The sequence below is a fragment of the Micromesistius poutassou genome (genome assembly GCF_964030765.1).
Source record: "Micromesistius poutassou genome assembly, chromosome: 7".
In the NCBI taxonomy this organism is placed as follows: domain Eukaryota; kingdom Metazoa; phylum Chordata; class Actinopteri; order Gadiformes; family Gadidae; genus Micromesistius; species Micromesistius poutassou.
Window position 1 is genome coordinate 20,074,611 of NC_140277.1, and position 128,320 is coordinate 20,202,930.

At 44.1% G+C, this 128,320-nt stretch overlaps 6 protein-coding genes and 1 long non-coding RNA gene across 7 annotated transcripts in view; 6 read left to right on the forward strand and 1 right to left on the reverse strand.

Moving 5' to 3' along the window:
• Positions 1–32,465: 32,465 nt before the first annotated feature.
• LOC311350281 lies at positions 32,466–34,589 on the reverse strand. The gene is made up of 3 exons (XR_014636654.1): positions 34,423–34,589; positions 33,530–33,592; positions 32,466–32,571 (listed from the first exon to the last, which is right to left on the reverse strand). It is a non-coding gene; the product is annotated as an uncharacterized lncRNA (long non-coding RNA).
• Positions 34,590–37,970: 3,381 nt separating this feature from the next.
• LOC311350638 (uncharacterized protein) lies at positions 37,971–45,075 on the forward strand (the record flags this gene model as incomplete). The annotated part of the gene is made up of 6 exons (XM_084470701.1): positions 37,971–37,982; positions 39,150–39,405; positions 39,608–39,749; positions 43,154–43,491; positions 43,645–43,715; positions 44,662–45,075. 6 exons carry the CDS (start codon positions 37,971–37,973, stop codon positions 45,073–45,075), a joined length of 1,233 nt encoding a protein of 410 aa, XP_084326827.1.
• Positions 45,076–70,806: 25,731 nt separating this feature from the next.
• LOC311350677 (uncharacterized protein) lies at positions 70,807–74,252 on the forward strand (the record flags this gene model as incomplete). Its single annotated transcript, XM_084470741.1, has 3 exons — positions 70,807–71,518; positions 73,507–73,645; positions 74,159–74,252. The coding sequence occupies 3 exons, from the start codon at positions 70,807–70,809 to the stop codon at positions 74,250–74,252; spliced, it is 945 nt and encodes a 314-aa protein (XP_084326867.1).
• Positions 74,253–80,610: 6,358 nt separating this feature from the next.
• Positions 80,611–82,543, forward strand: LOC311350317 (homeobox protein Hox-D9b-like; the record flags this gene model as incomplete). Its single annotated transcript, XM_084470321.1, has 2 exons — positions 80,611–81,361; positions 82,188–82,543. 2 exons carry the CDS (start codon positions 80,611–80,613, stop codon positions 82,430–82,432), a joined length of 996 nt encoding a protein of 331 aa, XP_084326447.1. The 3' UTR covers positions 82,433–82,543.
• Positions 82,544–97,678: 15,135 nt separating this feature from the next.
• On the forward strand, positions 97,679–98,903 carry LOC311350774 (homeobox protein Hox-D4b-like; the record flags this gene model as incomplete). The annotated part of the gene is made up of 2 exons (XM_084470860.1): positions 97,679–98,206; positions 98,611–98,903. The coding sequence occupies exons 1-2, from the start codon at positions 97,819–97,821 to the stop codon at positions 98,901–98,903; spliced, it is 681 nt and encodes a 226-aa protein (XP_084326986.1). The 5' UTR covers positions 97,679–97,818.
• A 4,179-nt stretch (positions 98,904–103,082) lies between these two features.
• On the forward strand, positions 103,083–121,464 carry mtx2 (metaxin 2). The gene is made up of 10 exons (XM_084470392.1): positions 103,083–103,251; positions 105,723–105,770; positions 105,958–106,004; positions 106,742–106,814; positions 106,938–107,014; positions 109,732–109,824; positions 110,684–110,722; positions 112,406–112,531; positions 118,703–118,779; positions 120,833–121,464. Exons 1-10 carry the CDS (start codon positions 103,212–103,214, stop codon positions 120,990–120,992), a joined length of 780 nt encoding a protein of 259 aa, XP_084326518.1. The 5' UTR covers positions 103,083–103,211; the 3' UTR covers positions 120,993–121,464.
• A 4,340-nt stretch (positions 121,465–125,804) lies between these two features.
• Positions 125,805–128,320, forward strand: part of LOC311350639 (cadherin-5-like) — a gene marked incomplete at its 5' end in the record, with an annotated part of 52,458 nt that continues 49,942 nt past the window's right edge. Inside the window, 1 exon segment of the mRNA XM_084470702.1 lies at positions 125,805–125,896. Within this exon segment, the coding sequence (XP_084326828.1) occupies positions 125,805–125,896 (92 nt within the window).

Genomic DNA, 128,320 nt, shown 5'->3' on the forward strand with positions numbered 1-128,320 from the left:
CCCCAGCCAGCAGCCGCCGCCCCTGCTTGAGTTGCACAATTTGGTTAAAAGAAGCAGAGGGCAGCAGCACGCCTAGCTGGAGCCGGGCCCTTCAGCCGCACAAAATAATGAAAGACACGGACCGCCTGACCCTGGAGCCACGGCCACGGAGGACAGGATCCTAGGGGTGATTTGGAGGGGCTAGGTTAGTTTATTACACCCTGTTTCCTCAGCTCTCTCTCCCTCTATTCCCTCTCTCCCTCCCTCTCTCGTTCTCTGATCACGTGGGGTAATAACATGCTGTCAGTAGGCCCTCCTGCTGCAGCTGGTAGACACAGAGCTGATAACTCATTCAGGGACCCCCCCGTTCTGAGACCACCTCCATCCAGCAGAGCAAAGCTCCTCATCCAATTAGATGATGATAAAAAAGACGTCAGAATATCTCCATGATGTTTGGCCAAATTGCAACATGTTTGATTCTTCACATTCTTTACATTAACCACAAATACATTAGAAGTTAGGGGATGAAACGGCGTCTGATTGTTAACATGATGATATCCATGTTTGGTGTCCTGTCTCTCTAACGCAGCCACGTGGCGTCTCAGGCCTGCAGACTCACCTTTGTGTTTATTTCCTATTGGTTTTCTCTTTCAGACACACACACACACACACACACACACACACACACACACACACACACAATCACAGTGCTAAAAGCAACAACCATTTCAATTCCTGCCTCGTTCCTCCCTTCCTCTTACTTTCCTTTCCTCCTTATCCTCTCCCCTCCCTCTCCTATCTTCTGCAGATAAAAGTGCACTTTCTTTCCATCCATCCCTCCCTCCAAATCAAAAACCCCTTCCCTTCTCACTCCCCCCTTTTCCACATCAATTCCTCTCTTCTCCCCTCCTCCCTCCCCCTTCTCTCGCTCCTCCCCCCCCCCTCCCTCTCAGCACCATGACTATCGGCAAATCGAGCGAGGCCGGATTAATTGTGATTCAGGGTCCACCGCCAGAGAGAGAGAGAGAGAGAGAGAGAGAGAGAGAGAGAGAGAGAGAGAGGAGAGAGAGAGAGAGAGGAGAGAGAGAGAGAGAGAGAGAGAGAGAGAGAGATGTGAGGGAAGAGATGAGGAAACAATGAGTTTGGAAAGGGAGATGAGGGGAGAGAGGGAGGCAGCTGAGTTCTTGGTTTGGTGTGTGTGTAGCGTGTGTGTGTGTGTAATAATTAAAGACGATGGAGTGAGACGTAAAGATGAGAGAAGAAGGAAGAAAAGAGACAAAAGTGACTTCTGCCCACCCCCGGTCTGAACACCATGAGACGGTGCAAGAACCATAACCCTATCCTGACTCACTGGCTCTCTCTCTCTCTCTCTCTCTCTCTCTCTCTCTCTCTCTCTCTCTCTCTCTCTCTCTCTCTCTCTCTCTCTCTCTCTCTCTCTCTCTCTCTCTCTCTCTCTCTCAAGATTCAAAGGGCTTTACCGCATAGAAATGTTTTACATTGCTGAGGTGCATAAAGTAAAACCACAAACCACATAATATGCAAAATCATGAATCTAAAATTCTACACAAGTTAAGAAGTCATGGTGGGGAGAGCATGAGTTAATCTAAATATCTCTACCCATCTCCGTAAACATGACACTAAACATCTTTCTATCCATACAAAGATGACTGGTGGCATGAATGTCTAGGATATGCTGCAATCTCTCTCTCTCTCTCCTGTGGTGCGTTAGCTCTTGCTTTGTCTCTCTCTCTATCGCTACACCACTGCCCTGGGACCTTCCCTCGCTCTCTTTAATACGGCGTCCTTTATTTTCTCACATAAATGCGTGTTGTGAAAGTTATATATATATATATAAAGAGGGAGAGAAAGGGAGGCTGTTGCCATGATATAGATGTGTGCTTAACGTAGGGGTGGTGCTGGTAGGAGTGGCGGGGTTTTGGGTTTCCTCCCTTCATTGTGTGGTGGGACAGGGAACATCTCGATCGCTAAAGTACTGTCTTGTTGAAGTGATGCATCTGGGAAATCATCTTATTTTATATGAAATCTTCCCACAGTGATGTCTTGCCCCTAGCCTGGAGATCCAGAGCCACATCCAGAGAGCTGTAGGGTCTGGCAACGAGTAATGAAAACAGCCCAACTCCAGGGGCGGCACCAAGCAGGCATTTTAAAATATCACTGCACGCAATTGGATAACACTACGACCAATCAGAAGAATACAAGGGGGGTGCCGTATCCAGACCAGCGGAGCTAACCAATAGATAAGACTCTGAGCTAACCAATAGATCGGAGACTTGCCGTTTTTTGGCCTGCCTATTTCAGATACACCGATGTGATTGGGGAGGGATATTGCTCGTTCCCAGAGTGACTTGCTGAGCAAATTCAAATTGTGCTCTCGCGAGAACTCTGGATTTCCAGGTTAGTCTTGCCCCCAGAATTGGCCTCATTCTAAAATGCTATATTGGTGTTCATATTTCATGATCTTTAGTCCTCAGGAAAACACAAATCAATTGACTGGTAAGAGCATGTGTAATCCTTTATTTGTCATGGAGAACACCTCATCTACCTCCTGGCAGCAAATAGACAATGTGTGGCAGCAGGCATTTGAAATAGCTATAATTATAAATGACTGGCTTCTAATTCACTGCTGGTAATACATTGATATAATATATTTAGATAATAGCTATTCCTCTCTGCCCACAGCATATCATATTTTATGTTTTAAATGCACAGATGGTGAGGCTTGGCTGATTCAAGAGAAAAAGGGACGTATACACTCTCTCTCACACATACGCACACATGCACGCACACACACGGATATGACTCTTTTTAGGGGACTTTAAGGGGAGGGGAGAGGGGCAGAGAGACAGGCGAAGATCAGAGAGAGGAAGTGAATGAAGACACAAGGATCCAGGAAGAGATTTAGACAGGAGTGAAACACAGATCCAGTACTAAAGAAACTATTACTAAGAAAAAAGAGGCATGGAGAGAGTTGCTGAGGAAAGCAGGAGAAACACAGAGAGACAAGGGAGGAGGAGAATAATAAAAGAAAGGGTGATAACACGCTATGCACACAAGAGTGAGAGAAAGAGACCAGAAATAAACGGTAAGAAAGAGCATGTTGGCTCGGCTTCATGGCTGTGTGGTTGGTAAAATAGCTTTTTGATGGAATTGGTGAAGCACTGAAGCCTGTCATGCTGATAGCTTCCACACCAGAGAGAGAGAGAGAGAGAGAGAGAGAGAGAGAGAGAGAGAGAGAGAGAGAGAGAGAGAGAGAGAGAGAGAGAGAGAGAGAGAGAGACCTAATGCAGACAAAATAGTGTGGAAATTAAGATTTAAAAACAAAAGAAAGGAAGAAGGCCTGATGAATGACAAAGTGTCAAAAGTAAGAAACAGTGAAGAAAAGAGGTGGAAGTGTATTTTTTTCTATGGAGATATACTGCCCCCAAGAGGTCATCTGAGATATAGCCACTCCAAATGCTCAATGAAGCCTGAAGAGTTTTAACAAAACATCAACCCTTATGACAGGAGTATTTACCAGGCAGCCAGTTATCTATGACGCAGTCGAGCAGAGTAAAATGTCAGCCAACCCACACTGCTTTCTAGGTGTCAATAAAAGCAGGTGTGATTATAGTGCAACGCCATGGAAAATGTGTGTCATGAGGAATGCCTAATGTATGTTTGATCACAAATAGGGTAATGCTATTCACAGGGACAGCTCAGACGTCCTCCCTCTGCTGCGTCTCCTGGAACGGGCCTGGGATGTGAGTGGGAGGACAGGGGATCCTTCCACGGAGCTCCTCCCAGCACATCTGTTCCAGATCCATTCATTTCACACACCATGGATTGTGGGAAGAAAAAGGAGAGGCTCAATGGGTTACTGTGTGTTCCTGCGGCTCCGTGAGCAATACATTAGTACTGCAGGGTGGCCCCTCAGGAGCCACCATCAAACAGAATGCAAGCAGCTGATTCCACTGTGAGGGCCTCTGACTGTGAGGGCCTCTGACTGAGAGGGCCTCTGACTGTGATGGCCTCTGACTGAGAAGGGCCTCTGACTGTGATGGCCTCTGACTGAGAAGGGCCTCTGACTGTGAGGGCCTCTGACTGTGAGGGCCTCTGACTGAGAGGGCCTCTGACTGAGAGGGCCTCTGACTGAGAAGGGCCTCTGACTGAGAGGGCCTCTGACTGAGAGGGCCTCTGACTGTGAGGGCCTCTGACTGAGAAGGGCCTCTGACTGTGAGGGCCTCTGACTGTGAGGGCCTCTGACTGAGAAGGGCCTCTGACTGTGAGGGGCCTCTGACTGTGAGGGCCTCTCACTGTGAGGGCCTCTGACTGTGAGGGCCTCTGACTGTGAGGGCCTCTGACTGAGAAGGGCCTCTGACTGAGAAGGGCCTCTGACTGTGAGGGCCTCTCACTGTGCAGCACGTGTGTGCCTCCCAAAGCTTTGTGGGAGTTTAGAAGCAGCGCTTTGGGCTTCCAGTTATTGCACATATTTGTCTGACTCTGTGATCCAGCCTTACAATATAATAGGTTAAATATTAATGAATCACCAGAATGACATGCCTGCCGAGAAAATCGAAGGCAGTTTCTTTTCTTTGAGCTGTGCTGTGTCTCCGGGCCCCTGGGAGACATGCAGAGATAAACACAGGCTTAGACAATATCATCCACATCATTTAAAGATTCCTCATTTTGGAAAAAATACATTTGGAAACAAAATAGCATGTCGTTTTTTCAGAGAATGCCTTGACTTTGAACACGCACATAAATTGTGTTTAAAACTTTGAAGACAATGTTCAAGATGATGATAGATTATATTCTCATTTCAATCAATGCTATGATGATGGTGGTGACACACTTAAACACACTAAAGCCCACAAAAACACACACCATACCATAGTAAGACATTGTAACACCTATCTGCTTCCAGCACTGTCTCCGTTGTCTCCCAACCAGACAGCGTGTGTTGGGGCTGCTTCTTGCAAAACCATTGTTGAGGTTGTGGGGACATGGTCATGTGTCACAGGTCAAGCTTATTATGAAACTCTATTTTGTATTGTTTTTGCATACTTTTCAAGTGGAGCCCAACAAACTCTCAAAAGTCCGCAGACACTGACTTCTACATCTACCACCTTCTAGTGGGGGTCCAGCCCCTGTCTCACTTCCAGTGGCACGCAGTGGAGAAGAGTGTGAGCCAGAGTTACATCCCCTGCAAGCAAGCCAGGACAGACCAGACGACAGAAGACACCTTGACAGCAGCGATGGCACTCATACCAAACATGAGCCAACAGGTGCAGACGGAGGTGCAGAAGTCCATTCTGGAGTACCGGCTCCTCTCTGCGGGGGTTCTTCAGTGAGGGAACCATTCTTTTGCTGCCTGCTGGGATGTTGAGCTGGGTCCCTGAGTGGGTCCATGCATCCCTCGCCAGAGGAGACCTGGGGGCTGACATAGGCCTACTTGTGCACAGCAGGAAGTTTCTGTGGATCCAGGTAGAGCGCAGCGACCTACAGAGCTCCAACCTCAACACACATTAGTCATGCAAAATATTAGTTAGGCCATTTCTTGACACCAAAGCTGCCAAGTTGTTCTTATATACTATGATCATTTCACATATTGAGTATTGTTTTACAAACTGATCATTAACTAGCAAAACCACTCAAGAGCATACACTTCCCATACACTTACACTGTTAAATTGAATGCAGTATAGATGTGGATGAATCATTTCCTTGTCATGTTTATTTGTTCTGTCAATGTATATGTCACCATTATATGTTTAATTTATAGTGTATGAGTGCTGTATAACTGCTGGCCGTCTCTATGTTTGTCCTATGTCACCTGCCTAGGGACTGCAGATGAAAAGTAGTTATTTTTGCTAAATATGCATGGTCCCTATGAAATAAACCAATAAATAAATAAATAAATAAAAATTTAAAAACTCTCAAAAGTAGAGCAATTATGGCGCATTTCCACCGAGCGGTGCGGTACAGTTCTGTGCGATAAGGTGCGGCAAACTACGCTTTGGTGTACCACAAAGGTCGGTCCTTGGTCCATTGTTTTTTGCAATCTACATGCTTCCCTTGGGCGACGTTATACGCAGCTTTGGAATTAGCTTCCACTGCTATGCGGATGACACCCAACTCTATATTCCTGTAGAATCAAGAGACTCAGCCCAGATCCAGAAGGTTGAGTCCTGTTTGGCTGCAGTGAAGAGGTGGATGTCACAGAACTTCCTGCAGCTTAACACTGGAAAGACAGATGATAATTATCGGCTCAAAACTGGACCAGAGAAAATTGGAGACAGTCTCACTGTGGTTGGATGGCTTGGCAATCCCACAGAGTGCATGTGTCAGACATCTTCGTGTCCTGTCTACCTAACTCTACCACGAGAAGTCTACAGCGTGTACAGAAGGCTGCAGCTAGACTACTGACCGGAACGAGAAAGTTTGATCACATCACAGGGCTCCAGACTAACTTTTTTCACTCTTTAACTCTTTTCCGCGCTCGATAATCTCTATGACCCTCCCCCTCCACACATGAGCCACTTACAGTGGCCATTCCCTATCCTTCTCACACTCATTGGCCTGCTACATATTCCGGATTCATTGACGTGCCCCTTCCACGTTTAACATGTAAAAATTAAAAATTAAAAAGGGCAAATTTACTGGTCGCACATGCTAGACCAGATGTAAAATTCAGTCGCACACTCTCAAATTTTGGTCACAAAATGCGACCATTTGGTCGCAGTCTGGAGCCCTGCATCACTCCTATTCTCGCCTCTTTGCGCTACCAATAACTGCCAGAGCGGATTTTAAGGTGCTACTGCTAACCTATAAAGCACTGCATGGACGAGCTCCATCCTCCTCATCGTTCCTTACAGTCCCTCACGGCCCCTCCAGTCTTCGGGAGCTGGCCTTCTATCGCTACCAAAGGTTAAAAAGAAGTCGGCTGGACAGAGAGCCTTCGCCTACTGGGCCCCCTTCTTATAGAATAGTCTCTGTGGAGCTATTCAAAGCAAAGCTCAAAACGCACCTTTACAGCCTTGTGTTTGAGACATAGGGGTGCTAAAACGATAGACGTGATACGAAGACCGCTGCATACTTGTTCATGCTCCTGCTAATGCAGTTACTAAATGAGTAGCAGTATACATTTCCACTGTATGTATGTCTGTCTTCCATTCCATTTCCATGTACTTTTTCCCTTCTAATTCACTATTTTCTCTGTTCTAGCGTGTTGCGGTGACTGCGACTGGATGCCTGGACTCTCCTCATGGTTAACCGGCCAGCGCCTGTATTTATGTATGTCAATTGTGGCACCCTCTGCACTCCTGACCGTCCCTGGAAGGAGGGCTCTGTGTTTCTTCTCAAGATTTCTTCCTTGCTTAAGGGAGTTTTTTCTTGCCCGTGTGGGAGCTTGGGTCAGGGAGGTGTCACAAATGCTTGGCCTGTTAAGCCCTTTGAGACTGTAATGGTGATTAAGGGCCATACAAATACAATTGAATGAATATAAAATTTAATGAAAATGAGGGAATGATGCACGACCATTCAAAAAGATGACTGGGTTTCTAACGATTCAAAGCTTAATGCAAATGGGAAGTGTGTACTGAAGTGTCCCTTTAATCGTTAATGCCATAATCAGTCCACTGCACTATACACGTAGGCGGTTGCGCCGCTTTCGTGCCTTTGATTTGATCATATGCACAACACGGCTCTGCAACCATGTTGCAAGGCTGCGTTGTGGTGCTAGATACCTGGTTGTGCTGCTTACTGTTGTGCAAGCATGGCCTTTATCAGATGGTCCAAGAATCAACGGGCATCATGTCCCACCCTGTTGGTTAAGCGTTCTGCATTGTCTTGTCTTGAAAGGCACGTCCGCCTGTCCTCTCCATTCTAAAGCAATATATTTATTTATTTATTTATTTAGCAGGGACAATGCACAGCTCATTAGCAGTACCAGAGTTAGCTATAAGCTAATTTTCATCTGTAGTCCCTGGGCAGGAAACAGAGGATCTCTGTCAAAAGGAAAACCTAACACTGAAGTATAAAAACAGTAACACACAATTCTACAACAGTAAAACACAGCAACATAATACGAACAATAAAATCACAACATTAGGACACCACAACAACAACAACAACAACAACAGCACAACATTAGGACACCACAACAACAGGACATCACAACATTAAGACAACAGTCTATGCATGATGGGTACATGCTTGGGTTAATTTCAGCCATGACTTCATCTTACATTTAAAAACAGCAAAGATGTTCCACTCTCTTATCTGGCTCTGTACTGAGTTCCAAGAATTTGTGGCTCTAACTGAAAATACGGATGTGCCAAACTCAGTGGATCTGTGCTGTACTACACAGTCCCCTCTGTTGGACGTTCTAGTTCTCCTTCCATTGTCTGAGCGCAGTGACACAAACTCATTCAACGGAGGAGCGGCCAAATTGTTCATTATTTTGTAAACTAAACATACATCAGCAAGAAACACAACACTTTCAAAGGTCATGAGGTTGTGCCTTTGAATGATTTTACAGTGGTGATATTTGAATGGCTTTTTGTCCAGTACTTTGAGTGTTTGTTTGTAAAGTGTTTGCAGTGGAGCAAATGTTGTTTTCCCAGTTTGTGACCAGCTTGTAAAACAGTATGAGATGTGTGAAAAGATCATGGAGTGCATGTAAAGTTTTGCATCCAGAGGGAGCTGGTTCCTAATGTACCTAAAATTCCTTCAATTGAATTTGACTGTATTACACACCTGCTTCACATGTTTCTTAAAGGAGAGCTGTGAGTCAACAGTTATTTCAGTTGAATGATTTTTCCTGAACCCGAATTGCATGGGATGAAGTGAGTCTTGTCCTGAGTTTAAAAAGGCGGTTAGTTGTTCAGCTACCACTTTTTCAGCGATCTTAGGCATCTTATCAACAGGCAAGATACTGATGGGTCTATAATTTTTCACTTCAGTTGGTTCACCTGTTCGGTGCTGAGATTTGTTTAGATCTTGCACCAAAGGCGTGTGACAAATTCTGTACTGAGTCAATAAAATATTTATTAAATGTTGGGAAAAATCAGTCTGTCTAGCTACTTGACCAGAGAAAATGAGACGGAGAGGTGATAAATTCTATCAGCACGAGGGCCTCGGATTTATTAAGTAAAATGGTAAAAGTGATACAGGTAGGCTACATAAAGCGTGAGAGATCGAATATTTCTAAAGGTGTGTTCACACCGCACTTCGCCCCGCGACACGTTTCAATGTTAAGTGAACGTGGAGACGCGAATCGGGCGAATTTTTTTTTCGCCTATTCGCGCGACAAGATTTGATTGACAGCGCAAAATTTTTCCACGTGAACGGCGAGCGCGTTCACGTGGATTCGCGCCGCGAATAATTCGCGGAGCGAATAATAAGTTGAAATATTTCAACTTCTTCGCGGCATTCGCGTTGAAACAGCCAATCAGCGTTCACTCCCTGTGGGTAACGTGGGTGAAGTAACGTAAAACAGCCAATCAGTTCACTCCCTGGGTGAAGTAACGTAAAACAGCCAATCACCGTTCAACCGTTCAGTGAACCGCAGCTTGGAGGAGAAAGTGATTGTTGCCGTTTGCGACTCCCGCTCTATATCTACATATAATATATAAATATCTATATCATATAATATATACGATATATATAATATCACGGCACAAAGCGGTGTGCGCCTCCGGATTATATTATTAACCCATAAACGACGGGCTCTCCCTCTTCCACAACAGGTACAGACACACATCTCGGCCATGGTTGATGAGAATGAATTGGCATAAATGACCGTTGCCAGGCAAAAAAAAAATTTGCCCCGCGAATGCACACAAAAATGCACAGCGACAGATTATGATTTGTCGCGCGGCAACATTCGTCTATTCGCGCGAATAGGCGAAATGGGACAAAGTGCGGTGTGAACACACAGTTAGTCCCTATCAGCGCTGAGGTCGTCTGGAGCTTCGCCTCCTTGGAAGTTCTGCTTCAGAAGAGTGGGAGATGATCTGTGTGGTATAGTCTTATGCTGTGTTTCTCCTCCTAACGAGGTGTGTGTGCTTAGGGTAGGTGTTTGTGTGTGTCTCTGAGTGCTCATCTTGACCTTGAGCCTCTGGTCACTGATACAATTTATGAGTGCTCACTGTTCCTTCTGACCAGGTGCGAGGGGTTCCCAAGGAGTATCTTGGGAGTTATGGGTGCTATGTTATCAGTAGACTGGCTCCAGGGTTTGCGAATGTGTGGTGCATTGTCTGAGTCTCTAGCATCTCTCCATGTTGGGACATCCGGCCTCCGGCTCAGGCCTTGACCTGAAGAATAGCTGGTTATGTGTGTGTTAGTTTAGAACACGGGTTAACTATATTCGTAATGTACGTATCATGTGGTGTGTTCATAACGTACATATCATGTGGTGTGCTCATTGGGCTGTTTTTCCCATCATATATGTGGGGGCAATTTCATTAAAATCATTTGTAATAATTCCCTGTATTTTCAGTTCTTGTCCTTGATTTTGCTTACTGTCAGTCTTTGTTAATTTAGTAATATTCTTCCATATTAATTTGCTATTTCCTTTCCCTTCTTTAATAATAGTCATGAAGAAATTGGCTTTTGCTTTTCTTAATTCATTAACCACTTTGTTGCGGAGATTTTTAAAAACTCGTCCATCATTAATTGATTTGAATTTTATTTACTGTGCCTTGTGCAGGATTCACAAGCCTCTAGATCTGTTTGTAGAACATCAGTCCACTCAATTTGACCTAGTTATTCCTTAAATGTATTCATGTCCTGTTTCCTTATTCCATGGGAGTGTTTTTTGGTGTCTTGGCAATAAGTAAATCGTTTGTTTGTTAATTTCCTTGAAATAAGAGTCATATTGTGATCTGACAAACCAGTGAGGAGATTAAAAGATTTGGTGATTCTCTCAGGCTTATTACTAAAAATGAGATCAATTTGTGTTTTTGAGGAATGTGTGATTCTAGTCGGTCCATCTATTAATTGAGTCATTTCAAATTGATTTGTGAGTGCTATATAAAAGGGGAAAAGCCAAAATGGTAGTGATGACAATGCGATACCGAAGCTCCGATACGTGCTTTGAACCCTTCGCTATGAAGCACTGCTTCAAAGCTTGCTTTGCTGTGGAAATAAACACGTGATATATGACATCAGAAGCAGAAACTGTTTAGTTTCCTGAATGAACGACCTGACTAGTTTACGATCCAATCAGCTGATCGATCCATTCTGACAGGCTGAGACATTTTGAATTTGAGCGCCGACACGTTATAAGTGCTCTAAACCATGGATAATTTGTGTTATTCAATAACTTTGCTATTGCATTGTTGCTTTTGCATATTGGATCATTATATCATTCATCTTCATTCAATCTTTGAGTGATTCTCAGCCCCCTGTCATAATTCAACAAGCACAAACAAGGCAGCCCCCTGTCGTTCATTTACATCTGGGGTTGGCTTAGCTCAGGAGATAGAGCAGGTAGACATGAAATCATAATGTTGTTCGATCCCCGGTGAAGAGTCTATCTACAGATGCACACAAACGGTTCTCTGACCCACACTTTAGACCGGAGCTGCTGTTTACTAATAACTCCTGCTAGGCTCAGTGGACGAAGACATTTGTTTACATGACACTCAAGAAAGTCGAAATATTGGGTTAGTCCAACTATGATTGGATTATGAAGATGCATGTATACACCTTAGTCAAGCTAAAATCACATCGAATTGGGTTTCTCACAGTCGAATTAAGACCCCTAGATTATTTGACTGTTAGTCACATTAAACGTGCGTTTACAGATTGGATTATGCGTTCTGTGCATGCTCGAGATCTTTTCCGGGAAAACGAGAAACTGAGATTTATTTAAAAAGGTGGCGCAGAAGATGGAGGAAGCCAGTGAATGTAGTTCCCCCTATAAGAATGTTGTATCCCCGAGGAGTGTGCATGGCATGCATTCTTCTCCCACTGCTGTAAAGTGGTGATCCCTCCATTCCAGACAATTATCGCCCCATTTCTAGGCTGTCAGTAGCTGCTAAAATATTTGAATCCCTAGTAAATGAGCAGATTAAACATTATTTGTCAAAAAATGGTATCTTAACTCACACAAAATCAGGATTTAGGCAATGTCACAGCACAATCACAGCCACTACTTTAGTCAGTAATGACATAATTACTGATTTGGATAATAAGAAATCCTGTGATGCTCTCTTTGTTGACCTGTCTAAAGCTTTAGATTGTGTTGATCATGCACTCCTGTTACGTCTTCAGCATATTGGTTTCAGTGCCACTAAACTGAAGTGGGTTTTAGATTATTTATCTGGGAGAACCCAGTGTGTATCTGTAGATAATAATAATTCTGCTTTAGTGGAGGTGAAGATGGGTGTGCCACAAGGATCAGTATTAGGGCCTATATTATTCACCATCTATATGAATGACCTGTGTGTTGGCCTAGACCCAGCAATGGTACACCTCTATGCCGATGACACTGTTCTTTATATGGTGGCTTCGTCTGTGAGGACAGCTGTAGATGATCTACAGACTGCATTTAGTTAATTACTAACTTCCTTAGTTAACTTGAGACTAACTTGAGTTTAAATACTAAAATGACAAAATACATGATCTTTATGCGTTCCCGCTCATCACTAACTAATATTGGAATTTCAACTGCTGATGGCACCCTGTTAGAAAGGGTAAAAACTTACAAATATTTAGGGATCTGGCTTGATGAGAAATTTTGATAATCTTCTTAACAAGCTTAGACCAAAGTTAAGTTTTTACTTCTGACTGAAAAAGTGTTTCCCTTTTGCTGCCAGGTTAAGGCTGGTCCAAAGTACCTTTCTACCTATTTTAGACTATGGTGATATATTATATATGCATGCTCCCATTTCTTTAAAAAAAAAAGTTGGATGTAGTGTATCATGCAGCGTTACGTTTTGTGACAGATACAAAAGCAAGAACACACCACTGCAAATTATATGAAATGGTCAAATGGACTTCACTGTCACTGTCACTCACTGTCAAAGCCATGTTCTATTTTTTATTGCTAAAGCATTGGTTGGTAAACTTCCACCGTACATTGTACTCTGTTATCACGCTACACCAGTGCTTACATCACTAGGTTGGTAAACAAATTGGTCCTAAACATCCCAGCTATACGTACAGAATTAGGTAAGACTTCCTCCATAGATGTTTTAAAAAAACATCTATGGAATAACTGTGTGTTCACACCGCACTTTGCCCCATTTCGCCTGTTCGCGCGAACAGGCGAATGTTGCCGCGCGACAAATCATAATCTGTCGCTGTGCATTTTTGTGTGCATTCGCGGGGCGAATGCACACTCCCGCCTACGGTCCTTCATGCCAATTCAGTCTCTCATCAACCATGGCCGAGATAACCACCATTGCGTGTCTGTATCTGTTGTGGAAGAGGGAGAGACGTCGGAATGCCCGTCGTTTATGGGTTCATCATATAAATCTGAGCCGTACAGAGCTCGGTGAATTTCACCGTCTTCTCCAGGAGCTCCGTCTGGACGACGACCGCTTCCAGCGGTATTTGAGGTTGACTCCGGCCCAGTTTAATGACCTGCTAGCTAGGATCGGTGCTAGGATTTCACGGTTGGACACCAACTACAGGCGCTCCATCTCGGCTTCGGAGCGCCTGTCCATCTGTCTCCGGTGAGTGGTAGTTTCATAAAAGTTGTGTGTCGAAATCGAACATCAAACATAAACATAAACATTTTCCATGGTAGACAGCGCCATTTAGTGGACGTAGCAGATTACATATTCCGATGATTGATTGATTATCCTCTGCCGACAATAGTATAGTATGTAGTCAAATACAATAAATAGATCAATTATGTTGATGAAATATTACTCCTGCCTTTGTAAATGTGGCTTTTTTTTATAAATAGACATGGCAAAATTATTGTAAATGTATGATTTTTACACCTATAGTATCTTCACTACAACATTTCATTTAAATTATTATTATTTTTTTATTCTGCAGATACCTGCCACTGGGGACTCCTACAGGACCATCGCCAACAGCTTCCGTGTTGGGGTCTCCACTGTCTCCGGCATCATCCCTGATGTTGCCACTGCCATCTGGGACTGTCTGGTGGAGGAGTTCATGGCTGTGCCCACAACAGATGGCTGGAGGGCCATTGCAGGGAGGTTTGAGGAGCGGTGGAATTTCCCTCTTTGTTGTGGAGCATTGGATGGCAAGCATGTGGTCATCAAAGCCCCTGCTCACTCTGGATCCCAGTTCTTCAACTACAAGGGAACTTTCTCTCTTGTTCTCTTGGCAGTTGTAGATGCGGAATATTGTTTCCGGGTGATAGATGTCGGGGGCTACGGAAGAACCAGCGATGGTGGGATTCTGGCCAACTCTGCTTTTGGTGCAGCGCTTCAGTCTGGCACCCTCCAACTGCCTGCTGACCTGCCACTACCAGGAGCTGACCACCGAGGACCACAGCCACATGTCTTTGTGGCTGATGAGGCCTTTCCACTCCGGAAAAGCCTCATGAGGCCGTTCCCTGGTCGCAACCTGCCAAGAGAGCGCCGGGTGTTCAACTACCGTCTGTCCCGGGCTCGGCTGGTCGTGGAGAATGCCTTTGGGATCCTTTCTTCCCAGTGGAGGGTCTACAGGCGTGCCTTTGAGGTCAACGTAGACATTGCGGAGAAGTGTGTGAAGGCTACCTGTGTTCTCCACAACTTCCTGAGGAGGACAACCCCCCCAAGTGCATTGAGGGGGAACATCCGAATTGGTGAGGAGGACCCACTGCCAGGTCTGGGAAGAGTTGCTGCCAACAACTCAGTGAGGGAAGCCATCAGGATTCGGGAGGCCTTCACATCCTTCTTCTCCGCAGAGGGAACCGTCCCATGGCAGGACAACGTGTAGCGCACCAGCACACCCAAAACGGCTCTTTTAAGAGCCACCCACAGATTACTATTGAGCCTACTTCCTGCAATTACTATATTCACTGTGTCACTCTTCTGACTTAATGAAGCATGTCTCCTTTACATACAACAGTAATATGCCATTATTAATTAAATTTGTTAATGTTAGTTTGTTTATATTTTAAATCAGGTAACTGTGACGGTCCTGAGCCGTCTTGCTTCCCTTCTGCTGGCCTCTGTTCTTCTTCCAGGGAAGCTGATTGCCTGGCCACCTCATCGAGGGATTGAACTCACCTGCCGGAAGCCTGCATAAGATGGGGGGAATCCAACATGGTGCTCTCGCTCTCCCACCTGGAAGGCTGGTGCTGCCCGGCACCCAACTGGGTTTTGTTTGGGGTTGTTATTCTAGCTCTTTAGCCTTTGTTTGCATACTCATAGTTTAGTTTAACTATCACTCAAACACCACACTACACTACAGAATACTGATGTCGTTTTTTTCGAGTTACTAAATAAATGTAACGGGACATTTAACTCTCCCTGTGTGGACCTCCTGTTCTTGGTTGTGCTCAACAAGCTGGGCACAACATAACTAGCAAAAATACCTTAAGCAAACGTGAACTACGATACATCAATAGTCAAAGCTGCTTGGACACCAAATTCTGTGGCACAAAATAATTTGCAACATTTCCCTCAAACAACATGACTATTCAAGCAGTGCAATGGTAGGAAGATGGTTTGGAAACTGGATCCTATAATGGCTAGAGACCCAATTTAATTGTATAGAGGTAAACCAGCTTTACTTTGGCATGTCTACATACATTACACCAAATAATCAAAAAGTAGCTATGGTTACCTTTGGATAAATGAAGCATACACAGTAGCGTAAACAGTGTGTCAACTGTATTTTTAAAATAAAGAACATGAAGCCACATTTGAAAAAAATAATAATTTATTTGTGCAGCCGTGTGTGTGGAAAAAAAAAAGGGCATGGATCGTTCCCTGCAACGATTGTCACCCCAGTGAACCTATTTATCTAATTGTCCAAATTAAGCAACAATGAGTTATAGCAGGAGTTTGCTTCGTATAAAAGTTTATGAATTTGAAATTTGACTTCCTCTTTGGCATGGGGTGGCAATCGCTGCAGGGAAGGAAGCAAGCCTTTTAAAAAGTGCTCATCTGCTGAGAGAGCTGGAGCTGGAGCAGGTGGGGGCGGTCTCCTCAACACCTCCAAGAGGCACCGCTCCATCGCCCCTCCCCTCCACGCTCCTTCTCCTTCTCCCTGTTTGAAAAGGAGACAACATTTTTGGGTCAGGAAACAGACAAAAAATACATTCAACATGAAAGGCTATAAATACATAACTAGTCATACTCATAACATAATACACGCTTAGGGACCCTCATGACCACATAAACGAAGTGTAGCATAAAATAAATGTGATTTCTCTCACGTTAAATGACATACCTGGGGCGAAAAGAGGAGTGGCAGCAGCAGCCTCCTCCATGCTTGAACAAGCGACATCTTCTGAGGTGACAAGAGGTTGTTATCAATCTATAGAACAAATCATGAATTTGTCATGCTGTGTGTGTGTGTGTGTGTGTGTGTACTCATCGACCAACCTCCTGTGTCACTCGCTGTCCCTGCTGCTGCCTCTGAACCCTGGTCCTCACCTGGGTCCTCTGCGATCCTGTCTTCCTCGACCCCCATGTTGCTACTCGTCTCCCTTGGAGTAACAAACGGGTCGAGGAAAGACAGGATCACAGAGTACTTCCACTTTTTAAATGCCCCTGCTGCTGACCCACTCCTCTTTCCTTCTGCCTCCTTCCTCCTCTCCCTCAGGTAGCTGTCCCTCAGCCCCTTCCACTTCCTTCGGCACTCGTCCTCTGACAAGAAACAAACCTACGTTGTGAAATCCGAACTGAACTGTTGAATGCTAACTGCTAACTCACTAGCTTGGTTCATAGTAAAGTACTATTGATAGCTGGAATAAAGTAACTTTTAAGTAAAGTAAATTTTAAAAACTTACCACCCAGCCCGACTTCTTTGCTGACCTCCAGCCATGCCTTGCACTTCTTATTTCGGTCTTTGTAACCGGAGCATCGTATATTAAATATCACTGGATAAGAGGACACAGCGAGTATTAGTTTTTCCTCCATTTTGCAGTCTGATCTGGATCAGGCAGTGAACGCTACGTCACTCAGGGAGTGAACGCTGATTGGCTGTCTCACGCGAATGCCGCGGAAAAGTTGAAATATTTCAACTTCAGCGAATTTGTCGCGCTGCAAATCCACGTGAACACGCTCGCCGTTCACGTGGAAAAATGACAAAAAAATTCACCCGATTCGCGTCTCCACATTCACTTTGTATTGAAACGTGTCGCGGGGCGAAGTGCGGTGTAAACACACAGTAAGCTGTACTTGTCTTCTTGCTTGTGCTTTTCATTTGCTTATCAGTCTGTCTGTGGTCATCTCTGTACTGTAACTGTACTTGTCGGCTATCTTGGCCAGGACTCCCTGGAAGATGAGATTTATCTCAATGGGACCTTCCTGGATAAATAAAGGTCAAATAAAAATGAAATAATTCAAATTCACAAATGATACATACCTGTTCATGCACTTTGTAGTGCAATCATTGATGCCGTTTCCACCAACTTTGGACAACAAGGTTATCTGTAATGGCAGAACAAGAATGTCTTTGGTGGGGACAATACTTCTGTGCTCGAGAATACATTCAAAAAATTGAATAAAACTTGTGAGCCTGAAAAGTTGTCCAGGAGGAAATGTGTACAATGTATAGAATTAAGTATTAAATTAATTTTAAAATGCTGTCTGAAATCAGGCGTGGTGCATGAGAACTTTAAGCCCTGCTTGTAACAATACACAATTTCAGCAAAAGCTGCAACGATTAATCGATTAGTTGTCAACTATTAAATTAATCACCAACTATTTTGATAATCTATTAATCGGTTTGAGTAATATTTTAAGAAAAAATAAAAGTTTAATTTCTCTGATTCCAGCTACTTAAATGTGAATATTTTCTGGTTTCTTTAATCCTCTAGTTAACTGAATATCTTTGGGTTGTGGACAAAACAAGACAAGACATTTGATGGTGTCAACTTGGGCTTTGGGAAACACTGATTGACATTTTTCACCATTTTCTGACAATTTATAGACCAAACAACTCATCGAAACAATAATCGACAATGAAAATAATCGTTAGTTACAGCACTAAGTGTCTCACGATTCTTCAGCCTTTCCTCAGATTCCACCACCTCCTGTTCTGTTTGGAGGTGCTGAATGGAGCGTTGAGGATCTTGGGTCTCTAGTGATGCTTCAATGCGCTGCAGCTGGTCCTTGACTTGAAGAAACATTGTCACCACCTTCCGCTGGAATCCTGAAATGTTATTGATAAGACTTTAACTACTCAGCCAGAGCAAAGCTTTTGAGATATTATTCCAACATGAGTAACGACACAGCGACATAAAGATTGTCTTACTTTCTGCTGACATTGTGTATGGGTTGCTGTTCGGCTTTGCTGTGGGTGTAGCGTATTTTAGCATTGGAGCATATTCTAGCATGCATCAGGCCAGATATGTCCTTGGCGACTAGGGAGGCATCCGTTCATGTGTAGAGCCATTCATACACCTATCAATTCTTGTGACATCAGCAGGCCAGGTGTCTGAGAAGCCCAGAGACCAAGGCCACGAAAACAAGTTGTAATACCTACACATAGCCACAAGGGACCAGCACCGAGCACACATACGGGTATCCAAAAGGCGGGAGCTCAGCACCATGCTTAGCTAATCAGAGCGCGTTACGGAGGCCACGCCCACCCATTCATAAAGTCACAACGCTCCAGGTAACGCATTTTATCGAATGCCCTACTAAGTGTATCTCCACGCGTGCTTGTACAATTCCCCTCCTTTTGCTTCATATACATCATACCGGACCTTTAACCAAATAGAGTGAGTTAAAAGTGATCCTGACTCTGATCCTGATTTTCCAAAGAACACGGCATGGGTCACAGGCAAAGTACAATTACCAAAACATTGTAATACTACAAGACCCACATTGCAGGAACAATAACGTTATACAGCACATAAGTGGATATGTAAAATAAAATATAAATATAAATATGTAAAAAAAATCCAAATTACAATGAAATGGGCACAGAATTGCAACAAGGGAGAAGTTTCACCTACTTTTCTTCCCCTTTAATGCTTTAATGAGACTGGGTTTGAAGTATGTCTCCCACAGGAGGGATGGTTGCTTTGAAATTGGCTCGCACCACCTGAAACACAAAGGACAGATAATAATAATAATGCATTTCATTTAGAGGCGCCTTTCACCCAAGGTCACCTTACAAAGTATAAAATCTTAAACATATTTAAAAACAAAACATCATGATAAAAACAAGACAATGTGATAAAAACAAGTGAAGTGCATAGTGTCCAGTTCTAGAGTGTAAGCCAGTTTGAGCAGGTGAGTTTTGAGTTGTGACTTGAAGGTTGTGATGGTGTCTGACTGTCTCATGTGTGGGGGGAGGGAGTTCCAGAGCCTGGGTGCTGAGCAGCTGGAGGAGCGGGCCCCCATGGTACTGAGGCGTGATGTGGGGATGGTTACTAGTCCAGCAGAGGTTGAGCGGAGGGAGCGGGAGGGAGTGTATTCGTGAAGGAGGTTGCAGAGGTAAGTGGGGGCTAGGTTGTTGAGAGCTTTGTAGGTGAGGAGGAGGTTTTTGTAGTGGATGCGGTATTGTACCGGGAGCCAGTGAAGTTGGATGAGAACAGGGGTGATGTGGTCAGCTGATTTGGTGTGGGTGATGATCCGGGTGGCTGAGTTCTGAATGATTTGCAGTCTGTTGATGAGTTTGGTGGGGAGTCCAGTGAGGAGGGCATTGCAGTAATCAATGCGTGATGTGACAAATGAGTGAACCAGGATTTTGGTGCTGGATTGGGTCAGTGATGGGCGGAGTCTGGAGATGTTGCGGAGGTGGAAGAAAGCAGTCCGGGTGATGTTTTGAATATGGGGTGCAAATGAGAGGGTGTTGTCCAGAATGACGCCGAGGCTCTTGACTTGGGAGAAGGGTACAGGGAATCCGTCGACGATGATGGGTGGAGCTGGGGTGTGTTGTGATTTGTTGAGGGTGGATTTGGAGCCGATGAGCAGGGCCTCGGTTTTATTGCCGTTCAGTTTTAAGAAGTTCCTGCTCATCCAGCTCCGGATGTCGTCAAGGCAGGTGATGAGGGAGGTGGGAGGGATGGCGGCGGTGGGTTTGGAGGAGATGTAGACCTGTGTGTCATCAGCGTAGCAGTGAAAATGGACCCCATGGTGACGGAGGATTGTGCCCAGGGGGAGGAGGTAAATGGTGAAGAGAAGTGGACCCAAGACTGACCCCTGGGGGACACCCAGTGAAACACCCAAACACTGAGACTTGTGGTTCCTTAATTGCACAAATTGACGGTCGGTGAGGTACGATGTGAACCAGGAGAGTGCAGCCCCAGTGATCCCAATGCCAGCCAGGCGGTCCAGGAGCAGAGGGTGGGAGATGGTGTCAAATGCTGCGCTGAGGTCAAGGAGAATGAGAATGGTGAGTAGTCCAGAGTCAGCTGCACGGAGGAGGTCGTTGGTGATTTTGACTGTGATTATGGTCTGTTTCAGTGCTGTGTTTTAGACAGAAGCCGGATTGGAAGGGTTCATGGAGATTGTTTGTTTGATTGGGTGTGGTGGCAGCCAGTTTGAGAGTGGGGGGTACAGTACCAGTAGTGAGGGAGGAGTTAATTATGTTGGTGATCATGGGGGAAATGGACGGCAGACATGCTTTGGGGAGGTGGGGAGAGGATCAAGCTGACAGGTGGTGGTTTTGGCTTTATGGATGAGTTCCGCGATGGTGTGTTCTGATACTGGGGTGAAGTCAGAGAGGGGGCTGATGTGAGGTTGGCCGGTGGTGATCATCCAGGGTGGATCGTTTGAGGGGGTGCAAGATGAGGCCAGTTGTTGGTGAATGGTGTTGATTTTAGAGCTGAAGAAGTCCAAGAAGGCAGTGCACTGGTTGGTGGAAATGTCTGGAGGGAGGGTTTTAGGAGGCTGAACTAAGTGGCTGACTGTTGAGAATAGGACTCTATTGTTACCTGTACCAGTGTTGATCATGTTGGAGTAGTATGGAGATTTGGCAGTGGTGATGGCGTTCTTGTAGTGAGGAGGTGGTCCTCACTACAAGAGGTGGTCTAAGTACATTTGGCTGTGTACAGTGAGTCCAGTCTTTTTGTAAAGTCGCTCCAGTCGACGGCCAGTGGCTTTGAGCTGGCGGAGCTCAGGGGTGAACCAGGGAACAGTGTGAGTGAATGAGACTGAGCGGGTTTTCAAGGGAGCCAGGGTGGTGAGGGAAGAGGAGAGGCAGTTATTGTAATGAGTCACCAGGGATCAGTCAGGGAGGATGCTGGGGTAGGAGCTGATCAGGGTGGAGAGATCTGTGGTGACGATATGTTTGATGTTTCTGAAGGAGACGGTCCGTTGTTCCTTGGCTTTGTGTAGTTGGGTGTGAATGTCAAAAAGTACAGCTTTGTAGTCAGAAATGGGGAAATCAGTGACATCAAGGTTAGTGGGAGTGATAGATCCCTAAATCCAGTATGTGACCTTTGTTATGGGTTGGGAGGTTGACATGTTGTGTGATACCAAGACAGTCCAGAAGTGAAGTGAAGTCGTTAGCAAAGATACTGGATGGGTTGTCGATCTGGATGTTGAAATCACAGGAGGATAACAGTGGGGGACATTGCACAGACAGATGGTAGTAGTGATGAGAATTCATTGAGGAAAACAGCAGAGGGTTTTGGTGGTCTGTAGATGGTGACAATGATAGTGGGTTTAGGGCCTGTGAGTTTTACAGCTAGACATTCAAAAGAGGAGTGATGGGGGACTGTGACAGCAGTGACTTTGATGTGATCTCGGTGGAGGAGAGCGAGGCCGCCCCCCCCCTCCCAGTAGCACGGGGTTTGCTAATAAAAGAGAAACCCGGTGGGACAGCCTCGTTAACATGGGAGAAGTCGTTTGGTTGTTGCCAGGTCTCAGTGTGGCAGAGAATGTCTAGGTTGCAGTCAACAAGTCAAGCGATCAACAGAGCCTTATTACTGAGGGATTTGGTGTTCCACAGACAGAGTTTCAGACAGGTGAGTATAAAGGGTTGCTTTGAGCAGGGGGGACAGTACACTGTGATTGACAGGATTGACGGGACGGGCAGTGCGAGGAGGGGGGCGGGGCCCAGTGGACCAGAAGGAGCGGATGTTTGTGTTGCTGTTGTTTTGAGTGTACTGAAAGTTCCGACCAGAGCCTCGGTGGACGTACCTTGGTCGTTTGAGAATGTAGTAGGATGCAAGCTGAGGTGGGGGGGTTCTTTGAGAAGGTCCGGAGACCTAACATCTCTGTTATCGAGTAACGAAGCGGCAGAGATGCAGAGTCAAACATAGCACAATCCAAAGGAACAGGTTAAAAATCCTCGATGTGAAATCGGTAGCGATGTAATCCAGTGGCAGATATACCAAGGCAAGACAAGAACTAACCCTGTAACATCTTGACCTTCCCTTACAAACCAGTAATACATTCACACCCAAAGCAATCATCCTAAATACCTTAACTGTGACTGACATTGACAGTGTCAATGTCATTAGTGTGTACTGCTTCAAACAAAGGTACTCTGCTGGTATGACAGCTGCATACATGTATGATGTTTTGTTACAACAGTCTGACTGATACCTTTACAATTGAGCAAAGCTTGAGATTTTACTTAGCACTTACTTCTTGGTGTCCCTTCTTGGACTGTCACTGAAGGTGGACCTATCGCTGACACATTGGGGGAAGCAATGGAAAAGACATGAAAATTACAAATTAGTACACGACTGAAAATTTTAATATTTGGAAGACACCAACATATTTGTAGCACTACGAGTGTATCTAAGCTGTATTTCCGATGACAATCCACATTAGCCTATGAAGAAGCTCTGTGGTGTACTCAGATAGAAATCCCAGCCATAGCCATTCCCTCACTTGAGTAGCTTGTGCAAAAGTGGCAGAAGGGTCACAAACCAAATTGTTATTTCAAAAGTGCATTACTAACTGCAATTCGGCCATTATGGGAACTCATGTGTGGGAGTGGAACTGCACTGGCTCGAAATAAATTCTCCTTGAGGTGTCATTGGGCTCCCTATAACAAATCACAGCAGGTTAAAAGACAAATCAAAATGTAAGTAAATGCTCCAGCTTTATAATGAAAGATCACATGAACTACTTCTCAATCTGTCTTTGATGGGGACTGATGTCGATGTGCATTAAGGGGCGAGCGCCTGCCACGACCTATGACGCAGATCAGAATAATCAATCATAACAGATCTGCTGTCAAAACACAAATAACCTAGCAATGTTTTAAAGTGCACTTATGCTAAGTACCTATGCTGAAAAGTAATTACGTATTGGAGTCTCCACTTCAACACTTTTTCACGGAGAGCCAATCACAGGCGAAGGAGTCTGGATACCATACACTAAATACTGCAGTTAGAGAAATATGTCATTCAACAAATGTCAATAAAAATCATTAAACGATGTGGACATGGCAATAAAAAAAAGAGGGTTACTTCTTAAAGTGACTCTCCCACGAGTAGGTGGTGATAAAAGGGTAAACTTATCTCCAAGGAGTGGGGACCACCTTACAAGCTCTGACAACAAAACAGGTCAAATAAAGAAGTAACAAATCCAGCACAATATGGTTGTGCACATCTTTAGCAAAGACGATTTATGTGCTAGAGCCTCTGCTGCTGTACAGGTAGCAGTTGGTCTTTTAAACGGATGACCAATCTAAAAAGAAGGAGTCTGGAGGCTTGAGAACCTGTGGCTATACATCATTTTAAATTAATTAATACAACACTGGCACAACACTTAATTAATACAACACTTAATTGGGGAATGTTCAAATCTGGATGTTGTAATATATTTCAGCCATAATATCCTCACATAGCCACAGGGAGCATCACCGAGCACATACAATAGTTAAGAGGTAATAACCTCAGTCACAAGGGGGCAGCACCGAGCACATGCAGTAAAGCTGCAACACTTGCACATAGTCAAGAGGGGGCAACAACGGACACACAGATGAAGTGAGCAGGTTTAAACATTGTAGAAGAAGCCTACCTCCACCTATCTATATAAGCACGACTCTGACTTTTAGAAGACAGAATCTCTTGGGCGGCGTATCGTAGATATAAAGCTTAGAGACGCTCCACGTGTGTTATATACTATTCCTCTCCTTTTGTTTCATAGACAATAGACCAAAATCTTTACCAAATAAAGTGAGTTAAAAGCGATCCTGTCTCGGCGGCCTTTCCTGGATTAAAAACAACATAACAATGTCAACTGTCAAACATTGGGATAGCAGCGTTAAGAATTAACAATAAAATTGCACTTACCTTAAGGTTGTATTTACCAGGGACAATTCTCGAAGTCGCTGTACTGGTAGCTCGTGGCATTTGACTCTTACTATCTGCATACATAAAAGCAAAGAATTTCAAATAAATAAAGGACTACATAGAACCGTAACACGATTCCTGCCAAATAAATTTTATCTTCAAAAAGATAATTTACGTGTGGGATCCTTTGCTGTGGTGCAGCTGGGGTTGGGATTTTGGATGGAGGGCCTGTCTGAAATGTAGGTTTCTGGAGGCCTTGAGAACCTGTCAATATAAATGATCTTTACTTTATAAATGTTGTAGTGTGAGGACACTACCGTAACACACACATCACTAGGTTATGTACTTAAGTGAGCTCAAGCCTAAACAAGCAAAACTTGCCTTTTAGAGGACCTTTGACCTGGGATACACAATGTGAATTAGCACGCTTTGTAGCACAAAACATTTTGGTAAAATGTAGATCATATAGTGCATTCCAATTAAAATCCCATCCCAATAAATAATATTTCTTAGTTCAGTCTGCCAACTCACGTAAAAATAATATTGAGAATGAATGCAAATATATTGTTTAGTTTGGTGTGTAGGCACTGATCCTGTCACTCCCTGCAGCACACACCTATCTAGCCTAAGAGCACGGAGTGACAATAGGGAACTTGCCCCCGGGAAACCTTAATCAGAGCTTACAGGTAGATGCTGGGGTGGAGGGGGGTGAGATGGTGTATGGTAAGCAGCAGTAACCATCAGTCTGAGCAGCCTTGTTGAGAGTGGACCCTTGACAATGTGTATGAGTAGTGTGTGTATCACTTGCATGCAGCGCGACTTGAGTCGTCTGCCTGAAGTTAAACATTAACTTAACCTTAACAATGCTCTCCATGTCCACCCACATTACACTTTTACCTGCCATGTCCGTCACCTTCCGCTAAAACTTTTTTGGTGGTTGCGGTAATGGCTTAAGAGTTATTTATAGTGTTTATATATAGTTGTTACATAAATAGGCATCAGAACAAATGTTAAAGAGTTGGAAGTATGATGTTATTTATGCCATGTATCACAGGGGGGGAGGGTTGGGGGGTTCCACTTTAATGCTTACCAGAAACTGTTGGGGACAATTCTGGAGAAGGCATATCTGCATGTATCACAGTGTAAGAAATTTTGAATTAGCCTTAAACATGGATCATACACTATTAAAAGACATGACAGGCATCACTGCTCAGTCATCAACAACAATAAGTGAAGAGCAATATTACAAATACCAAAAACGAATTGCTCCCCTTGAACAAAGTCTTCAAAAAGACGTTTCCTGCGGATTATTTTCGGCTTCTCCACTTCGGGTTCATCAAATAGCACTTGAGTGTTCACCTCAATCTCTGGAGAGTCTGTGGAAAAATATATTTTATCAGACCGTTTGAGGCAAGCACAGGAGAGGTCACCTCCCTAAAACATAACAACCAAAACAACCAAAAGAAAAAAACGACTCAAAAGATAAATAAATAATTAAAGGGGTGATGCGTTATGCAACATCTCTTCACTTGTCCAGTGTGCCAGGCAACAGGTAGGACAAAGACAGCAGCATTTGAGTACAAGAGTCCATGAGTACCTTCATGTAGAAACGATGTCCTTACCCTTATCTTTCTTGTATCTGATGAGGGGAAAAGCATTCCAACTGTCATCAGGACTGCCTATTCAGGGCAGTGGTGGCAGCACACTTGGGCCATCTCAATATTATTTTTGCTTCGTCTATCCATGTCCTTGGCACAGCACCTTGTTGTTGGGTACCTTTCTCCATCCATGCGGCTTGGACAAATTCCATGATTTAACTAAAGTATAAATAGCATCGAAAGACAAAGTGTGAGTACAGACAACATATGGCATATGAGTCAAGTAAGCTGTTAATCAACGCCAGCAACCCATGCTTGCACAATAGACAAGGACATGCGAAAAACGACAGTGCTCCACAACATCATCAGTGCCAGTATCCCAACAATTAGTACTAAAAATCCACCAAACCTACAGAGGCATTCCACTAATTATATATACTCATAGGGAAAGCCTGCAAGCTACTTAGTGGTACAGAAAGGGTTAGTGAAGGATCAAAGAGATAAAAAATAAAGCAGAAATTACAGCATAGGGGAATAATTCATGAACACAGAAAACATGCTAGGGTTAGGTAAGCATCGGTCAGATGCTTTATTAACGACGGAATCCAAACTTTATTTCTCCACTGCATGCAGAAGAGGGAAGATGGCAAACCCATCCTGATAGGGGAGGCAAACAGCTTTCCTATCCAGATCTTCAATCCTCAAGAGTTTACGCTTTACTCTTTCAAAGCTCCCCACATAAACAATGTTAAACAGTTTAAGCCCAGTTCAGACCAAAGATTTGCAACGCACCTGCTCGCGACTCGATGGGCTGAGATGTTCTAAAAACTGGGCAGTTCACACTGCTGCACCGGGTGGCGACGGTAGGTGGTCTCCCTAGCAACTGTGAACGCTGTGAACAACTGACAACAGCAGCAGCATCAGCATCACGCTAAAAAGTAGCCTTTGGTTTGCGATTAGTTTAATTTTTATTTTGGTTGAGAGTAGGCTAGAGTTACTGTGTTTTGTCATTCTCCACTACTTCTGCATTGTAGTAATTAGCTGGAGCTTACAGTTTGTTTAGATTACCCGCTAGTTGGATAAATTGAATTTCCTGTTCACTAAATTTCGGTTAGATCTGTCTTTGTTTACCATCGGCTCAACTATTACTTGGAGATGGATAACTTTATTATATCACTGATTCTTGGGAATTTGGATAAAACAGGTTTTAATTTTGAAAATAAAAAGTTAGTTAAATGACAATCTGAAGGTATATTGTTATAGACCAAGGTCTTGGCTGTTCAGCAATGTACTGGTGCAACCTCCTCATTTTGTATTTTTTTCATAAAATAGGCGTTTTTCCAGTTATTACTTTGTTTTTGTTAACACCGTCAGACACAATAAAAAGCAAATATTTTTTAATTTATTTGGTCTAATATGTATTTAGAGTTTTTAAAGCATTATCTGGCATTCTTAGTACACATATATGCTGTTAAATGTTGAATATTCACTTTTGTTCATTTTTTATACTGTTTCACATGTACTCCTTTAAAAGATCTAACATCATACGTTTACTTTAAGCCTAAATAGAAAAAGTAATGTTTTTTTATTTAACAAACATATTTTTGTATTAAAAGAGACATATTGTAAGCATATTCATTTAAAACAAATAAAACGGCCTCTGACGGTGGTGACTTTAGAACTGACGGTGGTGACACTAATCTGACGGTGGTGACAGTGGCCTCATTACAACATACAATTCCAAAATGTATACAACTCAAGTCAGGCTTCTTGCTTATCAACTTTATGTAACTATTGGATATAAGGAATATAAGGTACAATTAAGCAATATCATTATTAAAAGTACCCCATCCCCAAATCATCAAATATCAAATCATCATTGTAAAGAATAAAGTAATTACCAGTAGGAATGATGTACAATGCATCACTGACATCATCTTAAACTGTCATCTAGTGTCCCCTACTCATAAAATAATACATTATATTCGACTGTAAACTGTATATTGGACGTGAAGAACAGATAACAAATAACAATTGTGAGCAATGTGGCAAACATTCAATAAGAAACAGAAACATCAATTAGCAATAGGCTATCATTAATAAAAGCACCCCTTAATAATCATCATAAGTAAAATATAAATCATTACCAGTAGCAATAACATAGAATTCATCACTGACCTCATATTTTCATGTCATGTAGTGCCCCCCACTTATAAAATAATATAGATCATATTCTTCTGTAAACTAGACTATAAACTGTATATTGATTAAAGTATATGGTGTATATGTCTCTCCTCTATGAAGTCCATGACTTCAGCAGACAGGTTGTATATCTCCCTTGTCCTGCTTACACAACCTGGTGATGACGGTTCCACAAGTTTGACCAGAATATGGTCAAATGGTATGAAGCACATATCCTTTCCCCCTTCTTTTGGATAGAATCGTGTGTTGGGCCCATGAGGGTGGAAAAACTCCACTTCCACATCTTGATGATGAGCGTCCACAGTCACAGCCTTTGCTAACCACCAGTTCTGGTCATAAATGACGGCAAGCCAATCTCCGCAACGAACTACATCACCAGATAGATCTATCACAGTCCCGTCAGGACCACTCTTGGTCAGTGGTTCTTGCTCCATTGGCTCTTGCTCACTTGCTCACTTTTGCTCACTGCTCACTTCCTCCCGATCCATTTCCTCCTGCTCACTTTCCTCCCGTTCCATTTCCTCCATCAACATTGCCACAGGACCTTTCCTCTTTTGCATTGGTCTAGGACCATCAGCCTCAACCTGTACCCTAGGTGTGTTGGCAGTCAACTTGAATATTGTTGGGCTGAAACACTCGCACATCTGTGGCTCACTGCAGAAACAGGACAGTGATCTGCAATGGATCTCAGAGTCGTTTCGGTGTGTCTGTGTGACCTGATGGAGTTTCCTTGTTGCAGGTACAGGTTTTAGTGGTTGAGAAAGGAGTGCATGATATGGCTGCATGTCAGCTTCAGTAATGTGGGAAGTGTATGTTTGTGGAGACACCGGGTGCAGGAGCGCAGAAGACATGCCTCGCTTGTCTGTGAACAGCAGATAAGTTCAAAACTATCTTCCAGTTTGCTAGACTTGACGACACCATTTTCTCTTAGGACTTCAAGCATCAGCTTAGCATTCTCATGGTACTGACATTGGCATGTCTTACGATCCAACGGTCTTGGTGCTGTGACATAGAATGGACGTAAGGCACAGAAGGATGAATAACTGAGCTTCACTCTTGGTTCCTTCTTGGTGAACTCCTTGTGGAGGTTCAATACTGTATCAGTCAGAATCATTCTCTGATGCTTTATTTTCTTGCGTGTGATTGTGTCCTGTTTGTCAGTTGTCATTCGTGCTGCATTATGGTAGAAATCCTGAACCTTCTGAGTAATTGCTTGAATGTATGTAGGTTTTTTGTCAGTAGGCCTCCTCTTCCTCAGTGTGTTATATGTTACGCCAAATTGCCTTGTCTGGTGAATTAGCCAATATTTTTTCAGAACCTTGCCTGACAGAGTCAAGTTCTTGTTCTTGTGGGCAGACTTGTTTTGTTTCAATTCATGAATGAGTGCGTTGTGGAACAGCAGAGTTTTCTTTATGGAGGGATTTTTGAGTTGGCTTCCCCGCAGAAGCTGTTCTGTTTTTTTTCTTGGTGATTCTTGTGTTTTTTTATTCCAAGCTTTTTCTCGTACCCAACGCTTTTTCATTCTGTTCCTATCCTTTGTTACCTCTCTAAGTTTATTTCTCATAGCTTTCATCTCTCTAGAGCAGTGGTTCTCAAACGGTGGTACGCGAGCGTTCTCTAGTGGTACGCGGAGTATGAACGTTTTTTGTTTTTTTTAAATTGAAGCAGAGCTGGGTTTACCGTAACTCTCACGGGTTCACCGTGTGACACACGCTTTTGCCTGCTTAAACACACGCCACACATCCAACAACAATAACAATCCTGATCGCATTGTTGACGGTTCATTTATTACATAAATGAACTGGCTACAACAATGAAACAATAAATGATTTACAATGCTCCGAATGAGCACATGTGTGATGGCCGTGCAGTGTTTCCCACAAATTCCGCTTTTCTTATTTATTTTTACTTGAACGCGTTTTTTTAAATGTAACTCCGCCAGCCCGTAATCGCGCCCCCGTAATGCTGCCAGTCCGACATGTTCCCATTCCGACAGTCCTGTGCGAGTATGCAAATTAGCCATGTGCGGCAAACAGAAGAAGGGCCCTATCTTGCGCCCGGCGCAATTGACTTTCTACACCAACGCATGTGTCGTTGCTAGTTTGCACCTGGCGCAAAGATGATCTTCCCCCGCAGCAACCAGGCACCACTACACTTGCATGTTAAATATTATGATGTCAAAGATTATTCATACGTGTGAAACTGCATAGAAATAGCGTGTGGATTGTGGAAACATTTTTTTTCCATAGGGCTGCATGAATGAACATGAATGAAGTATAGTAGGCTATGCCATGCGTTGAAATAATAATACTGTGAGAAGGTGAAACCCTCCCCCTTCTCACAGTCTCACATAAGAGAAACTATTGATATTATTATTGTTATTATTATTATTATTATTATTACTACTATTATATTGTGTATATATATTATAATTGGGATGGTGTGAAATTGGACTTCCGCCACGGTAGGGGGCAGTGTGGTAATGAAATCTCAGGATCATGCCATCAGGGAATAGCCCAGGGGGTGTTGCGATAAACAGCTGTTTTGTAAATATCTATAGGTTGTGCACAAGGTGTGGGTATGTATATATTTGGTGATTGTTTATTTAGTGTCATGTTTATTTTGTATTCACACAATGTACTTTCTGGTCAGTTATGTAGAATTGGTAGCTTTAGCTACAGAATGTTCCCCCAAATAGTGGTATGGCCCATACGGCCTTGATTGGTCCAATGCATTTCCCTATTTAAGGGCTGCCTCATTTGGTGTTTGGAGGCTGAAGGTGGTGCTGGCTTGGGAGGCCAGTGTGAGAGCGGTATGTTTTGGTTAAGCTATGTTATGCTATCTAGCTTATGCTTGCTGATTTATGCAGTCATTTTCTTTTCTTTTGGAACTTTGCTTTATTTTTTTGTGAATGTTTTTGAAGAAAATAAAGCTTCACTTTATTTTGCCCTGAGACAATTGCCCTCATTTTTGCCCACACTCTCTGAATCTGGTTGGCCATATCCCAGATACGTGGGGTGACCACGCCGGTCCCTCACAAATACATTCGAGCAAAGTATATTCCAGGCTTCCAAAACAAAATCTAGTTTTAGGGTAAATGATTGGTTAAATGATTTGGGAAAGAACAGCTGATACAGCGGTAAGTTGTAGGCCTACTTTTAAATCAATGCATCTGCAAACACCGTACAGCAAACACATATGTTCTTGACCCAGACATCGTGTACAAGCCCATTACTGTTAGGATTGAAGAGTATTTGATCGTGAGAAAACATAGGCTAGTTTTACCACGAGTGAGTGTTTAAAAGAATGAATGAGTGCGTGTGTGTTTATCTGTCTAAACACACGCAAATTAAACACGTAAGTGTATGAGAAGGAAATCGAGTCAGTCGACCTGCGATAAGCAGCTGATTCTGAACGGACTCGTCTTCGAGATGGACGTGTTCTAACACATTTTTAATCAATGAAATGTTAACAACAGTATATATCTGACCATTTAATTTTCAAAATTTTAGGTGAAGCCGAGCTTCACTTGCAGTCGAGAAGTCGCCACTACGAAAGAATGCAATGTATCCAACTAGCGGGATCTAAACAAACTACGTTCCAGCGAATTACTACAATGCAGAAGTAGTGGAGAATGGCAAAACACAGCAACTCTAGCCTACTCTCAACCAAAATAAAACTAATCACTGCCCGGTGCAGCAGTGTGAACTGCCCAGTTTTTATAACGTCTCAGCCCGTCTCGTCGCAAGGAGTCGCAAGGTGCGTCGCAAATATTTGGTCTGAACTGGGCTTTAGCGTTATAAGCAGTGGCGGTTTTAGGCACGGGCGAAAAACGAGACACACGAGAAAGAAAATGATCCGCATTTTCTATTAACGATAATAAGCTTTATGAATCATTCGTTTACCAGTAGTGAAGCTTTTTGTGTACCTTCATGTAAAGTAATGCATCATACTGAGTTGTTACTCTTTCGCGAACCATTCGTTCACCAGTAGTTAAGCTTTATGAATCATTCGTTTACCAGTAGTGAAGCTTTTTGTGTACCTTCATGTAAAGTAATGCATCATACTGAGTTGTTACTCTTTCGCGAACCATTCGTTCACCAGTAGTTAAGCTTTTTGAACCATTCGTTTACCAGTAGTGAAGCACTTTCGGGTTAATTATAAAACCCCAAACCACTGTTGATGACAATGAGGGATCTACAGCCACTTTAGTTAAAAATGTATACAACATAGGGAAATATATATACATATACTGCGCTCATGACACATAATAACATAACAGGATAATATAGAAAATATTAACAATTTAAAACACAAACAGAAACAAAAAAAGGCATTTTAAAATGTAACAAAAAAAGGCACTCTAAAAACAAAACAAAAACCAGCTCTCTTCATCTGACACGGCTGTAGCGATCCATCGCCTCTTCTGGGGTGAGGACTGAAACAAAGAAAATGATAAACATGTATTAACAGTATTTTGTCAGGATGATGGTAGTGCAGTTGGTTAGGGGTTTACTAGTATTAATACTATTCTTGTATTAGGGTTATATAGTGGCAAGTTAGTTCTAAATTACATTCTAGAGTAATGAATGTACAGAGGTATAATAATTATTATTAAATTGTAATTTCCAGTAGTATCAAGAGTACTGTGAGTGTACTGTCTATTCAAGTAGTATTATCTGTACTCTTTAACAGTAGGTTATTATAAATCAAATGAGCACAACTAGAGAGTAAAGTGGGAGCACTGTATAGTTTAGACAAGTGGTAGAATAAGTGGATTATATTGTTTAGTGTTATTTGAAAGCCATGTTCCTGCTGTAGCTTCATCCATTATGCTGCTTTGAACAGTCATGTTCAGACGTGGCTTTGATATTATAAGCAGACTTGGGACCAGCTGACCACCTAGCTCATTAAAGAAATGGGTAAGAATTGATCAATTAATCCAGCACCATGAATATAACCATAACCAAAAACTTTTTTATTTTCTACTTAGTAGACTAACTTAAAGTGGCTTAACTGACCTCAATCTAATTTATGTCATTGCTGTTCTAAGTTCCTTCCCATTCCCAAAGCACTTTCCGGTTACGATATCATGTAAAGGTAGATACTTGGTTACTGCAATGTTCAAGTACAAATGGAGTAAATATTACTAGCATCCTCTTGTCTTGGATCCCCTCTAGACACTAGCCTTCAACCAGTTAAGGTGAGCACCCTTATTTTAACATCATAAAACCAGGAAGTAGAAAAGAGGTTTAAAAATAACACTATTATAGTGTTTTCATAGTGACGTTCATCAGTTATTAATCATTATACTGTGTACAACTACATTTCACAGTCACATGAATCTGAGTATATCTGTTAAGTATGCTTAACATTTAAAATAAAAAATTAATTACCTGCTTCCTCTGCTGCAGTTTGGCTACTGCGCTGTTCGGATTGTTCCCGCTGACTCGATGGCGCTGTAACATTTTGGAGCACAGAAAGAATGGTTGGTGTAAGGGGCTCAAAACCTTATGAAGGATATTGATGAATGCATACAGAGTGACGTTTTTGTTCATTTGAAAATTGTATGGATACCTTAAAAAATATATATACAGTTAGTTAAGAAATAAGGGTTTTATTCACTTTGGGCAATGACATTATCCATTGTCTTTAATGTTATAATATGTAATAATAATATGTATGATCATATGTCATTTTGATTTAAGACAAATCATCATCAACTCATTTGTCATGGTTCCACATGCAGTCCATTGTGTAGAAGACATGTTTGAGAGATTCAGTTGTTAACATTACATACTGTAACTATGGACTAAAATGAAAAGAAAAAAAACAGGGAGAAAGGTATTACCGTAATAGCACTATAACAGTGTAATGTAGCAGTCTTCGGGTTTTTTAGTAGTTAAAAACAACTCCAAAAACTATTCAAAGACGTGGTAACTGGCGCTAACAGAATAACTTTACAAGTCCAATTTCAAAGCTTGGACCACATTTTCATCGCATATCGCCTAATTTAACATTAGATAAGTGGTTGAACCGTCGGTCTTTTGACCTAGTTAAGAGTTAAACTTTTGTGTTTGACAGATAATTAAAATTTGCTTGCAACGTCGGCTATCTAGCCAGCTAGCAATCCATTGGTTAGTGACAAGGTTAGCTAGCAAGGCCAAAAAATACGTGATAGAACAGACGTGGTACGATGTCAAATTAGCTCATTTTAGGAAGCTAAGCAATGTGACCGAATCATTACACTCTCAATTAATAATGAAATAACTTTAAAGCATGTACTTACATTCTAACATGGCTGTCTCTACATGTGGAAGCTCTTCCGTGGGCTGCCTTTTTCTCTTACTCTTTCGCTGAGTCTCCATTGTCAAGTCCTTCTGCACGACCTCCTTGCCCGTCGACGGAAGAGAGTGGGCGTGTCCGACGCATGGGGTAAAACGATCTGCGTATAACGTGCCCCTACCCACTGTACACGTCCGTCGACGAGTTTACAAGGGACGCTCCCGAATTGCATTGTGGGTCCGCATGTGCAAGACAGGAAGACGGTTTGATGCGAAGTTATCATGACCCTGCACGCTAAAGTACTCAGTCTTATTGAGGGAAGACAGACTTTTAAAAAAAATTTAAATTGATAAAATGGCTCCAAAAGAAGAAGTTACTTAAAGCCAAAATAAAATGCAAACTCTGCAAAAAGAGCATGAAAATGAAGGAAAACGCAAACGTTGACGGACTGCAGTGGTAAGTATTCTTTTTTTGGTACGGTTTTTATCGATGACTTCCTTTGTTTACTGATATGTCATGTTATAAATTCAAGTTCAGTAACATTAATATTTATCATGAAGAAATGTGTTGTCTTCTGTAGGCAGTGCCGACATAATAAACAGAGGGAAAACGACGAGGAAGTCAGTGAGGTGCGGGTCACTTTTTGAGAGGAGCAAATTGTCCCTATTCAGCTGGATGAAATACATTTATAGGTAAGGTATGCAGTAGGGCTGTACGGTATGGACTACAATTTATATCACGGTATGATTTGAGGCATATACGGTAATGCCGTATTATATCACGGTATGTTCATTTTATCTTCTAATTTCTATATAAATGTTTCTGAAGGGGTATCATCATCACTACCATCATCCTGACAAAATACTAGGCCTACTGTTAATACATGTTTATCATTTTCTTTGTTTCAGTCCTCACCCCAGAAGAGGCGATGGATCGCTACAGCCGTGTCAGATGAAGAGAGCTGGTTTTTGTTTTGTTTTTAGAGTGCCTTTTTTTGTTACATTTTAAAATGCCTTTTTTTGTTTCTGTTTGTGTTTTAAATTGTTAATATTTTCTATATTATCCTGTTATTATGTTATGTTATTATGTGTCATGAGCGCAGTATATGTATATATATTTCCCTATGTTGTATACATTTTTAACTAAAGTGGCTGTAGATCCCTCATTGTCATCAACAGTGGTTTGGGGTTTTATAACTAACCCGAAAGTGCTTCACTACTGGTAAACGAATGATTCATAAAGCTTAACTACTGGTGAACGAATGGTTCGCGAAAGAGTAACAACTCAGTATGATGCATTACTTTACATGAAGGTACACAAAAAGCTTCACTACTGGTAAACGAATGATTCATAAAGCTTAACTACTGGTGAACGAATGGTTCGCGAAAGAGTAACAACTCATCAGTCAGATCCAGCTCTACCAGTCGATCCAGTGTGGGACCCAAGCCAGCCCTCGACAGCGCTTGAAACCAAGGGAGGCAGGTTTAAAGCGTGCCCTGCAGTGGTGGACAATTGCTTTTAAGCCTTCAACATTACTAATGCCACATAATAAACCTTAAATGTGAATATTAATGTATGTATTGTGAATATCTTTATTAAAATATGACAATCATCCCGTCTGTGCCTTGTTAATTTATTAACTAATTGTGAAATCCCAGGAAAATTCAGTTGCTTTCATAATCAATTGGTCAGTTTGCTATTTCACAGAATGATTCATTAATACAGTATCCCCTAGTCTGTTTACCAGTAACTCCTCAGTAGTTACTGAGTAACTGTCACTTTAGGGCCCCTGGTTGTTCATCATTCGTTACTCAGTAACGAATACAGTAGTCCCCTGGTCTGTTTACCAGTAACTCCTCAGTAGTTACTGAGTAACTCACTTCGTCGTTCATCATTTGTTACTCATTCATTCCTCATTCATCATTTGTTACTCATTCATTCCTCATTCGTTACTCATTCGTTCCTCAGTAGTCCCCTGGTCTGTTTACCAGTAACTCCTCAGTAGTTACTGAGTAACTGTCACTTCGTCGTTCATCATTCGTTACTCAGTAACTACCTACGTTTCTGTGTACCTTATTGTAAAGTGTTACCAAATACACTTTCTCTAGGCGAGAGCTTCAAGGGCCTGGCCTACCTGTTCCACATAGGGCACTCTACAGTGGCCGAGATCATCCCCGAGACATGTAGCGCCATCTACGGTGTCCTAAAGGATGACTACCTGAAGGCTAGTTCTATTTATATCTAGTTGTATATATAGTTATATATATAGTTATGTGTATATAGTTGTTTTCATATTTATAGTTGTGTGAGCATAGTTTTAGTTTTATATATCTAGTTATGTGTATATAGTTTTCATATTTATATAGTTGTTTTCAAATTTATAGTTGTGTGAGTATAGTTTTGTATATCTAGTTATGTGTATATAGTTTTCATATTTATATAGTTGTGTGAGTATAGTTGTGTATAGTTTTCATATGTATATAGTTGTGTGAGTATAGTTTTGTGTATAGTTTTCATAGGTATATAGTTGTGTGAGTATAGTTGTGTATAGTTTTCATATTTATAGTTGTCCGAGTATAGTTTTGTATATCTAGTTGTGTATATAGTTTTCATATGTATATAGTTGTGTGAGTATAGTTTTGTGTATATAGTTTTCATATTTATAGTTGTGAGTATAGTTTTGTATATCTAGTTATGTGTATATAGTTTTCATATGTATATAGTTTTCATATTTATAGTTGTGTGAGTAGTTTTGTATATCTAGTTATGTGTATATAGTTTTCATATTTATATAGTTGTGTGAGTAGTTTTGTGTATAGTTTTCATATGTATATAGTTGTGTGAGTATAGTTTTGTGTATAGTTTTCATAGGTATAGTTGTGTGAGTATAGTTTTGTGTATATAGTTTTCATATTTATAGTTGTGTGAGTATAGTTTTGTATATCTAGTTGTGTATATAGTTTTCATATGTATATAGTTGTGTGAGTATAGTTTTGTATATCTAGTTGTGTATATAGTTTTCATATTTATAGTTGTGAGTAGTTTTGTATATCTAGTTATGTGTATATAGTTTTCATATTTATATAGTTGTGTGAGTATAGTTGTGTATAGTTTTCATATGTATATAGTTGTGTGAGTATAGTTTTGTGTAGTTTTCATATGTATATAGTTGTGTGAGTATAGTTTTGTGTAGTTTTCATAGGTATATAGTTGTGTGAGTAGTTTTGTGTATAGTTTTCATATTTATAGTTGTGTGAGTATAGTTTTGTATATAGTTTTCATATGTATATAGTTGTGAGTATAGTTTTCATATTTATAGTTGAGTATAGTTTTGTATATCTAGTTATGTGTATATAGTTTTCATATGTATATAGTTGTGTGAGTAGTTTTGTGTATATAGTTTTCATATTTATATAGTTTTGTGAGTATAGTTTTGTGTATATAGTTTTCATATTTATAGTTGTGTGAGTATAGTTTTGTATATCTAGTTATGTGTATATAGTTTTCATATGTATATAGTTGTGTGAGTAGTTTTGTGTATATAGTTTTCATATGTATATAGTTGTGAGTATAGTTTTGTGTATAGTTTTCATAGGTATAGTTGTGTGAGTAGTTTTGTGTATATAGTTTTCATATTTATAGTTGTGTGAGTATAGTTTTGTATATCTAGTTGTGTATATAGTTTTCATATGTATATAGTTGTGTGAGTATAGTTTTGTGTATATAGTTGTGTGAGTATAGTTTTGTGTATATAGTTTTCATATTTATAGTTGTGAGTAGTTTTGTATATCTAGTTATGTGTATAGTTTTCATATTTATATAGTTTTGTGAGTATAGTTTTGTGTATATAGTTTTCATATTTATAGTTGTGAGTATAGTTTTGTATATCTAGTTATGTGTATATAGTTTTTATATTTATATAGTTGTGTGAGTATAGTTTTGTGTATATAGTTTTCATATTTATATAGTTTTGTGTATAGTTTTCATATTTATAGTTGTGTGAGTATAGTTTTGTATATCTAGTTATGTGTATATAGTTTTCATATGTATATAGTTGTGTGAGTATAGTTTTGTGTATAGTTTTCATAGGTATAGTTGTGTGAGTAGTTTTGTGTATATAGTTTTCATATTTATAGTTGTGTGAGTATAGTTTTGTATATCTAGTTGTGTATATAGTTTTCATATGTATATAGTTGTGTGAGTATAGTTTTGTGTATATAGTTTTCATATTTATAGTTGTGAGTATAGTTTTGTATATCTAGTTATGTGTATATAGTTTTCATATTTATATAGTTTTGAGTAGTTTTGTGTATATAGTTTTCATATTTATAGTTGTGTGTATATAGTTGTGTGAGTATAGTTTTGTGTATATAGTTTTCATATTTATAGTTGTGAGTATAGTTTTGTATATCTAGTTATGTGTATATAGTTTTCATATGTATATAGTTGTGTGAGTATAGTTTTGTGTATAGTTTTCATATGTATATAGTTGTGTGAGTATAGTTTTGTGTATAGTTTTCATATGTATATAGTTGTGTGAGCGTAGTTTCTATTTATAAATGTAGTTATGTGTATATAGTGTTTTATATTTATATAATAATATAAATATAAATTTATTTATATTATAGTTCAATGGCTGCTGCCCGCTTCAGGTAGTCCCTGACCTTTCCCTCCTGCTCGGTGTCGAGCACCCTATTGTTCGGGTTGTAGCCCGGGGGCCTAGCCGCCTAGCCGCTAGCGGACCGGTGGATGAGGAGCCACCCAGGGTCCAACATTACCATCTATGACGTTCCCTCCATCGTGGCTGGAGCCTTACCTGAGGCAGCGACCGTGAAGAACATCACCTCTGGGTTTTCACGTCCAGGGATCTGGCCCTTTAAACCATCCGCTTTCCAGGAGAAGGACTTCGCTGGATCCTTCGTCACAGACCGTCCTCCTCCCCAGGCTTCAGGTGACGAAGTCAGTGCTTCTCCAGGTGCCCCTTCAGGTAGGTTACTGTTCATCAGAAGCAACAAAGAGAATTAAACAGAGTTCATAATACATCAATTAATAAATAGTCCCATAAGTCCAAGTTCATAAAAAAGTCCATAGGTTAGTGGAGGGCAGAGAAGCTGCTAGACCACCAGGCTACAACTCTTACAACAGGGTATTTAACAAGGATCAGAGAAAAAAAAAGCGTACTTTGGCAGACATGTATGAGCCTGGACAAGGTCCCGAGCCTGACGAAGCTGTCCGGCCTGAGGAAGACGCCCGGGAATTCAGCCCAGAGATTGTCCGGCCTTACCCTAAGGCCGGACCTAGAAGAATGACAAAGAGGAGAGGGAGAAGGAGGCAAGTGGAGTTAGTCTAACACAGGGGTCTCCAACCTTTTTTCAACTGAGAGCTACTTAGAAAAAAATTAAGTGGCCAAGAGCTACTTGCATCACATCGCTTGTATTTATTTACATCAACTGACTTAAGCTTCTGTTTGTACACGTGTGAAATTGCAATACCCAATGCTTATCAAAAATAACTCCACATCAAAGGTCCAAGAAAACATTTAACTTTTTCATATACATACATATCACTGACAATTCACATCAGGTCCAAGAAAACATTACTACTTTACACTTCTTGTGGGCCACATATATATCACTGAAAATTCAAATCAAGGTCCAAGGAAACATTACACTTTTTCATATACATCACTGAAAATTCACATCAATGTCAAAGGAAACATTACCATTTTACACTGAACATGATTCTGGAGATTTATAACCTCCATCTCCATCTCCACAGGATTGACCAGTTCATACATCTTTTCTGAAATCTCTGCGATGTCTACCTCCATGAATGGGTTGGCAATGAATGCCACACATGGCTCCAGCTTATCAAAATCCTTGAACCTATCCTCAAACTCCTGGCCTAGCTTTGAAATGAGGTCACAATATTTATTGACATCCAAAACATAGTCCGCCCCTGCATGGCTATCTAACATCTTAACTACTGTTGGGAAGTGTTGCAGTCTTTTGTTTTTCAGTTGCTGGAGGTAGAATGACAGTTTTGCTTTAAAAGCCTTAACAGCACTGATCATGTCAGAAATTGTTCTGTCTTTACCTTGTAACTGGGTGTTGAGCTGATTGAGTTTCTCTGTCATGTCTGTCAGGAACGCAAGATCAAGCAGCCACTCAGCATCAGACAAAAGTGTAGTGTCCTCCTCTCTTGACTCCATGAAAGCCTTGATTACGTTCAGCAATGAGCAGAAGCGATGCAGTATTTTTCCTCGGCTCAGCCACCTCACCTCAGTGTGGAGGAGGAGATCACTGTTTTCAGCAGACAGTTCCTGGAGGAGCAGTTTGAAGCTTCTGTGCTGCTTGGCCTTTGAGCGAATGAAGTTGATGATCTTAATGACAGGTGTCATGACATTATCAAATCTCATGACTTTGGCGCATATAGCCTGCTGGTGAATGATGCAGTGATAGTTCACAATTTTAGGAAAGTCCGGGTCGGCCTTGCACAGTGCAATAAATCCTGAGTGGCGTCCTGTCATAGCTGGTGCGCCGTCTGTTGTAATAGACACCAGCTTTTCAATAGGCACGTTATTTTCAACGAAGTACTTTTCCACAACGTTGTAAATATCGACTCCTCTGGTTGTGGTTTTTAGAGGAAGCAACGTCAAAAACTCCTCTCTGGTGGAAGCGTCTTCAAAAACCATCCGGACAAACACAGCCATCTGAGCGGTATCAGCCGCATCCACCGACTCGTCACACTGAATGGAAAACCATTTGCATCTTATCATGTCCCGCTCCAACTGACCCACTGCATCGGCAGAGAGCGCAGACACTCGCCGTGCCACTGTGTTAGCACCAAGCTGTATATCAGCGATAGCGGACATGATTTCAGTCTTACTTTTATGATCCTTGAATAATGTGTCGGCCACCGCTGTCATTGCTTCCTTCACCATCCCGCCATCGGTGTATGGCTTCTTGTGCTTTGTCAAAATGTGCGCCACTTTGAATGATGCCTCCGTGGCCGCGTTGGCTTTCTTTGTCGGTCCGATGAATAAACATTGCTGTTTTTTAAGGGTTGCTTTAAGCTGGTTCACTTTCTCAGTCCGTTGAGTGCTGCCTGCTGGAAAATCCCGTGCAAAGTTACCGTGGACTTGAGTGTGGTGGCGCTCCACGTTACCTCTTTTGCCGACCGAAACACTGCTCCCGTATATGAGACACACACACTTGTCCTTCACGCTAGTAAAGAAGAACTCGCATTCCCACTCCAAATGGAAATTGTATGTTTTCTGCTTTTTCTTGACTTGGCCACCCTGGTTTTCCATCTTTGTTGTCTGTCTACCAAACTCCTCACTTTACCTTAGTGAGCGTACAGTTCCGTGGTTGCTATAGCGACGTTAGTTAAAGTTCCGTGGTTGCTATAGCGACGTTAGTTAAAGTTCCGTGGTTGCTATAGCGACGCCACAAACATTTTCCGCCATTTCTCGTCAGAGTTCCGTACGGCTGAGTTTCTATGAGAAATGGGGAAATGCAAGTTTTCCCGAACGTGGGTTGACGACCCGGCATTTAAAGACTGGCTGAAACCCGTGATGGGAAATGACCGAGAAGCATTTTGCTCGTGGTGTAAAAAAACGATCAGTGTGACATGGAACGGCATTACAGCGATCAAGTCACACAACGCGTCGAGCGAGGTCAGCGGCTTCGTGCGAGGGGGGAGCAGCTCTCGATGTCGTTGTTCTGCGGTCCTAGCAGCAGCACTAGGACTACAGGGATCGCGGCAACCCACGCAAATGTCACTAGCCCTGCTGGCACCTCAGCAGCGATAGACGGACAGATGTTACTTCCATCACAATTCCACAATTCTCTGGTGCCTGAACACTGCATCCAAACACCACTCGTACGCTTTGAACGAAGGTATAGGGGCAGTGTTCGCGAGCATGTTCCCGGACTCCCAAATAGCCACAAGTTTTGCGTGTGGCAAAGAGTGTGGGGGTTGCGGACGGACGGGATTTTTCCTCTGAGGAGTTTGCTGGTCTGAGCGTTTCCCACACATAGGCCAATGTGTGGCGCTGCGCCACAGATTGAACAACGAGCGCCACAAATTGATTCCGCTTTTCTTATTTATTTTTACTTCAACGCGATTTTTAAATGTAACTCCGCCAGCCCGTAATACGTGTGAAACTGCATAGAAATAGCGTGTGGATTGTGGAAACATTTTTTTCCCTGCATGAATGAACATGAATGAAGTATACTAGCTATGCCATGCGTTAAATTAATAATAATAACAATAATACATTCGAGCAAAGTATATTCCAGGCTTCCAAAACAAAATCTAGTTTTAGAGTAAATGATTGGTTAAATGATTTGGGAAAGAACAGCTGATACAGCGGCAAGTTGTACTTTTAAATCAATGCATCTGCAAACACCGTACAGCAAACACATATGTTCTTGACCCAGACATCGTGTACAAGCCCATTACTTTTACATTGCATTACAGTGCATTTACTGTCGTCGGAATATTATTTTTTTTATCACTATTATTATTATTTTTTTTTTTTAACAACTCAGTCGGTCAACCTATCAGGCGAGCTACTGAAAACCTTCCCGCGAGCTACCGGTAGCTGGCGATCGACACCCCTGGTCTAACATCTCATATCTTGTCTTGCCTTCGTTTGTCTACAGTCATGTAGACCTACCACATTTCAAGTCATTCAATTAACATTAAAATGTCAAATTTAATGTTTTCAGGACAACTGCTATCCTAACTGACAGCCCGGTGAGGGCTGCTTTAGAGGCGGAAAAGCAGGAAACCGGCAAGCAGCGACGTCCAGCAATGCAGCGTCCCTCCTCTCGGGCTCCCAAGAAGAGGCTGTTCTCGCCTGCTCCTGCTGCCGCCCCTGGTGCCCCCTCAGCTGCTCCTCCTGCTGTCGCCTCTGCCACCATCACCTGGCCCGCTGACGCAGTCACCCCTACCTTAGGCCTGCTCTGTGCTGCTCCGGATGCAGTAGAGTTCGCCACTATTGCCGACTCCCCCTCTACTGCTACTCTGCTGCTCCAACTGCTCCGTCCAACGAGGAGGCTGCCTGGTGTTACTACAAGTTCATAAATAGGTTAGTATTACCGGCCACCTCGGCAACCTCAGCAATCACTCTAAAACAGACCACAGACACGTCCGAACATGCCCAAACTTAGGGATAATCCGAGTAAGAGATGGTGCTTCACTCTCAACAATTATACAGACGCCGAGCTAGCCCACATTAAGGCTAGCCTCACCGAGAAGAACACGGTTTACACCATCGTCGGCAAAGAGGTCGGAGAGAGCGGGACACCTCACCTTCAAGGCTTCGTGAATCTCAAGGGCAAAAGTAAGCTAACCGGGATAAAAAAGCTAATTAGCCCCCGCGCCCACTTTGAAAGAGCTAAAGGTACAGACGCGGATAACGAAGAGTATTGTTCCAAAGGTGGAGATATTTACCTGGCCATCGGGACTCCGTCTGCTCAAGGTCAACGTACCGATTTAAACACCGCTATCGAGCTGCTCCGTACCAACGGCGGAAATTTGAATGCCGTGGCAACGGCTTGTCCCGCCACTTTTATCCGTTATGGGCGTGGCCTAATGCAAGCCGAGCTCGCCCACATTAAGGCGAGCGTCAACGACAAAACCGCCCAATATGCTATCATCGGAAAAGAGGTCGGCGACAAGGGCACGCCCCACCTACAAGGGTTCGTTAACCTCAAGGGCAAATCTAAGCTAACAGGAATAAAGAAGCTAATCAGCCCCCGCGCCCATTTCGAGCGGGCTAAAGGTACGGATCAAGAAAACGAAGAGTATTGCAGTAAGGGTGGAGATATCTACCTTGCCATCGGAACACCTTCAGCTCAAGGTCAAAGAACCGACTTGAATACAGCGATCGACCGCCCAATATGCTATCATCGGAAAAGAGGTCGGCGACAAGGGCACGCCCCACCTACAAGGGTTCGTTAACCTCAAGGGCAAATCTAAGCTAACAGGAATAAAGAAGCTAATCAGCCCCCGCGCCCATTTCGAGCGGGCAAAAGGTACGGATCAAGAAAACGAAGAGTATTGCAGTAAGGGTGGAGATATCTACCTTGCCATCGGAACACCTTCAGCTCAAGGTCAAAGAACCGACTTGAATACAGCGATCGAGCTCCTTCAGACCAACGGCGGGAATTTGAATGCCGTGGCAACGGCTTGTCCCGCCACTTTTATAAGATATGGGCGTGGCCTAATGCAGTGGGTGGACTTTGGGAAACTTCAAAAACCACGTGATTTCAAAACCCAGCTGCACGTGCTAACGGGCCCCACCGGTTGTGGCAAGTCCAGGCTTGTCCACGCCGAGGCAACTGCCTTGGCCCCCGACGACGTCTTTTACAAATCCCGCGGCGAGTGGTGGGACGGCTACGTCGGCCAGAAGGTGGTGGTCATCGACGATTTCTATGGCTGGATCAAATATGATGAACTGTTGCGGATCACGGATCGGTACCCCCATCGGGTCCCCATCAAGGGGGCTTTCGTCCAGTTTGTGGCGGAGCACATTTATGTCACCTCCAATGTGGAGGTACCAGCCTGGTACAAGTTTGACCGCTATGATCCGGCGGCCACTTCGGCAACCTCGGAAACCACTCTAAAAACACCCTCAAACACGTAGGAAGATGCCGAAAATTCGTGACAATCCTAGCAAGAGATGGTGCTTCACTTTAAACAACTTTACAGAAGCCGAGCTCGCCCACATTAAGGCGAGCGTCAACGACAAAACCGCCCAATATGCTATCATCGGAAAAGAGGTCGGCGACAAGGGCACGCCCCACCTACAAGGGTTCGTTAACCTCAAGGGCAAATCTAAGCTAACAGGAATAAAGAAGCTAATCAGCCCCCGCGCCCATTTCGAGCGGGCTAAAGGTACGGATCAAGAAAACGAAGAGTATTGCAGTAAGGGTGGAGATATCTACCTTGCCATCGGAACACCTTCAGCTCAAGGTCAAAGAACCGACTTGAATACAGCGATCGAGCTCCTTCAGACCAACGGCGGGAATTTGAATGCTGTGGCAACGGCTTGTCCCGCCACTTTTATAAGATATGGGCGTGGCCTAATGCAGTGGGTGGACTTTGGGAAACTTCAAAAACCACGTGATTTCAAAACCCAGCTGCACGTGCTCGCGGGCCCCACCAGTTGTGGCAAGTCCAGACTTGTCCACGCCGAGGCCAACGCCCTTGCCCCTGACGACGTCTACTACAAGTCCCGCGGCGAATGGTGGGATGGCTATGTCGGCCAGAAAGCCGTCGTCATTGATGACTTCTATGGGTGGCTCAAGTATGATGAACTGCTCCGCATTACCGACCGTTACCCTCATCGCGTCCCCATTAAGGGCGCCTTTGTCCAGTTCGTCGCGGAGCACGTCTTCATCACCTCCAACGTGGAGATCCCACAGTGGTACAAGTTTGAATCCTACGATCCAGCCGCCCTGATGCGCCGGGTCACCGATTACCGTGTCTGGGTTGATGCAGCATTCAAAGGGCTCAAAGATACCCCAATGTATGACCCTTCTGTACCATACAATTTTTAAATAAACAAGTCAAAATTTGTTTAATGTGTTTTTATTGAAAACTTATTATGAACAATGAGGCGCGCGCTCCAGGGCCCTTGAGGGATCTGAGCCGCGCCCGAGGCCCTCCAGGGCCGAGTGCCCGCGGCGAACATCCCGATGGGCCCGCGGAGCAAACAGCGCCGCACAACGTACGACACAGCGAAGAGGAGAATAGTTAATCTGTACTCCCGAATTTGGGATTCCTGAAGGAGAAGTACCCCTTGGCTACCACCTTGTAGGTTAGTGGAATTGTAGACCCCTCGAACCACAACTTTAAACCCAAATGAGGCACCTCGTTATAGGCAGTGTTCATCCACTGCTTCGGTCGCATGATAATCGCCGGCAGGAATGATGTAACGTCCTTCTGGACTCCGCCCAATACATGTGGGGTAAAGATTCTGGTATGAATTCTATCACTTAGACTCATTCTGAAGTTTTGTAAATCTTCAATGTCCCCCATCTTGGTTGGTTTTTGGTTATCATCGAAGTCTACCACCGAGCCGTAGATCCTCCGTATTCCCGGTCCCGGGCTCGTCAGGCTATGAATCGGATATGTTGGACTCGCTTCAGGTATCACCTTAACTACAATTTAGTTGAATCGATAGTAGTCATACAGCTTATTCTCAGTGAACTGTTTCAGGGTAAACAGAAAATACATTCAAAGTCCACCCATTGGTACACTCAAATGGTCCATTTTGATTAACCGGACATTGAAGTTGGCCATCCCCCCTCTAGATGTCATTGCACCTTATAAGGTTAAAACGATTTCTGGAAAGCAAAAGGCACCTTGGAGAAAAGTTGCTTTTGTAACAGCCCAGAAAAAAGAATGCAGGAAGGCTGAACGCAAATGGCGTAAAACAAAACTTCATATTCACCATGACATCTATAAAGAGAGCCTCTGTGCCTACAATTTAGACTTAAAAAGTGCTAGAGAAACATTTTTCTCCAATATCATTAAAAACAATACTAATAATGCCAAAACCCTATTTACAACTGTTGACAGACTGACCAAGCCCCCAACACAAATTCCACCTGACCTTCATTCCACTCAGAAATGCAATGAGTTTGCAGCATTTTATACTGATAAAATTGAAGGCATCAGACGCGCCATCAATGTCTCCACTTTAAACAAAAATGCTGGACTACCACCATATCCAGGCAAAAGTAACATGGCAATGACATGCTTTAATGTCATAGACTCTAAAACTCTTGTGGAAACTGTGACACAACTGAAGCCATCCACCTGTTGCCTTGATACTTTACCTACCAACCACTTTAAGAATGTTTTTGACTGCCTAGCAATAGACATATTGCAAATAGTTAACAACTCTCTCCAATCAGGCACTTTCCCAAAAGCCTTAAAAACTGCAGTTATCAAACCCCTTTTAAAAAAGCGGAGCCTAGATGCCTCTATTATTAACAACTACAGACCAATATCAAATCTACCCTTCATAAGTAAAATCATTGAGAAAGTTGTTCTCCAGCAACTTAGTGACTTCCTGGCATCAACTGGTTGCTATGACACCTTCCAATCTGGATTTCGACCCCTTCACAGCACCGAGACTGCCCTTATTAAAGTTGTAAACGACATCCGTCTTAACACAGACTCTGGCAAAATCTCAATACTAATGCTACTAGACCTCAGTGCTGCATTCGACACTGTAGACCATACAATACTTTTGGACAGATTAGAAAACTGGGTGGGGCTTTCAGGCACAGTCTTAAATTGGTTTAGGTCCTACCTACAAAATAGGAACTACTTTGTTTCCATTGGCGACTTTGTTTCAGAATCAACAAACGTGACATGTGGAGTCCCACAAGGTTCGATCTTAGGACCCTCTCTATTCAACATCTACATGCTCCCACTAGGGAAGATCATGCAAAATAACAATATTGACCATCACTGCTATGCTGATGACACGCAAATCTATGTATCTCTATCACCAAATGACTATCAGCCCATTGATATGTTGTGCCAGTGCATTGAGCAAGTCAAAGACTGGATGTGCCAAAATTTCCTTCAACTAAATGAGGACAAAACCGAGATAATTGTATTTGGTGCTAAAACCGAAAGGCTTAAAGTTACCCAACACCTTCAATCTCTGTCCCTGAAAACCTCAATCAAAGCCAGAAATCTAGGGGTTATCATGGATTCAGATTTACATTTCGACAGTCACATCAAATCAGTTACAAAATCTGCATATTATCACCTTAAAAACGTAGCAAGACTTAGAGGGCTCATGTCTACCGAAGACTTACAAACACTTGTACATGCCTTTATCACTAGCAAGCTTGATTACTGCAATGGTCTCCTTACAGGTCTCCCAAAAAAAACTCTAAGGCAACTACAGCTTGTTCAGAATGCCGCTGCTAGAGTTCTAACAAAGACCAAAAAATGTGAACATATTACACCAATTCTTAAATCATTACATTGGCTCCCTGTATGTCAGAGAATTGATTTTAAAATCATGTTGCTAACCTATAAATCCCTACATGGTTTAGGGCCAAAATATTTAACTGATATGCTTCCACTACATAAGCCTTCTAGGCCACTAAGATCCTCTGAGACCAATCTGTTAATTATCCCCAGAGTCAACACGAAGCATGGGGAAGCAGGATTTAGTTACTATGCAACAAATAGCTGGAATAAACTCCCTGAGGTTTTAAGACTTGCCCCAACTCTGACAGCTTTTAAAACAAGACTGAAGACTTTTATGTTTGCTTTAGCTTTCTGCTAAATCTTAAATATTTATTATTTTAACTTTGCCTTTATTTTCTCACTTTCTAAAATGCATTTCTTTTAACTCTGCCTTTCTAAAATGTTTTTTAAACTTTGCCTTTATTTTCTATCTATTTTACTTTTTACTTAACTATTGTTTTCTTTTATTGTATGACAATGTTTATATGTGAAGCACTCTGAGTCTGCCTTGTGTATGAAAAGTGCTATATAAATAAAGTTGCCTTGCCTTGCCTTGCCTTGCCTCTTCTTCCGGCTCTGCGGGTCCTCCGGAAACGCCTTTTGGTTGAACGGCGTCAAACTGCTTGTCTGCGCCTGCGCGGCGCTCCCCTCCTTCGGAATCTACCAATTGGGTACAAGCGCGCCAAATTTTAGCCAATCAGAGCAAGGTTTCCGAAGTCCCGGGTGGCCGTTAGTATTCGCCTCGATGCCTGGGGAAGAGTGGGTCCAGTGCATCTTTTGTTTGTTAACAATCAAGCTGTATTATATTTAATTTATTTATATTTCATATACAGATCAATTGTATATAGTTGTATGTAGCATTCTATAATAGTTGGTAAACAAAGACAGATCTAACGAAATTTAGCTAACAGGAAATTCAATGTATCCAACTAGCGGGTAATCTAAACAAACTGTAAGCTCCAGCTAATTACTACAATGCAGAAGTAGTGGAGAATGACAAAACACAGTAACTCTAGCCTACTCTAGCAGTGATACATAGGCCCATATATGTTATAAGTTTTATTTTACATGTTGAAAATAAATACCTTTTCATCCATGTTGGACAAAGAAGCTCTCTTTCTAATGTATGGCTCCAGGGAAGAGAGCCTCCTCACAACCCAGTCCTGCCAGTTCTCCCACCGGCACTCCCAGATGCTGGTACCTGCTTGCTGTACCTATTGTACTGCGTCCGGAGGGAGTGGATTTTTTGCTCCTCTTTTTCTGTAAAAGACAATAATTTTAGCAAAAAACCTGTCACACATTTTAAACTAAAAACTATTTTACAGTCACGTTTGACCCCACAAAGCTTTAGGCTAGACTTAGGGGATGGAAGATATCCAGCAGTAAATATTTATATATTTAAATAAATATAAATGTAAATATTTATTTCATTAGCTTCCAATCCTGAAAGAAACTTTTTTTTTTTTTTTTTTTTTCAAATCACATGAGTTTTTACTAGGTTCCCCATTTCTAAGATAAGTAAACTGTAGGCCTATGAAACGACAACCCATTAACGTTAGCTAACCAACGGTTATATCAACGGGGACCGCCTTCCATTCCGACATTGACGTCTAATTTGTCGGACGGCGGCCGGTCATCTCCGAGGTCGGGGATGTTGTTTAACAGTCTATGTTGAACGGATTTGCCTTCTGGGCAAAAACTGTTGGTTTATTTTTATTGATGTGTAAAGATGTCTTCCAGGCTATATTCTCGCCTTTCTCCTTTGTAAAGCGCATTGTAGCCTATTGCCTTTGGGCCGATATGAAGTTAACCTAGATTCGTTCTGCCGTGGCACACACAATTAATTTCGTTCCAATGTTCATCCAATCCACTCCAATAGTGGTCCTGCATTTAGTTTAATTCCAACTCTTACGAATAGCCCAAATAGTCCAGTTTTAAGTTTCATGAAATACCAGGGTTCGAATTATCTTTTCATTCTTAAGGGGGTCTCTCTATCTCATAAAAAAAGTTACTGAGTCGGACTGGGAGCATGTAACCATAACAACGGTTATAGCTAACGTGTAACGGTACCGTTAAAATAATATTAATCAGTTATCTACAATCGTTGTTCTGGAAACAAAGATAATACCGTCAGCATCTACAATAAGCCTGTATATTGGGCTAAGTAGGGGTATACAGCCTAAGTTATGCCTTAATAAAAAGAGGAAACAAGGAAAGGAAAAAGTAACAGAAAAGAAAACAATTAACGTTACTTACCAGATACGCCAAGTGCCACCGCAATGTCACAAATTGCTTTCCTCTTTGAGTCCCTGTTTGCATACCCCTTACAGCTGACGTCATACAACACAGGTTTCTCCATTAGCAAGCTAGTTAAATTTTCCTCTCTCTCCTCGCACCAGAAGTCTGCCATCTTCAAAAATTTGAAGAAATTTGAAGAAATCGAAATGTGTATGCTGGAGTAGACAGTACGGGACCGGGACGGCGTAAGGCCGTGACGTACAAGTTGTGCTGTGTCCTCATTGGCTGAAGAGAAATAGCTACATCGTTGTGTTCTAAAACTGGACCTGGCGATTTGACATGTTCAATCTTTGGCGACTCCTTGCAACGGCATCAGCCGCCTTGCGACGACCAGTTCACATTGCTGCAACTTTTCCCCTGCGACGTTCTGAAAGTCTTGTTGCAAGTCGTTGCGTTGCGAATCTTTGGTCTGAACTGGGCTTTAGAAATGCAGGGATCCTGGACGAGATCAGCAGTGTCATCTGGGCTGAGAATGTCAACCACTACTGTTCCATCCCCTCTTTTCTCATTGACAAAGGCAAACTCCTCGTTCTGTCTTGTGGTTTTGCAGAAATGACACGAGTATGTCTTCGCCATTTATGCAGTTGATGGGTCTCTGCCTTCTCTGTTACCCTTTTTGTGACCAGGGTTGCAGCTGCTGCAAACCATTTTCTTAATGACCTGAAGATGGTTCTCGAAACGGAAACATGACAGATCATGTAACAAGCACTTGAAGAATCTGACGTTGTCGTGCAAGTGTTTCAAAGAATGAAAATTCTAAGTGGGGAATAACTGTCCATACGTCATAAGTCAGTGCTTGCCATCGACAAAGTGAATGATGAGATCCCTTGCATAGTCCAAGTACTCATTTCTCTTCTCTGCATCACTTTCTAACAGAATAGACATACTAACTGTTAAGTTAGTACGTTTCTGCTCGTTTGAGGTACAGCTGGACCTCATCCACTGTGTAATCTTCTCGGGCGATGTTTTCCCACTCTGCTTCATATTCTTCTGACGTAGACCTCCTTTTGGCTGGTGACTTCTCAGCGTCTGGCTCAACGACCCGACCACCAGGCCCAGCAGCAACTGCAGCAGCGTGTGCATCTTTGTAGAGGGTGACGCAGCGTCTTGCCTCCTCGAGGGTATCAGCTCTATCCTCTTCAGTCAGCATCCGAAGCTGGCTGAATTTAGGCCAGAGGAAAATGGCCAGTCTGTGTAGTGGTTGAATTACCACTTTCTTCGTCATCCACTCTAGGTGACGCTTGCGGATGGTGGCCTGGTACATAGATGGAATAAGAGATAGATTAAATATTTATTATTTATAAAAAAATATTTTCTAGCTAGATTAAAACATTTTTCACCAATTTAGGGTACTTTTTTTTTTTTTTTACCCCTAAAGATATTATTAAACCAGTAGCCTATAGCCTACAATACGACACCATGAGAAGAGAGATGAGTAAAAATGTTAGACCTACCTGGTAAGGGGTATCATCGCTTTTCGGCTTGCAGTGAAGAAGGAGCCTCCTGTGCCACAGTACAACAATGTTCAATGTTGGGTACAGTTCGCCTTCTAACTCCTGCTGGGCTTCGTAAAAGGGACGAAGGAAGTCCACCATGAAGTGCAGCACATCAGTGGATACGTCGGTGATGTAGTGAAAGGCTTCTGCCCGGTCCTGCAGTTTCTCTAGTAGCTCTGCATATACCGCTTCGACGGACTCAAGAGTGAGATACTGAGTACTGTAGCGCATCTCACACATTTGTTTGACGGTCCTGGACAACTGGCTTGGAGGTGGTAGAAGGAGGTCTTGCAGAGGTGATTTATATGGGCTTCAAAAGTGAGTTGGGAGTCCATTTTTATACCAAGATTTGTGATTTGCGTGTTGATGAGAGGGGGATGTTGGAGCCAGAAAAGGTGATGCTGGTTATGGATGATGATTTGGTCTGGTGAGGAGTGCCAATCAGTATGGCTTCGGTTTTGGAGCTGTTTAGTTGGAGGAAGTTGTGCTCCTTCCATACCTTTATCTCCTCCAGACAGGTGGTGAGTTTTGATGGGGATGATTGTGAGGATGGGGTTGCAGCTGTGGCATTTACATATAGCTGTGTATCATCAGCATAGCAGTGGAATGAAATTTTGTGACGGCTGATGATTTGGCCAAGGGGGGTGAGGTAGAGGATGAAGAGGAGGGGGCCAAGGACTGACCCCTGGGGGACACCGCAGGTGACAGTGTGTGGATTTGATTTGGAGTGACCCAGGGAGATGTATTCTGTCCGGTTTGTGAGGTATGATTTGAACCAACTGAGAGCAGTGTCATTTAGTCCAATGGTACGGTGGAGCTGGTTTAAAATAATCTCATGGTCGACAGTATGAAATGCAGCAGACAGGTCCAGGAGGAGGAGGAGGGAGGGAGAGCCACCATCAGATGATATGAGGAGGTTGTTTGTGACTCTGACGAGGGCAGTCTCTGTGCTGTGGGTGGAGCGGAAAACGGACTGGAATTTTTCAAAGAGGTTATTGTGTTTGAGGTGGTCCTGAAGGTGGGTGGCAACTGCTTTTTCAAGTACTTTTGATATGAAAGGGAGTTTTGAGATGGGCCTGTAATTGGATAGGACTTCTGGATCAAGAGTGGAGTTTTTGAGCAGTGGTCTGATTATGGCATATTGATCAAAAGTCTATCACGATACGATAATTTATTGTTTTATTGCCCAAGCCTAGATGCAGCCCCTGAATTGGGACACGGCCATAGACACGCACTTAAAAATAGCTAACGCCATACTAATTATGAACTATCTACAAACTATATACATTTCCCACACACTTAAAAATAGCTAAATCCATACTACTTATAAACTATTTACATAACTATATACATTGCCCCACAGGTATGCGACAGCCTCAAAGGTCATTCTTCTGGCAAAGGGTCTGCAGAGGGTCACGGAGCGCCAACAGAGGGCAAACCAGTTAAGCCAACCAGAGGTGAAAACTCTGCTGGAAGTCCTGCACAACGAGCTGGCCAACCGTTTCCACGGGCTTGCTCAGGAGGACCACCTAACTGAAGCGGCACTTCTTGACCCAAGGTTCAAGAAGAGAGCCTTTTCCACCAGCCAAGCAGCCACTGAGGTGGTAGAGCGCCTCACTCGCGCTGCTGCCAGGGTGGTGATCTCCAACCCAGAGCAGCAACACTGTAAAAAAGAAAAAGTTGAGAAAACTTAAAATATCAAGGCAACATGATGCAAGAGATTTTTGAGTTTTCTCAACTTTTGCCAGCTGTTGTTGACTTAACTAAGGTTTTTAAGTTTTGCCAAGAGTTCTGCCAACTTGGATCTTTTTGTTCACTTTATGAGGATAATACTGTGAGACTAATTAAGAATTTCTTGCTTGAATATGATGTATTTCTACCTTCACCAAACACAGATTTTTGTGTTGAATTAATAAACAATTTTTCCCATCAATGTCATGTATTTCTACTTTCTTTAAATATAAATATTCTTGTTGTATAAATACACAATTATTCCTCCAATGGCATTTATTCCTTGATTCACCTAACACAAATATTCTTGTTGAATAAATAATACAATTTATTTTGGCTATAATTTTACATTCAAAACTGCTCAATATATGGATAATTAATAATACACTAATACAATAATACACACTACAGCTGAATGTTGTCAAGATTTTTTTTATTCAGTTTACCAGTGAACAACAGTAAAACCATCATTAATGGTTTTACTATTACCTACTATTACCATCACTATTGGTTTTACCACCACGCGGTTTCTGCTCCACAAAATGTCGGACGGGCACACCTTCAGCAAAGTTGTTAAAACCGGTTCAAACTGGTCCAGGCTTGTGTGCGCATGCGCAAAAGAGCAAATGACGGAGTTGGCCCAACTCAACTCAAAAATCTGCTTATAGATTTACAATTTCTTGTTGAGCTGACTTAAAAATAGTAGTTAAGTCAACAATGGGAAAAATTTGCTGGGCAGACAAGAGTTTATAGATTACTTATTGCAAAGCCATATTTCTGAGTCAGTTTAATTTCAAAATTGTAATGAGATCAACAATTGCTAGTTATCATTTTTACAGTGAAGAGGCTGCAGGAGAGGGGACCTCTGCAGAGGAGAGCTGCATCTGGGACGAGTTTGATGATGAAGTCTCCTCTCTGGTGTCTGGGCAGAGCGCTTCAGCTGAAGCCGAAGTGACGCTGGAGATGCGCTCCTACCTGGAGGAGCCCATGTTGCCCCGCTCATCAAACCCGCTGGCCTGGTGGAAGAGCCGCGAGGGAGTCTACCCACGGTTGGCTCGGCTGATGCTGTCGCGGCTGTGTGTGCTGGCAACATCTGTTCCATCTGAGAGGGTCTTTAGCAAGATGGGGATGATCATCTCACAGCTCCGGAGCAGCTCTCAAGCCTGAAAAAGCAAAGCAGCTCATGTTTTTAAATGGAAATGAAGTTTGACAGAATCTAATTAATCTAATGAATCTCTAATGGTTTTTAAACAGTATAAACGGACAGTTCATTGTTTGATTAAATGTTTTTTTCCCCAATATGTTTGTTATGTTACATTTGTTATATTACATATTTTTATTTTCCCAGCAGATATCGCCCTTTCAATATAGCCCGGGGTCCAGGCCAGCCCACTTTTACATTCACCCCCAAAGACTCTGAGCGTCCGTGTGAGGGACATTAATGACCGTCGATAAATATCTGATTCTATAACTAGTCTTCAAGATGAATGTGTTCTAACACAATTTTAGTCGCTGAAATGTTTACACAACAGTACATATTTGCCTATTAAATGTTTTACATTCATGAGGAAGCCGAGCTTCCCTTGCAGTCTTTGAGAAATCGCCTCACGTTTTTCACGTGCACTGCTTGTGCTCAGCAATATCATCCAGCAAACCAATTAAGGCGAGACACGGCAGGCAAAAAACGTTGATTTTTCAGTCACTGGTCAATCTTGATATTTTGGGCTATTTTGCACCCTTAACATGTAATGTTTCACACAAAAGTAAAAAAAAAAAAAAAAGTCAAAACAACACATTTAGGTGTTTGTTTTATTATAGTTTGTCGACTTACGCCTCTGAATTTTACAGAAGATTCACCAAAAGTTAGCTTTATTACGCACCGTTTCAAATTACAGCCGGTCTCCGTCATATGTCTTCCGTGGTATCGTTGTAAAGCACTCGATCGGCTGCACAACGTTACCTAATCCAAATATGGATAGCTCCTGGTTAGCTTTCCGCGGGACATTCATTTTTGGAGATGGCTTCAACACCGCGTCGATTTAAAGCTTCCCAGAAAAGAGCAAAGCAATTGGCACTTTAATTTAGTTTAATGAGAAGGAAAGCAATAAATCAACATGATGACATTTCGGAAAGTGCATCGTCGCGTAAGCAGCAGAGTCCCGATTGCGGCAGTGACCACTATGCCACTCAGCAGTGGCTCATAGTTCATGTTGCACGCTTGAATGAGCTGATAAGTGATCTTATTTGTCCACACTGTACTGGATCTGGGTTGCAAATCAAAATTGACCCTTGTAGTAGTTTGTTGCTTGAGTGCAGTTTGTGTGAACGGGACAACTACTGCAAAAGTGTGTTCACATCCACGTGTCTTCACGGGGAGACTAGAGGTGACGTCTCGTTTGGTGTAAATGTCAGGATGGTGCTTTTAGCGCACAAATTAGGATTGGGGTATGCAGTGCTCAAAAAGATAACCAAGGTTTTGGAGATTCCTGGCTCAAAACTTTCCAGAGACACGATAAGAGAGTGACAGGTAGGCTATGGCAAGTCTTTGTATGAGTATACAATGAAACAAAAAATCAAAGTGTCATTTCATTCAGTATTTTGAGCTGGTCGGTTTTACTTGTACCATACACATTTTCTTTGACGTGGCAAAAACTATGATAATAAGTGGATATGAAAATCATGCAGCATAATCTCAGGATATTTAAAAATGAGGTTGCAAAAAACAAAACAGCTGAACCTTACAGTGTACACACAGGTGCATATGTACATGTACAACACATAGCCTACATATTGTTTTATTTTTGTCCTGTGATGTAAATCACTTTGGATATAAGCATCTAGGCTATAAGGAGCCATAACCATTTTATTCCATACAAATATTCTGAGTTGTATAAGCTATCTTCAGGACTGTAAGCATATGATTGGCCCCAAAGGTATTAGTATAGACCGAGTCGGCAAGCAAGGAAACGTCACTTCCGGTCAGGGCCGTGGGGGAAAACAAACCGTTTTCCCCATACACACTCATGCAAAAAGGTGGTATTTTAAACCTTTGTCAAACGCTTGTCCGCTGTCATTTCTTGGTTTGAATCACTTGTATATGCTGTCAAAGGGCTATATATTAAAAAAATTATCATGATCGGGTCGATTGTTGTCCGTATATTTTTTAAAAAGTGGATCTTTCACAGTTGGTCTTCCCCCACAGCGTTGAGTCTAGGTGGGTGTTCCCTTGGTCGCCGGCCGGATCTATATCGTAAAAACGCGGCAACCATTGTGTTCTCCTTTCTGGCTCCGTCACACGGTTTGGCAAGATATAAAAGCTCAGGTTGTGATTTTTAAATTTATTTGCGGTGCAAAATGGTAAACAACAACTCTTCGGCATTGTCTCTCCGAGTGTCTACAGCCGGCGACCAAGGGAACACCCACCTAGACTCAACGCTGTGGGGGAAGACCAACTGTGAAAGATCCACTTTTTAAAAAATATACGGACAACAATCGACCCGATCATGATAATTTTTTTAATATATAGCCCTTTGACAGCATATACAAGTGATTCAAACCAAGAAATGACAGCGGACAAGCGTTTGACAAAGGTTTAAAATACCGCCTTTTTGCATGAGTGTGTATGGGGAAAACGGTTTGTTTTCCCCCACGGCCCTGACCGGAAGTGACGTTTCCTTGCTTGCCGACTCGGTCTATATGCAAGTTGCTTTGGATAAAAATGTCTGCTAAATAAACATAGCCAAAAGCATCAGCTAGATAAATAAAACTTATTCACAAATATTTAACTCATTGCTAAAGTGAGTGATCCATTATGACTAGGCTGCTCCTCTCTGTTAAAAATTGGATTGGAAATTTCTGCCACTGAAATGAAGATCTGTGGGGTATCAATGAAATCAGACTAAATGAAAATAACCAGAAATGTTAGTGATAACAGTATACTTTTCATTTTAGCAGAAATCGAGAGAGGTCTGGAGTCAATGCAGAGAACCAGGGACCAGATCAGGCAGGCATACTCAGAGATTGATCCTGATGTGGCAATATCGTTTTGATTTCGTTTATTAATATCGTTATCGTTTCGTGTGTCGTTTTGATGGCAGAAGAGAGGTTTCACGTCCCGCTGCGGCATTGGCGTGTGCATCGACATCCTCACTGGGCTGGTGGTGGACTTTGAGGTGCTATTCTCCTACTGCCATGCCTGTACCCTGAGAGAGAGTGCTAGGCGAGATGGTAACATGACAGGAAGAGTTTGAAAGCTGGAAGGAGACCCATGTAGACAAAAAATGTGCAAATAACGTTCTCAGGGTCAAGTAAGGCCATGGAGCAGGAGGCAGCCAAGAGGATGTGGGTTAGACATCAACTGCGCTACACAGAGATGCTGTCAGATGGGGACAGTGCAGCATTCAGGCAGGTGGTTGAACTCAACCCATACCCTGGACATGAGATAACCAAGCTCGAGTGCAGCTCTGAGGAATCTCTGAGGAATCTGAGTGCTAAGGCTAAGTTAGGGGGCAAAGGTCAGGGTAAGCTCACTGCCAAGAAATGCAAAGCCTTGCAGAACTTTTACAGGGGAGCTATTTTAAATAACCAAGGGTCAGTCGAATATGGGCAGGTCTCCTCCACTGCATGTCCAGTGATGAAAATCCAATGCACACTAGATGTAGTCCAACCTGGTGTTGGTACAGGAGAGCAGAGGAGAATGGAGAAAATCCAGACAGCCATTGGCTTCATGCAGGCAACTCTTTATCCCGAGAGGTGGGTCAGAAACTCATCCTTGTGTATCACCGGATGTCCAGTGACAGCCTGTTCACATGCATGCAGCATGGAGGCACTCAGAATGCCAATGAATGCCTCAATTCTGTAATATGGGCTTGGGGTTGAGGCTGCAGCCAGTATGGCCATTTCTACTTTTAATGAGGGTGCCTCCGCCATGATGGCTGTGATGGAGAAGTTGTGGCTTCAGAGCACAGTCGTTAGTCGGAAGTATCTTCAACGCCCTCTCTCCGTTGTTTGCAACTGAAAAAGTCGAACATTATACAGTGTAGCATTAACATTAAAATATACATGTATATATATAACATTTAAATATATCTATCTCAATTTCGATACAAAATATATCTTACCCGGTGTCAGGTTATCTAAAACTGGAGTCAGTTTCCCCTCTTGCTGTGCATACGCCAGGACTTTTTCAGCAATTGTGGCCCAGTTCTGGAAAAGTTTTCCTGCTGCCTCGGGATGTAGCTGCTCAAAGTCTTGAGATATCTGATAAATTTGAACACATAAAAAATATATATATCAGGAAGCACAGGTTAGAATATTACTATTAAGTCACGTCTGTCACGTCAGAACAATAGTCAAGAATACAACTTTGGTTAGTAAGTCTTTAAAATGTCCATAGACACATACATAGAAATAGTCTAAACCACAATAGTAAATTAATTTCTTACCATGCCAGGATTGTCTATGAGCCTTGGAAACTCGGTCAAGATTTCCAGAATGCTTTTCGACCCATTGCTGTGGATCCACACTCCTCTGTACTTCGCTGTTTGCTTCATTTGTGCCTCGACTTCAGAGACAGGATATTTGTGGACCTTTAACCATTCAACAATGTCTTGGAGGCAAAACTGATTTTGTTGAACAAAGATGATGAGTGCCAGCATCAAGCTATTATAGTTTAAGATGCCATTGTGAAAACAATGGTAGTTGTAAAGCTGCACTGTGTGACAGTTTGTAAACACACAAAGAATCTGTACACCAGCAAATCACTTTTTAGAAACAAAAACTTTCTGTTACAAATGAGTGATATATTTGAATCTTTCATAGCTCTATTGTGGATTATTTGGACTAATTTGTCTATGAACTTTATTACAAAAGGATGAAACTACAATACAGTGTCACTTGAGGTATAGCTTTACCCACTAAAACAGCTAAACTCTTACTGCAAAATCGTGGTAAACTAAATGGAAACAAATATTCGCACCTGATGTAGAGACGGTAACAGACTCCTCGGGGGACGATTTACTCTCGTCATCCTCTTTTGAATATTCCTACGCCTCTCCTCCAGGAACCCTGCAGCAGGCCGGCCCTTCCTGCCAGGTGTGTACCATGCCCCCTGTAACAATAGAATGTGTTAAATAACGTATATTATTGATGGGTGCTTTTATGTACAGTATAGCTTGATGAACTTAACCACTGCCTGTAGCATCCTTTAAAGAGGGAAAATCATGCACCAACGCCATGGCGAGTGTTTTTTTGGTATCTGAGGATGGCCTGTTAAGTAGACACAAAATAGACAAAAATGAGTTGTTAACAGGCGATACGATAGATTACACACCTAGTTTTGCTAAGGAGGGCTCAGAGTATGCATGACTTCATTCCAACTAAACATAACATTAGCTGAGACCATAAATGTTTTCAGTTACTATTAAACATGTCAGTGAAATCAGCTTGTTTAATGTGTAAATGATGTGTGTTGTAATGAAATGGTAGCACAAGTCTATCTGTCTGTCCCTCTGTTCCAAAGGACTCACGTTTGGCCATGGCTCTCCCATCAGGTGGGATACGAACAGTCTGCCAAGCAGCTTTCTCTGCTTGCTTGTCAGACTGATGTAATTCGTCCAAACTGAATTGATCTCCCCTCGAGAGTCCTTGCCAAAACGGTCGTATTTCCTATAAAAATAGAATGACTTACAATCAAAGATTGAAATAACATGCAGTATGAAGTTATATTATAATTTAAAATAACTTTTGGAGCAATTGTCAAATACATGTACAATTAACACATCACTTAAAACATTTACCAGTTCAAATTAAATATGTTACATTAAATATAGAATATCAATACTTACAAATGCTGGAACAAGCTGTAATGTCACCATTAGATTTGGAGTTGGTTCCACCACATCTGCTACTATTGGAGTTTGACTAACTGGGTTGCTAGGAATCGCAACCTAGAGAATCAAAGTAAAGAAGAATTTGAAACTGATCTTGCTATTAAGGTGGAGTCAGTTGCCACCAGATTTTAGCACACCTGCAGTATGGACAGGTACAGGATCGTGAGGAGATATTCACTCTGTTTCATATTCTTGCCTCACACGTTCTAAAGCAATCTGTTTACACCTCTCAATCTCTAGAAAAGTAACAACAAAAGTAATTCTCTCTGCTGTTAAGAAGAAAGCCCTTACTAGCCGATAGCAGAATGGATGCGCGCAGATGAACAGCCAATGGCTAGTGGCTGGTAGCGCATACGTGTTTACATGCAAAAACGCAAAGTTTATACTGTTTGGCCACACTATTTGAGTTAAACGAGCACAGTGGTGTCTCATGAGGAACCAACTCGTGTTACATAGGTCTTGGGATGGTTTTCTGCAATCTCCATTCCCTACTTCTGCAATCTCCATTTCCTACTTCAGCCGGGGATCTCCAATCAGCCGGTGCCAGTTCGACGTTTAAAACTCCCAAGTTCGTATCGGTCCTACCAGCACTTTCTGAGACTTGCTTTGTTTCCCTGCCCCCCTCGTAACCCTCATTCCTCTCAATTCTCCATCCTTCACTCTGCCTACCTGTCGCCAAACCCCTCGCCTGCCTGACCACCCGCCTGTCGCTGGACCCTTGCCTGCCTGCCTGCCTGCCCGTTACCGAATCCTCGCCTGCCTGACTACCGCTTGCCTAGCCCGGCTTGTCGTTACCCCTTTGTCCCAATAGATCCCACTTCCTTTCAGCCCGTCTCTGCCTCCCTGTGTCAAGCGTTTGGGTCCCCTCGTCCTGTCCCTTAACAGACACCAACAAATGCATATAGATAGTGTACATTCATGCACGCAAACACCCAGAGTGGGAAACTACTGCTGTACTGTACATTCACAAGTTTGTGTAACTTTTATTGGCTTAACATTGGTTTTATTTAAAAAGTTTTTGTACTCAAATTTGTGTGTTTTTATAGCTAGTGAAAACAAGACATTCTTTTAGATAATCTTAACTTGATAAGCTGATTCAAAGAAATTATTTAACTGAAATTACAAGTTGAACCCACTAATGAGGATGAGTGTACGGAATGCATATTGATGAATAAAACACATTCTTTAATTTAAATTACAAGTTGAAGCCACTAATGGGGAAGTAAACAGAATGCACATGAATTGGTTCACTTTATTTTGAACTTGCATAGCAAAGTTGAAACAACAGTAACTGTACAGTCATGCTGACTCACAGAAGGTAATTCAAAGCTTAACTAGACTCAAAATAATGAGTTTTTACTTGAAATCTTAAGGCAGCTGGGAAACTTATAATTTTAAGTAGAACCAAGTAGATATTTTTTTACAGTATATATATTATATAATATTATATTATTTAGATATAGAGCTCCAGGAGTCTGCAAAATCACTTTCTCCTCCTGCTGCAAGTGCCAAAAAATCACTGTCTGCCTTTTCTCGGTCATGGGGGCACCAAATTAGAAATGTATGTTACTATTCGATTACATATATGACCCACTTTAAATACAGATTCATGTCTCTACCGGTGAAATGCTCCTTTAAGTATCCATTGGAACGACGTATTGTAATACAGCAGAACGGCCACTAGATGGCAACAATCGCTTGCCAAAACCTCGAGCCATCTGTCAAACTAAACGGTTGCCTATAATTATATTTCGAATATAAGGACTTAGAATAGATGCGTACGTAGCCTACCTATTTACCTTCCAACTCGGTGCATATTTATATGCACAGTAATTATTATAATTATATATTATTATGTATATTGTTATATATAATTATATAGTGTATATATAATTATAATATATAATATATATAATTATATAGTGTACTCAGTATAATACCATTGCTTATATATGAGCCCCAAAATGAGAGCTGTAGGCTATAGCCACACGCCCCCATTAGATTAGAATACCATCCGCTATTCAGGTCAGACTCATCTTGTTGGAGATAGATAGAGTCTGTGTCAATGCTGGCCTGTTCTCAATGGGTTTTTAGGTTTTAGGCTGTTTTAAGGCTACGGTGTGACTCAATCTACCAAGATAACATCAACAGCAGACAACGGAGGTGACAGAAAAAAAAATGTAACTACAGATAGTAAATTAGATCTCCCTACATATTATTAAGAGATAATATGACTCAATCTACCAAGATAACATCAACAGCAGACAACGGAGGTGACAGAAAAAAAAAATGTAACTACAGATAGTAAATTAGATCTCCCTACATATTATTAAGAGAAAAATAAGGTAGGCCTACTAATGGATTCTAGGGGGAACCTTTCCAAATTTCCATCTGTTTTAATATTGGATAGAAACAATGTAAAACCTTAAAGCTAGGGTGTGCAATTTATTTTAGAAGCATTTTTTCCATATTTGTTAAAAGTCTCTTTACAGGCTATCCGACATACATCGGATAGCCTGTCCTTCTAATAGGCCTACCCGGCTTCCTCTGCATTTATTGCAAGGCAGCAATAGCCTAGCAATAGGTCTGCTAGGCAGACCTATTGTCATCTGCTAGGCAGACCTATTGCTAAATCTACAGAGCTAGTCACTTGTTTTGGGGGAGTGGCTTTGGAGAGAAGTCTATAAAGGGAGTGGCGGTATTTTTCAGCTGGATACTTAAGAAATCTATTTTATTAGTAGCTTGGCTATTTGCATATAGCTTTAATCCAATGTATTGGATTATTAAATAGAACAATTTCTTAACAAACGGATGTAATAAATCGAAATAATGCTACATACGTTACGCTATACGGTATATTTTTCAATTGCACAAGCCCATTTTTTATGAAACTGTGTCTGCACCAGTTTAATGTGTGCACCAGAGAACATGCACAAACACATGCAGGTTTACTTTTTATTGAATTCCCTCCACAACATTTCTTTCGTGCTGGTGAACTGAAAAAGATTCCCCGGAGGAGGTTCAGCGGTACAAAGTGGTTTGAGAACCAAGGTAGAAGGTGGGATGGATGTGGTTTGACAAGGTAACACTTCATGTAAATACAATGTGTAACATGTCAACAAGCTTGTAGCCAGTGGCGGACTGTTTGAAGGGCAGGGGCGAAAAAATAAAAAGGGCACATTCTGCACAACATGGGGCCCCACCAGCGCGTAAAAAGCTATGATGCATCATGTATGATGAAAGTCCTCATCCCACACATAAGAAAAAGTAAAGTAGAGTAAAATTAAGTCAGAATTCTGACTTTATTCTCAGAAGTCCATAGACTTCAAAGTCAGAATTCTGACTTTGATCTCAGAATTCTGACTTTTTTCTCAGAATTCCATAGTTCTGACTTTAAAGTCAGGATTCTGACTTCACTATGTCGGTTTTTTCATAAGCAGCCTCTTGCGGCTTGAGTTGTAGTAACAGTTATGTAAGGGATAAGAACGCCGGTCATTATTGGAAAATAAGCCCTGACAGGGTGAACCGGAATTTATTTATTTAAGATAATGACCGGAGAAGGATCCACCCGATGGATCCTTCAAATCCGGGAAAAGAAGGCTACATATCTCGGCCGCATTTGAAGGAGCCTTCGAAATGGGACAGCCTTGACGCGCCGCTGTGACGTAAGCGGTCTTCAAATGTGTCCTTCGAAGGATGCAGCCCCTGAATTGAGACGCAGCCATAGTCCGCCAAAGACGTTGACGTCGCTTAGCAACCGAATCCGCTGGGGTTGATAAGTTACCGGACTACTTGCGGAGTGATACGAAAGACGTGAATCAGGGACAAAAAATCCACTTTCCTTGACAGCGGTCATTATATGCTTAGCAACAGTCAATTATCCAAAAATAAGCAATATGCAAGTGAACGGAGCGCTCCAAAGCGTTGAGGGGAGCCGTGTCATAAAGCTAACCTCTACTGGCTGGAGCTGGAGCTACACCAAGAGCTTCATCATTTTTGGACACTTTCTGTGGTCTGAGAGGTTTGCATGGTGGTGATGGCTGCGTGGGGGTATATCTTTTGATCTATACAAAACCAAAAAGAAATAAATCTTTAAACCGTGAATCTCAATGCAGCCATGAGGTTCAGAAGAAGTTAATTTGTGCCACTACCACTATGACCAAGGGCATCAGCAGCAGTGTGTGGGGGGGACATATTTTGGCGGGGGGGTCTGGGGTTCCTCCCCCAGAAAATTTTGAAAGAAGTAGATGCAGTTTCCCGCATTCTAGTGCATTTTACCATGTTTTTAGATTTAAAATGATCTCCTTCTTTCATTGGAGCCGGCATGGTCTGCAATTACTGACTACTATTATGGCCTGGTGCAGCCTAATACACAGAGGACTGACACTGACTCACTTTTTTGGCACTTTATTTTCTATTTAATGAGAGCAAAATATGAGGATTTTAAAAATCTGAGAGTGAATTAGAAAAGAATGAGGTAACTTTGAGGCAACATATATAGCCCTACATTAATGTCATGCATCAAAAAATCTCGAACAAGTTATGAGGAAACATAAAATGTGTACTCCGAGCCTAAATTAGAATCAAGCTTAGCATGTCCATCTCGTCTGTGGAACAGTCGATGTTTTAATTGTTTTGATTAAATTAACAAGGTGACAATCTAACATGACCTGGCACTAAAATATAGGCTAAATATCTGAACAGAAGGAAAGCCTTTTCAGCTAAAGCCGGTCATTTTGACAATGACTGTGCTGCTGGAGTCTGTCGCTGTCGTCGGCCCGACTCTCAGTCAACATAGGCTTGCTTCGGCATGTTTCTAATATGCGTGATGCGGCTGTGTGTGTTGGGAAACCAGGAAAACGCGGAGTGGATTTCTATTGATATGGGTACTGGCTACTGATAAAGTGGAACGGATTTGATTGTGAAGCAATGGGAAGAACGCTGGACTAGTAGACCAGTCATGCGCTAGTATTTTTGACGGCAAATGGTGGGGGGGTCCAAACTACTTTTTTTAAGTATTATATTGTGGCGACGCCCATGACTATCACTATCACTGCTTATTATTATTACTTTTTTATTATTACTATTACTATTATTATCCGGACATCTCAGATGAGCGTGATTACAGCCGATTCTCTGGGTGCGCTGTCCCCACAATGCTCCTCACGCCCTCGGATTGCACTGATGGTATCACACTTAGAATTAATCAATTCATTGTTCCTTCTACAAAGTTCAAAGTTTATGGAAAAATAGGAATAGAAATGAACTCAAACAATGGTAGACGAATGGCCCTACAAATTGTTGGTTGCTTGTGTGTATCGATGATAGTTATTTGTTGTCTCTATTGTTGCAGTTTATCATTATATTAGATCACATATTCGATCAAAAAGTTTAAAAAAAAGCATCTTAGTGTCGCGGATAACACATCGACTTTCATCCAATGGTTAAACCGGCGATAGCTTTGACTGCACACTCGCACAGAAAAACACACATACACATAGGCATATTCTCTCTCTCTCTCACACACACACACACACACACACACACACACACACACACACACACCGAAACCAACACACACACACACACACACACACATAGGCCTACATACACATGCGCACTCAAACATACATGCACACACAAGCATGCACCACCTAATTGAAGTTAATAAATCAATAGTAAATCATGAAAGACAAAGCACATAAAAGAAATAAAAGCAGCAAAGGAAGTTGTTGTTGAGCTACGCTGCGTCTATCAGATCCACATGTGTTCTTTCCTGCTATGTGTCTCAATGTGCATGATGATACCGTGCTAATGTTTCATTTTTTCTGTATTCTCTTAAATCTTAAGAGTTATTAGCGTAATAAAACACACTCGTTTTCTCTCGCTCTCTCTCTCTCGCTCTCTCCTCTCACTCCCCCTCTCTCTCTCGCTCTCTCCTCTCACTCCCCCCCCCCCTCTCTCTCTCTCTCGCTCTCTCCTCTCACTCCCTCTCTCTCTCACTCTCCCCCTCTCTCTCTCGCTCTCTCACTCTCCCTCTCGCTCTCTCTCTCACTCCCCCTCTCTCTCTCACTCTCCCTCTCTCTCTCTCTCTCTCGCTCTCTCCTCTCACTCCCTCTCTCTCTCTCTCTCACTCCCCCCCTCTCTCTCTCTCTCTCGCTCTCTCCTCTCACTCCCTCTCGCTCTCTCACTCCCCCCTCTCTCTCTCGCTCTCTCCTCTCACTCCCTCTCACTCTCTCTCTCCCTCTCGGGTTGTGCTGGAATAATATATTCCTGTGCGATTACTGATCACATGTATCATGTAAAACATAAATGGTTTTCTGAGGCCCCTTTTTGCTGCCCTTCAAATGTAATGGGTCTGCTTTTTCCTGCACATGCGCAGTCGAGCGACTCTAATCTGCTGGTTTGCTTTCTGTGATTCTGGGTCCAGTATGGGCCTGTGTAGGACTGAACGTGCGTTCGGTTTGTTTAATTGGTTAAAGCTTCAATAGGTTTTGGACTGAAGTGCATCTTTAACCATCGCTTAAGCCAGATATTCAACATGAACGTGAACTATTAACTGTAGGCGCGGCCTCACAGCATAAGAACTCGGGGTCGTTTTATGAATAAATGATTAGGCTAATAAAATATTAGCATATACAGAAAAAAGGCTAAAGGCTAGCATTATAGGGGTTACATAGAAAAAAAAATAAGATTTTCGGCCAAACCAACCAGTAATCCATCTGCAGCTTGGCCAACAAATGTCTACGAATGACGCTTCCAAATATCTTTCTTGGAGAACGAGAAAAGTAAGTCAAAATAATTTCATTTTCTAAGAAGGCCTAGGTCTATATAGTTCTAAGAAGGCCTAGGTCTATATAGTTCTAAGAAGGCCTAGGTCTATATATTTTTGCTAATTATTCATCATGAATAATCATTGAACCCCGCAGTAAGAGCCACCGTTGACCGTTCAGCACCAGGCCGCGGCCCGGTGCTCAGACGGCCCGGTGCCCGGACGGCCCGGTGCTCAGACGGCCCGGTGCCCGGGCGGCCCGGTGCTCAGACGGCCCGGTGCCCAGACGGCCCGGTGCTCCGCCCGACGCTTCTCACGCTATTCACTCGGCGTTTATGAGCGCTCTTTGTTGGTGCCAACTCAGGGGGTTGAGGCTTCTTTCAGCCTTGACAGTGTGTCTGGGAGAGGAGAGGGTGGCTGTGATGCCGCTGAACGGCAGACTGGCAGACCGTGAAGTTGAAGTCTCCTCTTAAGGTAGGTCTGAAGGAGAGGATCTCCACGTCTCTGGTCGGACTGAAGGGTCATCGCGCTGTTTATTGTATTTAGTCATTGAAGATTGTAGATGCTATTATCCAAAGCCACTGTATTAATACAGATTATGGGCATGATGTCCATTGTGCCCACACGGCTTCAGGCGCTATGAGCGAACCTATGACTATACCTAGATCATAAGATCACAGACAGACAGACAGACAGACAGACAGACAGACAGACAGACAGACAGACAGACAGACAGACTGTAGATCGACAGAGATGATTGACTGATGATAAATAAATATGTGCGTAGAATACATCTCGTGGTTGTTGTCGTAATTGTTTGGTGAAATGTGGCCTTTTAACTCGTGATGTATAGATTGGCAAGGCCTATTTTAGCACAATACTCAGTCCACCTTTACTTTTAAAATGGCAGATTAGCCTATGCAATTTTAAAATTAGTCGGAAATGGCCTTTGCCGCACAATGCTGAGCGGGCAATTGCATTAGGCTACAAACAGAATATGAACATCTAGTCTAAATAAATAAACGAAATGTGACTAGACCTGAATGAAGTGAAACATGTCACGGAGCTCTCTCCCTGTGGAGGGCCGTGACGGGCGGCCTCACGGAGCTCTCTCCCTGTGGAGGGCCGTGACGGGCGGCCTCACGGAGCTCTCTCCCTGTGGAGGGCCGTGACGGGCGGCCTCACGGAGCTCTCTCCCTGTGGAGGGCCGTGACGGGCGGCCTCACGGAGCTCTCTCCCTGTGGAGGGCCGTGACGGGCGGCCTCACGGAGCACACGGTGCAGGTGGCTCTCAGAAACCTCCCTAAAGCTGAAACATTACAGTGTATCGTACAGGCCACCGGGCAGACATGGCTCATGTGATGTTACACTAAGGAATGAAGCAGGCCGAGGTATGGAGGTCTACTCTAAGGCCTGGACCAGAGACAGGACGGAACTCCCCAGAAGAGACGGGCTAATCGAGAGGTTGTGATGGTAACACGAATTGTGTGATGTTGTTTAGGTTTAATTTATGTATGCAATTACTACTGAGGCTATCGTCAAGTAGCCTATCGATCTCTCGACAACTCCTGAAATCCTATTAAGGTAGCCTATATTCAGGTCAAATTAACACAGCCACAGCCCCGTTATTGTGAGTCTAAAACATGGAACATATTTCATCTCCATGGTTGTGTGTCGAAATCAAGTTAATCATCGCATGCAAGACCCTATCTCAGCACCGTGGAACACGAATGCGTTTTAAGTTGAACATTATCCATTGTGTTGGGTGCCACCGATAGACTTCAGCCGTCACATGGACGTCATGGGGTCAGTCTGTCTGGGAGACTAGTATTATATATATATAGGCCTATATATATATATATATATATATAGGCCTATATATATATATATATATATATATAAACAGCCTTGAACGGTCGGTAGAGACCTTCGGGGTTAAACAGTGCGTTTTAAACACGAAGACAATACTTAATTCAAGCCAATGTTTTCCAGTTTGCACTAAGGCATGAAAAGGCTCATGTGTTCGGACACGAGGCGAGAGAGTCGATGTGGAAACCCCCGTCCACTCCAACGGCCTATTTACAACTCTTTAAAACCAAGTAGCAATCATTATCATTATTTCTTATATTATTAGCCTACAAATATAATAATAATAATTTTTATTAGTAGTAGTAGTAGCAGGCCTAGCAGTCGTATTCCGAGGTCAATTAGGCCTATAGGCTAAAATGAGGAGTATTATTGTTATAAATAGTTAGGCCTATTATATATTTCTTATTCATTCTAATTATAATTAGTTGTAAAGAATTACCTAATTATAGGCCTTACTTCAGAATAGGAGTGTAGGCCTGTTTAATTTAATAAGGTAGGCATATTAGTTATAGCCTAATTTATTTTATTTGCATGTCGGTTTAGTGACCTGTCCACTAATATATTGAATCATATATTAGGCCTATTATGATTATATTATTATTATTATATATATTTAATCCTATATTATTGGACTTCCGTTCTTCTGTTAGATTGGTTTATTTTATTGAGTTTGGGAGGAGGTTCATTCACAACAATTATCTTCAAATCATTTTACACCTTCCAGATTATTTTACTGTGAATTCATTATTAAGAAATATTCTTTGACTATTATTATAATTAAGATTATTATCATTCGTGCTTTTTTTCATTGTTGATATTAGTTCTGTAACCCTTCAGTGCTTCTTGAGGATGTGAGGATACGGGGATATGTGAGGTCGGGGCCCACAGACACATTCTTTAAAGTTGCCTTGAGATCATCGGTGAAAAAAAACGAAATCATTTGCGTGGAAGAAGGAGAATGAGTGTGTAATGTGAGCAGAGGGTGTGTGTGGGTGTGTGGGTTTGTGTAGGCGAGGCTTGGGTTTCAGCTGACTGACTTTAAATACTGTCTGCAACAGCCTTCCCTAAATCCGAGTCCAAGAAACTATTCGCGCAATCTTCGGTTCTCTTTTTCTTTTGAACGTTTGGTTCCCGCTGGGCTCCGCTGTCTTTTGCTGTCGGTACAATAAAGGTTTGGACGTTAGGCCAAAGAGGAGAGTACATGTTTTGTCTAATGCATGACTTTAAGACTTCAATAGACGCGTGTAGCGTGGTCCTATAGAAACCTTCACCTGGATGACAGTGAAGTGATCCAGGGGACCGAGGAGCCGACGATGCGTCATGTACCTCCCGAGCTGCACCTACATAGTGTCGGGGGACCCGGGGCAGGGTCTCCGGGAACCAGGGCAGGGTCTCCGGGATCCGGGGCAGGGTCTCCGGGAACCGGGGCAGGGTCTCCGGGACTACGGCTCGGCCTGGCTGGACAACAGCTCCACCAAACCTCCGGATTACCGACATTACCGCTACGAGCCGAGGCAGCAATACCGCCACCAGGGCGCTCAGTGGTCTGTGTACCACCAGACCAGCCACCACCACCACCACCACCACCACCTGGCCCCGGCGCCGTCCTATCTCTCATCGGAGGACTCGGAAGGAGGGTTCACCCACGGCGAGCGTTTTCTAGGCTACGATCCCGCAGGGACGGGGTACGGAGGAGCCGGTGCTGCCCGGTACCACACGGCGGTGTTCAGTGACAGCAGCGGTGTCGGGTCTAGAGCGTTCCCCCCCGCTGCTCTCTGCGGGTCCAAGCCGCCCCCGGGGCTCCGCCCGTCCGCCGGCCGGAGCAGGGTTTTACCGCCGGGGTTCGACTCCTTCATTGAGGCGGCAGAAGAGGAGCGGCAGGGTAAGAGCCGCTGCTCAGCAGGGAGCCTGCAGACGGAGACCAGGCGCGCTGACCGCAGAGAGCCCGGCCCCGGGACAGCGTGTGAGGAGAAGACAGCGTGTGAAGAGGAAGACTCGGCTTCCTCCACCAACGAGGACCCCAAAGAGCCAGGTATGTAGTTCTCCTTAGAAGTACGCCATACGTCAGGGGATTTCACACAGGCTTCATAGTATAGGCGAAAGGTCATATCGGCCAACAAAAACCTAAAATGAAGCTCAAATTATAAACAAAACATAGACGGATGATTGTAAATAATAAATGCAAAATGTGAGTCTTTCTCCTTCCAGAGCCAATCAAGGGAACGCATTAAATGATCCGGTTCATTTGTCTTTGATGGCTATACCTTTAACATACACCTTAATGTGGAGGACTGTAATGTCGATCAATTAAAACGGGTGGCGATTCGTCCAATTCCTTTGAGATGTCTTAATATGCAGGGAAATGTTTTAGAACAAACTGGAATCATTCAGGTTGCTAGGTTTATGTTGGTGTAAATTACATTGTGGCAATTTACTTGGCAATTTCTCTCTCTCTCTCTCTCTCTCTCTCTCTCTCTCTCTCTCTCTCTCTCTCTCTCTCTCTCTCTCTCTCTCTCTCTCTCTCTCTCTCTCTGTGTCTCTCTCTCTCTGAATAAATAAATAATGAGTTTTAATGATGAATGTTACCTTGTTAAGTTAATTTACTCATTATATCTTACCTCCTCTCTATTCTATCTACTCATCATCTCCTCTCCTCCTCTCCTCTCATCCTCTCCTCCTCTCTCCTCTCCTCTCCTCCTCTCCTCTCCTCTCCTCTCCTCCTCTCTCCTCTCCTCTCCCCCCTCTCCTCTCCTCCTCTCCTCTCCTCTCATCCTCTCCTCCTCTCCTCTCATCCTCTCCTCCTCTGCTCCTCCTCCTCTCCCTCCTCTCCCCCTCTCCTCTCCTCCTCTCCTCTCCTCCTCTCCCCCTCTCCTTTCATCCTCTCCTCCTCCTCTCTCTCCTCTCCTCCTCTCCTCCTCCTCTCTCCTCATCTCCTCCTCCTCTCTCTCTCTCCTCCTCCTCTCCTCTTCTCTCTCTCCTCCTCCTCTCCTCTCTCTCTCCTCCTCCTCTCCTCTCTCCTCCTCTCCTCTCTCCTCCTCTCCTCCTCTCTCTCTCCTCCTCCTCTCCTCTCTCCTCCTCCTCCTCCTCCTCCTCTCTCCTCCTCCTCCTCTGTCCTCCTCCCCTCTCCTCCTCTCTCTCTCCTCCTCCTCTCTCTCTCCTCCTCTCCTCCTCCTCTCTCCTCCTCTTCTCTCCTCCTCCTCTCTCCTCCTCCTCCTCCTCCTCCTCCTCCTCTCTCCTCCCTCTCTCCTCCTCCTCTCCCTCTCTCCTCCTCTCTCCTCCTCCTCTCCTCTCCTCTCCTCCTCCTCCTCCTCTCTCCTCTCCTCCTCTCCTCTCCTCCTCCTCTCCTCTCCTCCCTCTCTCCTCTCTCTCCTCCTCTCCTCTCCTCCTCCTCTCTCTCTCCTCCTCTCCTCCTCCTCTCTCCTCCTCTCCTCCTCTCTCCTCCTCTCTCCTCCTCCTCTCCTCCTCTCCTCTCCTCCTCCTCTCCTCTCTCCTCCTCCTCTCCTCTCCTCTCTCCTCCTCTCTCTCTCCTCCTCTCCTCTCCTCTCCTCCTCTCTCCTCCTCCTCTCCTCCTCTCCTCTCCTCCCCTCTCCTCCTCCTCTCTCTCTCCTCCTCCTCTCTCCTCTCTCCTCCTCCTCTCTCCTCCCTCTCTCCTCCTCTCCTCTCCTCCTCTCCTATCCTCCTCCTCTCCTCTCCTCCTCCTCTCCTCTCCTCCTCTCTCCTTCTCCTCTCTCTCCTCCTCTCTCCTCCCTCTCTCCTCCTCTCCTCTCTCTCCTCCTCCTCTCCTCCCTCTCTCCTCCTCCTCTCCTCTCTCTCCTCCTCTCTCCTCCCTCTCTCCTCCTCCTCTCCTCTCTCCTCCCTCTCTCCTCCTCCTCTCCTCCTCTCCTCTCTCTCCTCCTCTCTCCTCCCTCTCTCCTCTCCTCTCCTCTCCTCCTCCTCTCCTCTCTCCTCCTCTCTCTCTCCTCCTCTCTCCTCTCCTCTCCTCTCTCCTCCTCTCTCTCTCCTCTCCTCTCCTCTCTCCAGGGTCTCCGGGGCAGAGGAAGAAGCGTTGTCCGTACACTAAGCAGCAGCTCAGGGAGCTGGAGAGAGAGTTTCTGTTCAGTGTGTACATCAACAAGGAGCGGCGGCTGCAGCTGGCTCGCCTTCTGAGTCTCAGCGACAGGTGTGGGCCGCCATGTGTGTGTGTGTGTGTGTGTGTGTGTTTGTGAGGGGGACAGTCTAGAACAAGGCTTGTGTCAACCTCCTGCTCATCCCCAGCCTCAGTCCCACGGGGCTACCTGCTACCCAACAGGCTGCAACACACGCTAACAAAGACCTGCTCACACGTACAGCACACACCTTCAGATACCTTTATCCTCCTCACACACGCACGCACACACACGCACGCACGCACGCACGCACGCACGCACGCACGCACGCACGCACGCACGCACGCACGCACGCACGCACGCACGCACGCACGCACGCACGCACGCACGCACGCACACACACACACACACACACTCAAACACTAGTTTGTGAAAGCATTTATGGTAAAAGTGTATGAGTGTGTGCGCGCATGTGTGTGGGCACGTGAGTGTGCGTGCGTGTGTGTACAATGTGATGTGTTTGTGTGTGTGTGGTGCGTGTGTAAAGGTATGTGTGATGAATGCATTAATAAGCGATTGCATTCCAGACAGGTGAAGATCTGGTTCCAGAACAGGAGGATGAAGGAGAAGAAGCTGAACAGAGACCGCCTCCACTACTATACTGGAACCGCTCTGTTCTGATGGAGGGGTGAATATACAACCCCTCTGTTCTGATGGAGGGGTGAATATACAACCCCTCTGTTCTGATGGATGGGTGAATATACAACCCCTCTGTTCTGATGGATGGGTGAATATACAACCCCTCTGTTCTGATGAGCACCGTGGAGGGATGAGGGACAGATGGATGGATGGATGGGTGAATATAGAAATGGCTTGACATTGGGTGGATACAGACAAATGGATGAATAGATGAATGGATGTTTGGATAAATGGATGGATACATGAAATGAATAGACGGTTGCACGGAGCCATTGATAGATGGACGGGAAATCATCTATTCAATAAGCATGCATTGACTCCCGGTTATTGGACAGATGGTGACGGGCCGAGAGCAGTCAGTCTGTTCACCACAGAGAAAGCAGTACGGCAACTCTGCATTCAACACTATTGCACGTTTTGTCTCCAAAATTCAATCAAAATGCAAGGTCCAGATTTAACACCTAAACTACCTGAAACCAAACGTTCTTTGTTTTCATTTGAAAATGAATATGACCATTGACTTTTCATTACTCTGAACATGTTTCTCTCATATTTTTTTCATTAGAAAACAGAAACAATAGTGAATGCAATACGTTCACACAGGAAACAGGACATTAAGTCATAAAAGCCAAACATCTGGTCTCTATATGTCATCAAAGCTGTACCTGAGAGCCAGAATATAAAATACGCTGATTGCTTTCAGACTGCACCGTAGTGTGAATGTTCATGTTGCATGGATTTCTTTGCACTATCTTTCATTGAGCTCCTTTTGGATCTTTATGGGATTTTTGGAGCACTCAAAAGCCAACTTGTTGTTTCCAAATGCTTTGTGTATTGTTGTGTAAAAGCTTTAAATGAGCTTTACATACACAACGTACAGAACAAACTTTGTATTTCTGTTCCACTCTTGTCCAAACGGCTCACCAAATACAGGGGGAGACGGCTCCTCCGTTCTCTCCACCACTCCTCATTAACTCCTTCTGTGAAATGGAAACCTCCTCCATTTTGCCAGCCTTTCAATGCGCCATTAAGGAGGGGTCCTGAACTGCTCTTGGATTTACGGTGCCCACAGCAGAGCACAAGTTGTCCGGCGGCGCAGCTGCAATAATGTACCATGAACTCTGCTCAGGCTTCACCTCAGATGCTTTCAGTCTCATGTCTGCGCTCCTCGGCTGCAGCACCTGGCTTTAAAACGGACCATTATTGTTGTTTTGGTCTGGGTGTTTGGTTGTGTTCTGTTGTCGTTTGTATGGGGACTTAGCTCCAATGCCTACCAACAGTTGAAGCCCTCCTTAAGCTGTTCTCTATTATCCGTTTCAATGACTTTGAAAGTCTTCAATTCAACTCTATATACATTTTGAAAATATGAAATATTGATTTGAGCTTATAATTAGCATTGGTGCTCATTTTCCTGTCTGTCCTCGTCTAGAACCTCTTTAATGGCGACACACGCACACACGACACAAACAACAGTGTTCAGATGGTCATCGTAAAATGATATGGTACTGGCCTGTTACCGGCCTGTTACCGGCCTGTTACCGGCCTGTTACCGGCCTGTTACCGGCCTGTTACCGGCCTGTTACCGGCCTGTTACCGGCCTGTTACCGGCCTGTTACCGGCCTGCTAAGGAGCAGCAGGGGAATTCAACTCAGCCTTGTTTTGGGGAAAAGGTGACAAATGAGTTTGTTGTATGATAAATATTGACGTCATAGCATACTTTAGTTGAGTAGTGTCTAGTGTTTGTAATGTAAGGTCAAGGATGTGTACTGTTTACAGATAAACATTAAGCTCTCTCTGGTCTATGTGCTATATCTCTTTCTTTTGTTCCATGTTATGCATATGTTGGATGTACACATATGCTTCATGCTTTACTTCCAGATAAAACACATAATAAAATTGACCAAATCTGACATGCAACTTTTTAAATAAAATCAGTGTTTATGTATTTGGGTATCTTGAGCTTCTTGCTCATTCCATTTTATTGTAAGTATTTATTCTGATTATTGTCTCATATTGAATCATATTTGTACCAGGTATCATCTTTGTACCAGGTATCATCTTTGTACCAGGTATCATCTTTGTACCAGGTATCATTTACATTGTTCTTTACCAGTTCTTACTTTATCTTGTAATTACGTTGGAATTACGTTTTCTTATTTTCCTAATTTGCTGTATCAACATGCATACACATTCCAAACATGTAGGCCCTGTGTGTGTTTTAACGTGTGTGCGTGTTTGCGTGTGTGTGTACGTGTGTGTGTGTGTGTGTGTGTGTGTGTGTGTGTGTGTGTGTGTGTGTGTGTGTGTGTGTGTGTGTGTGTGTGTGTGTGTGTGTGTGTGTGTGTGTGTGTGTGTGTGTGTGTGTGTGTGTGTGTGTGGTGTAGGCTTTACATTTGTTTTTTGCGTTTCTTTTTGGTTTTTTAAATAAAACAACAAAGATCTTTGATTGTGGTTTGTCATAAACATATATTTTAGGAGTTGTAGAATATGCTTTGGTGTACATCAGAGTATTCAATTATTAAATATTGCTTTAAATGTGTGTAAATGTAATAATACTTTTGTATAATTTATAAGAATATAAAGCTATGGCTTCAGTGTTATTAATCTTCATTAAGAGGCTATAAAATGGTGGACCAGTGGTTGATTCTTTCATGCCAGCAATTAAAAATTGTCATTGCCAAAGAGTTTTGATTAAAAGGGGGAATAAATCTCACCAAGAAAACTGTAGTGGAGATGGCCCCGCGACGGCGTGACTTACTGCTTAATGGTGTGAGAGGCTGTGGGTACACGCTCAGGGGGGTGTCCAGGCCCTGCTTTATGGGGACATTAGCCTATCTAACCGCTAAGAATGTACAGCACTTTGGAAAGGTCAGCCGGGTCTCCCTCACGCCGCCCCGCCGAAACACGACCGAGGCCGCCGGCCACGAGGCGGGGATGGGGACGGAGGAGAGAGGCTCTCCGCTCTGCCTCAGGACGCAGACCGGGGACAACAGTGAACTAGACAGCAGCACGCCGTCCGCCAGTCCAAGGCTGATAGCAAACCTTGAACCGCGACCGGCCACACCAACAACCATTGAGGCCCTCCTAACAACCCGCTTTATTGGGCCAATAAAGACTGTCTGGTATTTGTGTGGCACTGTTTGAGGAAGACCCAGAGTGGGACTGTTTGTGGCTCGCACGCAGGTTTGGTGTGTGCAAGTGTGTGTGTGTGTGTGTGTGTGTGTGTGTGTGTGTGTGTGTGATTGTGTGTGTGTGTGTGTGTGTGTGTGTGTGTGATTGTGTGTGTGTGTGATTGTGTGTGTGTGTGTGTGTGATTGTGTCTGTGTGTGTGTGTGATTGTGTGTGTGTGTGTGTGTGGGTGTGTGTGTGTGATTGTGTGTGTGTGATTGTGTGTGTGTGTGTGTGTGTGTCTGTGTGTGTGTCTGTGTGTTTGTGTGTGTGTGTGTGTGTGTGTGTGTGTGTGTGTGTGTGTGTGTGTGTGTGTGTGTGTGTGATTGTGTGTGTGTGTGTGTGTGTGTGTGTGTGTGTGTGTGTGTGTGTGTGTGTGTGTGTGTGTGATTGTGTGTGTGTGTGTGTGTGTGTGTGTGTGTGTGTGTGTGTGTGTGTGTGTGTGTGTGTGTGTGTGTGTGTGTGAGAGTGTAAGAGTGTTGTGTAAGAGGAAGCGAGAGATGAAAGGAGAACTTTTGTTATTGATTGGAACCAAAGGCCTTCTGCCTGAAGCCCTCAATAAACACACAATGAGATCCTTTGGCTGTTGTTACCAATAGTATCAATGATGCACAGCAACAATCTCTTTATTCCTTCATGTACATCATCCAAACTTGGAATATTAATATTCCTATGTTTCCTTAATATTCCTTGATGTTCCTAGCGGCCTGTTTCGGATTGATGGCCATGGACTGAACATCACAGATGATTATGCAGCCTACTTTGAAAATGTCGGCAGTCAAAAGAGAACGGTTGAAATGGTTACGACTGTAACACATGATCACACAAATCTGATAATCTCACAAGTCTTAATCTGATAATGGCGAGCGATTCACAACCCATTTCACGCATTTCTCTCCGTTTCATTACGGCTACCGACTCGCTGTTTTTAAATGTCATATTTAGCCTGCTAAGAGAGGAATGTTTATTTTCGGTGGATGTTCATTTGAACTAGGCCTAGGCCTAGTTCAAACTAGGTAGATAACTCAACTTGTTATGGAAATAATCCTTCACGGAATAATCGGAACAAACTGGTTCTTTTTAATATATGTTTGACTGAATTCAACCATTCAAGGTTATGGCAATGTATGCGAATTATTTAGCATTATGAATGAATTGGTTAATTTAATCAATTTAACTTTTTGAAGTTATCGAATTATCCTTTTTTTGTTTTTGTTACATAACGACTAAACGAGATTAATTTCCATAAAGATGGCCAATGATAATAATAATACTTATTATTGTTAGCCTATTATTACTGCTATATTATTATTATTATTATTATTATTATTATTATTATTATTATTATTAATTAGTCGTAGTGCTAGAAGGATATTGGTAGTAGCCTAACGTATGTCGTGGCTATCCTACGATGATTGCATATTCATACTAACCAATAGCCAATTATACTTATATGCCCAATAGCTAATGATGTGAACCATATTTAGTTAATGATTGCATGTTTTTGTTTGTTTACACGTTCATAATAACTGGTCAGTTTAAATGCTTTCTAAATTCCGGGATGATCCTTCATATAAATATTGAGGCGCTTGGTGTAGGCCTATAGGCTACTTATCTTATATCGAAACAGAACTATTTGCAATTTAAAAAATGTAGAGCAAATAATTCGGTAGATCTGACCGTTTCCTCAATGGCCTAAATCTATTTGTCTTGGTGGCGAACGCATATTGCAAGCATTTGTTTTAACGCTGATTATGGCTGGATTTAGAGCTACAATTTAGGTAGGAATATTCTAGTAATACTAGATGATTCAAATAATTATTAATTAAATAAAAAGACAAACTAGGCCTAAAACAAACTCAAGATGTTGCCGCTACAGCCTTCTGACTCGAAAAAGGACTCAAAGCCAACATGAGAAAATTATATAACAATTAGGCTATAATAATAGAATAATAGAATATAATACATAATAAAATAATAAAATATAATAATTATATAATAGTTATAGCACAGGAGACGGATTGCATTCACAGTAGGACTGGATGGGGTCAATAACACCGTTTGTGGGTCGCATTAAATCGGTCACTGCCAATGGCGGGGTTCGACCCCGGACTGAGAGCTCTCCGCTATGTATTCCAAATGATGTTGTATGAATTTGTTGTGTGAGGCATTGTGATGAAGGTTCTGTTCTTTGTCAGGACAGGCCTAGCCTATATACTGACGACCAGAAGATGGCGCAAAACGTCCAGAAGAGATGCCAATTAAAAGGTAGAATAGTTTGATGGAGATAAAGATTAAAAAAAACATAATGGTTACAGCATTCGTTGTCTGTCTCCCATAAAATCAATCATATCCCAATGTCCGTGTGACCGCCGTGTCCGGATTTCTAGTGGAGAAGAAGAGTTTAAGCTCGAAATGGAACAACGAGTAAGTGAAACTACTTTTTTTTTCCAAGCTCACATGCGGTTCAACCCTTGCAATATGCAATAAACATAGGCTATACAATAAGCAACACACACTACATACAGCATAGAACATAGCCTCCAGAAGAAGGTGTAAGCTCCTCGTGTGATGGTTCTGTTAGTTTGTTACTAAATGAGAGTTTCAAGTGCGTTCCTTAGAGTGGAGGCCTGTCTGCAGGAAAAGGTCAATATCTGTTGACGTACACACACACACACACACACACACACACACACACACACACACACACACACACACACACACACACACACACACACACACACACGCGCGCGCGCGCGCACACACACACACACACACGCACACACACACACACACACACACACACACACACACACACACACACACACACACACACACACACACACACACTTCTCGTAAACATAGACAAGCTTGTAAAATAGGCCACCTTCATCTCGCTTGTATCTTGCCTTGCAGAGTGAATCTAACATTATGAACAGTGAACTCTATCCCCTGTCAGCTATAAGCAGCATAACTGAACACAAAGAATGCGCTGATTTACTTCCTATAGCAGCTACAGACCCGCTCCCCATGTGATCGGGTCCAGCCAATGACCGGAGGAGGAGAAGGCAGAGCAGGAGGTTTTTTTTAGGAGAGGATGAAAGCGACCAGCATCACACGTCACGTTTTACAGTCGCCCTCAAATAGTTTTTATTGAAATAATAAAATAAACATGTCGCTAACGAATTATTATTCGATGATGGGCCACGAGACGGAGGATCTATACGGCGCGCATTTCATCCAGGGCGGCCTGCAGCCGTCCGCCGGCAGCGGGAAGCCGCCCGCCGCGGCCCGGGGAGCGGACGAGCCGACCAGTGCCAATCTCTCCAATTTCTCCAATTTCTCCAACGGTTTCAGACAGACCGTCCTGAACGGGTTTTCACCGTGGACAAATCCGTCGTCGTCCTCCTCGACTCAAAGCGCACACACACAGCTCCAGTCCGCCTCCTCTTCCTCCCTGTCCAGCCTCTTCCACTCCCACCACCCTCACCAGCACCCTCTGAGCCACCCTTCTTACTACAGCACCCCGTCGCACAGCCCGCACCCTGCCAACCCGGGGACGGCGCAGGAGAGCCGCTTCGTCCGCTGCTGGGAGGAAACACCCATCTTAACCCCCCAGTCCTCCCAGCTGGTGGACGGCTTTCCGGGGGACTTGTCCACTCAGGCAGACCTTTCCAGCTGCAGCCCTCGCAGATATGAGACTATAAAACCGGAGAACTCGCCGCCTTCCGAGAGCGCACCGGAGGAGTCACACTTTGTAAGCCTGGCGAAGGCGGGTCCTGAGCCGCAGAGGGGCCTGAACGACTCGGAGGAGGACCCCGACGAAGGCCCGGAGGACGGAGAGGACGGAGCGGGCACAGAGCACCACGCAGCGGGCACAGAGCACCACGGAGCGGGCACAGAGCACCGGCCGGCCGAGCCCAGTAAGTAGGGATCGCGTGTTTATAAGGGCGAGACTTAAGTGAGTGTGCGCGTGTGCTGTGTGACTTTTATTGCCCTATAAACGTCTTGTAAACTGTAAAATATAAGACTTTGTTGTCCATTAAAACAATTAAGTTAATATGAACGTTATTTGACATTTGACAGCATAGTAAAATGCATGCGCCCTATGTGTACCTTAACAATATGGCATTATGTCTGTCCTGGTACACCGTTCACCGAGGGCCTGCAGGCTGTCGCTGGCTGGATGGACCAGAATCCCTCTACGTTAGAAACTATTTGGAACACTTTCTGATTGTCATACAAAAGCCTACATTGGGATTGTAACGGGGCTATATTAACAATAGCAGGCCAGAGCAGCACCTTCACACTGACACAGGAGACAGGTCAACACAAATACATTTTATTATATCTTATACGTTTTGTTTTGTTTATTTTAATAATTGTGTTCGCCTTTATGTTAAACGCGAGGCCCTATGAGTTGATGTCCAGATGTTTCAGCCTTCCTGCATGTTCGGTCGAATTGTCTGACGGGACGGAGGCCTGGCCTCGTGTGGAGATACTAATGCATTTATTTGGTCTGGCAGAATAAACTAATAAAAACACCGTCTCACGGTAACGCCTAAACCGCACACACACACACACACACACACACACACACACACACACACACACACACACACACACACACACACACACACACACACACACACACACACACACACACACACACACACACACACACACACACACACACTATTGATCGTGTTGTTGAGCGCTTGTTGACGCGTTGGTTTCTGGTTCTTGTAGCTAATCCTTCGGTCAATTGGATCCACGCAAAGTCGACCCGGAAGAAGCGGTGTCCGTACAGCAAGCACCAGACGCTGGAGCTGGAGAAGGAGTTCCTGTACAACATGTACCTCACGAGGGACCGCCGCGTCGAGGTGGCCGGGGTGTTGAGTCTGACAGAGAGACAGGTGAAGATCTGGTTCCAGAACCGACGCATGAAGATGAAGAAGCTGATGAGCCGGGACAGACGGGGGCTGAACGACTGAGAGGAGTCAACAGTAGGGCCACTGGTCTGACTGGTTGGTCTATATAGTACAGTTGGGATTGTTCAATTGGGACCCTTAACAAATTGGGACGGATAAGCTTTGCAATGAATATATTTTCCAGGGATCCACAGAATGAGCCAAACCGACTCCGCCGTCCAGGAGGAAAGAGACGTACCCCAGTGTGCGGACAATACAATAATATCAAACGGAATCACAACACCCACTGTTTCATCACAGCATTTTTTATTGGGATGTTATTATGTTTTCAAACTTCTATGAATCAATTCTATACTCCTTTCACGCTTTAGAAAAGGAAATGTTTTGATAGTGTCCCGTTTTGCTGATTATAAACGGGACGCTGCTCAGTGTTTTCGAAAGCACTTTTTTATTTGAGGTTCATGAAATCAATTTTCTATCTGAATCAAATATAATTGAGCTTAAATATGTGATCAGCTGGATTGCTACCCTATAGCTACCCAACATATTACCGCCCCAATAAAAAAAAAATAGATACGATTCTTGCTCTCCTCATTATATAGACATTTGAAGACTTTTAGATGTGGAAGTTATTTCTCCGTTTTTTTAATATAAATAAGAAGGTATCCCGTTGTGCCGGATGTGGAGCTGCACCAGGACGGGTCGTAGTCGAGATGTGGTTTTATGGTTTCTCCAGTGGGTGGTAGGAGGGCTTCATGTTGATTATATCAGGTTGCAGGCCTACGATGATGGCTATGGCCTCCACATCTCTAGAAAGGGTCCCTGGGTAACCCAGCTCTCCTGGTGCTATATAGACCAACCGGTAGTTTACAGGTTTTGTTTTTTTAAAAGGACGAGTCATCGATTTTGTATCTCTCATTTTGACATTGACAACTTTACTATGGTGAAGAAATGACATTTGTGAGGCATGGCACGTTATGGTGCTTTGTTCATATCTCTTGTGGATTTATTATGCCATGTATCCAGACGTCTTTCACCACATGGTTGGAAAACAATCCTATTTTTCAGCATTTTTTTTTTTTTTAATTTTTCAATAAAGACCCCTAAATAGCGACGTGGTTTTAACTCTCTCTCAACATGTGGGTGACGAAATAAAACGGTTTTAATTCTAACATCTCAACTACAAAGTCCCACAAGCAGAGACTGAGAGGATGAACCGTCGTTTGAATGGGCCTCGCTCTCTGATACTCCACTGTGATGTGTGCACGTTATGCTCCTAAAGTCAAGGCCTTCTCATCTGATGAAGTCTGGTCTTATAGTTGTGCTGCTTTGACGTTGTGTTTTGTCGCTGTTGTCATATTTTGGTCAATGTTGGTCAGATGAGGCCTATGTTGTGCACTTCAAAACACACCAGTCCTGTCTAAGCTACATTTCGACTGTGATCTTTATTTAATTATATAGAAAACGATTCCGGAGTTTAAAGATAGAAATCTACAAAAATCGTCGACCAATAGGTAGGATAAATTTGGCAAGAAATTTACACAAAAATCTAAAAGTTTGGGAGCGACAAGGATATTCATTCGCTTATTTAGAATAATGTAAATGTGCTGCTAAATGTGATGTTTATTTGTAAGAAAATAAATCTTAAATTGCGTAGGCCTATATGTGTTTACTTCCGTGTCATGTGCTTTTGTTTATTATTTTTTAAGTTGATAATTTAAACGTTTATTATTATTATTAATAATAAATTATTATTATTATTATTATTATTATTATTATTATTATTATTATTATTATTATGCCTACTCTTATTTGTTTGAATCCTATTATTTAGCTGTAAATGCTGAACCATTTATTTAATCTTTTGTTGGATGGTGTGTGTGGTGAAGGCTCCTTTTGTTTCGTCAAAGTCAGTGTGAGCCTTTGTAACATTGGTCATGTATTGCGGGGCTATATAAGTCCTTCCTTCCTTGGTCGGTTGCAGGGTCATAAACCAACAGCATGCATTTGGTTAATAAACGTGACTTTTTAGACGCACACACACGCGCACGGAAACGCACACACACACGCACGCAGACAGAGAGGAGGAGGTCGTGCAAAGGAAGGGTGAGCGACCGAGAGACAGTAAAAGTAATTGGAGCCAGACAGTCATTGTGACTATATGGCTTTATTGGCCAACACTTCCTCACTGAAAGCCAAGCTCTCAATGTGGTTCCAACCTTAAAATGCGTCTAAGGATGGGAACAGATGAGGTCCATCTCTGGCTACTACTAGCCAGGGGGTCTGCGGGGTTCACAACAACACAGTAGCGTCTGACCGCAGCTATCACTGTTCAAAAAAATAAGGGAAGGACAAACCAGGACCAATGAGCAGGACTCTGAAACAAGTTGGATCAGAGGAGAAAAAGGCAAGGACAACTCATTCCACACGTCACACATGCAGCCTAAAGCTGCGCAATATAATAAGTACCGTAATGTCCGCTTTGTTTCACTAACATGTGAAAACATGTATTACTGTAGGCTACTGCTTCAATTATGTAGCAGAAGTTGTCAACCATTTTTTTTAACTTTATTTTTGCACCTCAACCACGTTTCTAAGACTTATGTTTGCATATCTGTAGTATTCTTCTTGTATTCTTGTTTTATTAAATGGTACTTTCTTTGTAATTACACTACTGCGTAGTGCCTAGTAGTAGCAGCAGTAGTAGTAGTAGCAGTAGTAATAGTAGTAGTAGCAGTAGTAGTAGTAGTAGTAGTAGTAGTAGTAGTAGCAGTAGTAGTAGTAGCAATAGTATTAGTAGTAGTAGTAGTTGTAGTATTAGTAGTAGTAGTAGTAGTAGTTGTAGTAGTGGTAGAAGTAGTAGTATTAGTAGTTGTAGTAGTAGCAGTAGTAGTATTAGTAGTTGTAGTAGTAGCAGTAGCAGCAGCAGTAGTAGCCTAGTAGTAGTAGTAGTAGTAGTAGCAGTAGTAGTAGTAGTATTAGTAGTAGTAGCAGTAGTAGTAGTAGTAGTAGTATAGTAGTAGTAGTAGTAGTAGTAGTAGTAGTAGTAGTATTAGTAGTAGTAGTAGCAGTAGTAGTAGTAGTAGCAGTAGTAGTAGTAGTAATAGTAGTAATAGATAGGATCTGGGCCTATTTGTTTGTTTTTTACTCAAATTATTTCCAAAAATTAAATAGCCTACAATTACAATAACTGTATATGCAGCTCTCATCAATTAACCGTGAATATTTTATTTGGTCTCTTATGCCTAGTCGTTGGAATTCGTTTAGCAGTAATTGTTTGTTGTGGCCTCCTAAAAGCCCTCATTCAGTCTTCTGAATCTAATATTAGGCCTACTTAAATGTTCTCTGGTAATCTAAATCAACAGGGATTAGTTCACTCTTTCACAACGATTACGCCATCCGAGGCCAACCAGTATCACTTTTTTTAATTTGAGGAAGCTGCTTGTTTTGCGTTAACGCGCTGAGAGTTGGATCAGTAAAGGCCTCATCGATACCACAGCTGTAGTAAATGTCTGCAGCCACTAGGTGGGGCTGTCGGTTCGAGCGAGCGTCCTAGTGGTGGAAGTGTTGAACCCTAAACTTGTTTTAGATTGTCTGTTTGTCTGCGGATCCCCGCGGGTGGTGAAGGGACTCATGACTTCATTAGTGGGTATCTGATAGACGATTTTTTTTTATTTTGGTGTGTCTACCATATCAATGACCAATAGATCTGTCATTATTAGGCCTATATATTTATCATCTATGCAAATCACAATTTTCTAAACATTAAACTGCCAATAGTGTCCATAGCCTAGGCCCAATAAACTTTAGAATCTAACGGCAAACATATAGGGAGGTGCACGCCTAACGCCCACTGCACCCTTATAGGCTCACAGGCCTGTAGAGAGCCGGGGCAGGCCATCCGTTTACATCATCTCTCATCTGTGAGTTTGGAAAGCGCTCTATATCAACGACTGCTGCTCAAACCAACCCGCCGGCATGCAGCTGGGATCGAGAACCTTCTCTCCTGGTTGGTGCTGCTGCTGCTGCTGCAGAGGCCCATCTGCTAGGATAGATCCCATCTCTTCTGTTGTTGGTGTGCTGCAGAGGCCCATCTGCTTGTCTAGTACAATTTACAGCAGCGCACACACACTCACGCAGCCATAAAGCTTTAGGAGGCTGTGCGCCAAGCCGTCGGTCTGAGAGGAGCGCGGAGCTGGGACCTTTACGCGCTCTAACGGACAGCACATCCTTTGATATTCTCTGGATTCTTCTAGATTTTCGTAGAAACAGTGTAGACCAATACCTCATTGAAGAAGGCATTTGTGCTTTTTGCAATCAATTTACGATTGATAAAACCAGAACATTTCAAAGGGAATCCATGATATTGGTCTATGACGTGTTTCCCCTGCGCTCATTGCCTTTTTTGTTAATCATTATCCTGCTTAAGGTCGCCGAAAATAAACTCTGAAGCAAGACATGACGAGAGTTCTTCATCTGACAGCTCCCAGGTATTTGAAATGCACGCCTGAAATTTAACTTTTTCTGTGTCGCTATATTTATATTAGGACATAGGATTACATATAGGCCAGGACTATTATGAATCATTTACACAATTTGTTAAGATAGTGTTTAAGAATTTTGGCCTTAGTCTACCTTACTGGTAAACTGCTTATGATTAGTAAATCATAAATGTTTGTTTTTGTCCATGGCCAATTCGTTAGAGTCGATGAACGGATTATCTCTCACTGTAGTCAGTTGTCTTTGGAAGCAGATGTATGAATATTACTGAAGGGTTCCTGCTCTATTCCAGAAGGGCTTTGTTCAAGAAGAAGAAAACACTCAGAAGAGAGATCCAAGTGTTGAAGTCCATCTTGTTTAATCCATCCTCACCTGCTCGCTTTCTAATGGACTTCTAATGGAAAACACCTCATAAATATACATATATACATCATCATTAGGAGGTGTTTCCCATTAGAAGTCCATTAGAAAGATATATATATATATATATATATATATATATATATATAAGCCGGTGAATGGGGTCTAATTCAAGTTGACCTTGTCAACTTGAATGTATGCATTGTGTATGCATTGAGTAGCCTATCCGATGAAAACAGGGGAAGAACTCTATTGAAAGTTGACTTCTCACTTTTAGACCCACAATATTATATATATATATATATATATATATATATATATATATATATATATATATATATTTATATATATATATATATATATGTATATATATATATATAATATTGTGGGTATATATATATATATATATATATATATATATATATATATGCATATATATATATATATAGACCCCGGGTAGGCCTGCCGTTGTTATTTGCCTTCCCTTTGAGTAGAGAATAGCATGAGTGTGAGGTTGCCTTTGTCTTTTTAAATACAACAGAGTGGGTTGTATTTTATGGTGGCAGTTTGGAGAGAGGAAACCCAAAGGGACAAAATAAACGTTCGTAGCGTTTTTCTGACCGCGCTCCACCTATTGTATGATGTGGCGATCAGGATGTGATCAATAAAGACCAACAAAGACATACTCTCACTAGTCACTATAGGTGTTCGGCCTGCTCCGTTCATATTTACAGCCCTGCAATGCGGCAAAATCCCGTTTGTTTGTTTGAGAGAGAGAGAGAGAGAGAGAGAGAGAGAGAGAGAGAGAGAGAGAGAGAGAGAGAGAGAGAGAGAGAGAGAGAGAGAGAGAGAGAGAGAGAGAGAGAGAGAGAGAGAGAGTGTGTGTGTGTGTGTGTGTGTGTGTGTGTGTATGTGTGTGTGTGACAGATTACATGCATGCATATACAGAGAGAAAAGAGAGAAAACACACACACACACACACACACACACACACACACACACACACACACACACACACACACACACACACACACACACACACACATAAAGAGAGAGAGAGCGAGAGAGAGAGAGAGAGAGAGAGAGAGAGAGAGAGAGAGAGAGCGAGAGAGAGAGAGAGAGAGTCAGAATATCTGAACCGGGTAAGGGAGAAAAAAGGCGACATGCGACCGCGGGCGACAAACAAGGGAAACATTTGAACCAAACCACCGCAAATGAGATAGGTGTTGGGGGGGGGGGGGGGGTGGAGGCAGAAGGAGGAGAGGAGAGAGACGGGACAGTTTGGGAAAAATATCTTGAATTGGAAATCTATCACTGCAACATTGGCCGGAGATGTGCGCATCCATGTCGGTGGTGCAGCGACCTGTCCTCCTAAGGGTAACGATCACCTCTGGTTCTCTCTGTCCTCCTAATCGATCACCTCTGGTTCTCTCTGTCCTCCTAAGGGTAACGATCACCTCTGGTTCTCTCTGTCCTCCTAAGGGTAACGATCACCTCTGGTTCTCTCTGTTCTCCTGAGGGTAACGATCACCTCTGGTTCTCTCTGTCCTTCTAAGGGTAACGATCACCTCTGGTTCTCTCTGTCCTCCTGAGGTGAAGTATCGATCACCTCTGGGCCAGCCCAGCGCGCTCCACAAGAGTTACACATTCCAGGTTTGTGTTCAGAATGATTAACCACAGTTGTGTTAAACCCTTTTTATTATTATTATAGATAAACGGGTACAATTAATCGGGCGTATTCATGTAATGTTTCTGTGGATCAACTCCCCTTTCCCTGACCATTTATAGAGCCAGTCAACTCGTTGTTTTTTTGTTGCTTTAATCGTAATTATAATGATCGTCAACCTAGCCATTTGGACACTGTTGCTAAAATAAGTCCGTATTTGCGAGTAAACGGGAGCAGGTCTAAAGTCCTCCTGTGAGTCTCCCCAGACCCCCGGGGCCCTCAGAGGGACCGTTCCCTCCCGGCGGGGGGTCTGAAGTCCGCGACGTCACGACCAAGGCGGCGGCGGCTCCGCCCGGGCTGCGGTGGACCGCGAGAGGCTCCCGGACTCCCCGCGGTGAGTGTGAACGCGTGGAGCTCCTTCTGGAAAGACGCGGATTTTGAAGATCGCGTCAGAAATCAGAGGATGAGGCTTCGCGGCCACCAACAGAATGACGTTGTCGGTGTGTGTGTGTGTGTGTGTGTGTGTGTGTGTGTGTGTGTGTGTGTGTGTGTGTGTGTGTGTGTGTGTGTGTGTGTGCGTGTGTGTGTGTCGTTCATGTGCAATATATATATATATATAGCGGGCCCATTATAAAACAACCTTTTTAAAAGGTTGTTTTTATTTTATTTTTTTCATATTTTGAATTAAATATGCACTGAAAATGTACGGTATCAAAAGGGTTTAGTTAATCAGTATTTGTTCTACTAAAATACACCAATTGAATTGACGGAGTTTCGTTTGTTAATAGTTGATGTTTTCGAGCTATCTGCTTTTGAAAATAATGCAATGGGTGTCAATGCCTCCATGTTCCGCTCAGAGGCGCCACAGTCTCGGATAAACCTCTAGTTTAATAATAATTATAATAATAATAACAACGATGTAGTTATATTATCACTATAACTATAATGATACGACTCTTAGACTATAGTCGACTATAGGCCTATAAAGATAAGACTATTGAACACCAAATGGTGAAAGCGCTTCGAAAAGCGCTTCTTTTGAGGATTGAGAAAGATGTCATTAAAGTAGATGAGCGGGCCACTGGGTTATACGATGGGGAGCGTATCTTTCCAGTTTTAACTTAGCATTGCTTTTGAAATAGACCACCTTTGTTCATCACTCAAAGTAGCATACATCTGAGGCTACTATAATATTCTGATATTATTGTGAATTGAGTTGTCCCGCCGACCACTATCTGAACTTCATTACACAATTAAACTCCTTCATTTAGTTCTTTACGAGGAACTATTTGAAGGCGTAGGATAAAAAGCCCAATAATTAATACAGTCAGATGAACGTTGATGATTATTTTGTGTTCTTACGGTCAAACGGCACAGTTGACAACAACCGGTGGTGGAAGCGCCTCCTAGAGGGAGGCGCGTACGGCCCCCGGGGGGCGCCAGGGGCCACCAGGGGGCGCCAGGGGCCACCAGGGGGCGCCAGGGGCCCCGGGGGCGCCAGGGGCCACCAGGGGCCCCGGGGGCCACCAGGGGGCGCCAGGGGCCACCAGGGGGCGCCAGGGGCCCCGGGGGCGCCAGGGGCCACCAGGGGGCGCCAGGGGCCCCCGGGGGCCACCAGGGGGCGCCAGGGGCCACCAGGGGCCACCAGGGGGCGCCAGGGGCCACCAGGGGGCGCCAGGGGCCACCAGGGGCCACCGGGGGGCGCCAGGGGCCCCGGGGGGCCACCAGGGGGCGACAGTGGCCCCGGGGACCACTAGGGGGCGCCAGGGGCCACCAGGGGCCACCAGGGGCCACCAGGGGGCGCCAGGGGCCCCCAGGGGCCACCAGGGGGCGACAGGGGCCCCCGGGGGCCACCAGGGGGCGCCAGGGGCCCCGGGGGGCCACCAGGGGGCGACAGTGGCCCCGGGGACCACTAGGGGGCGCCAGGGGCCACCAGGGGCCACCAGGGGCCACCAGGGGGCGACAGTGGCCCCGGGGGCCCCAGTAGGGGGCGCCAGTGGCCCCCGGGGCCCCAGTAGGCGGGCTTTACCCATACATGCTTTCGGATTTAGAAATTATTAGAATTATTTGTTACAACAAAATTAAATTATAAATAAAAATTATAATATAGCAATGTCTTAATAATAGTCTGAATAATATATATTTTGATCGATTTCGTTTAATAAGGATCCTATTGGAAGCTGATTGCATTTGTTGTATTCGGTTTTAGTTTTAACACTAGGGGGAGCCAAAGCACGAGTCGAGCTACAGTCCGTGGTTACAAAGCCGTCCTCCTCCTCACGTCACACATCCACTTCCTGTGTAGCTGCCCGACTGATGGACGACAGGCTCTTTTAGTCAATTATAGCTTTGGTTTAGCTTTGTAACATAATTAATTGGCTCCACACACACACACACACACACACACACACACACACACACACACACACACACACACACACACACACGCACACACACACACACACACACACACACACACACACACACACACACACACACACACACACACACACACACACACACACACACACACGTGTGTATGTATTCATCTTGAAAACCCAATCAGTATGTACAATGCCTTTAATTCACTAAAAGGAGCCCGTTGTAAATCAGTTCCACAGCTATACAGAAACATTACAGTTGTAATAATTATTAGCATACGTCCGTTCTCATGATTGTTGTTCTTAGGATGTTTTCGTCGCCTCTCCTCCTGCTCTCAGTATTCTCTCTGCCCTGATGTCCATACCAGCCGCTGCGCTGTTGAGCAAACAAACACACACACACACACACACACACACACACACACACACACACACACACACACACACACACACACACACACACACACACACACACACACAGAGGCATGTTTTGACAGACGCTGTTTATGGCTTTATGGCCCTTCCTTTTGCGGATATCAAAGCGAGAGACAAATGTCCTCCGGAACGCCTCCGCCGCGCAGGGCCGGCCGCGGCGCCGCCTTCCTCTCGCGCCCCACAGCGCGTCGGGTCCGCGGCCGCGGCTCCACGCGCCGCTCGGTCACCATCGCGCACGAACAACGTTCCAAAACATCTTTCCACGTAAATGTGTGACTTCATTTTTTATGAAACACAAACAATATAGGCTCGAGGCCTACAATTAAAAAGAAGGTTAATGAGGTCTGATCTGGACTGTGTCGAACGATCGACCAACATCATCATTTCTACTCCAAGAAGTTGTATTATTTATTAGGCTATTTTATTATTAAATTAGACTTTTTTTTTTTTTTTAGTAATCCCGAACTAATTGTCATTCATTCGACCAAGTTTCAACCGTAACGTTTCAACATCTTGGAGCACAAAACAATCCCAACGCGCTTTTCTCCTCCGCGTCTTTCTGGCGCCGCCGCGTCCCGGGGCTGGAGGTGTAATTTATGAATGAGCAGCGGACAACGAGGACACGTGACGGTAATAAAGTGTGTTTTATTGCAGCCAGTTGTCAAGCCCCAAAATATGACTCCCACAGAATGGCGGTCAGCAGCCAGATGGGCCATATTCAGCCCCACAACAGCAGCTCTTTGTGGCGGGAGGCCGGGGCGTCCTCGGGACGTCTTCTGCGGTGGAGCGAAGAGGAGATCCCAACATGTAAGTTCATCTGGATCGAAATTGACTAGTATTATGTTTTTGCCTTTTAACTACAAGGTATAAGTGGTCAGTGCACGTGTGTGTGTGTGTGTGTGTGTGTGTGTGTGTGTGTGTGTGTGTGTGTGTATGTGTTTTATTTTGTTTGTGTCTGTGCGTTTGTGTGTGTGTGTGTGTGTGTGTGTGTGTGTGTGTGTGTGTGTGTGTGTGTGTGTGTGTGTGTGTGTGTGTGTGTGTGTGTGTATGTGTGTGTAGGCTATACCAGAATTCTAACTCTTCAAATCGCTTAAAGAAAGTGCATCGCTTTTACATTTTGTAGAGCTATAATTTATTAACTGTATTAACTGCAAGCGTTCACATTTATTTCCATGATGTCCAAATGTCATTAAACAGGCAATAATAATAATAAACCTAAAAAAAGGGGTTAGTAATAATATTGTTAATAATAATAATAATAATAATAATAATAATAATAATTATTATTATTATTATTATTATTATTATATATGTGATAATATGTGTACTAAAACTAATGCTTGGCTATACGATGAGTTAAGGTCTATTTTAGGTCATTATTTGCCCAACAGCGATGGTACGTTATTAACACAATTAGGCCTACATCATGCTTACAACAAAAACATATAACAATAAATACAACGTTATAATACTATAATTAGCTTTTATAATAGTAATAAAGGAAAAAAGTAATAATAATAGTTAACAATAATAATAATATTAATAATAACGAATTGTAATGTGATTTTAGATTTATTTGGCCATTATAATTAGAAATCATGAGAATCATTCAATTATGAGAAAACATTTTTCACAAGATAAATGTAACGTCTAAATTCACGACGACGAAGCTTCGCGCGCACCCGTCTCAAACACTGATGTTATTTTATTTAAACGTAGAGAAATTAATTGCAGGTTTTTCGCAAAGTTTCTGTATCTTTTTTTACATTTTCGAAAAGACCCCTAGGTAGAGACTAGATTAGACCCCTAAAAGACTAGATTAGCACCCTAAAAAGATAGATTAGACCCCTAGACTAGATTAGAACCCTAGACTAGATTCGATTAGACCACTAGACTAGACTATATTAGACCCCTAGACTATATTAGACCCCTAGACTATATTAGACCCCTAGACTATATTAGACCCCTAGACTATATTAGACCCCTAGATTAGACACCTAGGAGACTAGATTAGACCCCTATACTAGACTAGACCCTAGGCAGAGACTAGATTGGACTCCCCGCTTTCTGCCACACAGTGAAATCGCATAGAGGCATAACCAGGTTTATTGACATTGACATACATTTACATAATAATATAATATATAATAATATATAATATAATAATAATGTATGTAGGTTTGTACACACGTTCGTAAACGTTGACAAATGAATCGCATTTGTGAGTTGGATAGCAGCACAATGCAGACGGCGTGTTTCTCTCTGGTTAGAGGTCGGAGTTAATGTCCAACCCGGTGAGGCTCCTCCAGCTCGGCTTTGACCCGCGGAGGGCCGAGGGGGAGGCTGGGGGAGGCTGGGGGAGGCTGGGGGGAGGTGAGGTGAGCCGGCGGTCAGCCTGTCTCACATGAAAAAGTGAAACGACCCCAGAATGAAAGGGCACCACTGAATGGCTTTACATCGGCAATGTAAGGATATTTAGCGAGCACTTGGAAACCCGCTTGGGCTACGAGTTAGCATTGAAGTGCCCAGATGAGAATAGGCCTGCATCTATTGACAAGACAATATGCCCTGGCCCGTAGTCCACCAAACACCATCTGCATCGTGAGCGGTATGACAGTCGACTGTTTTTTATTCCGCTAGCCCGGCCTGCGCATGCCGGTCCCGGTCTGATCTGATCCGATCTGATCGGATCTCTCTCAAGGGATCCAGGAGAATTTGCCGTTCAACTTTCTCAAGAACGATCGGTCTATCTCCAGGTCAATGTACAAAACAATGAGGTGCGTGATGGGCCAGTGTTGGGCCACTTGTTGGGCTGATCCCCACGGCTGACCGGAGAGAGAGACCCTGGAACAAAAGGCTCCGGTGACCTCTGCGTGGTCCCCCAGTCCCCCCAGTCCCCCCAGTCCGAGCCCTCATGGTGCAGCAGCACTAATGGACCCACGGTGAGGCAGCGGTCAGGGAGCCGGCCTGACCCTCCACCGACCTGAAGGCAGCTAGGCTACATTCTTAAGGAAGAATGCTCTTTCAAAAACTGTGCATCACTCCGTTTTGTGCGTTAAAGGAATCAACAGAAGTTTCCATCTATAGGGAATCCTATTCAGATGACCAACATGACGACCTTACTTCACACAACCTGGGGAGGAAATCAATGAGACCCACGGGCCTTCAGTCGTGAACAACGAATGTAGATAGATAGTAGCCCCAAAATGAACATATTGGTTATCCTTTAAGGATGAACGCTTTACGCAGTGGATTAAATCGGTTGAGGTGGTGTAAACTCTGTTTATATTGAATTTATACCTATACTAATGTAATTCTGTTACTGAATCTAACGGGAACACAGGAATAGTTTCATGTGGGTTTCACTAGTCCAATCCCACCAAATAAGACTGCAGCCATTGAGGATGACTGATATACTATTATAATGATAATCATTTAATACTATACAGTATTATAGGCCCATGCATCTGATATAAAGAGGTCTTAAGACATTATAGTTCCACTGGAGCTTCACCGACATTTTTTAAAATTATGTAAACAGTCCATTGTGGAATATTTAGTTCGTTAATATTGTCCAAAGTCGGCCGTTTTTCCATCGTCACATCGAGTCACGAAACACCGCACGCGCGCTCACAAACACACCCACAAACAAAAGGACACTCACGCACACCCATGTGAATTAGTGTTTTATATTTAATGAATGAAGTGATCTCTGAATGAGGACCTCTTTAAGCGGTCACCTGGTCCACACTGGTTCGCGGTGCTCATATTCGTCAGTGGATCAAATACAGAGAGAACCACCCGGACCTCAACACTCACAGGCCGCCTCTTCAACGCGGTGCCCGCGGGTACCCTGTAGAACCGAATGTGTGGACATGCTTCAGCACAGGTTGGGTTCTGAGGGAGTCTGTGGGCATCGACCCGCCGTCTGTCCGCTGGAACCGAGCGGAACAGGACCGAGAGCCCTGCCGATGGAGTCCAAACTGCTTCACTAGTGACTCTTTATTATTCCAGGCATCCGCCGTCTTGGAGTTCGAGTTCACATCACTGAATCGAACTTGCAATATGTTTGAATATTGTAGGATATTTTGATATTTAGGATGTTTATTTAACATGTAATCTACAATTTAGAAAATATAGTGTAAAAGCTTATTTCAACATGTGTGTTCAATTAACATTTTCTAACATTTAATCCATATCTAAAATGAGTGCATTTAAAGGGTCTTGAATCGCTATGGTTTGGTGGTAGAAATGTTTTTCTTTGTCTTTATTTGCCAATGAAATCTGAGGATAAATAAAGCACTACAAACTATTTGAGTCCCGTGTTGGTATTTAGGCTACAGCCAACAGCCTATCTACACCTTTGACCTGGAAGACAAACACTAATTATTAGTGTTTGAATCGATGTTGTTGTGATAATAATCATAACAATGATAATAATAATCGTAATAATCGTAATAATAACATTAACATTCATTATAATGATTCAAATAGTAGGCCTAACAATGTTGTTCATATCAAACCTTCGGAAGTCCCTCTTTTGGATCTACTTTCATGCCAAACGAATTCTATAACATCACACAAGGCCTGAAGACATCAGGGTTATAATATTCAACCTTAACCTTTAATAAAATAATCTTATCAATCCCCAATAATCGTGAACATATCGTGCCGGTGGACGGGTCCATGCTGGCCTACTGCTTAGTAACACAACTTAATAACACAACTTTAACTGAACTTTAACGGGAGAACCGGCTGTTCGTCCACATTTGATTGATTTTCTATTCTTGCGTAAAGGTTGCGGTTTGCTCATCAATTCCATTTAAAGTCCCAATTTATTTTTGTTTATTCATCATTAAATACCTCCAGGTTTTCATTCTACTCGCATGTTCAATCTTCATTTTTCTGCCGGCCCATCGCGTCTTTTGCCCGTCGTTGTGGCGAACACCTCGGGTTGACCTCCTGATGACAAAGACCTCCACTACTCACTGTCCGGGGCCTTTTATTCTATTCTTTTTTCCGAGACCTTTCTGAACGGCCAAGTTTTGTTGTGGAGCATTTGACTGAAATATGGTCTGCCCTTATTCAATATGGATAGATTAATTTTTCAGCGTACCCATCTGTGTGGGGTAACAGCCGTCAGCTCGAGTCATAAATCTACACCCCTGCATCTCAATAGACAGGGAAGAAAGAGAGATACAATGAGATGGACTGGAACAAAGACAGACAGATAGATGGATAGAGAGATAGAGAGATACGTAGATAGATAGATAGATAGATAGATAGATAGATAGATAGATAGATAGATAGATAGATAGATAGAGTGAGATAGATAGATAGATAGATAGATAGATAGATAGATACGTAGATAGATAGATAGATAGATAGATAGATAGATAGATAGATAGATAGATAGATAGATAGATAGATAGATAGGTGGAGAGATAGATAGATAGATAGATAGATGATAGATAGATAGATAGATAGATAGATAGATAGATAGAGAGAGAGAGTGCGATAGATAGAGAGATAGATAGATAGATAGATAGATAGATAGATAGATAGATAGATAGATAGATAGATAGATAGATAGATAGAAAGACAAATATATAGATGGATAGCGAGATGGACAGATGGATAGAGATAAAGTTACATAGAGACAAAGACAGCTAGATGGATAGATTGATAGAGTGATAGATAGATAGATAAATAAATAAATAGATACACATGTGTTTAGAGAGAGAGAGAAAGAGAGACACACACACACACACACACACACACACACACACACACACACACACACACACACACACACACACACTGAGACGAGAGACACAGAGAGAGAGGGATAGAAGATAAAATAGATAAAGATCAATCTCTTTTTTTTATAATCCCCGCCATACGATTATTTTCTTCCCCAAATCCCAGATTCAGTTCTCCCCTTAACAGTTGAACATGTTCCCATTGGCTGGTCGTGGGGTCACATGGTCCGCATCGACCTCGCTCTATTTGACAGCCGTGGGATGGCTTCATGCCAGAGGGAGAAAGGGAGCGAGAGAGAGAAAGAAAAATTAGTATTCTCCTAGCAGCCTCGCTATAAATCAATCATGGAGTCCTATGTGGTGAGCTGTAAATATGTTGAGCCGCAGTTCCCGCCTTGTGAAGAGGATTACAGTCATTTTAGTGACCAAGGGGGGTATTATAACCCCCAGGACAGTGATAGGTATGGAGAGGGCTACCGGCCCCCTCCACCGCCATACACACCACAACAAACCGGCTACCAGGCTCCTGTCCAGGGGCCGGGACACAAGGAGCCTCTCCCGGGCTGCAGAGAGCCCCACGCCGCGGCCAAGGAGCGCTTCTCCGCGGGGGATCCGTGCCAGGCCTGGGTGACCTGTAAGCAGTCTCAGGTGCAGAGGAAGGCGGTCTGCCAGGGCAAAGAGAGGCCGCCGGTGGTGGTCTATCCGTGGATGAAGAAAGTGCACATTAACCATGGTAAGATGAACCACTGAAATGTAGCCTGCTATTTCTCTCCCGCTTCATTATTCTAATGCCTATATCTCTCGGCGTTCCCTTTCTTCTCCTCTCCTGTCCCCTCCTCGCTATCCTGTCCGTTTGTAAGAAGCGGTTTGAAGTTGTTAAGTTATTTATGAGCGCAGCGAGGGAGCCAGAGAGAATTACACCCTCTATAAAGTTTTATGGCTTTCATTTGCTTTGTGTGTGTGTGTGTGTGGGGGGGGGGGGGGTGCACGAGAAAGAGACTGCGTCTTTATTTATATATTTAACTTTTTAATAAAATAATGTGATTTGGTCAGGCCTAACGAAGAATGAAAAACAAGGTTAAATATCAGCGACAAAGTGTCCTGATCTTCCCTCGTTGTCTCCCCGTTCTCCACCAGTCAACCCGCACCACCCCGGACCCGAGCCCAAGCGCCTGCGGACGGCCTACACGCGGCAGCAGGTCCTGGAGCTGGAGAAGGAGTTCCACTTCAGCCGCTACCTGACGCGCCGCCGCCGGGTGGAGGTGGCCGGGGTGCTCTCTCTGGCGGAGCGGCAGGTCAAGGTCTGGTTCCAGAACCGCCGCATGCGGTGGAAGAAGGACCACAAGCTGCCCAACACCAAGGGGAAGAACAAGAACAAGAAGCCCGCAGACAGCAGCCCTCCCCGCGCAGAGGGGCTGGCGGCGGTCTGAGCCCCAGAGGCTCGGTGGAACATTGGTACCGGTACCGGGGAGGAGAGGGTCGGTACCGGAGAGGAGAGGGTCGGTACCGGAGAGGAGAGGGTCGGTACCGGAGAGGAGCGCCGCAACCCGGTGCGCAGTCCCCTCAGACTCCGGGGGGAAGGACGCGCTGGAGAAAACAGGGTTTCTTTTGACAGGGTCCAAACAAACAGGGTTTTTCTTTACTGGAACAGTTATCAAAGTTATTTCCATGCACATGCAGGCCTTAGAGTGGTTCCAATGAGCAGGTTAAATACTGTATGCTCAGTACCAAATACAGACCACCTCCGGAACTCTGCTCATCCTAAAGTAGGCGCGTTTACGCTTCGATGTTTATTGTTCCAAATGTAATATTGTGATGTAGAAAACACCGACACTTAGGCCTATTAATAATAATGTTTACTATAGAAAAATAATTGGTACAACGTAGGTCAAGCGGACTTCTTTTCGTACATATAGGCCTCGATTTTAAACGTTAGGATGCGATGGACCATGTCGTGTTGGAATGATCAAAGGGAAGGGACGGCCGGGCTGAGACCGGGCTGAGACCGGGCTGGGGCCGGGCTGAGACCGGGCTGGGGCCGGGCTGAGACCGGGCTGAGACCGGGCTGAGACCGGGCTGAGGCCGGGCTGAGGCCGGGCTGAGGCCGGGCTGAGACCGGGCTGAGGCCGGGCTGAGACCGGGCTGAGACCGGGCTGAGACCGGGCTGAGACCGGGCTGAGACCGGGCTGAGGGCCGGGCTGAGACCGGGCTGAGACATACCGAGGCCTCGTAAGGATCGGGTCCTCACTGGGACAACCTCAAAATTAGGCTCATATTAAAATATGTTTTCTGCACTGACCGATTTTTTAAATACTACTCAGGGTTACAGGGTCAAAAGATTTTTGAAATCTTTATTTTTAAACACAGAGTGGTCAAACAAGAACTGTTCTGAAATTGAAATGATGATGCTTTCGGATTTTTGTTATTCCAGATTGATATGCTATTATTATTGTTATTATTATTATTATTATGATTATTATTATTATTATCACAGCCTATATCATGCCATGAACCTTTTTTTCATATTTCTAATTATATTTTATTCTTGGTAGCAATTATTATCTTTGTTGATGTGTTTTTTTCATAAATGGATTGTTTTATATTTAGACATTTGTAACAATAAATAAATAAATGGTGTCGTTGTCCAACGACGGTGAAATATCTCCGACGGCCCGTGATTGACAGCACACACAACACACACACACACACACACACACACACACACACACACACACACACACACACACACACACACACACACACACACACACACACACACACACACACACACACACACACACACACACACACACGGACACACAGAGCGGCATCACGCACTAACAGATTGTCCCTTGATAAGGAGGAGGATGGTTTCAGCGGTAGCACATGTGACGCAGTACACTGCTCATGATTTATGATGGGTGAATTTATTACCGACATATACATGGTTGGTCTACATCTGGGTGAAGCATCCATCACGCCGGGACCCATCAGAGCACCAAACGGTCCGAGCCAACACAAACAGTGGTGACGGATCCCCATGCCCACGTCTTAATAGAGATGTATTGTTGAGCACTAATGTAAAGGCCTGAAGACTGAAATAACCAGGGCCCGGGGGAAGACCATCTAGATTGGAGGCTGAAATGGAGATCGTTTATTTTACCTCTCAGTTGTCTCTAGGAAAGAGTGATGTTAGGGATTTGCTTTTTGTAATAAATGCCATTGTTTTATGCCATAGGCCTATAGGCTACCTTTTAACCAGTTGTAATTGGACTGATGACCTGGAATGATTTGATCGTTCAACTTGTAACGGGAAACAACAAATGAGCCAAGAGACCAATTCAATATTGATCTTGTTTTTCTAAATTTGTGTTTTTAATTTGGGCTGAAGTGTACCTGAGCGCTGGGGGGGTCGGGTCCTTCATTAGTGATGTCCGGTGAGTCTGGAGGAAACCCGCACAGGCCGGGCTGACAGTGACCGATAGGAGCCAGGATCCTCCTTATTAGTGAAGCCAAGCACTGCACGCTCCCAGCAGCTGCTTTACACTCAAATATCTGCTCGAATATCAGATTACTGAATGTGAAATTTGGAGTCTAGGTTTTAAATGACAACACACGACGTGTATTCATAAAGATCAGAGTTGACTGGTGGATTCACCCCGCGGGAGAATGTAACTGGCTAAGGTTCTTTAGTGATAAAGAGAAAATGTCTAGTTCTGCAGGAATATGGGCCCATGTTCAGCCCCTCTAAGCCCCGCTCCCAGTCATTTTGTGATGACAAATAGGCCTATTTATGGATAATAAATAAAGTATAAAAAATAATATGTTTTTATTAATAATGTGTGGACGTAAACACACTTAATGTAAGCACACACACACACACACACACACACACACACACACACACACACACACACACACACACACACACACACACACACACACACACACACACACACACACACACACACACACACACACTGCCCCTCTGGGCCGCCGGCCCTCAGGGCACTTGGCGACCACGGCCGTCATCGCCACAATAATATAATAATATAATAATATAATAATATATAGGCTATATGAAGACATCCGACTGACTTATATGTAACACAATTGAACTATTGTCGGCAGGATTTGCAATTTGAGAGCAGAGACGTACGTTCTGTTTTTGTTTTTCATTCGTTTCTTTAAAGAAAAATCGTGTCTGTGTTAACGTAAGTGTCTGTGTCTGACTTGTGTTTTTTTTTTCTCTGTCTTTTTTTTTTCCTTTCCTTTGCCTCTACGTTCTCGCCGCCTTGCCAGGGCCGACTCGTGACTCTGATCGCTTTGCCCGTTCATTCGGCTAGCGATAAATTTGTGTTTCTCCCTGTGGATGTCGCTGTCTCTGTTACCGTTGGTGCAGTGACATATTGAAGTGTGCGTGTGGGCGCCTGTGAGAGGACAGTTTGATTTGTTCCTTTGTGTATCCTGTCAGCTTTCTGTTTACTTTTGGGTTATTATGGGTTGCATCTCATTTGTGTTATGTTATGTAGAGTTTTGCTGATTTCTCATTGTGTTTACTTATTATAGATTTTGTTTATTTAATTGATTTCTCTTTTGTTATTAGTTATTATTATTTTGTTTCCATTATGTGTTTCTAACTGGTTGCTCTCCGATCCCCCTCCATTCAGGTGCTGAGCCTACGGTGGTGGACTGGTGTCCTGGTCACGGTGTTCCCTTTGTGTTGCGTTTGCACTCGGTTTATTTTTATTTGTGTCACGTGTTCCTGGGATCCCCCTTCCTTTGGATGCAGTTTTCACAGTAGGTCTCAGCACTGATTGTTTCCCCCTATTTCCCCCGCAGTGAGTAATTTTATAGTAGTTTTCAGAACAGAAATTTGTATAAATAAAAGTATTTTTTTTGTATGACCGAACTGCCGTCTCTGCCTCGTTGCATAACGGACCTCAGTGCCTTTCCTTTATTTGGGTTAGTCCACTTAAAATAAATCTCTGGGTGAAATTCCCAGGGTGGCGTTGTCTGGCAACAATTAAAATTACCTCGTGTTGCCACACTATGAAATCATATATTTCATTTGCGTAAGTGATGATGACCGTGGCTGCTTGTTGTGTGATTTGATTGGTTAATTCGTATCGTATTGTATTGTATTCGTACTTAATATGCCCAATGGCTTTATCATTACTAGTAGCAGCAATATGAGCGGTAGCCAAGTAGCCAAGTAGAAGTAGTAATAGTAGTAGTAGTAGTAGTAGTCCTCGCGGCAGACTAGTAGTATCATTAGTATTGTATTGTTATTGGGTCGAGCTGGCTGTCGCCGTGCGTGGCGGACTCCGCCGTGTGAATGTGTGCGTGTGACGGGTGATCGTGAGGCAGTATTGTGAAGCGCTTTGGGTGGCCAGTGCCACTGGTTCCAAAAAAGCGCTATATAAATGCAGTCTATTTACCATTTACCAGTTGAGACTGAATGTAAGGTGCAATAGAGTATTTGAAAAGGTTAATAAAAGTTGTCCTGTTACGACGAAATTAGATTCGTATCCCCAGTTTCGCATTTGAGCCAAAGCGGAACCAACGCGCGCCGGTGTGAGGGTCCCCCGGTCCCCCGGAGCTCTGCGGCGGCGGACCGGACGGCGCGCAGCGGTAACGGCCTGCTTACTGTAACCTTGTGGAGAATAAAGCATCAGTCCTCCCGTTTAGTCTGGGATCTAGTTTGGGATTCAGTCTGCTAATACACGGCCGTTGTCATGTCGCTCGCTGCCGAAGCCTTCGTGTCGCAGATAGCAGGTAGGCTCTGGTTTAAGGTTTAATGACTCAATGGTTCAGTGTTTACCCTCACAGGCTCCCTGCACCACCGTCACAGTACACTCACACGGTCAGATTAAAGACCAGCACGACATGTACTGACATGTACTGACACAGCGACACAACAGCGACATGTACTGACAGCGACACAACAGCGACATGTACTGACACAACGATATGTACTGACAGCGACATGTACTGACAGCGACACAACAGCGACATGTACTGACAGCGACACAACAGCGACATGTACTGACAGCGACACAACAGCGACATGTACTGACACAACGATATGTACTAACAGCGACACAACAGCGACATGTACTGACAGCGACATAACAGCGACATGTACTGACAGCGACATGTAGTGACACAACGATATGTACTAACAGCGACATGTAGTGACACAACGACATGTAGTGACACAACGACATGTAGTGACACAGCGACATGTAGTGACACAACGACATGTAGTGACACAACGACATGTAGTGACACAGTGACATGTAGTGACACAACGACATGTAGTGACACAACGACATGTAGTGACACAGCGACATGTACTAACAGCGACATGTAGTGACACAACGACATGTAGTGACACAACGACATGTAGTGACACAGTGACATGTAGTGACACAGTGACATGTAGTGACACAACGACATGTAGTGACACAACGACATGTAGTGACACAACGACATGTAGTGACACAACGACATGTAGTGACACAACGACATGTAGTGACACAGCGACATGTAGTGACACAACGACATGTAGTGACACAGCGACATGTAGTGACACAACGACATGTAGTGACACAATGACATGTAGTGACACAATGACATGTAGTGACACAGTGACATGTAGTGACACAATAACATGTAGTGATACAACGACATGTAGTGACACAACGACATGTAGTGACACAACGACATGTAGTGACACAGCGACATGTAGTGACACAACGACATGTAGTGACACAACGACATGTACTAACAGCGACATGTAGTGACACAGTGACATGTAGTGACACAGTGACATGTAGTGACACAATGACATGTAGTGACACAGTGACATGTAGTGACACAACGACATGTAGTGACACAGTGACATGTAGTGACACAGTGACATGTAGTGACACAATAACATGTAGTGATACAACGACATGTAGTGACACAACGACATGTAGTGACACAATAACATGTAGTGATACAACGACATGTACTAACAGAGACATGTAGTGACACAGTGACATGTAGTGACACAGCGACATGTAGTGACACAGTGACATGTAGTGACACAATAACATGTAGTGATACAACGACATGTAGTGACACAACGACATGTAGTGACACAATAACATGTAGTGATACAACGACATGTACTAACAGAGACATGTAGTGACACAACGACATGTAGTGACACAGTGACATGTAGTGACTCAACGACATGTACTCACACCGACATGTAGTGACACAACGACATGTAGTGACACAGTGACATGTAGTGACACAATGACATGTAGTGACACAGTGACATGTAGTGACACAGCGACATGTAGTGACACAATAACATGTAGCGACACAACGACATGTAGTGACACAGCGACATGTAGTGACACAACGACATGTAGTGACACAACGACATGTAGTGACACAATAACATGTAGTGATACAACGACATGTACTAACAGAGACATGTAGTGACACAGTGACATGTAGTGACACAATGACATGTAGTGATACAACGACATGTAGTGACACAACGACATGTAGTGACACAATAACATGTAGTGATACAACGACATGTACTAACAGAGACATGTAGTGACACAGTGACATGTAGTGACTCAACGACATGTACTCACACCGACATGTAGTGACACAACGACATGTAGTGACACAGCGACATGTAGTGACACAATAACATGTAGCGACACAACGACATGTAGTGACACAGCGACATGTAGTGACACAACGACATGTAGTGACACAACGACATGTACTAACAGCGACATGTAGTGACACAGTGACATGTAGTGACACAACGACATGTAGTGACACAGTGACATGTAGTGACACAACGACATGTAGTGACACAACGACATGTAGTGACACAACGACATGTACTAACAGCGACATGTAGTGACACAGTGACATGTAGTGACACAACGACATGTAGTGACACAACGACATGTAGTGACAACGACATGTACTAACAGCGACATGTAGTGACACAACGACATGTAGTGACACAACGACATGTAGTGACACAACGACATGTAGTGACAACGACATGTAGTGACACAAACGACATGTACAGCGACCTCATCACCAGTGGGATAACTGCTGCATCATATTAAACGTCATACTACACGTTATTCTACACATTATACTACACGTCATACTACACAATGATCAGAAGGGTTTATTTGTATTCTGTGTACTTCCAGCTGCGGAGCCCTGGCCGGAAAATGCCACTCTGTACCAGCCACTGAAGGGTAAGAGTGTGTGTGTGTGTGTGTGTGTGTGTGTGTGTGTGTGTGTGTGTGTGTGTGTGTGTGTGTGTGTGTGTGTGTGTGTGTGTGTGTGTGTGTGTGTGTGTGTGTGTGTGTGTGTGTGTGTGTGTGTGTGTGTGTGTGCCACTGAAGCATCCCGTTTACAGCCGTCATGTTTCCATGTGGTCAGATGATCAGATCCTGCTCTCGGACTGCGCCTCGTCTCTGGCTGTTCAGGTGAGGCTCCTCCCCCTTCAGCCCACCTCCTGTCAGCCTCCAGCCGTGCTCACAAGCTCACCTTAGTTTTTGCAGAGCGGTATTAGCCAGGTGAATAGGGTCTCGCTGGGCGGCGCAAATAATATGGAAGCACATGAGAATTAAATGGTAATTATTTGGAAGCGTTTTTTTGATAAGCAAATTTGAATTCATGGAATTTGTGTTGATGGGGTCAACATGACCCCAAGCAATATTTGATTCCAGTTTTTTCTTAAAACTGAATCAGAAAAAAAATCAGTCAAACAAAAACACACAGAAATGGAGGATTTCCTCCGGTCTCATGTCCACGTGATAAAGATGTCTCCTTCTCGACCTAAAGTGTGCTGAACAGTTAGCCACCGCAAATAGCTCATCTATCTGGATTAGTTTCCCGTGGATATGAAGTAAACATGTTAACCTGTGGTGCACCAACAGAAGCACTTTACTGATTATAACACAGTTTGCTGTCTGCATGGCAAACTATATAGAATGATGTTGGGGGTATCTAGGTGTCTTTACTGCTTATTGTGCTACGCTTAGGGGAATTATTTGAGTTACTTAACTGACCCAAGGTGTTTACTTTCCTGTTTATGAATGAGCTGACTGCTGAACCATATGGTTATGTTATGATAACCATATTCCTTTATTAGTGGGCATGTCCATGTTCTGAATGACCACAATGTGAACCGAGCCCTTTGGTAAATCCCTGCTCTCCGCAGACCTACCTGAGGATGTGCGGCCTTCCAGTCCAAGTGGCTTGCAAGGCCAACGCCGAGTACATGTCCCCCTCCGGTTAGTGACCACTCAGTACTGCTGTCATTGGAAAGGATATCACAAAACCACAGCAACTGGTTCAACAGTACACGTGAATGTGCTCTCTCTCTCTCTTCTTCTTCTGTGTCCCTCGCCCTGTAGGGAAGGTTCCGTTTGTACATGTTGGGAACCAGGTGGTGTCTGAACTGGGACCCATTGTCCAGTTCACTAAGGCCAAGGTAACAAACAGGGAACGTCTAAACCTTATGATAATGTCAACGTTTGCAATATCCTCAAAGAATGTAACAGTGGCGTGTGCCACCAGTGTCCCTTCAAGGGGCACCGTGTAACGTTTCTAAATGTTCTAAATTGAGTTGACGTTGTCATTTTCTCCCATTTAACTTCTGAAACGGTGTGATGGAATGACAAAGAGCTGAACTCCAACGTTAGCAGTCAGCTAGTCGTCAGGTGCCTCCTCCTCCAGCCCTGGAGGGCGTGGCAGTGTGGGAGAAGGCACCTGAACTGTACTTTAGGGCTGGTTCTACTGTAGGACGTGTGGCAGCGCTGGAGGTTCTACAGCAGTGTGAGGGCTCTGAAACACTCTCACATTAAGACACACTGCTTCAAACGTTCTGGAGTATTCAAACGATCATCAAACCAAAATCTGTCATTGGAGTGCACCGCAGCACTAGTGATGTTCAAGAGGCCACACACTGCTGTAGAACCCCCAGCACTGCCACACCTTCTACAGTAGAACCAGCTGGAATTAAAAATAGCCCCACATCATCACATACCCTTCACCATACCCAGAGGTTGGCATGGTTCTTTTCAGTTAGCCTTATAGCTGTTAGTTAGCCTAATGATTTCTCAATGCAATTCAAACCAGTTAATAGGCTAACTGAAATAAAACCATGCCGATCTCTCGGTATGGTGAAGGGTGTGTGATGATGTGGGGCTATTTTAATTACAAAGGCCTAGGTGACTTCATCAGGATGCATAGTGTCCTGGATCCATGAAATAACTGGCTTTTAAAAATAAAAATCTGCCTGCCTCTATGGGAATTTAACATAGGGGTGTCTATACGTATGCACCCTGTATTTTAGTGGAGAACATTTATTTATTTACGATACATTATTCATTCACAAAGCAAATTGGTGTCCTTAAAGGTTGTATTTTTCCTCATTTGTTTAATTAAGGCATTAAGATCAATTTCCAAAAGATTATTTTTTATTCCTCCTTTTGGTCAACTTTAGCATGGGTGCCTAAACTTATGCCTACCACTGTAACACTTAAACATCCTGAAATAAGAAAGATAGAATGAACAAAAACAGGATTATTTCAGCATCTGTGCCACCTTGCAACAAATGATATACGTATGTTTGTAATCAAATGTCCAACCTAAAAAGTGAGTTCATTAGTCGTGTGCAGAGGCATGTGAAACATGTCAATGCTCCCATACGCATAGAACACTGCACCTGCTGTGGACATGGTCTGGGTGTGGACATGGTCTAGGTGTGGACATGGTCTGGGTGTGGACATGGTCTAGGTGTGGACATGGTCTAGGTGTGGACATGGTCTAGGTGTGGACATGGTCTAGGTGTGGACATGGTCTAGGTGTGGACATGGTCTAGGTGTGGACATGGTCCGGGTGTGGACATGGTCTGGGTGTGGACATGGTCTAGGTGTGGACATGGTCTCCGGGTGTGGTTGTGTGTAGTTGTGCGTCCTCAGTGTGTGGTTGTGTGTGGTTGTGCGTCCTCAGTGTGTGGTTGTGTGTGGTTGTGCGTCCTCAGTGTGTGGTTGTGTGTCTCAGGGCCACTCCCTCAGTGACGGTCTTGATGACGTCCAGAGGGGTGTGGTTGTGTCTCAGTGTGTGGTTGTGTGTCTCAGTGTGTGGTTGTGTGTCTCAGTGTGTGGTTGTGTGTCTCAGTGTGTGGTTGTGTGTCTCAGTGTGTGGTTGTGTGTCTCAGTGTGTGGTTGTGTGTCTCAGTGTGTGGTTGTGTGTAGTTGTGCGTCCTCAGTGTGTGGTTGTGTGTAGTTGTGCGTCCTCAGTGTGTGGTTGTGTGTCTCAGGGCCACTCCCTCAGCGACGGTCTTGATGACGTCCAGAGGGGTGTGGTTGTGTGTCTCAGTGTGTAGTTGTGTGTCTCAGTGTGTGGTTGTGTGTAGTTGTGTGTCTCAGTGTGTGGTTGTGTGTGGTTGTGTCTCAGTGTGTGGTTGTGTGTCTCAGTGTGTGGTTGTGTGTCTCAGTGTGTGGTTGTGTGTGGTTGTGTGTCTCAGTGTGTGGTTGTGTGTCTCAGGGCCACTCCCTCAGTGACGGTCTTGATGACGTCCAGAGGGGTGTGGTTGTGTGTGGTTGTGTCTCAGTGTGTGGTTGTGTGTCTCAGTGTGTGGTTGTGTGTCTCAGTGTGTGGTTGTGTGTGGTTGTGTGTCTCAGTGTGTGGTTGTGTGTCTCAGTGTGTGGTTGTGTGTCTCAGTGTGTGGTTGTGTGTCTCAGGGCCACTCCCTCAGTGACGGTCTTGATGACGTCCAGAGGGGTGTGGTTGTGTGTGGTTGTGTCTCAGTGTGTGGTTGTGTGTAGTTGTGCGTCCTCAGTGTGTGGTTGTGTGTGGTTGTGTGTCTCAGTGTGTGGTTGTGCGTCCTCAGTGTGTGGTTGTGTGTAGTTGTGCGTCCTCAGTGTGTAGTTGTGCGTCCTCAGTGTGTGGTTGTGTGTAGTTGTGCGTCCTCAGTGTGTGGTTGTGTGTCTCAGGGCCACTCCCTCAGTGACGGTCTTGATGACGTCCAGAGGGGTGTGGTTGTGTGTGGTTGTGTCTCAGTGTGTGGTTGTGTGTGGTTGTGTGTCTCAGTGTGTGGTTGTGTGTCTCAGTGTGTGGTTGTGTGTCTCAGTGTGTGGTTGTGTGTGGTTGTGTGTCTCAGTGTGTGGTTGTGTGTCTCAGTGTGTGGTTGTGTGTCCTCAGGGCCACTCCCTCAGCGACGGTCTTGATGACGTCCAGAGGGCGGAGATGAAGGCGTACATGGAGCTGGTCCACAACATGCTGCTGACTGCAGAGGTAAACACACACATGCACACAAACACACAAACACACCAAACACACAAACACACAAACACACAAACACACAAACACATTTCACTGTGGAGGTGTGGGAGGAGCACTATGTTGATAAGATGTGGACCACGGTTCTGAAGAGCGGTTCTGAAGAGCGGTTCTGAAGAGAGGTTCTGCTGAGCGGTTCTGAAGAGCGGTTCTGAAGAGCGGTTCTGAAGAGCGGTTCTGAAGAGAGGTTCTGAAGAGCGGTTCTGAAGAGCGGTTCTGAAGAGCGGTTCTGAAGAGCGGTTCTGAAGAGCGGTTCTGAAGAGCGGTTCTGAAGAGCGCATGCGCAGTGTGTGATCAGAGTCCATCAGGGCTCTGTCAGGGTCCAAAATGAAGTTGCAAAAAATGGGTCAAATAACCGACAGAGCAATTGACTATGTGAGCAGGTTTTCACCTGCCAATGGTCTGATCTATCATTCTGGACCCTGGGATCAGGTGCATTCCAACAGAAATGGTCTGATCTATCATTCTGGACCCTGGGATCGGGTGCATTCCAACAGAAATGGTCTCACACAACTCTATAACACAAGCACATATCAAGAAATAGCAGCATCTTTGTCATCCATGGGGTGCTTCTGTCGGAAGCAGTGGAATATGTAGGGTACTTTCTATCATGTGACTGTTGGTCTTTTACCACAGAACACTCTTTGGCTGTCAGTATATGTTTATAAATGAATGAATAGCACTTGGAGGGCCCCACGAGGGGCCAGTATTCCAGTGGTCAATCTGCATCCTACTCCACAACTACATTATGATGAATTGTGTTGACGTGTCCTCTGCTGTTCTAAACTCTGTTTACCTCTTGGTTATTTCACAGCTGTACGTCCAGTGGTGTGATGATTCTACAGCTGCTGAGGTCAGACCCCCCTGTGTGTGTGTGTGTGTGTGTGTGTGTGTGTGTGTGTGTGTGTGTGTGTGTGTGTGTGTGTGTGTGTGTGTGTGTGTGTGTGTGTGTGTGTGTGTGTGTGTGTGTGTGTGTGTGTGTCTATGCGTTGTTTGTCCATTTGAAGTCTTCTGAACAGCACTTACTTTCCCATATTTAATTGAATGCTGGTCTCTGGATGTTATCCTTTATCCCTGCACTGCCTTTCCTATTTGCACTACCATCATGACACACACTATCATGGAGCACCTATACAGCCCTTAGCACGTTCATGTGGACATTTGATTTGATTTACTTTATTCAGTATCTCTTATTGTCCATCATATTCATGTAGATCTCTTTTTTATAATCCTGTGTATGTTATGTGTGATGTCTTTAAAGCTACTGTGACCTTGAATTTCCCCCTGGGGATCAATAAAAGCATCTATCTAGATGTTTCTGTCCATGTGTGGATGAATACAGAGATGTTTAAATGTCTCCACGGTCTGCCCTGTACATCTCTAGATGAACAGAGATGTATAAACGTCTTGCTGTAGATCTCTAGATGAACAGAGATGTATAAACGTCTTGCTGTAGATCTCTAGATGAACAGAGATGTATAAACGTCTTGCTGTAGATCTCTAGATGAACAGAGATGTATAAATGTCTTGCTGTAGATCTCTAGATGAACAGAGATGTGTTAATGTCTTGCTGTAGATCTCTAGATGAACAGAGATGTATAAACGTCTTGCTGTAGATCTCTAGATGAACAGAGATGTATAAATGTCTTGCTGTAGATCTCTAGATGAACAGAGATGTATAAACGTCTTGCTGTAGATCTCTAGATGAACAGAGATGTATAAATGTCTTGCTGTAGATCTCTAGATGAACAGAGATGTATAAATGTCTTGCTGTAGATCTCTAGATGAACAGAGATGTATAAATGTCTTGCTGTAGATCTCTAGATGAACAGAGATGTATAAATGTTTTGCTGTAGATCTCTAGATGAACAGATGTATAAATGTCTTGCTGTAGATCTCTAGATGAACAGATGTATAAATGTCTTGCTGTAGATCTCTAGATGAACAGAGATGTATAAACGTCTTGCTGTAGATCTCTAGATGAACAGAGATGTGTTAATGTCTTGCTGTAGATCTCTAGATGAACAGAGATGTGTTAATGTCTTGCTGTAGATCTCTAGATGAACAGAGATGTATAAACGTCTTGCTGCAGATCTCTAGATGAACAGAGATGTGTTAATGTCTTGCTGTAGATCTCTAGATGAACAGAGATGTATAAACGTCTTGCTGTAGATCTCTAGATGAACAGATGTATAAATGTCTTGCTGTAGATCTCTAGATGAACAGAGATGTATAAATGTCTTGCTGTAGATCTCTAGATGAACAGAGATGTGTTAATGTCTTGCTGTAGATCTCTAGATGAACAGAGATGTGTTAATGTCTTGCTGTAGATCTCTAGATGAACAGAGATGTATAAACGTCTTGCTGCAGATCTCTAGATGAACAGAGATGTGTTAATGTCTTGCTGTAGATCTCTAGATGAACAGAGATGTATAAACGTCTTGCTGTAGATCTCTAGATGAACAGAGATGTGTTAATGTCTCCACCCTGCAGATCTCTAGATGAACAGAGATGTGTTAATGTCTCCACCCTGCAGATCTCCCGGCCCAGGTACAGCAGTCCGTACTCATGGCCGCTGAACCACATCCTGGCCTATCAGAAGCAGTGGGACGTCCGCAGGAAGATGAAGGCTATTGGCTGGGGAGGGAAGAGCCTGGAGCAGGTGGGAGGCTGCGTGTGCTTTTCAAATACGTCTCCCTTGTTGGTTTGTAATCCGTACAGATGACGCTGCATGTTAGGGGTGATACGTTGACTGTCCCTTCTGCCTAGCCATGAGGCCATGAGGGCCTTGTTTCTGTATGGTCGTGTTACAGGATGTGAGCCAGTGTTTCTGTATGGTCGTGTTATAGGATGTGAGCCAGTGTTTCTGTATGGTAGTAGTGTTATAGGATGTGAGCCAGTGTTTCTGTATGGTAGTAGTGTTATAGGATGTGAGCCAGTGTTTCTGTATGGTAGTAGTGTTATAGGATGTGAGCCAGTGTTTCTGTATGGTCGTGTTATAGGATGTGAGCCAGTGTTTCTGTATGGTAGTAGTGTTATAGGATGTGAGCCAGTGTTTCTGTATGGTAGTGTTATAGGATGTGAGCCAGTGTTTCTGTATGGTAGTATTGTTATAGGATGTGAGCCAGTGTTTCTGTATGGTAGTAGTGTTATAGGATGTGAGCCAGTGTTTCTGTATGGTCGTGTTATAGGATGTGAGCCAGTGTTTCTGTATGGTCGTGTTACAGGATGTGAGCCAGTGTTTCTGTATGGTAGTAGTGTTATAGGATGTGAGCCAGTGTTTCTGTATGGTAGTGTTATAGGATGTGAGCCAGTGTTTCTGTATGGTCGTGTTATAGGATGTGAGCCAGTGTTTCTGTATGGTAGTAGTGTTATAGGATGTGAGCCAGTGTTTCTGTATGGTAGTAGTGTTATAGGATGTGAGCCAGTGTTTCTGTATGGTAGTAGTGTTATAGGATGTGAGCCAGTGTTTCTGTATGGTAGTAGTGTTATAGGATGTGAGCCAGTGTTTCTGTATGGTAGTAGTGTTATAGGATGTGAGCCAGTGTTTCTGTATGGTCGTGTTATAGGATGTGAGCCAGTGTTTCTGTATGGTCGTGTTATAGGATGTGAGCCAGTGTTTCTGTATGGTTGTGTTATAGGATGTGAGCCAGTGTTTCTGTATGGTCGTGTTATAGGATGTGAGCCAGTGTTTCTGTATGGTCGTGTTATAGGATGTGAGCCAGTGTTTCTGTATGGTCGTGTTATAGGATGTGAGCCAGTGTTTCTGTATGGTCGTGTTATAGGATGTGAGCCAGTGTTTCTGTATGGTCGTGTTATAGGATGTGAGCCAGTGTTTCTGTATGGTCGTGTTATAGGATGTGAGCCAGTGTTTCTGTATGGTAGTAGTGTTATAGGATGTGAGCCAGTGTTTCTGTATGGTAGTAGTGTTACAGGATGTGAGCCAGTGTTTCTGTATGGTAGTAGTGTTATAGGATGTGAGCCAGTGTTTCTGTATGGTAGTGTTATAGGATGTGAGCCAGTGTTTCTGTATGGTAGTGTTATAGGATGTGAGCCAGTGTTTCTGTATGGTCGTGTTATAGGATGTGAGCCAGTGTTTCTGTATGGTCGTTTTATAGGATGTGAGCCAGTGTTTCTGTATGGTAGTAGTGTAATAGGATGTGAGCCAGTGTTTCTGTATGGTAGTAGTGTTATAGGATGTGAGCCAGTGTTTCTGTATGGTAGTGGTGTTATAGGATGTGAGCCAGTGTTTCTGTATGGTAGTAGTGTTATAGGATGTGAGCCAGTGTTTCTGTATGGTCGTGTTATAGGATGTGAGCCAGTGTTTCTGTATGGTCGTGTTACAGGATGTGAGCCAGTGTTTCTGTATGGTAGTAGTGTTATAGGATGTGAGCCAGTGTTTCTGTATGGTCGTGTTATAGGATGTGAGCCAGTGTTTCTGTATGGTAGTAGTGTTATAGGATGTGAGCCAGTGTTTCTGTATGGTAGTGTTATAGGATGTGAGCCAGTGTTTCTGTATGGCCGTGTTATAGGATGTGAGCCAGTGTTTCTGTATGGCCGTGTTATAGGATGTGAGCCAGTGTTTCTGTATGGTCATGTTATAGGATGTGAGCCAGTGTTTCTGTATGGTAGTAGTGTTATAGGATGTGAGCCAGTGTTTCTGTATGGTCGTGTTATAGGATGTGAGCCAGTGTTTCTGTATGGTAGTAGTGTTATAGGATGTGAGCCAGTGTTTCTGTATGGTCGTGTTATAGGATGTGAGCCAGTGTTTCTGTATGGTAGTAGTGTTATAGGATGTGAGCCAGTGTTTCTGTATGGTCGTGTTATAGGATGTGAGCCAGTGTTTCTGTATGGTAGTAGTGTTATAGGATGTGAGCCAGTGTTTCTGTATGGTAGTAGTGTTATAGGATGTGAGCCAGTGTTTCTGTATGGTAGTAGTGTTATAGGATGTGAGCCAGTGTTTCTGTATGGTCGTGTTATAGGATGTGAGCCAGTGTTTCTGTATGGTCGTGTTATAGGATGTGAGCCAGTGTTTCTGTATGGTAGTAGTGTTATAGGATGTGAGCCAGTGTTTCTGTATGGTAGTAGTGTTATAGGATGTGAGCCAGTGTTTCTGTATGGTAGTAGTGTTATAGGATGTGAGCCAGTGTTTCTGTATGGTCGTGTTATAGGATGTGAGCCAGTGTTTCTGTATGGTTGTGTTATAGGATGTGAGCCAGTGTTTCTGTATGGTCGTGTTATAGGATGTGAGCCAGTGTTTCTGTATGGTCGTGTTATAGGATGTGAGCCAGTGTTTCTGTATGGTCGTGTTATAGGATGTGAGCCAGTGTTTCTGTATGGTCGTGTTATAGGATGTGAGCCAGTGTTTCTGTATGGTCGTGTTATAGGATGTGAGCCAGTGTTTCTGTATGGTCGTGTTATAGGATGTGAGCCAGTGTTTCTGTATGGTCGTGTTATAGGATGTGAGCCAGTGTTTCTGTATGGTTGTGTTATAGGATGTGAGCCAGTGTTTCTGTATGGTCGTTTTATAGGATGTGAGCCAGTGTTTCTGTATGGTAGTAGTGTTATAGGATGTGAGCCAGTGTTTCTGTATGGTAGTAGTGTTATAGGATGTGAGCCAGTGTTTCTGTATGGTAGTAGTGTTATAGGATGTGAGCCAGTGTTTCTGTATGGTAGTAGTGTTACAGGATGTGAGCCAGTGTTTCTGTATGGTAGTAGTGTTATAGGATGTGAGCCAGTGTTTCTGTATGGTAGTAGTGTTATAGGATGTGAGCCAGTGTTTCTGTATGGTAGTAGTGTTATAGGATGTGAGCCAGTGTTTCTGTATGGTAGTAGTGTTATAGGATGTGAGCCAGTGTTTCTGTATGGTCGTGTTATAGGATGTGAGCCAGTGTTTCTGTATGGTCGTGTTATAGGATGTGAGCCAGTGTTTCTGTATGGTCGTGTTACAGGATGTGAGCCAGTGTTTCTGTATGGTAGTAGTGTTATAGGATGTGAGCCAGTGTTTCTGTATGGTTGTGTTATAGGATGTGAGCCAGTGTTTCTGTATGGTCGTGTTATAGGATGTGAGCCAGTGTTTCTGTATGGTAGTAGTGTTATAGGATGTGAGCCAGTGTTTCTGTATGGTAGTAGTGTTATAGGATGTGAGCCAGTGTTTCTGTATGGTAGTAGTGTTATAGGATGTGAGCCAGTGTTTCTGTATGGTGGTGTTATAGGATGTGAGCCAGTGTTTCTGTATGGTTGTGTTATAGGATGTGAGCCAGTGTTTCTGTATGGTCGTGTTATAGGATGTGAGCCAGTGTTTCTGTATGGTCGTGTTATAGGATGTGAGCCAGTGTTTCTGTATGGTAGTAGTGTTATAGGATGTGAGCCAGTGTTTCTGTATGGTCGTGTTATAGGATGTGAGCCAGTGTTTCTGTATGGTCGTGTTATAGGATGTGAGCCAGTGTTTCTGTATGGTAGTAGTGTTATAGGATGTGAGCCAGTGTTTCTGTATGGTAGTAGTGTTATAGGATGTGAGCCAGTGTTTCTGTATGGTCGTGTTATAGGATGTGAGCCAGTGTTTCTGTATGGTCGTGTTATAGGATGTGAGCCAGTGTTTCTGTATGGTCGTGTTATAGGATGTGAGCCAGTGTTTCTGTATGGTAGTAGTGTTATAGGATGTGAGCCAGTGTTTCTGTATGGTCGTGTTATAGGATGTGAGCCAGTGTTTCTGTATGGTAGTAGTGTTATAGGATGTGAGCCAGTGTTTCTGTATGGTAGTAGTGTTATAGGATGTGAGCCAGTGTTTCTGTATGGTCGTGTTATAGGATGTGAGCCAGTGTTTCTGTATGGTAGTAGTGTTATAGGATGTGAGCCAGTGTTTCTGTATGGTAGTAGTGTTATAGGATGTGAGCCAGTGTTTCTGTATGGTCGTGTTACAGGATGTGAGCCAGTGTTTCTGTATGGTCGTGTTATAGGATGTGAGCCAGTGTTTCTGTATGGTAGTAGTGTTATAGGATGTGAGCCAGTGTTTCTGTATGGTCGTGTTATAGGATGTGAGCCAGTGTTTCTGTATGGTAGTAGTGTTATAGGATGTGAGCCAGTGTTTCTGTATGGTAGTAGTGTTATAGGATGTGAGCCAGTGTTTCTGTATGGTCGTGTTACAGGATGTGAGCCAGTGTTTCTGTATGGTCGTGTTATAGGATGTGAGCCAGTGTTTCTGTATGGTAGTAGTGTTATAGGATGTGAGCCAGTGTTTCTGTATGGTAGTAGTGTTATAGGATGTGAGCCAGTGTTTCTGTATGGTCGTGTTATAGGATGTGAGCCAGTGTTTCTGTATGGTAGTAGTGTTATAGGATGTGAGCCAGTGTTTCTGTATGGTCGTGTTATAGGATGTGAGCCAGTGTTTCTGTATGGTCGTGTTACAGGATGTGAGCCAGTGTTTCTGTATGGTCGTGTTATAGGATGTGAGCCAGTGTTTCTGTATGGTAGTGTTATAGGATGTGAGCCAGTGTTTCTGTATGGTCGTGTTATAGGATGTGAGCCAGTGTTTCTGTATGGTAGTAGTGTTATAGGATGTGAGCCAGTGTTTCTGTATGGTAGTAGTGTTATAGGATGTGAGCCAGTGTTTCTGTATGGTCGTGTTATAGGATGTGAGCCAGTGTTTCTGTATGGTTGTGTTATAGGATGTGAGCCAGTGTTTCTGTATGGTAGTAGTGTTATAGGATGTGAGCCAGTGTTTCTGTATGGTCGTGTTATAGGATGTGAGCCAGTGTTTCTGTATGGTTGTGTTATAGGATGTGAGCCAGTGTTTCTGTATGGTCGTGTTATAGGATGTGAGCCAGTGTTTCTGTATGGTCGTGTTATAGGATGTGAGCCAGTGTTTCTGTATGGTTGTGTTATAGGATGTGAGCCAGTGTTTCTGTATGGTCGTGTTACAGGATGTGAGCCAGTGTTTCTGTATGGTAGTAGTGTTATAGGATGTGAGCCAGTGTTTCTGTATGGTAGTAGTGTTATAGGATGTGAGCCAGTGTTTCTGTATGGTAGTAGTGTTATAGGATGTGAGCCAGTGTTTCTGTATGGTAGTAGTGTTATAGGATGTGAGCCAGTGTTTCTGTATGGTCGTGTTATAGGATGTGAGCCAGTGTTTCTGTATGGTAGTAGTGTTATAGGATGTGAGCCAGTGTTTCTGTATGGTCGTGTTATAGGATGTGAGCCAGTGTTTCTGTATGGTCGTGTTATAGGATGTGAGCCAGTGTTTCTGTATGGTCGTGTTATAGGATGTGAGCCAGTGTTTCTGTATGGTAGTGTTATAGGATGTGAGCCAGTGTTTCTGTATGGTAGTAGTGTAATAGGATGTGAGCCAGTGTTTCTGTATGGTCGTGTTATAGGATGTGAGCCAGTGTTTCTGTATGGTTGTGTTATAGGATGTGAGCCAGTGTTTCTGTATGGTCGTGTTATAGGATGTGAGCCAGTGTTTCTGTATGGTCGTGTTATAGGATGTGAGCCAGTGTTTCTGTATGGTAGTAGTGTTATAGGATGTGAGCCAGTGTTTCTGTATGGTAGTAGTGTTATAGGATGTGAGCCAGTGTTTCTGTATGGTCGTGTTATAGGATGTGAGCCAGTGTTTCTGTATGGTAGTAGTGTTATAGGATGTGAGCCAGTGTTTCTGTATGGTCGTGTTATAGGATGTGAGCCAGTGTTTCTGTATGGTCGTGTTATAGGATGTGAGCCAGTGTTTCTGTATGGTCGTGTTATAGGATGTGAGCCAGTGTTTCTGTATGGTAGTGTTATAGGATGTGAGCCAGTGTTTCTGTATGGTAGTAGTGTAATAGGATGTGGTGTCTTTCAGGTGTACGAGGATGTGAGCCAGTGCTGTCAGGCGTTGTCCCAGAGGCTGGGCACTCAGCCGTACTTCTTCAACAAACAGTATGTAACCTCTCACCCACTCACTCACTCACTCACTCACTCACTCACGGCAAGCGCAGAACTAACTAGGGATGTCACGATACCAGAAATTTAGTAGTCGATACCAATACCAGTGAAATTCCACGATTCTCGATACCCAATTCGATGCCACGGTCAAAAACAAAACAATAAATCCCATGTACTTTATTTATTAAAAACATTTAAACATTCCAAAAAACAGTGGCACTGGCATGTAGCCTTCAAGTAATGAATAAAGATAAACCACTATTAACATAACAAAAAAAGAACAGTGGCATGTAGCGTTCAAGTAATAAAAAAAGAAATAAAAATACGCGCTGAAAGCAGGCAGTCATGCAGCGATGCGGCTGGCGTTTACACTTGCGTGCATGGCGGGGTTTAAAACATAACTTCCAACCTAATATTAAGTAATATAACGCAGGTGCGCAAGGCAGCCACAGGAGACGCCAACATTGTTTTCAACTGCTCGGTACCGCTCCGTATTAATGACCAAGTTTTGAAAAGAAAAAGTATTTGAAGCGAATAAGCAACGCTGTTTTTGATTTGTTTATTTGGTTTTGAACGAATAATTTTGGATGCATGCATCGGCTTTGAGTTGGTTTGTTTACTTTGAAATTGCATACGCTCGCAACACACACGCACACGCGCACACGCACGCACACATTCACCGCCGCACCTACTACAACCTGCCGATCTTCAATCAAAACAACATCAAGTAAGTGATGCCGAACGCAGTCGTAAGCCGTTTCTCAATTCGCGTTCTTGTGTGTTCTCGTGTACTTGCGTTCTCGATAAACGTCATCAGTGGTAGCCCAAGCACTGTTCCAATTCCAAGTACGCGAGTACTGTCGTAAAACCCGTGTGTGTTCTCGATGCGTTCTCGATGAGGCCGTTCCACCGAGGACGCATCGGAGGTGACTCGTGTGGGCTTGGGACAGTTAAATATCCCAGAATGCATCATCGAGTCCACTGTTGTTCCAATTGCAGGTGCGTACTCGCGTTCTCGGAAGTCTGTACTTGAAAGTCCGGACTTGCCAAGTACGTACTTCCAAGTCCGCGAGAACGTAGTCCGCGTACTTGGTATTGAGAAACGGCTGTACCATGCGTGTTTAGAAGCGCAACATTGAAACGGGTCCCGTCTGAAACAGTCGCGCGGCGTAGCGTTCCAAACGCAAAGTACTTCCAGACGCGACTCTTGTTATTCTTTTTATCGACGAGTCGAGGCGGAGCCGTCGCACTCGCTGCAGCTGCAGTTGCCGTCTTCCATGTTCCCGTGTAGGTGTATATGCTGCCCACGTGACGTCCAGAGGAATTGCATCCTCGGTACCTACGGTACTAAGAAAAGCGAGTACCGTCACGTTTTTTTAATTTTGGTATCGACTTGGTACCGAAGTATCGGTTCTCGTGACATCCCTAGAACTAACAAATCCATGTGTACAAGTGATTATTGTGTTAAATCCATGTGTACAAGTGTACAAGTGATTATTGTGTAAAATCCATGTGTACAAGTGATTATTGTGTTAAATCCATGTGTACAAGTGATTATTGTGTTAAATCCATGTGTACCAAGTGATTATTGTGTTAAATCCATGTGTACAAGTGACTATTGCTCTGACTGAAGCATCGTACTGTCTTACCGGAGAGAGCGACAATATGTGTGCAAGCAGAAGATGAGGGATGGGCGTTTCCATGACGTGAAGCTGCAGCACTACGTCAGTCTGCTGCTCTGAAGTCCTTCTGTTCAGTCGATGGTTTTCTCTTGGTCCAAAGTGGGCGGAGCCAGCCATGGCCATTGTGTACCTGAATGTGATTGGTCACTGTGTCCCTAAACCTGATAGGTGGCTCATCACATTTTGTCGATCGATGACTCGAAAAGTAGTTATTGTTTTGCAGTTGGGAAAAATGTGTGTGTGTGTGTGTGTGTGTGTGTGTGTGTGTGTGTGTGTGTGTGTGTGTGTGTGTGTGTGTGTGTGTGTGTGTGTGTGTGTGTGTGTGTGTGTGTGTGTGTGTGTGTGTGTGTGTGTGCGTGTCTCAGCCCCACAGAGCTTGACGCCCTGGTGTTCGGCCACCTGTTCACCATCCTGACCACGCAGCTGACCAGCAGCGCGCTGGCCGAGCGCATCAAACGCTGCAGCAACCTGCTGGCCTTCTGCAAACACATCGAGATGACCTACTTCAAGGAGCGCAGCGCCTAGAGCCGCCGCCGCTCCGCCTTCCAGCCCCCTCGGGCCCCTCGCCGTCACCCCTCCGGCCCCTCGCTGTCACCCCTCGGGCCCCTCGCTGTCACCCCTCCGGCCCCTCGGGCCCCTGGCCGTCGCCCCTCATTCCTTCACGTGAGCACTGCTGGCGCTTGACACGTATTATTTCAATCCCATCTCAGCCCCCCCCCCCTCCCCCTCCCCGTCGGTCTCCAGCGGTCACCTGCCCTGGATGTTGTTGCCATACTGCAGCGGACAGCGCAGAGAGCGTCCGTAAGGAGCCCAGCAGGGGTCCTGGGGCCCCTCACCGTCACCGGGCCCCTCACCGTCAACACACAGGCTCTCACCCGCTGCACAGAGGGGATCTGAACATAACGATGTTTTGTGAATATTGTTTTTTTTTTCACTTGTTTTGTGTGTGAATTGTGAAGCGTCAAGTGCCTCCTAAATAAAGAGCGGGAAACAACGTGTGTGTGTGTGTGTGTGTGTGTGTGTGTGTGTGTGTGTGTGTGTGTGTGTGTGTGTGTGTGTGTGTGTGTGTGTGTGTGTGTGTGTGTGTGTGTGTGTGTGTGTGTGTGTGTGTGTGCTGGCCCTCATTAGGAGGTTCTTGAGCCACCATGCTGCGATAGACAGACAGACTGACTCTAGGGTTGGTGAGGACAGACAGACTGACCCTAGGGTTGGTGAGGACAGACTGACAGACTGACTCTAGGGTTGGTGAGGACAGACAGACTGACCCTAGGGTTGGTGAGGACAGACAGACAGACTGACCCTAGGGTTGGTGAGGACAGACAGACAGACTGACCCTAGGGTTGGTGAGGACAGACAGACTGACCCTAGGGTTGGTGAGGACAGACTGACAGACTGACTCTAGGGTTGGTGAGGACAGACAGACTGACCCTAGGGTTGGTGAGGACAGACAGACTGACTCTAGGGTTGGTGAGGACAGACAGACTGACCCTAGGGTTGGTGAGGACAGACAGACAGACTGACCCTAGGGTTGGTGAGGACAGACAGACTGACCCTAGGGTTGGTGAGGACAGACTGACAGACTGACTCTAGGGTTGGTGAGGACAGACAGACTGACCCTAGGGTTGGTGAGGACAGACAGACAGACTGACCCTAGGGCTGGTGAGGACAGACAGACTGACCCTAGGGCTGGTGAGGACAGACAGACAGACTGACTCTAGGGTTGGTGAGGACAGACAGACAGACTGACTCTAGGGCTGGTGAGGACAGACAGACTGACTCTAGGGTTGGTGAGGACAGACAGACTGACTCTAGGGTTGGTGAGGACAGACAGACTGACCCTAGGGTTGGTGAGGACAGACAGACAGACTGACCCTAGGGTTGGTGAGGACAGACAGACTGACTCTAGGGTTGGTGAGGACAGACAGACAGACTGACTCTAGGGTTGGTGAGGACAGACAGACTGACCCTAGGGTTGGTGAGGACAGACAGACAGACTGACCCTAGGGTTGGTGAGGACAGACAGACAGACAGACTGACTCTAGGGTTGGTGAGGACAGACAGACAGACTGACCCTAGGGTTGGTGAGGACAGACAGACTGACTCTAGGGTTGGTGAGGACAGACAGACTGACTGACCCTAGGGTTGGTGAGGACAGACAGACTGACCCTAGGGTTGGTGAGGACAGACAGACTGACTCTAGGGTTGGTGAGGACAGACAGACAGACTGACTCTAGGGTTGGTGAGGACAGACAGACAGACAGACTGACCCTAGGGCTGGTGAGGACAGACAGACTGACCCTAGGGTTGGTGAGGACAGACAGACAGACTGACCCTAGGGTTGGTGAGGACAGACAGACAGACAGACTGACTCTAGGGTTGGTGAGGACAGACAGACTGACTCTAGGGTTGGTGAGGACAGACAGACTGACCCTAGGGTTGGTGAGGACAGACAGACAGACTGACTCTAGGGTTGGTGAGGACAGACAGACTGACTGACCCTAGGGTTGGTGAGGACAGACAGACTGACCCTAGGGTTGGTGAGGACAGACAGACTGACCCTAGGGTTGGTGAGGACAGACAGACTGACTCTAGGGTTGGTGAGGACAGACAGACAGACTGACTCTAGGGTTGGTGAGGACAGACAGACAGACAGACTGACCCTAGGGCTGGTGAGGACAGACAGACTGACCCTAGGGTTGGTGAGGACAGACAGACAGACTGACCCTAGGGTTGGTGAGGACAGACAGACAGACAGACTGACTCTAGGGTTGGTGAGGACAGACAGACTGACTCTAGGGTTGGTGAGGACAGACAGACTGACCCTAGGGTTGGTGAGGACAGACAGACAGACTGACTCTAGGGTTGGTGAGGACAGACAGACAGACTGACTCTAGGGTTGGTGAGGACAGACAGACTGACTGACTCTAGGGTTGGTGAGGACAGACAGACAGACTGACCCTAGGGTTGGTGAGGACAGACAGACTGACCCTAGGGTTGGTGAGGACAGACAGACTGACCCTAGGGCTGGTGAGGACAGACAGACAGACTGACTCTAGGGTTGGTGAGGACAGACAGACTGACTCTAGGGTTGGTGAGGACAGACAGACAGACTGACTCTAGGGCTGGTGAGGACAGACAGACTGACCCTAGGGTTGGTGAGGACAGACAGACTGACTCTAGGGTTGGTGAGGACAGACAGACAGACTGACTCTAGGGTTGGTGAGGACAGACAGACTGACTGACCCTAGGGTTGGTGAGGACAGACAGACAGACTGACCCTAGGGTTGGTGAGGACAGACAGACTGACCCTAGGGTTGGTGAGGACAGACAGACTGACTGACCCTAGGGTTGGTGAGGACAGACAGACTGACCCTAGGGTTGGTGAGGACAGACAGACTGACCCTAGGGTTGGTGAGGACAGACAGACTGACCCTAGGGCTGGTGAGGACAGACAGACAGACTGACTCTAGGGTTGGTGAGGACAGACAGACAGACAGACTGACTCTAGGGTTGGTGAGGACAGACAGACTGACTCTAGGGTTGGTGAGGACAGACAGACTGACCCTAGGGTTGGTGAGGACAGACAGACAGACTGACTCTAGGGTTGGTGAGGACAGACAGACAGACTGACTCTAGGGTTGGTGAGGACAGACAGACTGACTGACTCTAGGGTTGGTGAGGACAGACAGACAGACTGACCCTAGGGTTGGTGAGGACAGACAGACTGACCCTAGGGTTGGTGAGGACAGACAGACTGACCCTAGGGCTGGTGAGGACAGACAGACAGACTGACTCTAGGGTTGGTGAGGACAGACAGACTGACTCTAGGGTTGGTGAGGACAGACAGACAGACTGACTCTAGGGCTGGTGAGGACAGACAGACTGACCCTAGGGTTGGTGAGGACAGACAGACTGACTCTAGGGTTGGTGAGGACAGACAGACAGACTGACTCTAGGGTTGGTGAGGACAGACAGACTGACTGACCCTAGGGTTGGTGAGGACAGACAGACAGACTGACCCTAGGGTTGGTGAGGACAGACAGACTGACCCTAGGGTTGGTGAGGACAGACAGACTGACTGACCCTAGGGTTGGTGAGGACAGACAGACTGACCCTAGGGTTGGTGAGGACAGACAGACTGACCCTAGGGTTGGTGAGGACAGACAGACTGACCCTAGGGCTGGTGAGGACAGACAGACAGACTGACTCTAGGGTTGGTGAGGACAGACAGACAGACAGACTGACCCTAGGGTTGGTGAGGACAGACAGACTGACTCTAGGGTTGGTGAGGACAGACAGACAGACTGACTCTAGGGCTGGTGAGGACAGACAGACTGACTCTAGGGTTGGTGAGGACAGACAGACTGACCCTAGGGTTGGTGAGGACAGACAGACTGACTGACCCTAGGGTTGGTGAGGACAGACAGACTGACTCTAGGGCTGGTGAGGACAGACAGACTGACTCTAGGGTTGGTGAGGACAGACAGACTGACCCTAGGGTTGGTGAGGACAGACAGACTGACTGACCCTAGGGTTGGTGAGGACAGACAGACTGACCCTAGGGTTGGTGAGGACAGACAGACAGACTGACCCTAGGGTTGGTGAGGACAGACAGACAGACAGACTGACCCTAGGGTTGGTGAGGACAGACAGACAGACTGACCCTAGGGTTGGTGAGGACAGACAGACTGACTCTAGGGTTGGTGAGGACAGACTGACAGACTGACTCTAGGGTTGGTGAGGACAGACAGACTGACCCTAGGGTTGGTGAGGACAGACAGACTGACCCTAGGGTTGGTGAGGACAGACAGACAGACTGACTCTAGGGCTGGTGAGGACAGACAGACAGACTCTAGGGTTGGTGAGGACAGACAGACTGACCCTAGGGTTGGTGAGGACAGACAGACTGACCCTAGGGTTGGTGAGGACAGACAGACAGACTCTAGGGCTGGTGAGGACAGACAGACTGACCCTAGGGCTGGTGAGGACAGACAGACAGACTCTAGGGCTGGTGGTAGACTGGTCCAGAAGCAGAGGAGGCTGAGGCTTGAGGCTGAGGTTCGAGGTGGGGGCTAACCCAGCGGTGGCGCGGTGGTGGAAGCTGACTCAAAGCGTGGAGGTTCTCCTCTGCCAGAGGTGATCAGGCGTCGGGCGCTGCTGCTGCCCTTCTGTTGTATGCTGCTGCTGCCTCTGGTAAGAGATGTTTAATGAGCGTTTAACATTGGCAAATACTTTCATGGTACACCTGGTCCTAGGTGGACCAGACGGAGGAGACGGGGGCTCTGGTCTGGGGTGAACCCTGGCTCGGCCCTGGTGCCTCAGACAAGCTCAAGGTCCATGTCTGATGACCTGGCTGTGGCCTCCAGCCTCCTGCCCTCAGGCAGACGGACGCAGACCCAGGGACCACGCTTTGGCTTCTGGGTTTTCCGGTGAGGGCAAGAGTTAACCTTTGAACTTCCAGAAGCCACGACATGTTGAGTGATGAGCTGCAGGAGCCAGAGGCCGGTCAGAGCTGATGAGGCCCTCACAGCTCCACCGCGCTCCGCGTCCTTCTGTTACATCACAAAGGAGTCACCGTTACACTGGGCTGAATGACCAATGTATATTTAAAACTGACCGTGTGTATTGTAGTGTGCTCACATATATATATATATATATATATATATATATATATATATATATATATATATATATATATATATATTGATACTGTGTACTATATACTATAATAGGTAGCATGATGGCTTCATGATTCATGGTCATGCTGGACAGACATTTTATTGTCTGTACATTTATTTCTTTCTAATAATCCAGTAGGCCTCGGTCCATACGATCATTATTCATTAAGTCACGACCCAAACATTATTGCACTATGTATGGACCCATATGGCGTTAAGTTAAGGACGTCTTACAGGAGCGTTAAGTTAAGGACGTCCTACAGGAGCGTTAAGTTAAGGACGTCCTACAGGAACGTTAAGTTAAGGACGTTCTACAGGAGCGTTAAGTTAAGGACGTCCTACAGGAGCGTTAAGTTAAGGATGTCCTACAGGAGCGTTAAGTTAAGGACGTCCTACAGGAACGTTAAGTTAAGGACGTCCTACAGGAGCGTTAAGTTAAGGACGTCCTACAGGAACGTTAAGTTAAGGACGTCCTAGGGTTGAACTGTGAGTAGGAACAGTCCCAGTACAGAGACACATACTGGGAGTGGTGGCGTTGACGGCTGCTCCCCCTCTGGTCCTCATGACCACTGACCACGTGGACGGTTGGAGGGTCACCAGCCCGGCGGCGGGGGGGGGGGGGGGGGGGGGTACGTGAGTGGTGGGACGACGTCCTCTCCTTGGGCCAGTGGACACGGACCCTACGACAAGGAGACGAGGAGGGAAGCGTGAGGCACCTTTCCTGAGCGCTGACTCTCTCATCAGGTATGAGACATGAGGAGCCTTCCCCTGCAGACCGGTGGAGCGCTCCAGCCAATCGTCAGTAACGTCTGACACTTCAGTCACTGACATAAAAGCTCCATTTATTGCACTCTCTCACTCCCTCTGCTGGCCTTTAACCGCACGCCTTTTCATTTAAAGGGGACATGTTACACCACCGGGTGTGAGTGGGATCAGCCGTTACAGCCCGTTTTAAAAATCGGCCTCTTCTGACATCACAGGTGGGCGTGTCCACCTAGACGTGTGACGGACAGATGAGCAGCGTTTGCTCCAGTCCACCGGGTAGGCTGGTGGACTGACCTATCAGCACACGTCTAGGTGGACACGCCCACCTGTGATGTCAGAAGCGGCACATTTTCAAAACGGCTCGTAACGGCTGATCACACCACAGCTGGTGGTCCTTTAACATGTTTCAGAGAGCCAAGAGGAAACCACTCCAACATCTGTCCATAACGTTGTGAAGTGATGGTACATGTGGTTGTGTAGGGATGACTCTGGAGAAACGCCCCTCCCTCTCTGCTCCCGCCCTGCCTGTCTCCACCAATCAGCAGTCTGCATTCACACCCCTGTGATTGATGGGCAAGATGGATTCCCCAAACCAATCAGGGAGGAGATGATCAGAATGAGCCTGAAGCGCTCTTCCCTAAATGGTCTCATCCAGAGAGAGAGAGACAGGCTGGTGGTCTCCTATAGAGAGAGAGAGACAGGCTGGTGGTCTCAGAGAGAGAGAGACAGGCTGGTGGTCTCAGAGAGAGAGAGAGAGACAGGCTGGTGGTCTCAGAGAGAGAGAGAGACAGGCTGATGGTCTCAGAGAGAGAGAGAGAGAGACAGGCTGATGGTCTCAGAGAGAGAGAGAGAGACAGGCTGGTGGTCTCAGAGAGAGAGAGACAGGCTGGTGGTCTCAGAGAGAGAGAGAGAGACAGGCTGGTGGTCTCCTATAGAGAGAGAGACAGGCTGGTGGTCTCAGAGAGAGAGAGACAGGCTGGTGGTCTCCTATAGAGAGAGAGAGACAGGCTGGTGGTCTCCTATAGAGAGAGAGACAGGCTGGTGGTCTCCTATAGAGAGAGAGAGACAGGCTGGTGGTCTCACAGAGAGAGAGAGACAGGCTGGTGGTCTCAGAGAGAGAGACAGGCTGGTGGTCTCAGAGAGAGAGAGACAGGCTGATGGTCTCAGAGAGAGAGAGACAGGCTGGTGGTCTCCTATAGAGAGAGAGACAGGCTGATGGTCTCAGAGAGAGAGAGACAGGCTGATGGTCTCCTATAGAGAGAGAGACAGGCTGGTGGTCTCAGAGAGAGAGAGACAGGCTGGTGGTCTCCTATAGAGAGAGAGACAGGCTGATGGTCTCCTATAGAGAGAGAGACAGGCTGGTGGTCTCACAGAGAGAGAGAGACAGGCTGGTGGTCTCAGAGAGAGAGA

Bases quoted from the DNA above. Each gene is read 5' to 3' on its own strand.
- mtx2 (XM_084470392.1), top strand. From the start codon at position 103,212: ATGTCGCTCGCTGCCGAAGCCTTCGTGTCGCAGATAGCAG. The intron at 103,252-105,722 runs GTAGGCTCTGGT...GTGTACTTCCAG, and splicing joins CTTCGTGTCGCAGATAGCAG to CTGCGGAGCCCTGGCCGGAA. The intron at 106,815-106,937 runs GTTAGTGACCAC...CTCGCCCTGTAG, and splicing joins CGAGTACATGTCCCCCTCCG to GGAAGGTTCCGTTTGTACAT.